The sequence below is a fragment of the Peromyscus maniculatus genome, chromosome 19, assembly GCF_049852395.1.
Source record: "Peromyscus maniculatus bairdii isolate BWxNUB_F1_BW_parent chromosome 19, HU_Pman_BW_mat_3.1, whole genome shotgun sequence".
Lineage (NCBI taxonomy): Eukaryota > Metazoa > Chordata > Mammalia > Rodentia > Cricetidae > Peromyscus > Peromyscus maniculatus.
In genome coordinates this window covers 25,505,983-25,627,878 of record NC_134870.1, presented here as the reverse complement: position 1 = coordinate 25,627,878, position 121,896 = coordinate 25,505,983, and the positions used below count along the sequence as shown (strand labels likewise).

General features: G+C 44.6%; 6 protein-coding genes and 1 non-coding gene across 30 annotated transcripts; 4 read left to right on the top strand and 3 right to left on the bottom strand.

Moving 5' to 3' along the window:
• The first annotated feature begins 855 nt into the window (after positions 1-855).
• On the top strand, positions 856-10,174 carry Spata24 (spermatogenesis associated 24). 4 transcript variants are annotated; one of them, XM_016009300.3, is made up of 6 exons: positions 873-1,094; positions 2,616-2,681; positions 2,908-3,038; positions 3,130-3,200; positions 9,668-9,770; positions 9,840-10,026. In XM_016009300.3, the coding sequence occupies exons 1-6, from the start codon at positions 978-980 to the stop codon at positions 10,003-10,005; spliced, it is 654 nt and encodes a 217-aa protein (XP_015864786.1). In that variant the 5' UTR covers positions 873-977; the 3' UTR covers positions 10,006-10,026. The 4 variants fall into 4 exon arrangements, with proteins under 4 accessions (XP_076411108.1, XP_076411109.1, XP_015864786.1 ...); XM_006991033.4 differs by having other exon boundaries at positions 884-1,094; positions 9,876-10,026; XM_076554993.1 differs by lacking the exon at positions 9,668-9,770 and having other exon boundaries at positions 856-1,094; positions 9,840-10,174.
• Positions 10,175-10,321: 147 nt separating this feature from the next.
• On the top strand, positions 10,322-17,053 carry Prob1 (proline rich basic protein 1). Its single transcript, XM_006991032.4, has one exon. The coding sequence runs from the start codon at positions 11,804-11,806 to the stop codon at positions 14,867-14,869; it is 3,066 nt and encodes a 1,021-aa protein (XP_006991094.1). The 5' UTR covers positions 10,322-11,803; the 3' UTR covers positions 14,870-17,053.
• Positions 17,054-17,334: 281 nt separating this feature from the next.
• On the top strand, positions 17,335-20,345 carry Mzb1 (marginal zone B and B1 cell specific protein). Its single transcript, XM_006991031.4, has 4 exons — positions 17,335-18,262; positions 19,215-19,339; positions 19,667-19,777; positions 19,883-20,345. Exons 1-4 carry the CDS (start codon positions 18,089-18,091, stop codon positions 20,037-20,039), a joined length of 567 nt encoding a protein of 188 aa, XP_006991093.1. The 5' UTR covers positions 17,335-18,088; the 3' UTR covers positions 20,040-20,345.
• A 7,570-nt stretch (positions 20,346-27,915) lies between these two features.
• Positions 27,916-55,169, top strand: Slc23a1 (solute carrier family 23 member 1). 9 transcript variants are annotated; one of them, XR_013046035.1, is made up of 17 exons: positions 27,923-28,082; positions 30,174-30,235; positions 30,782-30,922; positions 31,314-31,471; positions 32,070-32,158; positions 32,275-32,342; positions 32,502-32,683; positions 32,805-32,925; positions 33,125-33,281; positions 33,538-33,685; positions 34,156-34,261; positions 34,451-34,580; positions 34,669-34,812; positions 35,270-35,365; positions 38,025-38,287; positions 38,806-38,961; positions 42,535-43,395. XR_013046035.1 is itself a non-coding variant. In XM_076554989.1 (17 exons), the coding sequence occupies exons 3-16, from the start codon at positions 30,200-30,202 to the stop codon at positions 38,270-38,272; spliced, it is 1,824 nt and encodes a 607-aa protein (XP_076411104.1). In that variant the 5' UTR covers positions 27,968-28,082; positions 29,913-29,990; positions 30,174-30,199; the 3' UTR covers positions 38,273-38,287; positions 42,535-44,424. The 9 variants fall into 9 exon arrangements, 7 of the variants coding, with proteins under 7 accessions (XP_076411102.1, XP_042120263.2, XP_042120261.2 ...); XM_076554989.1 differs by lacking the exon at positions 38,806-38,961 and adding an exon at positions 29,913-29,990 and having other exon boundaries at positions 27,968-28,082; positions 42,535-44,424; XM_076554987.1 differs by lacking the exon at positions 38,806-38,961 and having other exon boundaries at positions 27,916-28,082; positions 42,535-44,424.
• On the bottom strand, positions 40,893-59,759 carry Paip2 (poly(A) binding protein interacting protein 2). Of its 4 annotated transcripts, XM_076554990.1 has the most exons (5): positions 58,878-59,141; positions 58,257-58,329; positions 46,937-47,100; positions 44,308-44,487; positions 40,893-41,894 (listed from the first exon to the last, which is right to left on the bottom strand). In XM_076554990.1, the coding sequence occupies exons 3-5, from the start codon at positions 47,072-47,074 to the stop codon at positions 41,838-41,840; spliced, it is 375 nt and encodes a 124-aa protein (XP_076411105.1). In that variant the 5' UTR covers positions 47,075-47,100; positions 58,257-58,329; positions 58,878-59,141; the 3' UTR covers positions 40,893-41,837. The 4 variants fall into 4 exon arrangements, with proteins under 4 accessions (XP_076411105.1, XP_015864769.1, XP_076411106.1 ...); XM_016009283.3 differs by lacking the exons at positions 58,257-58,329; positions 58,878-59,141 and adding an exon at positions 59,621-59,759; XM_076554991.1 differs by lacking the exon at positions 58,257-58,329 and having other exon boundaries at positions 58,391-59,138.
• Positions 59,760-68,184: 8,425 nt separating this feature from the next.
• Matr3 (matrin 3) lies at positions 68,185-110,296 on the bottom strand. 10 transcript variants are annotated; one of them, XM_076554979.1, is made up of 19 exons: positions 110,225-110,290; positions 109,278-109,320; positions 106,823-106,898; positions 106,054-106,118; positions 94,378-94,446; positions 88,701-89,788; positions 83,889-83,950; positions 82,998-83,039; positions 82,558-82,670; positions 82,265-82,317; positions 79,643-79,768; positions 79,213-79,338; positions 78,866-79,033; positions 77,669-77,800; positions 76,203-76,246; positions 75,388-75,757; positions 71,700-71,922; positions 71,082-71,203; positions 68,185-68,619 (listed from the first exon to the last, which is right to left on the bottom strand). In XM_076554979.1, exons 6-19 carry the CDS (start codon positions 89,610-89,612, stop codon positions 68,569-68,571), a joined length of 2,544 nt encoding a protein of 847 aa, XP_076411094.1. In that variant the 5' UTR covers positions 89,613-89,788; positions 94,378-94,446; positions 106,054-106,118; positions 106,823-106,898; positions 109,278-109,320; positions 110,225-110,290; the 3' UTR covers positions 68,185-68,568. The 10 variants fall into 10 exon arrangements, with proteins under 10 accessions (XP_076411094.1, XP_042120256.1, XP_042120260.1 ...); XM_042264322.2 differs by lacking the exon at positions 94,378-94,446 and having other exon boundaries at positions 110,225-110,296; XM_042264326.2 differs by lacking the exons at positions 88,701-89,788; positions 94,378-94,446 and having other exon boundaries at positions 110,225-110,281.
• On the bottom strand, positions 106,242-106,434 carry LOC121824214 (small nucleolar RNA SNORA74). The gene has a single exon (XR_006066028.1). It is a non-coding gene; the product is annotated as a small nucleolar RNA SNORA74 (small nucleolar RNA).
• Positions 110,297-121,896: the final 11,600 nt, after the last annotated feature.

Genomic DNA, 121,896 nt, shown 5'->3' with positions numbered 1-121,896 from the left:
TGAGCCACCATGTGGGTGCTAGGAATTGAACTCAGGACCTCTGGAAGAGCAATCGGTGCTCTTAACCGCTGAGCCATCTCTCCAGCCCCTTGTTTTGTTTTTGAGACAAAGCCTCACTATGTAGCTCTGGCTGTCCTGGAACTCACAGAGGGCTGAGATGAAAGGCATCAGACATCACGCCCGGCTTGTTTTATTTTTTTAATATAAGAAACTTTATTATATTTGTACAAGTGTTTGCCAGCATGTGTATCTGTATACCCCTGCATGCAATGCCTGTGGAAGCCAGATGATGGTGGATCTACTGGGACTGGAGTTGTGGATGGCTGTGAGTGCCATGTGGGTGCTGGGAATTGAACCTGGGTCCTCTGGAGGAGCAGTCAGTGCCCTTAACTGCTAAGCCATCTCTCTTGCTCCCCACCCCACCCCCGGCTTGTTTTTATAAGGTTTTGATTTTCATTTTTTGGTTTGGTTTTGTTTTGGAGATAAGGTAGCCTTGTCCAAGCTAGCCTTGAACTTGCTATGTATGAAAAGATGACTGAATTTTTTATTCTCCTGCCTCTACCTCCGAAGTGGGAGGATTAAAGGCTTTCCATGCATGTTAATTAGAAGCACACACTCTTTCCATTGAGCGGGTTTTGTAGTTTTGAGGCAGGCTTTTCTATGTAGGTCAGGCTGGTCTTGAACTCACAATCTTCCAGCCTCCTGAAAGCTGAGGTTTCCAGTTTAAGCTACCACGCCCAGTCGTTTGTTGCTGCATTGTTGGGGATGCAATCCAGACTAGCTCTTCCCCGGCAAGCGCTCCACTCCCTGAGCCACACGCCCCGGAGGCTTTCTTAAGGCCGGTCCTCGGCCTTGTTAACAGAGGAAGTCCCCGCCCCCGGTTGCTAGGGTGCTCTGTGGCGTCGTATTCTCATTGGCTGGCGACGGGTAGGGCACGCAGCCGGAGGCCATTTCCAACGAGCTGGCGGGGGCGAAAGATGGCGACGCCCCTTGGGTGGTCGCAGGGGGGCTCCGGATCTGTGTGTCTCGCCTTCGATCAATTGCGGGACGTGATTGAATCTCAGGAGGAACTGATCCACCAACTGAGGAATGTGGTATGCAGCCAGAGCGCGGGGAAAGGCCCCACCGGCAGGGGCGGGACCAGGCCCTCTTTGGAGTAGGGGGCGTGGCTAGAATATATTGCGGAGGGCGTCATCCTGGGGGCGGGGCTCACCTGGCTGCTAGAAATGGAACCAAGAGGAACCGGGTGCCTTGCTGAACTTAACCTAAATCAGACGACGTTCCCCACTCTGCCCGGTTGCTGAAGGGACTGGTAGATACTCATTGAACCTCAGTGTCTCCACGTTCAGTGGAGATGACCTCACTGACTCCGCAAGGCCTCCTGAGCACAGAAACCAGATCATTCCATAAGCCTCACTCCTACCCAGTGGCAAATGCAGTGCTAATACAAATCTGGCCCTTTCATGGTGCTGGTTTAAGGGTCTCCAAACCTTTCAGTGTCCGTTTGTTTCCAGCCTGAGCTAATGGGTGCCAAGCATTGGCGTCACAGGTTGCCTCCCTGCTGGCCAGCAAGAGCTCATAGTTTTTGTTTTTTTCTGTTTTGGTAGCATTGTTGAGATATTTCTCTAGCGCAAAAAAAATAAAAATAAAAATAAAAAAACCTAGCTTCACATCTATTTTTCACTCTAGGGCTGGAGAGATGGCTCAGCCGCTAAAGGCTAGGCTCACAACCAAAAATATTTTTCACGCTAATGATTTTTAGACAGTGTCTTCCCTTCTGAGAAGTTAGATTCGAGGGGGATTATGAGAGGCGTGCTCTACCTATTTCAACAAAATGTATGCTTCTGTGGGCACTCAGTTACCTTCAATTCCCCGATGGCTCCCAGATCTTTCTCTTGGCAGCTCACTTTGGCATGTGTGTCCCACCACCTGGAACATTCTTTCTCTAGTGATCATATTTAGCAGCCAGATATCAGGATTGATGTCACTTTCTCTGAGAGCAATCCTGATCCTTCCTAAAGCTGGGTCCAGGGGTCCCTCTGTGTACCCCAGTCCCTTGGGCTTTCCCCCACGACATACAGCATTAAGTGCTAGGGTTGAGCCGTCTCCAGGAGGCTGGTGGCTCCTTGCAGGCAGCAGTTAGAGCTGGGCCTCCGTAAATCTGTGGAGCTGAGTTCTCCCGTCCTAAGGCCTGACTGAAGTCCTGGTCATCATTTCATTATTCGTCCTTTGTCCTGGTCCTTAGAGGGCTCCCCCCCACCTTAGTCCCAGCCCCTTCCTGAGCCTGGCTCTGTTGCAGATGGTTCTCCAGGATGAAAATTTAGAGGGCTCCCCCCCACCTTAGTCCCAGCCCCTCCTGAGCCTGGCTCTGTTGCAGATGGTTCTCCAGGATGAAAATTTAGAGGGCTCCCCTCCCACCTTAGCCCCAGCCCCTTCCTGAGCCTGGCTCTGTTGCAGATGGTTCTCCAGGATGAAAATTTAGAGGGCTCCCCCCCACCTTAGTCCCAGCCCCCTCCTGAGCCTGGCTCTGTTGCAGATGGTTCTCCAGGATGAAAATTTAGAGGGCTCCCCCCCACCTTAGCCCCAGCCCCTTCCTGAGCCTGGCTCTGTTGCAGATGGTTCTCCAGGATGAAAATTTTGTCAGTAAAGAAGAGTTCCAGGAAGTAGAGAAGAAACTGGGGGTGAGTAATGGCCTCTGCAGACTCCTAATTTTCTCCCATTCCCCAAGATCCCTGTGTCTGGGCAGAGTCCTTGAGCACTGGCCTTTCAGAACCTCAAGCCCTTGTACTCCGGTAGAGTTTCCCTGCACCCTGGCTTCAGCATGCACCTCTGAGAAAGGAGGTTAGTTAAGGGATCCTGAGAGACCCAAGGAAGCTTGGGATAAAGAGGGATAAACCTCCCCTGCAGGAAGAGAAAGCTGCTCATGCCAAAACCAAAGCCCTCCTGGCCAAGGAAGAGGAGAAGTTACAGTTTGCCCTGGGAGAGGTGGAGGTGTTGTCCAAGCAGCTGGAGAAAGAGAAGCTGGCCTTTGAGAAAGCGTGAGTGAGTGGGCCACAGGAAGGGGCGTGGCGGTTGGAGGCTCCTCCGCCTTCTGCCTGCCCACCCTTTCATCTTCACTTCCCTGCGCAGGCTCTCCAGTATCAAGAACAGAGTCCTGCAGGAGTCTAGCAAGAAGGACCAGCTCATCAGCAAGTGTAATGGTAGGCGGGAGGCACGTGCTGCCCCCCACGTTAACATACATGGGCTCTTTCCCAACAGCCCAGTGCCTGTGCCAAAATCAGGGTTCTACCCCAACTTCTGCCCCCGGCTGAGGATACAGGCAAGTCCAGGCGGGTCACACCTTCGAAAATGCCTTCAGGGACCAGGCAGGCCACGGAAATGATGGATGAAATCGGTGTGCGGTATTCTTCACAGCCATAAAGAAACGGGCTCGCTCCCATTTTTCTTGAAACATACAACCTTCTTAGTGCACCTTTTGTTTTTTCCCATTTTTGATAAGTGTTAGAAATCGTGTACCCGATTGATAACCTTGCTTCTAGAGGAACCATAGAACAAGCGCAGTCCTACTGCGAGCTGGTCTTAGGATCAAGGGACTCGGTAGGAATGGGGGACTCATGAAAGCCATACCCCTCCCGTGAGAACAGAACCCAGGGTCACCAGATCTTTAAAAGAAGAATCTAGAAGCCAGGTGTGGTGGCCCATGCTTCTAATCCCAGCATTCAGGAGGTGGAGGAAGGAAGATTAGGAGTCTGAGGCCGTTGTTGGCTGTGTAAGACCTTGTCTCAAAAACAAAAAAGAATTCTCAAGTCATCTTTAATGGAAACTTCCAAATTGTTAGTGTAGGCAACTCACTTAGGCAATTTGAAAGTGTTTTATTCACTGAGTAAAATATGTCTGGGCCACCGGATTTCAGCTCTGCTATGTACATGTCTTTGGCAATTTGCTCTGACCTGGGCACGGCTGTCCTAGCCTTCAGGAACACCTTTCATTTTCAGAGACTGCTAAACTCTTGTTACTTAGCCTATGAAGCAGCCATAAATTCCATGCATGAAATCTGTTCATTCTTGTAGCAGATCTTGAATAGGCCAGAGACCAGCCTGAGCCCAAGATGGTCAAGGTCCCTTCCTGGTGAGGCTCCCCCATGGGGCGCCACATAGTCCTCAGGCACTCACAGCCTTCTGCGATACACCACACTCTCTAAGAAATGCCAACAGGCTGCTCTCTTGATCAGGGCAAGCAGGCTGACAGGCGTCATGGGTGTCAAGGCCTTCTGAAGCCTAACAGAGTCACTGTCTTCATACCCACTGGGTCCCTCCACCCCTGGGTCCTTTCCACCTCTCTTAACATCTCCCCTACCTAGACAACTGGAGTTATTTCCTGGTATAGCCAGAGACATCTTTTCTACCAAAATCAGCCCAGGCCCTAGGGCTCTCCATGTGTCATGGGGTCAGGGTCTGGCTGCCTCTCCACAGAATGTCCTGCACCTCTCTAATGGGCTACAAGCCCTTACCTAGCCAGTAAGAACCTCACTTTAATCAATACTCCTACCTGATCCTTTGTGATTTAAGTTCTGTTTTTATATTTACATAGCTCCTTTCTTTTTCCTTTTTTGAGACTGGCTGTCCTAGAACTTGGCATGTAGACCAGGCTGGCCTTGAACTCACAGAGATCCTCCTACCTCTGCCTCCAAATACTGGAATGAACAGGTGCCACCATGCCCAGCTAGTCACACAAATTTCTAGTTCTTTTCCAAAGGAGTTTAGATGTAATTAATCCGATTATCCCGATGACCTTGAGAAGCAGGCTCTGGCCCCTCCTGTCATGCAGTGAGTCCCTAAGTCTCCCACCTTGACCTGGGTCTCTTTCCTGTTTTCTACCCTGTGCCTCTGGGACCAGATTTCCTCCGAAATCTAGATGCACCAACATTTCTGCCTGGCTGGAGCTTGTGTTGGGGTTTCCTCCCTTTCTCCTTCCTTGTATATGTACTTCCCTGATTGTATGTGCGTGAGTGTGCAAGGTCCAGAGGTCAAAGTCAGGCAGCTTCCTCAGTCACTCTCCACATTATCATGTTTTTCTTTTATTTTATGTGTATGAGTGTTTTGCCTTCATGTATGTATATATCTGTACTGCATGCATGACTGGTGCCCACAGATACCAGAAGAAGGCATCCAATTCCCTGGGACCGTGGGAGCTGCCATATGGTGATGGGACTTGACAGCCTCCTCTGTAAGAGGGACAGGTGCTCCTAACCACTGAGCTAATTCTGCAACCCCCTGACATATTTTTTTTTTAAAGCAGTGGTTTTGTATTACAGTTTCTTGTGTGTTTGTGTGTGGTGTGTATGTGTGCATGTGCATCCCACAGCATATGGGAGTGAGGGAAAATTTGGCCTTCACATTTCCATCTACTGTGTGGGTCCTGGAGATGGAATGCATGTCCTCCAGTTGCCAGCCAGAACTTTAACCTGATGAGCTATCTCACTGGCCCACTGCCCTATTTCTTGTGACAGGGTCTCACACTGAACCTGAAATTTGCCAATTTTGGCTAGACTGCAGAGACCCAGAAAGCACCCGGAACCCACTGTCTTGACTTCCTCAGCACTAGGATTACAGGGACACACAGTTGCACCTGGTTTCTTATGTGGGTGCTCGGTATCCAAATTGTGGTCCTCACATTTGATGTACAGCAAGTACTTTAGTAACTGAACCACCTCCTCAGCCCCCATTCCCATTTAGTTGTCTGTGTTCATGTATGGGGTGTATGCATGTGTGCACATGCACATAGAAGCTGGAAGACAACCTCCAGTATCATCCTGAGGAGTGGTACCCACTTCCTTTAGGAAAGGCTCTCTCACTGGCCTGAAGCTTGTAGACAGGTTTCTTTCCCTCCTGCCAGTTCCCAAATAACCAACACAGTTATTTATCATATTAAATATAAATCAATATTAATTATAAATGCTCGACCAATAGCTCAGGCTTATTACTAACTAGCTCTTACAACTTCATTTAACCCATTTTTATTAATCTACATTCTGCCACATTATCTTTTATCTTGCACCTCCTGTTTCTTCTCTGTGTCTCACTGGTGACTCCTGACTCTGCCCTTCTTCCCAGTATCCTTAGTCTGGTTTTCCCACCTAACCTTATCTTGTCCAGCTATTGGCCAATCAGCTTCTTTATTAAACTAATCACAGCATTGCTGTGGAATAATGCTTTTGTACACTGGTTTAATAAAATGCTGATTGGCCAGGCAGGAAGTATAGGCAGGATAAGCAGATAAGGAGAATTCTGGGAAGAGGAAGGCTGAGTCAGGAGACGCCAGCCCACTGTCCAGGGAGCAGCATGTAATGGCACACAGGTAAAGCCACAGAACACGTGGTGACATATAGATTAACAAAAATGGGCTCAGTTTAAGTGTAAGAGCTAGTCAGTAGTTAGCCTGAGCTATTGGTTGAGCAGTTTTAATTGATATAAGCCTCTGTGTGTTTACTTGGGTCTGAGCGGCTGTGGACTGGGCAGAACATAGGAAAACTTCCAGCTCCATGCAGACTGGGCAGAACACAGGAAAACTTCAGCTACACAGCATAATTTACACATTGTAGAGAAGATTAACTCCACAGCACAAGCTCACCAATTTGGCTAAGCTGGCTGGCCAAGAGAAACCAGGATCCTCCTGCCTCTGCCTCTCCAGCACTAGGATGATGAGCATAGGCCACCACAGCCAGCATTTCCCATGGATTCGTAGACCTCAGTCAGATTCTCATGCTTGCAAGGCCAGCGTTTTACAGACCAAACTCTTCCCCAATTCTCACTCTCCATTTTTTTTTTTTTTATATTTCTCTAACTTAATGACAGATTTTTTTTTTAGGTTTATTCACCTTACTATTTTACATGTATGGGTGTCTTTTGTACATGTGCACTCTGTGTGTGCCTGGTGCCGTCAGAGGCCAGAAGAGGGCATCAGATTCCCTGAAATTAAAGTTACAGAAGATTGTTAACTATCATGGGTGTTGGGAATGGAATCCAGGTCTCCTGGAAGAGCAGCCAGTGTTCTTAACCATCCAGTCCACGATCCAGCTTCCTCACCCCCCCCCCTTTTTTTTTCTTTCGAGACAGGGTTTCTCTGTGTAGCTTTGCACCTTTCCTGGGACTCACTTGGTAGCCCAGACTGGCCTCGAACTCACAGAGATCTGCCTGGCTCTGCCTCCCAAGTGCTGGGATTAAAGGCGAGCGCCACCACCGCCCGGCCCTCACCCCCTTTTTTGAGAAGGGTTCTCATGCGTCTCCGGCTGGCCTCAAACTTGCTATAGAAGGACTCTGAGCTCACTCTCCCGCCATTGCCTCCCGAGTGCTGGGTTCCCGCCATGTGTCACCACTCCTAACACTTTCCTGTCTTTTTCTCTCTTCAATGGTTCTGGGAATCGAACCCATAAGCTTGCACTCTACCGGTGAACTGTAATCCCAGGCCTGTGCAGCCTTTTAGTGAGTGGGATGTTCCACCTGCCCCTGCGCCCCATGTGATCAGAATTTTCCAGGGCTCCATCGAAGGAAAGTTATATAAACGAGTGCTCTCAGATCCATATAGGCACCTTGGATTTTTGACCCAAGACACAGAAATCATTGTATCGAATGTGTGCTTTATTAGGAGAGAGGCTTTTCCATCGCCGTCGTTACTGTCCTCTCCATGCTCCCTTGGAAGAGGGACTATTTACATATGAGTTACAGGCTCTAAAAAGCAGCTAACCCAGCATGCTAACACTACCTCATCAGTGTGAGCCTTCTTGAAGTGTGTGGCCTCATCCTGTTCCTCTTCTGTCTGTCATTAGTTTTTATTTTCTTCTCTCTCTCTTCTTCCCCCCCCCTCTCTCTCTCTCTCTCTGTGTGTGTGTGTGTGTGTGTGTGTGTGTGTGTGTGTGTGTGTGTATGTGTATGTGTTTATATGTGTGTACTCACATGCCTTATACATGGTAGGCAAGAATTCCAGTTATGAGCCAGCCCTCAACTAAGTCTTTATTTTTATTTATTTATTTTTTCTGTTGTGACAGTTAGCCCAGGCTGGCCTCAAACTTGGTAGGAGACCTTGGACTCCCAATACTCTCACCTCTGCCTTCCAAGTGCTGGGATCACTGGTAGGTGCCAACACCCTCAGTGTAGTTTCTGAGTTTTGTTTTTTGAGGATTTTTTATTTTTTTAGATTTATGTGTATGAGTGTTTTGGCTGCATGTATGTATGTGTACCATGTGTGTGCCTAGTGCCTGTGGAGGTGAGAAGAGGATGCCCAGATCCTCAGGCACTAGAGTTAACATAGTGAAGAACCACCATATGGGTGCTGGGAACCAATTCAGAGTCCTCCATTAGAGCAGTCAGTCTTAACCACTGAGCCATCTGTCCAGCCTTTACTTCCTGCGTCCTAACTCTTCTTCTGGGGAATAAGCACATGTCTGATGGGGTCAAGGACCTCATCTCCCCCCTCAGTCCCTGGGAGCACAGGGCTGGGCATCCAGTCTGTCCCTAATAGGTCTGGTTGAACAGAGGTGGCCAAAGTTGATGTTTCCAATCCCAGAGTCCTTAGGGCCGTCTTGTTCATCCACTCCACGGTACACAGATCTCAGGGCCTGGCACGGTTTTAGGTCTTAGGGATGGCAGTGAAGAAGACAATAGTCCCTGTCCTTGTGGGCCTTATGTCCTAGTTGTAGAAAGACAAATGAGTGACATCTGAGATACATTAGACTTGGGCACAGGAGAAAAGGACAGGAAAGGGTGCTAGGGAGGCCAGGGCTTGCCGTTTCTAGAGCAGGGATCTTACCAAGGAAGTGTCAAGACCCAGGGGCAGCAGCTAAGGGCCAGGGCTTTGGCCTGCTTCTTTGCCAGGGTTTTGCCCATCCTCACCTGAGTGAGGTCTGTAATAGAGTGGTAAAGTTGCTGACATAATCATGGTTTCTACTCCCAAGACCCCTTACATTTGCTGATACGGCAGAGCCTTGTGGTGAGCACCTTGAGGTAATCCCAGAGCAGAAGGACCAAAAGTTTAAGGCCTACCAAGACTACAGAGTGAGTTTAAGGCTAGCCTGGTCAACTTAATGAGACTCTGCTTCAAAACCAAGTAGAAAGTAGATGGGTGTGGTGGTGCATGCTAGCTAGCACTTGGAAGGCAGAGGAAGGTGGATCTCTTGCATTCAAGGCCAGCCTGGTCTAGATGGGGCAAGTCCCAGAACATCCAGAACTACATAATGGAGAGACTCTGCCTCAAAAAAAAAAAAAATAGAGGGTAGCACACCCTTAATCGCCCCCACTCAGGAGGCAGAGACAGGCGGATCTCTGTGGAGTTTGAGGCCATCCTGGTCTACAGAGTGAGTTTTAGGACAGCTGGGCCTATGTAGAAAGACCATGTCTCACAAAACAAAACAAAACAAAACACAGACAAAAAACCCAAAAAGGATTGGGCATGTAGCTCAGTAGTAGAGCACCTACCTGTCATGTGTAAGGCCCTTGGTTCAGTCTCCAATACAGAAAGACACTCTTCATACTGAGGTACTGGCAGCCGTTCAAGGATAACCTCTGAGCATCAAGAGCAAAGTTCTGAAAAGCCTCCCAAGGGAAGCCTCCCTCAGCTCAGGAGGGGCCCGAGAGATGGGAACCACCCTCCCCCCTGCCTCTCTCCCCCACAGAAATTGAGTCTCACATTATAAAGCAAGAAGATATACTTAATGGCAAAGAGAATGAGATTAAAGAGTTGCAGCAAGTTATCAGCCAGCAGAAACAGATTTTCAGGTGAGGGGCCGGGCCAGGCTTGGGGGTTGTTGATGGAAGTGGGGAGCCTGACTTCTGGCCCCTCCCCAGGGCCGTCCAGCCTACGACCAGCTGGCTCCGTTGCAGGAATCACGTGTCTGACTTCCGGATCCAGAAGCAACAGGAGAACTACATGGCCCAGGTGCTGGACCAGAAGCATAAGAAAGCGTCCGGAACACGTCGGGCCCGTAGCCGCCAGTGTCCCAGGGAAAAATAAAATGCTGGTTGTCTTCCTGTTCTCTAGCTGTAATGCCCAACTTCTACCGTCTCTGTTCTGGGGAGACAGCTCTTTCCTTCCACCCCTGTGTGTCCCTGCACCTCTCCAAGAGCAAATCAAGGCACCAGAGCTGCATGGGGAAGAGGTCTGGTGACTACCACCACTGTACAGCCTCTTCTGAGCTCAGGAAATGCCGCTTACGACTCCTGCCCTGCTGCTGTACTGCTTTGGGACAGGGTAGAGCTGATGGGAATGGGGTGGGAGCTGGGTCTTCTGGTCTAGCAGGAACTGCTGCTTGCTTTTGGTGCTTAGTCCTTTTCTCCATACACAGCCCAGGTTAGCCCAGTCACACCCTACCTGGACTCCAATAAATGTGATTCTCCGGGGTTGGCTATAGGGCTAGGGAAGAATGGAGTGTGTGCGCGCAAGCGCGTGTGTATGTTGGTGTAGCTTGAGCAGACACTTTAAAGACTGGGCTCCAGGACCGCAGTGAATCTTAGAAACCAGAAGCCACCCAGGTAATAACACATGTATGAGCCGGGCGGTGGTGGTGCACACCTTTAATCTCAGCACTTGGGAAATGGGTAGGCGAATCTCTATGAGTTCAAGGCCAGCCTGGTCTACAGAGCAAGTTCTAGGACAGCCAAAGCTACACAGAGAAACCCTGTCTCGACCCCCAAAACAAGTATAAAAGAAGAAGCGTACTATATACCAGCCATACAAATCGCTCCTACACCTTCTTGTACTTCAGAACAAAAACCTTCACAAAGAGGACGTAAGTTACAAAACCAAAATCAGGAAGGGGACCACAGCCTGCTCAGGTTGCTCAGGCAGGCCTTGATAGGATGAAAGGTTAAATCCTTTCAGAAGCCTTCACCGAGGGTGCCCCTAAGTGATCGTGGGGAACGGGGTCCACAAGACTACGATTGCTTAAGACTGGCCTGTGCTGGGTCAGTGTGAGGGTGAGCGAAAAGAAGGCAGGTCCGGACTCCGCCTCAGTCTCAGGGCCAGCTGGGGCCTGAGTCATAGCAGGACCTTCAAGCCAGGAGTTAAGGGCAAGTGGTGTCCCATTGTCATAATGACAGCTGGTGGCTGCTTCCCTACCGGGGAAGGAAGTCATGTCGTGGGCCACTGGAGTAGGAGCCTTGTGAGCCTGGGACCTCTCCAGTGGTTGGTTTGTCTCCCAGGTTCCTTCTGGGTGCTAAGAGGCTTTGTGATATCCCCGCTCCAGCTCCTCCCTATTGGTCTCCCCAAGAGCAATGAGTCTAGCTAGTCCTAGCTGAGTTAGGAGAGTCATTCTGATTCTCCTTGTCCTACCAAAGGTGGGCGTGAGGGAAGTCAAGGAAGCAGAGGGATTGTAGCTAAGGAAGCCAGGGAGGAGTTTCTTTGTGATGGTAAAGACTTGGGGGCTGAGGATAGGGAACTTCAAGATTTCACACCCTGAACCTCTCAGGTAAGCCCCTTGCAAGGCCAGAGTTTTCCCACCTGTGACAGGTGGCGTTGGGCCTAGCTGCTTGCTGCTTTCCAAATCTAGGCCTGCCTTCCTCTCACCTGCCTGTCAGCCAAAGTCTGGAGCCCCAACCCCGCCTTCCGCCTGTGCTGGAGAAAGTTCGTTCGGCAAAGGGCTTTCACCCGGTAGGGCCCAGGGCTTAGGTCTCTGCTGCCAACGCCGCTAGCTTCGGGCTGGACACTGGCGCTTTAAGACGCTTTGACCCCACGGCATCCAGGCGGGGCGGGGACAGTGCAGGCGCCACCGGCGGAGGCACCAGGGGAGGTAGTGCTAAGTGTCCGGCCCACCATGCTGACTGCGCTCGCCCCGCCAGCCCTTCCTGGGCTCTCAAGGCGGCTGCCTGGCCCTGCAAGGCGTCAGGATTCGTCCAGTTCGTCCGGCTCGTACCACACAGCTCCGGGTTCTCCGGAGCCCCCGGACGTTGGGCCGGACACAGAAGGCCGGGGGACTTGGCTCTGGGTGGCCCCTGGGCGGGGGGCGGGCGCGCAGCCTGTCCTGTCCGTCAGCGCCCAGAATAGCCGCCAGCATCACTGCTCCGGCTCGGGTTTCCCGCGAGGCCCGGGCTCCTCCGGGCCGCAGCCGCCCCGGCCCCAGCTGCGCATGCTGCCGTCGGGGGAGATGGAAGTCATCTTCGGCGCGGGGCCTCTGTTCAGCCGCTCGGACGCGGACGATCTGGAGGAACAACCGCCCATGGCGCCCGCCTTCAGCAGTGCCCTGCTGCCCCGGTCAGCGTCGCCTGTCTCAGTCTCGCCGCAGCCGCAGGCCCCCGACGGGGGCTCTCGCTGGGCCACCTACCTGGAGCTGCCGCCCCGCGGGCCCAGTCCTGCCGTCTCAGGCCAGTACGAGTGTGTGGAGGTGGCCCTGGAGGAGCGCCCCGCGCCCGTTAGACCCCGCACGGTACCCAAGCGCCAGATCGAGCTGCGTCCGCGGCCTCGGAGTCCCTCGCAGGACAGTCGCGCGCCGCATCCCCGACTGCTCCTGCGCACCGGCTCCCTGGACGAGTCTCTGAGCCGCTTGCAGGCCGCCGCGGGCATCGTGCAGACGGCGCTGGCCAGAAAACTGGGCTCTTCCGTCCCGGCCCCCAGCAATGTCACTTTTAGGGCCACCGGGAAGCCAGAACCCACGACGAACTCTCAGGAAACGGCACACAGCACTCGTGTGGTCCCGGAAGAGGCCAAGTCTCGGCCACCCCGCGCCCACGATGGTTCCGCCCCCGCCAGAGCCCCGCGGCCTTGGCCCAGCCTCAGAGAGCGAGCGATTCGGCGGGACAAGCCGGCGCCCGGGACCGAACCGCTGGGTCCAGTTAGTTCCAGCATCTTTCTGCAGTCGGAGGAGAAAATTCAGCAGGCTCACGAACAGGAATCCAAGACTCAGTTTCCCCGTGAGACTCCCGGTCGAACCGTACCGAGGGCACGGAGTCCTCCCTTCCATGCTAGAAGCTCCCGGGTGGTTCCCAGCAGGGTTGTGAGGCCTACGAGTCCATCCCCTCCGCGGCAGGCTCCAAACGGGGCGGGGCGGGGTCCTCGCTGCCCGTCCCCCCAGAACCTGGCACAACCTCATAGGGCTGTTTGGAGAATGAATAACCTATCCTTCCCTGAAACATCATCTGAGTGGGAAAATCGGGATGCGGCCGTCGAGGAAGTCGTCAGCAGAAGGAGCCCTTCCCCTCCACCTCTTCCCCAATGGACTCAGGGTGTCACTAGAGTTGGGAATCCGTGTCCTGAAACTCCTTCTCAGTGGAGGGTGCGGCATTCGATAGACGGAGATGCAATAGGGCTGGGTAGGGACAGATCTCTGCCAGCCCTGCTCCCACGAGAGTCACCTGGTCATCCTGTCGAAATGAACAGCCCATCGCCCCGAGAGACATGGGGTCCTAGTGCGCAGGGCTCATCGACGGCATTGTGTCAGGAAGCTATGAATGGTGTAACTCAGGAGCTGGAGCCGCCTGCACCATCAGCACCCGGGACCCCAGAACTCACAGAGGCGCAGTGTCTGCTCACACTGGAAAATGAGGATATTGCCTTCAGAGGCAGGCAGCCGTCTCCAGTTCTAGATACTCTGGAACCGCCCGGAAGTCATCTCACAAGCATCCTGGACGACGATGTGTGCCCAGAAGCCTTGGCCTCGGGAGAAGCGGCTTCCGGGCGTCCGCGCGTGACCATTCCGCGGCCGCGAGACGTGCGCAAGATGGTTAAGACCACTTACGCGCCAAGCTTTCCTGCGGGAACCCCAGGCTCCGGGCTTCCCGCGCCTCCTGCTGACGCCTGCGGGGAGGAGGGCGATGCATCCAAAGCGCACCAGCTCCCGGCGCTGGAGTCGCCCGCCCCGGCTCATTACACTTCCATCTTTCTCAAGGACTTTCTGCCGGTAGTACCTCATCCCTACGAGTCTCCAGAGCCTTCACTCCATGCAACCTCTAAGGATGTCTCCCACTCCAGCGGGGTCCCGAGGCGGAGGGCAGAGAACAGCACCGCGAAGCCTTTCGCTCGCAGTGAGATCCGCTTGCCTGGCGCTCTAGCCTTGAGCCGTCGTCGGGAGAAAACCCCGGGTGTCCAAGGACGCGGTGCTGGGGGAGAATCTGACCGAGATGCTGAGGCCCAGCGCCTGGTCCCGGACCGCGAGGGTCGGACCAGCCCCTTAGGAGGCGCTCGTACCTCAACCCAGAGGTCTCCTTTAGGGTCAGCCGAGACCCGACCTCCTCGCCCCGGCTCCCCGCAGGCATGTCCCAGGTCGAGCGTTGGGGCGGCACCCGAATTGGAGACACCCCTTGTGGCTCCTGCAGCTGCGGTCCAGGCGCCCCTCCCGCGGGAGCCTCAGGCGCCGGCGGCCAGGACGGCTGCACCGCTCCCGCGAGCGGCCTCTGCGCCTCCCACGGACCGGCTGCCTCCTGCATCCTCCCAGGGCACGCGGAGGCTTCCAGGAACCGCGCCGCCGGGGAAGGTCCTCGTAGACCCGGAGAGCGGTCGCTATTACTTTGTGGAGGCTCCGCGGCAGCCGAGGCGGCGGCTACTCTTCGATCCCGAGAGCGGGCAGTACGTGGAAGTGCTGCTGCCGCCCTCGCCCTCTCTCTCCCGGCCGCCACGACCGGCCTATGCCCCGCTGGCCCTAGGGCCCGGCCTCTACCCGCCGGCCTATGGGCCTATCCCTGGCTCACCACTGTCGCCCCCGTCCCCCAACCTGGCGGCCCTCGGCACTCTGCAGCTACCCTGGGCCCCTGAGGCTGGGCCCCTGGAGGGGATGTACTACATGCCCTTGAGCGGGACCCCCAGTCCGGCTCCACCGATGCTCTTCTGTGCCCCGCCCTCCAGTTCCGGTCCCATCCAGTCCAGCAAGGGTCCCGTGTTTCCTTTGTGAAGCCTAAGGTCCCGATCCCCATGAAGTTGTGTTCCCTAGAAGGCTTTGGAAGTTCTGATTCCCAGTCTCTTAATTTTTCCTTCTATCAACTCTTTGGCTAGTTCCAGCCAGTGACCAGACCGGAAGTGACCTTAAGAGACCATATCTGCTACCTGGTCTGATAGTGCTGAACATCAAATAGCTAATGTTTGGATGCCTATGTCCCGCGCCAACAAAAATGTGTATCCCTTCCCCCAAACCTTCCCAGGGTGTGCTGAATGTGTGTATGTGTGTATGCAGGCAAGCAAGTGTGTCAAAGCGAGACCACTAAGAGATGTTGGGGTTTCCCAGAATAGCAGGTGTGGGAGTCGCGGGGCCAGGGCCGCCTGTGGTGGTGGTGGTGAGCTGTTGGTATCTCCCTAACACTGGGTCCCGTTGACTGGAGCAGGACAGTGAGTGTTGCAGAGATGGAGAGGATGGATGCCGGCCATCAAATCGGGATTTGAGCCTTGTCCTGGGAGGTTGTGGAAGAACGCAGTGTGGCCCCAGGCCAGCTTGGGGCTGAGAATGGCAGCCATGAGGGGAGTAAGTGGAGGCAGAGCATGGATGTTGTATGAGGAGATGTGGAGGGTAGGCTTGGAACTGGAGGTGAGAGGACAGAGTGAGATGGCCCAGGATTGCTGTGGTCCCTGTAAAGACAGCCAAAGGGAGAAACCATTCATTGGCAGAAAGGCCTGCAGAAGGGTCTAGGAAACGAGGAAGAGGAGTGAAATGATTCTTCTCCGGGCTCTCTGTTGGTTGCTGGGGGTGACTAGGGACAAGTGGTGAATGAAAGAATGTCAAGGGATCAGTAAATACTTCTCTTGGCTAGCCGTCACTAAAGATTGACAGGGCAGGGAAATCCAGAAAAACGAATCACTTTAGTTTTGGGAATTGTGGTTGTTTAACCAAAATGGAGGGGCTTTACAAAATGGTGTGGCCACAGCTAACAGTCCACAGCGTGGAGCCTAGCTCCTCCTCAAGCCGGTGTCTGTCTTCTGTAGACCCCGGAGGGAGCTGAGCTAGCTCACCTTGAAGGTATTCCACCCAGGTAGAGAGCAAGTGAGTTGAGTCCCCAGGATGACAAGAGGGAGGAGGGCTGGGGTGTCATCAAAGGGGGCGTGCTCTCGGTGACTGGAAGGTGGGCTAGAGCTGGCAAGAGAAAGCCAGGTGTGGGGGTGCATAACTTATCTCAGCACTCGGGAGGCAGGGGCAGGCAGATCTCTATGAGTTCGAAGCCAGCCTGGTCTACAAAGTGAGTTCCAGAACAGCCAGGGCTATATGCAGAGAAACCCTCTCTCAAAAGACCTGGGGGGGGGGGTGGCAGGAAGAAAGATGTTCTCATATGGAGAGGAAGGATGTTCCCATATGGAGAGGAAGGATGTTCCCATATGGAGAGGAAGGATGTTCCCATATGGAGAGGAAGGATGTTCCTTTATGGAGTAGGCCAAGGGCCCTGATTCCATTCTCCATGCAGAGGGAACAGTGTCCACTCAGGGACTGGTCCTTCAGGCTGTTCACAGCGCAGGAAAGACCCCAAACCCATATTCCACCTGCCCTGAGCCTGGGGTAAGCTGAGGGATAGAGTACAGCCTCTGTGAGGTGGGAAGTGATTTCTGTAGATTTGAGCCTAAAATGAGTGGACCTTGCTGGAGGGGTGTCTGGGGAAGGACAGTCCCCGCTAGAAGCAGGGTCAAGGTTGACAACTGATAGGTCTCTGGTTCCAAGGCTGTGCAGCCAAGTTCCCTAGGGTCCTCTCCTAGCCTTGCCCTGGACTGGAAATCGGTTAAAACGCTGAGTCAGAATGACCAGGACATCTCTCCCACAGACGTTGATCCCAATGGCATAGAGGGACCAGGGCCACCCCTGGAGTGGGTCCTCTTGTCCTGGTGCGCAATAAATGGCCGACCATGGGAGCCGTGGTGACAGAAATAACAAGTGTATGGTCCTTATTTCCTGCTGCCTCCCTTTGACAACAAATGAAACAAAACAAAAACAAAAAATCTTTTCCCCTGGTATGGTGATACCTACCTTAAATCCCAGTACTTGGGAGGCAGAGGCAGGTGGATTTCTTTGAGTTCAAGACTAGCTTGATCTACAGAGCAAGTTCTAGGACAGCCAGGGCTGTCTCAAAAAAAGTCATATAAATAAATAACCCTTAAAATATGTATTTGTATTTTATAAGTATTCGCCTGCATGTATGTGTGTGCACCACATGCATGCCCGAGGCCCATGAAGGCCAGAAGAGGGCATTGAACGCCCTGGAACTGGAGTTACAGATGGTTGTGAACCACCATGTGATTGATGGGAACTGAACCCAGGTCCTCAGAAACAGGAGCATTTGCTCTTAACTTCTGGGCTTTTTTCAGCTTGCTGCATCCTCCTCCTCCTCCTCCTCCTCCTCCTCCTCCTCCTCCTCCTCCTCCTCTTTTTTGAGACAGTTTCTCTCTGTAGCCCTGGCTGTCCTGGATCTCACTCTGTAGCCCAGGCTGGCCTTGAACTCAGAGATCCCCCTGTCTCTGCCTGCCGAGTGCTGGGACTAAAGGCGTGCGCCACCACCGCCCAGCTAGCTTGCTGCCTCATAAACAACCCCCATGAAGCCCTTCCATGCCTGGCTCTGACTGAGAGAAGGGGACCCCGGGGATGGAGAAAGAGACCATGTATGCTCTCACATGCTGTGGTCACCGAGACTCAATGAATTTGCCTCACTACAGTGAGAGCTCTAGGCTGGCAACGGCAGCCATGGCCACAATCCTCCCGGTGGCTGAGTGACCAACATGCACTGGGGACTGCTCTGGACAGGGCTCCTCTGGCAGGAGGATTTGTCTCTTCTCTCTGAGCTTTCACCCTCTCAGCAGTAGAGTTAAGATGACTGCAACCCACCGCCTCACCCCACAGGATGTTCAGCACAGTCCCCGTCACGTGACCAGGTCACAGTACGTGAGATGCGTCAGCCCCCGTGCGTCTTTACCCAGCCTCAGATCCACTCTTTGCATCTTCATCCCACATCTGTGAAATAGAGCTCAGTGGGCTGGAGCCAGGGTCCCGCTGTGGAAACTGCACACGTGGCATCCAGGGCCACGGGGGAGGGCAAGAGGACCGGTGAGGTGTCAGTTCCCTATTGGCCGAAACCACAGATAATTCGAACGCACATCTGCACCCCAACCACAGTGCACGCTCCGTGAAGTCACTTCAGAGGCCATGAGGCTGCCGCTGCCATTGCTGCTACTGTTTGGGGGCAAGGCTATCCTGGGAAGCCTCGCAAACAAGGCTTTTCTCTCGGCTACGGCTCCCGTGTTGGATGATGAAGAGAAGTTCGCATCTTACATGCCTGCTCACCTGCGCTGTGATGCCTGCCGGGCTGTGGCCTACCAAGTAAGTTCCGCCTGTAAGCAGTCCTTGCTCAGACCGCTTCATCTAAGCCTTTAATCCCTAGTCCTCAGCCCCGAGCAGCAAGCTCCCCATGACATTACCAGCCCCCTTCACTTGAATTACCATGCCTCAGTTTACACATTTGCCTGGTCACCTAAGAGCAGATGATCTAAGGTGCCCAAATCTTATCTTGTCACCCCAGGGAACCATTCACCCTCTTAGATTCCTAGTCTGTACGCTTTTTTGTCTCAACACTTCTCCCCAGACCCTCAAGGTGTCTTTACTTCATGCATGTTGGGTACATGTGTATCTATGTGAACCCACCATACCCGACCCTCTCAAGCATGCCTGTGTGACCCTGTTTCTGTGTGTACACAGGGCAGGTGAATACATGTGTTATTAAAGACTGGGCTCTGGTTATTTTATTTGTTTATTATTATTATCTTTGGCTTTCCTTGTTCTCGTGGTGGGTACAGACCTCCCCCCCCCATTGACACCACATAGCATATGCAGCCAGGCGGTGATGGTGCAGACCTTTAATCCCAGCACTCGGGAGGCAGAGTCAGGTGGATCTCTGTGAGTTCGAGGCCAACCTGGGCTGCAGAGTAAGTTCCAGGAAAGGCGCAAAGCTACACAGAGAAACCCTGTCTCGAAAAACCAAAATAAATAAATAAATAAAAATAAAAATAGCATCTGCTACTGGGCAAGTGTGCCCTGAAAGAAGGGCCAGGTCTTTCACATGGCATTTCCTCCCCTGCCCCCAGGAAAGTAGGTGCTGCCTGAACTGGCCCAGCCCAGCTTTGGGGCCCTGAGGGGGGCCCTGCTCACAGGTGTTTCCTCTCAACAGCTCCTTTGCCACCTCATCCTCCCCAGAGACTTGGGTGTCTGTCCTTTCCCGTTCCCATAATTGACAGCAGTTCCCAAAGTCCTGGCTCTCAACACCTCCTCATTCCAGATGGGGCAACATCTGGCCAAAGCAGAGGCTAAATCTCATGCTCCAGACTCCAGTGGATTTCAGGAGCTGAGCGAGTCGATTTACACAGATGTCCTGGACCGGACCTGCTCTCAGAACTGGCAGTCGTGAGTTGCCAACCCAGGCCCCTGCCACTTCCTTAAGGGGGAAGGCGGTGGGTACAGACCTCCCCCCCCAATTGACACCACATGCCCATTCCACAGAGGCTCTGGCCTGAGGGCGGAGGTTGGCTGGGCTGGAATCTGGGCTAGAGCTGCTGCTCTTGGGAACAAGTAGGAGAGCCGATGAGCACAGAAAGGGGACTGTGAGATCTTGGGCCTTGGATTTAACCCTGTCTGAGCTCAGCAAATGCCCAGTATGCTTAGACTAGCAGCAAGTCCCTCCCTGGCCAGGCCCCCATGGATCCTATACCCCTTGCTTCCCACCCCTCTCAGCTATGGAGTCCAAGAAGTGAACCAGATGAAACGTCTCACGGGCCCAGGACTTAGCAAGGGCACAGAGCCAAGCATCAGCGTGATGATTACTGGGGGTCCCTGGCCCAACAGGTAATAACAGGGTCGGGGAAAGAACTCCCTGGAGTCCTGGTTTGCCCCCCCCCCCCAACTTCCCTGTGGGTAGGTTAGGGTTCAAGGTGCCTAATGCTCCCTTAGGCTCTCCATGACATGTTTCCAGTACCTGGGAGATTTTGGAGAAGACCAGATCTACAAAGCCTACCGTCAAGGTCACGAGACTCTGGAGGCATTGCTGTGTGGGGGCACTCAGGGGTCTTGCTCACAGGAGAACCCGGTCCCAAGAGAAGAGCTTTAGTACAAGCTGAGACACCTGTGGATCTTCTCTATTTTTTTTTTTAAATTAATGGTTGTTTGGAGACAGGGTCTCATCATGTAGCACAGGCTGGCCCTGAACTTGCCCTCCTGCCTCAGCCTTGAAAGCGCTGCAAGGACTGTCCTGGGCCTGTGAGCCTGTCCCGTCTGTCTAGCCTTTCAGCCGTGGTGGGGAGGAGTCTGGGAAGCCTGGCTCCTGCTCTCAGTTTTCCTCCACCCATCCCTGGGGCACTGGGGCTGGGGACCGGTAAGGCCTTTCTACTTTCAAATAAAGCTCAGTGACTGTGAATCCTCTGTAAAGGAGTTTGGGGATGGGGTAGTGGGACAGACACTGGTGTCTCTGTTGAAATCCTTCCCACAGTGGACCAAACACTGTCACTCCACCCACTTAGAAGAGAGTTGGCATGGCTGGAAATGTGAGCAAGCTAGGAAAGGATCTAGTCAAAGGGATCCAGTCCAGGGCCAAACTGTCCAGGTCTTTAGATCCCTCAGAAGGAAAGGGCAGACAGCCACCTTGTGGCCACCGAGGCCTGGACTTCTTGCTATCTGCACCCATTCAGACAGCAGAGGCTCAATCTAAATGATGAGAGAAAATGAAGACATGACCGCCCCAAGGTATGGTTGAGAAGGATTTTATTGTAGCTATGAGGGAGAGAACAGCCAGAAGTGTAGAGAAGAGTCCAGACTGAACCGAGTCATGAGAGGAGGTCGGGGGAGACATGAGAGGGACAAGAAAGGGGACCAGGAGCCGAGAGCAGAAGACCAAGACAAGCCAAGGACCGAGAGAACGGCATGCCCAAGATGGCACATTTATAAAGGAATGGGAAGCTGGGGGCGGGGCAACGAAGCCCCGCCCCCGGGCTGGGGAGGTTTGGGGCAGGGGGCGGGGTGAGCAGTGCTGGGAGGAGCCAAGGGTGCTGAGTGAGCCCTGGCCGGCTCTTTGGGACCTGACAAGCTACAGACTGAGTAAAGTCTGGGCTGGAAGGGGCTTCAGACTTTAAAGGTAGAAGCAATGTTGGCTGCTGGAGGAATTGGGGTGTCTCGAATGTGGGGGGCCCCAAAACAGCTTGACCAACAGCTGCCATAACAGGCTTAGGGGCCCAGACACAGCTGCTGTGACAGACTTACTGCCAGGTGACACCCAGATCCCCAGTCAGGGTCCTGAACCCTGGAAATCCCCTCACCTCAACCTCTGCTAGGATTTAAAACAAAACAAAACAGCTGGGCAGTGGCGGCGCACACCTTTAATCCCAGCACTCGGGAGGCAGAGGCAGGTGGATCTCTGTGAGTTCGAGGCCAGCCTGGGCTACCAAGTGAGCTCCAGGAAAGGCGCAAAGCTACACAGAGAAACCCTGAAATAAAGGCTTTTTGCTTTTACACATGGGATTCCGTCTCTGTGGTGGTCTTTTGGGGGTCCCTGCGATCTGGGCAAGACATCAAGCATGCTTGAACGTTTAGACCCCGGGTATTAGTTTCTGCCACAGCGGAGGTCTGCCTCTGCCACGGAAGAAGTAACGTCATCAGTTGTTATCAGATGCCTTTCCGCCATCAGCAGCTCAACACGTGCACCCCCTGAAAGTGACCCCCAGAGCACAGCTGGCTTTCTTGTCTCTCTCCTTTCCTGTCTTACCCCTCTCTCTTGCCTTTCTTGGCTCTTGTTCCTCTTCCCTAGTCTCTGCCTGCCTCTCATGTCCCCACTTGAACACGCTTCCCGCTCTTCCCCTCCCCCAGTGAACCTCTTGCTGGAACTCGGTTAACCGTGGCCTGTTTGCTTAGCGGCACACCTTGGCAGGGCCTGCCGAAAGGTACCCACTTCGCCTTTCTCTTTTATTTATCATTACTCTGGGGACTGCTCTGGATCCCTAGTATCCCACTGTGTGGATTTGTTAGAAGCCGCAAAGATGGGAAGTAGGAATTCAGCTGATACTGGTAAAGCTATTACCTGGAAAAAGTTACAAGCTTTTCCAGAGGAAAACCAAGACTTCTGGAGTCTTGGTGATATTGGCTTTTGAATGTATTAGCTGTATCCTGCACTGAATTTCTTGTGTGCTATAAGAGTTCCCCATTCGACTCTTCCAGTGTGATTGGGCACAACTTACACTACACATTTAGGGTAATTGGATAACTTTTCCCAGCTGTGTTTACTCTTCATTGGCAAACCTCTGGCCAGAGCCACTCTCCGGAAAAAAGTATACATACGAATTATCTCATCTCACAGATAAGAGAAAAGAACCACCAACAATTAAATCCTCAACTCTTTACCTTCATCCCGGGTTATTTACACAAGGCCCTGATTTAAGAGATTTACTGCTCACACTTCTGGAATGATGTTTTAGCCGAATGCTAGTTACTAAGTTAAGGTAGTTACTTCCCACTGACCCCAGGAGATTGCCGACAAGGCCAGGCAGGCGATACACAGGTGCCAAGCTTCGTTTCTTGTGCGAATTAAGATTTTATCCTCCCCCTTTATCTCAGTGGGGTGCTATTCCCAGATTCCCTTCTTAGCGATTACTCAGAGCGAAAGTGCTTTTACTAACCAAATGCTACATGCTATGATGTAGGTTGCCTAGCAACCAAGCATACATTCCCCGCCCAACCAGAAAGCAGCGCCTAACAATAAAAGACAGTTTTACTTTACTAGTGACTTATACTGACATATATAGACTCCTAACATTTTACCTAACCACTTCTAGATTATAGTTTGAGCACACAAATTCCTTTTTAGAGTTCTCTAACTGATCTTAGCCTTAAGTTGACCCTACCAGAGAATTCCCCTTTAGCCACTCCCCCTTTGGATTGTAATTGGAAACTGACATTTATTGCCTTATGTGTGGATCCTTATCACTCTCTCTGCCACCCTGAAAACTTGAAACCTCGCAGTGCTGGGCAAAAGAATTACTGCTCCGGCTCACCCACAGCTCCTGGGGAATTGATTTAGAAGAACAGAGATGAGGACGGAGATGAGGAAGACCTAAGTTTAGAACAATGAGGGAACAGCAGAAGGGACCGAGAGGAGCTAAGTGTGTAGACAGAACTGACTGAGAAGAATAAAGGAATGGACTAACGAACTCAGTGTTCTAAGATTCATTTAATATCCCTCACATTAGAATCCTAGCCGCTTGGAGTTTCTGTTCTGGACCCTGGTAGACAGCTCCTCATGGCAAGCACTTGTGGAGAATTCGATATGAATTAATTCATTAAGGAATGAAAATACAGCAGCTGCCTCTTAGATTAATTTGACCAAGATTGAGCCCAAGTTTGAGTTCTCTGTCTCCCCGTACCTTCCACCTGTCCATAGTCCAGTTTCCGGTCTGTCTGTAATCTGTCTGGTGTGTGTGTGTTTGTGCTTCAACTGTGCCTGTCCCTGAGAGAGGGCTTGACTCTGTGTTTATTGTTTGTTGTCACACCAGTCTCTCTATGAAGCTTTGGTTGTTCTATAACTCGACAAGATCCACCTGCCTCTGCTTCCCAGGTGCTGGGATTAAAGGCGTGGGTCACCACCACCACCACCACCCCGACTAACTACATAGTCTTAAATGACATCATGGGGTATTGTTAACTTTGCTGTAAGGGTTGCCAAAAGTTCAGTCTATTGGGGGTCAAGAAATAGCTTTATAACAATGTGTCACTACACTCTACATCCCATTGATAGCATCTAGGGGTCTTGATCAGGTCTTTTTTCTCTTCCAGTTAAAGAATTAAAAGGTAGGGGGAAAGTCTTGAATGCAACAGATAGCAGCAGAGAAATCTGGACCATGGCAAGCAGCAGCAGATAGGATTGACCATTGTAGAAAGGCGTGTCAGGGAAACACGTGCGGCAGGCACATAGAAAACAGTAGCCTCCAAAGTGCAGAGGGGCCTTGGGAAGCTGAAAATCCAGTCTTCTTGAGGCTTTTAAGTTTCTGAAGAGTTTTCCTCCCCTAATTCAGAGTTGGTCAGTTTGAAGAGAAAGAAAGGATGGTTAATCGACTGTTGCTTAACACAATTCCAGCATCTACCTTGCTGAGCCAGTTCATCAGCAGGAGGCCTGCTAGCAAGAGAAAAAGGCCACAAGGCCTTTGTTTTAAACTGGAATGCTGGGGCTGGAGAGATGGCTCAGTGGTTAAGAACACTGGCTGTTCTTCCAGAGGTTCTGAGTTCAATTCCCAGCACCCACATGGGAGCTCACAACTGTCTGTAACTCCAGTTCTAGGGGATCTGATCCCTTCACACCAATGCACATAAAATAAAGTTAAATAAATTATAAAAGGGGGGGGGCTGGAGAGATTGCTCAGAGGTTAAGAACACTGACTGCTCTTCCAGAGGTTCTGAGATCAATTCCTAGCAACCACATGGTGGCTCACAACCATCTGTAACGAGATCTGGTGCCCTCTACTGGCCTGCAGGCATACATGCAAGCAGAACACTGCATAATAAATAAATAAATAAATAAATAAATAAATAAATAAATAAATCTTTAAAAAAATAAACTGGAATGCTTTTTCTCAGGTCAAAAGGGTGTTGAAGAAGCTATCTTGGAAGTTTACATCTTTGTTATCTAGTTACGGCCCCTCCCTACTGTCTGCCTGCTGATAAGTAAAAATCCCCTGGTAGTGAGTAACTCCACCATGCAATGTCAGATCAGGTCAAATTAATAAGTCCAGGTTTAATCTGAGCAAAACATTTCCAGGTGGTGTGGTGATACTTTGTGCTCTAACAAATAAAGCTTACCTGGAGATCAGAGGGTGGGGCTAGCCATAGAGCCAAGCATGATATTAATGGTCATATAGAGTACTAACTAATTCTAGAAAAAAGGCTTCATTTAGCTTCCTGTACATGATTTCAGGTTTGAGTGTCTATCAGGTAACTAGGAATTTAATTTTTGTACTCTGAATATACATAACAAATATTGATCCTTAATCTCTTTGAGATCTGCTGCATATGACCTTTAAAATGTTTAAGTTTTCTGCAGTGAACTATGGCCATGCCTAACAGCGACTTTGAAGTCTCCAAAAGGAGGATGGGGCCCCACAACGACAAATCCACCAGGACGATGATAATACCACTAAGCTGACAAACACCACCCAAAGATCGGCTTTGGACTACAAACTGCTCAGGACAATTTCGAGATGGCTAGCTGAGATGATCCAGCCTCACAGACTACTCTAGCCGGAACTGGGGACAAGCCCCGCACTCTCCCATTACACAGAGACTGGACAACAAGTTACACAGCTACCTCTCCCAGCACTTGGCAATTAACCCAAATTTTCCTTTTCAGGATCCCCAAAAGATGCCGTCTCCCTCAGACAGCAGGAAATAATTTTAAGAACATGACGCTCACATTCCCAAGAGGTGGGGTGGGTGGTTTTTTGGAGAGAAAAACAAGGTTGATGAGCTATAGATCTCAGCAGATGATGCAGAGGGAGGCAGAGAAGAGGAAGAGAGAAGCCACACCTTTGAAGTCTTGTTCTTTAATAAGAACCGAGGTGCTGCAGTCTTGAGACTGTGCATCTAGTGTGTGGGATCTTGGGTTTTTATAGGAGGGTGCCTGGGGATGAGTCCATCTGTAGGCCGGCTCCCCTGCAGTCTGGAGGTGGTAGATGCCAGCGATATTTTTTTTTTTTTTTTTTTTAAGTTTTTCTGAGACAGGGTTTCTCTGTGTAGCTTTGCGCCTTTCCTGGAACCTGCTTCCTGAGTGCTGGGATTAAAGGTGTGTGCTACCTGGGGTTGGGGATTTAGCTCAGTGGTAGAGCCCTTACCTAGCAAGCTCAAGGCTCTGGGTTCAATTCTCAGCTCAAAAAAAAAAAAAAAAAAAAAAAAAAGGAGCCGGGCAGTGGTGGTGCACGCCTTTAATCCCAGCACTCGGGAGGCAGAGCCAGACGGATCTCTGTGAGTTTGAGGCCAGCCTGGGCTACCAAGTGAGTTCCAGGAAAGGAGCAAAGCTACACAAAGAAACCCTGTCTCGAAAAACCAAAAAAAAAAAAAAAAAAAAAGCCATATCTTCCTAGCCTGGTGACTGAACATTCAAATATCTGAGCCTAGGGGAAGCCATTCATATACAAATGACCAAAGAGAGAGAGGGAGAGACAGACAGACAGACACAGAGACTGGGAATGGTCTGGGAAAACCCAAAGCCCACCCCCAAAGACACACCGCCTCCAACAAGCCGCACTTCCTAATCCTTTCCAAACAGTTCCATTCCCTGGTCACTAAGCATCCAAACATGGGCCTATGGGGCGGGGGTAGGGAGGTGGGGGACGTTCTCATTCAAACCATCACACAGAGTGTATCAGTCAGGATCTCTAGAGGAACAGAACTTACACAATGAATATCTGTCTGTCTGTCTAGAGAGGGCATATTAGAATGGCTTGCAGGTTGTGGCCCAGGTGGTCCAACAATGACTGTGTACCAAAGGAAGGTCCAAGAATCCAGTAGTTGTTCAGTCCATGGAGGTCTCAGCTGCTCTTCAGCAACTGCCAGAATCCCAAAGAAGGCGCTAATGCCAGTGAAGGGATGAACTTGCCTGTGAGAGCAAAAGCAAGCAGGCAGAGAGAGCAAGCTTCGTTCTCCCATGTCCTTTATATAGGCTGCCAAAAGACGGTATGGTCCAGATTGAAGGTGGATCTTTCCCCTTCAAAAAAAAAAAATCTGGATTAAAGGTTGACCTTCTCACTTCAGGAGATCCAGAATAAAAGTGGGTCTTCCTACTTCAAATGATGTAATTAAGAAAAAGCCTTGGCAGTGGGACCAAGTCCTGTGCTCATTGCATGAGTTGGCTGTTTGAAACCTGGAGCTTATGCAGGGACACTTGGCTCAGTTTGGGAGGAAGGGACTGGACCTGCCTGGACTGAGTCTACCAGGTTGATCGCAGTCCTCTGGGGAGGACTTGTCCTGGAGGAGGTGGGAATGGGGGGTGGGCTGGGGGTAAGGGGAAGGGGTGGGAGGGGGGACAATAGGGGAACCCATGGCTGATATGTAGAATTGAATGGTATTGTAAAATAAAAATATATATATAAAAGCCTTGGGCTGGAGAGATAGTTAAGAGCACTGACTGCTCTTCCAAAGGACCCAGGTTCAATTCCCAGCACCCACATGGCAGCTCACAACTCTCTGTAACTCCATTTCCAAGGGATCTAACACCCTCACACAGACATACATGCAGGCCAAACACCAATGCACATTTTAAAAAAAAAAAAAAAGGAAAGAAAAAAAATTCCTCACAGGTGTACCTAGCCACTTGAGGTTGAGTTAATTCCAGGTGTCGTCAAGTTGACCACTAAGAAGAGCCACCACACAAGGTCTCGCTATGTAGCCCTGACTACCCTGAAACTCACTATGTAAACCTTGATCTCACAGAGATCTATCACCACTGCCTTCCGTGTGCTGGGATTAGAGGAATGTGCCACCATGCCAGAAACAATAGGTAATGTTCTAATCCTTGGAGCAGATCAGAATGCCATGTCTGCACCCCAGGCCAGAGGTATTCTATTCTTAAGCAGTAGGCTTAAGGAGCAGTGAGTGACAAGGCTGATTTTTATCTTCCTAGTGTTGCCAGAGAAACAGGAGGCAGGGTCCAAAGCTACCCCAGAGAGGGGTCCATCCTTGACCTCTAAGGTTGGACTACCTAACAGTGTTTTAAAGGCTTATCACTGGTGGAGAGCTAATGCCATGGCCCATGCACGGGGACACATTTTCAAGCCTTGTAGTGCACATGTCCTGGTGAGGTTTGGGCTGAATTGAGCAATGACTGAAGTGTGTATGTTGGGTGTGGGGAGTGGGGTGGGGGTGGGGGTAGGGGCTCCCTTTCTGCCACCTGCAGAGCACTGGGAGGAGGAGTCTCAGAGGCCCAACAGGTCAGACCACTTCGAGAACCTCAGAGCAGGAACCAGGAGAGAGAGTGGACCAACAGAGGAAACGGCCGGCCCTGGACGGGGGATCGCATTCTGAACTGCCATGAAGCTACTGCCCAGCTGGAGAGCTGTGCTGCCCGTGGGCCCTCGGCCTGGCCTGTGCCCCTGTATCCCAGCCTGGGCACAGCAACCCAGAAGTAGGTAGCCTCTGGGGTGGCTGGGACTAGGGTAGCCAGAGGGGAGCGGGTGCCAATCCCAGGCCAGCTCCTGGCAGCTGAATAGGCCCCTGGGTCCTCGTGACTGCCTCTGCTGACACTCAGGCTCTAGCCTACGCCAGACAGGAAGAGGGATGTAGACAGAGGGAACACAGAGTGATGTGCTTAGAAAGGTCTCGTGTTCAATTTAATGTTCTGCTCTTTTCATTTGAGCCCCTTTCAGATGGCTGGGTGTTTTGTTGTTGTTTATTTTGGTTTGGTTTGGTTTTTTGAGACAGAGTTTCTCAGAGTAGCCCTGGCTGACCTGGAACTCACTCTGTAGACCAGGCTGGCCCCGAATCATAGAGATTCACCTGCCCCTACCTCCTGAGTACTGAGATTAAAGGGGTGTGCCGCCGCTACCCAGCGAGAGAGTTGGGATTTTTTTTGACTGTTTGTTTACTTTTTGTTTTTCTGTGTTATTATCTGAGACAGGGTCTTACTATGTAGCCTTGTCTTAGAACTCACTCTGTAGACCGGGCTAGCCTTGAAATCGCAGAAATTTGCTTGCCTCTGCCTCTTCCTCCTAAGTGCTGAGTTTTAAAGGCATGAGCTACCATGAGCTAAGATAGGGTCTTAGGTAGCCAAGGATGTTTGAGGCTGGTCTTGAATTCCCTGTCTTCTTGCCTGACTCCCTCATGCTGGGATTACAGGTATATGTCATCATACCCAGCTTTTCTGTTATTTTAAAAAAAACCAATAAATTATATTTAGTGTGTGTGAGCTTGGGCATGTGCAATGGTGTATGTGTGTGTGGGGAAGACAACTTGCAGGAGTCAGGTCTCTTCTAGCCTGTGGGTCCTGGGGAGAGGACTGAACTCGGGTCACCAGGCTTGGCAGCAAGTGTCTGTGCCTACTGAGCCATCTTGCCAGCCCCCAACTTTTATTTATTACGTGTGTGTGTGTGTGTGTGTGTGTGTGTGTGTGTGTGTGTGTGTGTTGTCTGAGTTTGGGTGTCTGTGCCAAAGGGGTACAGGTGGAGGTCACAAACAAACTACAGAAGTCAGCTCTCTCCCTCCACCATGTAGGTCCTAGAGGTCAAGCTGGGGTCACTGGGCTCGGTGGCAGGTACCTTTACCTAATGGGCCATCTAGCTAGCCCTGAAAGTAACAGAAAGTTACTTTTCAGTCAGGGTTTTGCTATGTTAGGTATTCTTTTTTAGTGTATAGTCCAGGCTGGCCCAGATAGAACTCACTATACAGACCAGGCTGGCCTTGAACCCACGGTCATCTGCCTCCCTCAGCCTTCTGAGTACAGGGATTACAGTCTTTAGCCACCAGACCCCACAAAATTCTTAACACATTTGCAACAAGAACCCCCTTCTCATTTTCACAGGGTCCCACAAACTGAGCGGCTCATCCAGGCTAACAGGTGTACGGGGAACCCTCACCCTGACACTGGGCTTGGGCCACACGGGCCTCTCTGTGGGTGCCTCAGGAACCCTATCCGGTGAAGGCTGGCAGGGCAGGAGACCAAAACTAACCTGAACTTAGCACCGGTTTTCTGAAACCTCACTCACTGGCCTTGGTCATATCACTACTAAGTCTTTTTCCTTCAGCAGTGAAAGAGTTAACACCACACAGCCCCGGACGGGACATGTGACAGTGCATGTACAAATACAGATATTGGCATCTGATTGTATTCCGGAAAGGAGAACAGTGATGATGATAAGATTAGCTTCTATTAATCACCGTAGAACTTAGAGAGGAGGGTGAGGAGTTATGTCCGGCCTTTCCTGTCTCATCCTCCGACTGTGCCCTCTTTACCCTGTAGACTCTGGCCCTCCCTAGGGACACAAGGACAGGCTTTGTGCCAGGCTTGGATGCGGGTAGGACAGAGAACACTCAGAAGGTAAACGTGCCCTGCGCTTAGGTGGCCTTTACCACCGGAGCCAGAGTTAATACCTTACCCTGCCTGCGTCTCCTTTCGCAATCTGGAGCTGCGGACCTAGTTACAGATTGACCTCGAGCAATGTCTGCTGCGTGGAGTAAAGTCCTCCTTGGCCTTGGTAAAGCCTTCCTCTTTTCTCCTCAGAAGTTCCTCAAACCTGTGTCTCAGAGATGAGAGCTCAGGAGGACCCCAGGAGCCCAACACAGGTGCTGGGGCAAGTGGGGAGCTGGGCAGGGACATGGCAGGTGGGGGGCGGCCCTCTGCTGGCCGGCCTCTTTCCGGGAAGGCAGAGACAAAATTTCTAATGCAAGAAGAGACGGTCCTGAGCTGCAAGTGGCACTGGGGGAGTGGGGTCGGGGGAGAGGTGAGGGAGCCTTTAGTCTGGGGGCTTGCTGACTTGGGCTTAGGGGGTCAGTAAGGGCCCGGCCTCCTCTCCCCGTGGCGCCTTCAAGGACCTCCAAGAGGTAGAGGCGGGACAGATGGGGCTTATCCAACGCCTTTTGGTCTGGTGCTTTCCACTCTTCTGACTTAGGGGCCTCACTAGAAAGCCTAAAGATTCCTCTAGAAGCCAGGACGGTGCTTCCATCCCTAAACTGAGATGTGGGATGTGGGAAGGCCTGGCGACCACCAGCTGGGGAGGGCGGCCGATCCAGCCCATCCTCACTGAATTGCAGGGTGGCCACTGTGGCTCCCTTAGTTCAAGCTTTGCCCGTCCATCACTCGGCCCTGAGCTGCGGCTCTCTCTACCCCAGCATGAGTCCCTGGGTTCAGGTTCAGCAGAGACTTCCACCAGGGACCAGCAGACACCCTTGACCATGGAGCCCAAGTTTGACATGTTGTACAAGATTGAGGATGTGCCACCATGGTACCTGTGCATCCTGCTGGGCTTCCAGGTAGGTTGGTTTCCCCAAGGCCTCCCCCGCCCTACACGGTGTCCTCCCCAGCTCTACACGGTGTCCTCCCCAGATATCTCAAACCCTCCCTGGACAAAAGGTCATTTCAGGTTAGAGACAGAAACAAGGCCAGCACGATGACCTAGCAGCAGTGCCCAAGAAGGTTAAGTGACCTGGGGAGATTGTGGATGGCACAGGACAGGCAGGGCCCATCCACAGAAGCCACAGGGATAACCCGAGGGAGACTGGGGCCCCTGGATGGTAACCTCTAGGGGGTAATGTCATTTGAGCAAGCACCCTGTCAGTGTGGCCGAGGTCCGGGGCGTGGACCTGGGGCGCACGTCTCCACGGGCCTGTTGTGGGGCCACCTCTCCATCTCCTCTCACCTCAGCACTACCTGACATGCTTCAGCGGCACCATCGCCGTGCCCTTCCTCCTGGCCGAGGCGCTGTGTGTGGGCCGCGACCAGCACATGGTCAGCCAGCTCATCGGCACCATCTTCACCTGCGTGGGTGTTACCACTCTCATCCAGACGACAGTGGGCATCCGGTGAGCTGCCCCTCCCCGGCTCGTCAGCACGCACGCACGCACGCACGCATGCACGCACGCACGCACGCACTTGCCTGCTTGCACGCGGCAGAGCAGGTGTTCTCTCGTCTGGTTTCTTTCTTCTCTGTCTGCTGCACCATCTACCTGGCCAGCCCTTAGCACTAGGGAGCTGGGCTCCTAGGGAGTCCAGGATTTAGGGCGTCTCCTTCACTCGATCTCTACCCCAAAAGTCTAGGGGCACTGCTTCCCCGCCCCACCGCGCATCCCTGTGAGCAGGCTTCCAGCACCTCTGTGTACACGGGGGACTCCTAGTCCCGGATGAACAATTCTAGTCGGTTGGCTCAGTGGTAGTGGACGAGAACAGGAGCTAGCATTCCTCCAGTGCAGAAATGGAGGGGTCCACTTTTGAGCTCCCGGCTCTCCTGGATGCTGAGATGGAGGCCTGAAGACAAAGCGCAGGGTGTGAACTGAGGGGAGTCCCCCCCCCCCCGAGGCCTCAGTGCCTCCCCCCGCCCCACCCTTCCTCCAAACCCGGTTTTCTAGCCCTTTTCCTAACCTGCTCCACCACCCACCGCAGTTACTCTGTACCACCTTCTAGGCTGCCTCTGTTCCAGGCCAGTGCCTTTGCATTTCTGGTTCCAGCCAAAGCTATCCTGGCCTTGGAGAGGTGGAAGTGTCCCCCAGAAGGTGAGCTTAGTTTTGATGTCTGCGCCGGAGGGGAGGTCTTGGAGGTCTGGGCAGCTGCCCAGAGTCTAGACATCAGGGTGTATTCATGGCACTGTTTTCTCCGATTCTGTTCCCAGAGGAGATCTATGGTAACTGGAGTATGCCCCTGAATACCTCTCATATCTGGCATCCTCGGATTCGAGAGGTGGGTAGAGATTTGGGCTCGGGGGAGTGGGGGTGGGGTGGGGTAGGTAGGTGGTTTGTATATACCACTGAGTTGTATTCAAGGAGGTGGTTGAGAAATTTGAACATTCTACTAGTGACCAGGTCAAGGTTGACTTACAGCCGATTTTGCCTTTTTTAGGTCCAGGGTGCGATCATGGTGTCCAGCATGGTGGAGGTGGTGATTGGGCTGATGGGGCTGCCCGGGGCCCTGCTCAGCTACATTGGGCCTCTCACGGTCACCCCCACCGTCTCCCTCATTGGTCTCTCTGTTTTCCAAGCTGCTGGTGACCGAGCTGGCTCCCATTGGGGCATTTCAGCTTGGTGAGCAGGCAACGGGACTATTTCTGCCCAATCCTAGGCTCTGCCCCCAACCCCTTCACTCCTGCCCTGTTTCCAGGTGCCAGCCTGGCCTCCAGCTTTCCCTTCCTGTCTCTGCTCCCAGCTCCATTCTACTGATCGTCCTGTTCTCCCAGTACCTACGCAACCTCACCTTCCTGCTGCCCATCTACCGATGGGGCAAGGGCCTCACCCTCTTCCGCATCCAGATCTTTAAGATGTTTCCGGTGAGGAGCTGGCAGGCGCTGGGACTAGGAAAGGGGAAGACCTGAGCCAGGACGAGGCTGGGGCAAGGACAGGGGCTCCAGGCAGAGGCGGAGTGTCAGCCAGGGTTCTGGGGCTGGTGCTGCCACACACAGGAGCTGGTGAGTCTGCCCCAGGTCTCTCTCCAGTGCCTGCAGCACCCCTTCGCCCCACCTGCTCCAGATCGTCCTGGCCATCATGACCGTGTGGCTGCTCTGCTACGTGCTGACCCTGACGGACGCGCTACCCGCCGATCCCACAGCCTATGGCTTCCAGGCACGAACGGATGCCCGAGGGGACATCATGGCGATCTCACCCTGGATCCGCATCCCCTACCCGTGTAAGCAAGCCCACTCAGGTCCCTCCTGCTTCCAACTGAACCTCCTGTGAGGTACCTCGTGACCCCAGTTCAGCAGACGTCGCAGCTAGCATTAGCCCTGTTTGTGGGTGCCACATGGTGGTTTACCCCCCAAACCTTACTCCAGAGCTGTGTTTCAGTGAGACCTCCCTACCAGCCCCTCTCCCTTTCAAATAACCCTATGATTCCCAACTCACCATCGCCTCCTCAAGAACCTATTCTGTTGTCTCCAACCCAGGCCAGTGGGGACTACCCACAGTGACGGTGGCCGCAGTTCTGGGAATGTTCAGCGCCACCCTGGCAGGCATCATCGAGTCCATTGGTGATTACTATGCTTGTGCCCGGCTGGCTGGGGCACCGCCCCCTCCAGTACATGCTATCAACAGGTATGCCCACCTCGATGTCGGAACCTGAGCGGCCACTACGAAAGCAAGTGTAGGACAGGACTGGGTCCCACGGTTAGAGGCTTGGCCAAGAAAGTCACTCTTACCTCTCGACCTCATTTTCTTGAGTATGGAATGGGGAGTTACTCACTCTAGAACTGCTGAGAGTCCCAGGGAAACCAGTTAGTTACCCACAACTGTGTACCCAGTTTAGGTGCATTCTTATGCAGTGGCTAACCATGCTATGAGGTAGGGACCCTCATTATCTTCCCGGGACAGATGAGGAACTGAGGCTCAGCACTGTCCAAGGGAGTAAGTACTGGGGCACAGTGCTGGTACTGACTCCCGGCTTCCCAGGAATGCTACAGATGATGCCAGTCTGCACAGTCCCAGAGGGGCCGGCAGCGGGCCCAGGTGACAGGACAGACTGGTGATGAGGCTGGACCAACACCCCACTCACCATTTCTTCACAGGGGTATTTTCACTGAAGGCGTCTGCTGCATTATCGCCGGGCTACTGGGCACAGGCAACGGTTCCACCTCATCCAGCCCCAACATTGGGGTCCTAGGGATCACTAAGGTGCCATGCCAGCAGCCAAAGCAGCACGTTCCTTTTCTAAGCAGTCTTGGCTTTGGCCTAGCCCCACCCTGTGAGAGCATCCCACCTTCATCCTGCTCCCCTAGTGCTGGAGTCCGTTTATAGGCCTAACACCCCGCCCCCTGGAACTGGCCCTGCCTCTGGCTCTAGCCAGCCCCTGGCTTCCTGCAGGTGGGCAGCCGCCGAGTTGTGCAGTATGGTGCAGGCATCATGCTAATCCTGGGTGCCATTGGCAAGTTCACAGCCCTCTTCGCCTCACTCCCAGACCCCATCCTGGGAGGAATGTTCTGCACCCTCTTTGGTGAGTGTTTGCTATCTGCCCTGTGTGAGTGGCAGGCCCATCTAGGCAGGCTGCATCTCTAGTCCAGCGGTTGGTTCTGCTGTGGCAGGTATGATCACCGCCGTGGGACTGTCCAATCTGCAGTTTGTGGACATGAACTCTTCCCGGAACCTCTTTGTATTGGGGTTCTCTATGTTCTTTGGCCTCACGCTGCCCAATTACCTGGATTCCAACCCAGGTGCTATCAACACAGGTACCTTCTGTTCTCTACTGTCTTGAGAGATGGGGGAAAGTGGGGTGGTCTCTCAAAGTTCTTACACATGGGTTGGAAAACACCTAAATGGTCCAGCACTTCCCTAGCACCTGTAATGAGGCTGGATCGCAAGCACGAGCCTAGCTATTTATCAAGTTTTACATGTGCTCATTTAATTTTCCCAATGGTTCCACAAAATTCTATTACTACTTCTGTTTTTCAGAGGGGCATGAGTTCACAGGGGCTAAGTGTTGTCCTAAGTCAGTAACTAGCAGCTGACAGAAGACTGTCCCCAAAGCTGGGAGACAGAGGTACAGACAGGCTTGAAGGTCAGGGCTCTGGAATATTCCACGGCCACCATCGCCTCTAAGTCAGTGGACTACACAGGCGGGAAGTCCCTTGAGCACAGCCTTCTAGAAAAGGCCACTAGCTCATCAGCTCCCGACTTATTCCGCAGGCATTCCTGAAGTGGATCAGATCCTAACTGTGCTGCTGACCACGGAGATGTTTGTTGGCGGGTGCCTTGCTTTCATACTGGACAACACAGTGCCAGGTATCGGGCCAGTGCTGGGAGGGGAAGCACAGAACCAGGCTAGACTCTTCTGTACAACAGATGGCTTGGGTCCTGAGGAGAGATGGCCAGGCCTGATGCCACACAGGCCAGCACCAGCAGGAACAGATGGGCTGGCCGAGTGTCTACTGGCTGGAGGGGAGAACTTGAGGCATGACATATTCCCCGGGTTGTGAGGAGGTCTGGAGAGTTCCTTACCAATTCTTTATAGCCACCAGGCTGAAAGCATCTTTATTTTTGCAGAGTTGGACAGGTAAACATGCAGCAGCATTGGTTTGTGGGGAAAAAAAAATCTGCCAAGCATGTAAGCAGCCTGCTACCCAAATGGAGAAGGAGCCCCCAAAGTGAACCTTTGCTGCCCAAGTTTTTGCAGGGAATGTGGAAATGTGACAGCCTACACCTAGCGAATGTATTTTAAAAACTGACTGCCATGAGCTCTAAAAGGCAGCCAGCATCCACTATGAGTCAGGAATAGTCTCACACCAGCCTCAAAGCCTGACAGGCTGGGCTATATCAGCTGGGCTGAAATAACAATGACCAGTCATAAAGTGACATTAAACTGCCAACAGCTTGTTTCCCAGCCTCTGGACCACACCTCTGCAGACAGGTTTGGGGAACTGAACGGGGCAAAGGTCAATAAAGACAGTGGTCATGAACCATGTTTTTTGAGACAGGGCAGTTCAGACTGGCTTAAAACTTGCCCCTCTCTTGTCTTTATCTGCCCAGTGTTGACATTACAGGCATTGATCACCATACCTGACTTATACCTCATAGGGAGAGTCAAACACAGTTCAGAAAAAGCTGGTGGAATTTACCAGCTTGGCCCCGAGTCAAACTGAGGATGATGTCCAAAACAGCTTGTTTTGAGGAGTTCCTGCCACAAAATGGGACATAAAACTGGGTTGAAATAACAAGCTGCTGAGACTAAGCCAGAGTCATCTGTAGATAGGCCAGCTCCATCCAGGAGGACAGGACAGGGCTGTGAGCAAGAAGGCACCCTGCAGGGCTAGGCAGGCTTTCACTCTGGCGGGGGAACAGAGGCCAGTGGGACCTTGGGACCACTGTCGTGTGCACACTAACAGCTCTCCCCTTTCCACTCTGGCCAAGGGACATTGAGGCAGCCTTTCCTGGGGCCTCTAGCCCTCCCCGCTGAGAGCCTGAGATTGACTGGACTGCCTACAGCAGCTCTGGGCTATTCTTAGCTCTGGCTGCCCTCACTCCTCCCACTAAACTGGAATTATTTCAGTCTGTCAGCCCCAGCCCTTCTGAGAAGCTGCAATCTCTAGATTCTTCCCCATAGGCACACCCTTACCCATCGAAGATCCCTGCTTAGCTTGGTTTTCATTCATACCATAGAAAGGTTTATTTTCCAAATATAGAACCATAGTCCTAATACTGATAAAGTGTTTCGAGATCTATGTCCTTGGGCTGGCAGGATGACTCAGCAGGAAAGGTACTAGCTGAACCTGATGATCTGAGTTCAATCCCCAGGGCCCACATGATGGAGCAAGAGAACCTACTTCCTGTGCTTACTTATCCTTTGAGCTCTGCACTCTCATGGCTACAAGATAATAACTGTGATAAAAAGTTAAAAAAACTATGTCCTTACTCCAGCATACTCTAGCCCTATATTCAGACACAGAGTAAAATAAAACAAAGTTCTTTTTTTTTCTTCTTGAGGCAGGGTTGCCTTGACTGTCCTGAAACTCTCTGTAGACTAGACTGGCCTCAAATTCAGATATCCACCTGCTTCTGCTGGGATTAAAGGCACACGCCACCACTGCCCGGCTCAGACAGAGTAAAACGACTGGGCCTGTCTCTTCTCAAATTTTGTGCAACAGTGCCTACATACTTCCCAGGGGTGTTCTGAAATAATGAAACTACTTAGCACAGAGCCAATGCTATAGTTACACAGCATTAATCTTTATTTTTTTTATTTTTTATTGCATTTGCAATATTGCACATTTTATGTGCATTGGTGTTTTGCCTGCTTGTATGTCTGTGTGAGGGTGTCAGATCTTGGAGTTACAGACAGTTGTAAGCTGCCATGTGGGTGCTGGGAATTGAACCCGGGTCCTCTGGAAGAGCAGTCAGTGCTCTTAACCACTGAGCCATTTCTCCAGCCCCATGTATTAATCTTTTTTTTTTTTTTTTTGGCTCAGTTTTTTATTGTTTATTACTGTTCCTTACTTTGTGATTCTTAGTTGTGTTTCTCAGTTTTAATTTTTCTCCTCTTTTAAGCCGTGTTGAAAATGGAGGCATATACCATAACATTTAGCACAAAAGGTTCACTGTTATTTGTCATGTTGAAATTTCGGTAATGTCAAGGTATATTTAATGATTCATGTCAAATGAATGAATAGAAAAGTAGTCCATAGTTCAGCAATTATCTCCACTACCATGTATTAATCTTTTAAGAGTTTTTCAGAGGATTAATTTTCAGGGTTTCTCAGAGCTCTGGCAAGTAAGGCATCCAGGGGTAGAGTGCTTATCTAGCATGCAAAACTGCCCTGGTCTCCATTCTAGCAATGCCAATCACCCATAGTGGACTCTAGAAGTCTGCCTTAGGACTGGCTGTGTGAAGAAGGGGAAGTAACACAGGGTTGTCACCCTCCTAAATGACCCCATTGTCCTCTTGCAGGGAGCCCAGAGGAAAGAGGCCTGATACAGTGGAAAGCTGGAGCCCATGCCAACAGTGACACGTCAGCCAGTCTGAAGAGCTATGATTTCCCCTTTGGGATGGGCATGGTCAAAAGGACTGCCTTCTTCAGATACATTCCTATCTGCCCAGTCTTCAGAGGGTTTTCTAAACAGTCAAAAACCCAGCCTCCAGTTCTGGAAGACACTCCAAACACCACGGAAACTGGGTCTGTGTGCACCAAGGTCTGAGACCAACCAGGAAAGGTAGGATGTGTTACTGCTCTTGTAGGGGGTGGATAATCAAACACCTGTTTCAACAAAAAGTAAAACTGAATTATTTTCATTCCTGTAATGTTTCAAATTTCCTCAAGGGGAGAGCAGGCTGGATAAAAAGTCCTATGTGGATTTTGGGTGGAATTCCTTAGCCACGGTATAGAGAGAGCAGACATTCCCAACTGTCGTGGGCCACCAATGGGTCCAAGTTGAAATATTAACCCCACCAGACACAGGCAGCACCCAGGCCGACTAGAGTCTGTAAGCAGTCACTGCCAGCCTGTATCTTTGAGTTCTTGTATGCGATATGTAGTTTTTCAGTCTCTCAAAAGTACTGGCATAAGCCACCATGACCAGCTCACCCCCTCTCAATTCATGATTCTTCTATCATAGCCTCTCTCAAAATGTTAAGAATTAAAAAAAACTTTTGTAAGGTATTTCATTTTACGTACATGAGTGTTTTGCCTACACCTATGTCTGAATACCATGTACTTGTCTGGTGCCTGCAGAGGTCAGAAGCACTGGATCCCCAGAACTGGAGTTATGGACAGTTGTGAACCACCATGTGGGTGCTGGGAATCAAACCTGGGGTCTCCTGTCAGAAGGCCAAATGCTCTTATCCATTGAGCCATCTCTCCAGCTTCTCAAATGCAGGAATTTTACAGGTGTGCATACTACACTTAAATTACGTTTGGCATGGAAAAGGTTGTGACACTAAACAGGAAAAATCCTTCCACATACACTATTTTGTTTTTTTGTTTCAATGTTAGTGGTCATAAAACTAAAACCATTTTCTTTTCTTTTCTTTTCTTTTTTTTTTTTTTTTTGAGACAGGGTTTCTGTGGGTAGTTTTGGTGCCTGTTCTGAATCTTGATCTGTAGATCAGGCTGGCCTCGAAGTCACAGAGATCCACCTGGCTCTGCCTCCCGAGTGCTGGGATTAAAGGCGTGTGCCACCACTGTCCGGCCTAAAAACATTTTCAATTACTTCACTTACCATAAATCTGGAGTACAAGCCCATAAGGGAGTGATCATTTATCTTTAGGGCTTCAAAATGTGTGGACAATGCTGAATCCTAATTTTGCCTCAAATGCAGATACCTGGCTCTGGTTATCTCAAATGCTTTCTCCCTCAAACAAGAAGCTTTCCAATGAGGGTTGTGAGTGGTGTTTATGCCTGTCATGTGAGCCGTTAGAGGAGGCGCATGAGACTGAGGCGAGCCCCAAGTGGGACACGTGGTTCTGAGCAGTCAGCAAAGAAAGGGGTTCTGGCCTCCCCAAGAGCAAGTGTCAAACCTGACTGTCTTTTCCAGCTGTTCAAAGACCCTGCTTGCTGCCAGATGTAGTGGTGCACACACTTAATCCCAGCACTTGGCAGAGAGAGGCAAGCAGATTTCTGAAGCCAGCCTGTCTACACTGTGAGCTCCAAGATAACCAGGGCTACATAATGAGACCTTGTCTCAAAAACAGAAACAACAAAACCACCACCAACAAAAAAACAACAATCACCTTCTCTTCCAGAGGACGCTGGTTCAATTCCTGGTACCCACAAAGCAGCTCACAACTGGCTGTAACTCCAGTTCCAGGAGCTCTGATGCTCTCTTCTGGCCCCTATGGTCACCAGGCTTGAAAGTGATACACAGATACACCGGCAGGCAAAACACACACACATTAAAAAAAAAAAAAAAAAAGTGGGGGGTGGGGTTTGGAGAGATGACTCAGAGGTTAAGAGCACTGGTTGCTCTTCCAGAGTTCCTGAGTTCAGTTCCTGGCAATGGTGGCTCACAACCATCTATAATGAGATCTGGTGCCCTCCTCTGGTGGGCAGGGGTACATGCAGACAGAACATTGCATACATAATAAATAAATCTTAAAAAAAAAAAAAAAAAAAAAAAAAAAAATTGGGGCTTTTTAAGAGATGGCTTAGTGGTTAAGAGCCCAGGCTGCTCTTCTAGAGGTCTCGAGTTCAATTCCCAGCATGCAGACAAAATATCCATCGACATTAAATATGCAAATAAACAAAGACAACATCTGTATTTTCAAAATGCCAGCATTAAAGGAAAAAAAAAAAGAAAAAAAGAAAATTAAAGCCAGCCTTCATAAAGTGAATTCTAGGACAGCCAAGGCTACACAGAGAAACTGTGTCTCAGAAAAAACTAAAAAGACCACTTGGGAGGCAGAGAGCCAGGTGGACCTCTGAGTTTGAGGCTAGCCTGGTCTATAGAGTGAGAGCCAGGACAGGCACCAAAACCACACAGAGAAACCCTATCTGGAAAAACCAAAAAGACTACATGGCCTGTTTTAGTCTTTAGCCCTATAAAAAATATATATATATATATATATATATATATACACACCCACGTTGTTACACACGCTAAGCAAGGGTTCTACCACTAACACACCCAGCACAACCCTAGTTTTACACCATGGCTGTCTAAGGTTTTGGACACCGAAGTCTTGGGCACGTCCAATTCCTGGAGAGACCCTTGACAGCTCCTCTCTGAGCATGCTCACCCACAGAGTGACCCGAGGCTCGGGCCACACTAAATACCAACACTGAAGAGTCTGTAGTCTGAACCAATAAACACAAGCATCAGCTCAGTTCTACTATTATTTATTTTTTTAAATATTTTTGAAAAAATATAATTTTTTTACAATATTTTCAACTTAAAACACTATTCACACTGAACACGTATGGCAGCTTAACCTACCCAAATATGAAGTTTAAGAAGCCAAAACTGTTCTAGCTTTGTTAAAAGGAAAACTGTGCTGCAGACTATAGTCACCACGATGGTTAACAAACAAGGAAGAGCACCACTCCGTTCGTGCTACCACTTTTAGTACTTCAGTTGGACTATGGGCTGGTGTTGGTCCTGTGTCCGACCTCACACATGTATGGCTATGACACAATGAGCCTGAGAAGATGCACCCTCCAACCCTGTTTCCTCAAGGTCACGCCGGGAGAACCCAGTGTTCCTAACATGATAATGCACCAGGCAAAAGCCAGGGCGGCTCTTATCTGCCCACCACCGCAACCTCCGCCAGACATTCTCGTATAATCTATTTCTAGTTAACAGACTTTCTTCAGAAAGGATATTTTCGATGGACAAATGCAACTGAGAAATCTGCTTAACAATTCAGAACCTAATTTAAACTTACTCATTTACTTATTTTTTTACAAAGTGCAGACATTAGAAAGTGTCAATCAATCCTTAGGGAGCAGTTTAGCCTCAAAGACAGACAATTCGGTGAGAGTTGGAGGTTATTTAATTTGGTTCTTTGTCACAGCTGACTGGTGCTTCTTCTTCTGCTGTCTTTACAATCAGCCATGGGGCCAATGCTACTTTCAGTAACTCTGTGACGGCTTCTTACTTAGTAACAGTCTCAGCACTTTTATTAAGCATGCAAGACTAACAAAAACTTTGGCAATGCATAAGTGTAACACAGTGACGAGAGCTTTTACAATGAAGTCTTCTAATACTGCCTCCACAGTGTGGAAATTGTGCTACATCCACCAAAAGAGGGCCCGTCTACTCAAATATGTTAGTACTTCACCCCAGGAACAAACTCCTTTGCATTTGGATTCAGATTGCTCTTGACCTGGAAAATAAGTACATAAGAAAAGAAAAAAGAAAAAGAAAAAAAAAAAAGCAAATTCATTACAGTTGGCTGTGGATTCTCAGAAGCATTCAGCCTAGATTCTTATGTAAAAAATACCTCAGAAAAATAAGAAAGACTGGACTACAGTTACACCTAACCCCAAAAACCTATGGCAGAGAAAGAATGTGATATAAGTTCTATATCCTTTTTTTTTTTTTTTTTAAATATAGGTCTCTATGTAGTCCTGGCTGGCCTTGAACTCAAGAGATCCACAAGCCTGTGCTTCCCAAGTGCTGGGACTGAAGGTGTGTGTAACCACATGAGGCCTCTATATCCTATTATATTAACTTCTAAAGTAGGAGCTGACATTAAGTGTAACAAAACAAAAACAAACAAAAAACCCCCCAAAAACAAAACAAAACAAAATCCCCCACATAACTTCACATAAACTATAAGGAATAGCATGGAACAAAGAATTCTGTCAACTGTACTTGATACTCTGAAAATACTTCCAAACACTAATACACGGTCACAGTTTGATTTGCTGGGGCACCGTTGGCTGTTGGTGAATTTTACTTATGATTGTCACTAAAAACTTGGGAGTTATCTTTCTACAGCTGCTGCCTTCTAATTCTCACAGGTGATACTGGATGTAACAGGAAAAGAAAACTACACAGGACACAGAAGACCTGAGTTGGAAATCTCAACTCTGCCTGTTCCAAACTTCTGTGTAAGCTTGGACAAATCAGCCTCTTGGAGACTCCATTTCCACATCAGCTTAGAAAACAACGAAGAGTAGGCCACATTCTCTAAGCACTCTAGAGACTCATACCAGCATTATTCTGTTCCTCACTTCTCCTTTCCTAAGCATACCTGTCAATGTAAAGGAAAAAGAGCTGGAAATTCTCTACATTTGAGTTGGGAGTTGATAAAAAAGAAACCAGGAGATTCCAGGGGTAACTGTAGACATGCAGATAGGCTCTTTTTTTTTTTTTTTTAATTGAATTCCAATGTCATGTATTTTAAGACCAAAACATAATACTATACAACACATTGGACCAATAAGTTAGATAAATTGAGATAAATAGTCTCTATTCCCACAGGGGAAATAAATTTACATTTTAATTAAAGAATGTTCTAGGCCTGGGCTTGATCTTCAGCATTACATACACACAAATAAAAACCCTTAAGAGGAAGAAGAGCGAGCATGGTTTAATTGTACAACCCAGAAGCCTTGACTATAGAAGCTTCTGGCAGCTAGAGAAGTCTAAGAATGAATTAATCTCAAATAGTGTGAGTTAAACAAATCAGTTTCTGTGTCACATATTTATGCAAAATCTAGGTTATATTTTAAGCCTAGCAAAGCCTTTATTCATCAGAGCATCAGTATTATTTGACACAACTAAGAAAATATGCTGAGATCAGATTGAGATTAAACACCTGTTCAGCTGGGTGACTGTTATTTACTGCAACAAAGATTATACCACAATGTAAATTTCAAGACTTTCTGTATTGTCCTTTAGCTGCAGAATGGTTTCCAAAAGCCTGATGGGGAGGAAGACTCTAAAATATCTCCTTGGGATGCTTAAACCCTGATTCTTCAAGTTTGGGTGATTAAGATGAACAGCTTAGTAAATGAATGCACAGTGAACAGACAACAATGGAGAAGTTCCAGACAATTCTCTTGGCCAGAAAAACCAGAAAAAAACTGTAATTTCCAAATCTTTGTGGCGCATGATGGCTCATGCTCATAATTCCAGGTCTTGGTAGACTGGGGCATGAGGACTGCTTTAAGTGTGAGGCTAGTCAGGGCTAAGCATTGCGTTTCAGGTTGGATTGTGCTAGAGTAAAACCCTGTTTCAACCATCCACCCACCTCACGAAACAAGAAAATCTTTTATCTTAATTTTAGTAAAAGACTCATCAGGTTCTACTTTGGTGACGATGAGAACTTTACTGCAAGCACATCACCAGTGACAACACTGAGGATAAGTAAGAATACGAATCTAGCTTTGCATTCTTTATCTGCCAAGAGCTTGTAAAAATATCTGAAAGAAACCCAATCAAGAGATCTTAGAAATTTTATCAGATTAAAATTTCCAAATTTTACCAAATATTTAGGTAACAAAGAGCAAAACTTTCCATCAAGATATAATCAAGTCATATGGTAATACTCTAAGTTTCTGGACTACTCCAAAGGCAACATTAAGTTTAATACAACATCAATATTGGAAGCAACAATGAGTTATCCTATATAAATGAGACTAGGGGGCCTCTACTTCCACTCTTAAAAAAAGTGGGAAAATTTTCAAAGGGGAAGAGATGTGGAACTCTTCTTAAATAGAGTGTAGCTGGATTTTCCACTTATGGGAAAGATGAGGTAGGGTCTAAAAAGATGAGAAATGACTTTTTACCACAAGATCTTCCAGAGAAGAGCCATCACTGATAACAAGGTCATTAAACTGGTCTTGGATTTGGTCCATAGTTTGTGGGAGATCTCGAGCTGGAATAAACCATTCATGTTCTTCTTCCTCTTCCAGCATTTCTTGGAAACAACGTTCAATAAATTCTTCTTCCCACAACTCCTCTTCTATCTAGAGTCACAACATAAAGGGATAATTATAGCATAACTAGTAAGACATCCCTAAATAAGGCTTAAAATATCTTAAACTAAGCCATCTGAAAACATATCATGAGGGCAAGGTATATATGCCTTTAATCCCAGCACTCCGGAGGCAGGCAAGCAGATACCTGAGTTTGAGGCCAGCCTATTCTACATAGCCAGTTACAGGCCAGCCAAGGCTATACAGAGAGACCCTGTCTCAACAGAACAGAGCAGAACCAGATCAGATCATGATGTGGCTGGCTCTGAGGTTTACAACTATCATCTCAGCACTTGAAGTGTGACTCATTGGTAGAGTACATCACTATGCATGATACCTTGGGTCTGATCTCCAACACTAAAATTAAAAACTTAGAAACTTTCTCTCTCCTGCTTCTGTACTACAGGAAAACCTCAAGACCGAGGAAGATCTGTTTAGGGTTATTTTAGGTCTTTGTCTCTACAGAATGTTTTTTCCACTGAAAATAGCAAGGAGGCCGGGCGGTGGTGGTGCACCACCGCACTTGGGATCCAAAGCACTTGGGAGGCAGAGGCAGGTGGATCTCTGTGAGTTCGAGGCCAGCCTGGTCTACAGCTAGTCCAGGACAGGCTCCAAAGCTACAGAGAAACCCTGTCTCAACCCCCCCCTCAAAAAAAAAACCAACACCCTTCCACACCCCCATCCACACCACCTAGCAAAAAAAAAAAAAAAAAAAAAAAAAAAAAAAAAAGAAAAAGAAAATAGCAAGGAAAAAGTAAAGAACAGAGCCAGGTGGCGGCGGCACACACCTTTAGTTCCAGCACTTGGGAGGCAGAGGCAGGCAAATCTCTGTGAGTTGCAGGCCACCCTAGTCTACGAGTTCCAGGACAGCCAGAAAGACAGAGAAATCCCATCTTAAAAAACAAAACAAAACAAAAACCCCGAAAGATAAAAATGAAAAATAAAGGAGTGATCTCTTTGAGAATATTGATCAGAATTATTCATGAAGCCTTAAAAATACCAAGGCCCTAATCCAACCTGCATAAAGACTACAGGAAAATCTCTAGGAAGTAGAGATTTAAAATAGTAGCAAAGGGGGCTGGAGAGATGGCTCAGAGGTTAAGAGCATTGGGTTGCTCTTCCAAAGGTCCTGAATTCAATTCTTAGCAACTACATGGTGGCTCACAACCCTCTATAATGATCTGGTGCCCTCTTCTGGCCTGCAGGGATATAAGCAGGCAGAACACAGCATACATAATAAATCCTTAAAAAACAAACAAAACCCCCCAGCCCCAGAAAACAAGTAGGTGGTGGCGCGGGCGCGCGCACACACATACTCATTGCACTTGAGAGGCAAGTGGATCTCTATGAGTTCAAGGCCAGCCAGAGCAAGTTCCACGAGAGGAAAGGCTACACGGAGAACCTTTCCCCTTGAACCCAATAAAAAGGTGGGGAGGCTGGAAGAAAGGACTCAGTGGTAAAGAGCACTTGCTATTCTTGTCGAGGACTCATTCCCAATATCCGTGTTGGGTAGCTCACAAACTCCAGCACTAGGGGATCCAGCACCCTCTTCTGGCCCACTCTCTGCACCCACATGGCTATTAATGGCTAGCCTCACAATCAAAAAAGTAAAAATAAATCTTAAAGCCAGGCCCGATGGTTCATGCCTTTAATACCAGCACTTGGGAGGCATAGGTGTATGACTTTGAGGGCAGCCAGGGTTATGGGGTGAAATACCTTGCCTTAAAAACAAACAACAAAACAACCCTTCTCTCCCCCAACAGTCCTCCTCCCCGACCCCAACTGATCCTTACTGAAATGAGACTGAACTGTTTACACTGCAATGGCCACCACCGGATACAGGGAAATTAGGCTAACCACTGATTCCCAAAACCAAACCGGAACAGACAGTAGAATGGGAATAAAAGATGACTTTTACTAGTGTATCAGCGCTCTCTAGAGAGCAGTAGTAGAAGCAGCGGATTTCCAGGCTGACTGAGACTCTCAAGTGAAATACAGATCAATTTTGCATCAGGACATCTGTGGTCTGTTTACACCAGTTTCCTAAATTCTCTTGGATTTCCACTGTAATACAGAGATCTATCTGGGAACTTTGTTCGTGTCCCAAGCTCCACCCTATTCTTCTTCATCATTGTCTAGGGTGGGACCCTGAAATAAGCTGTCCAAGTAATTTCAATGGGCAGTTAAGCCTGGCAGCAACTGGCAGCCAAATAAAATAGGAGTGGAAGCACATAAACCCTTACCCTGCATATAAAGGACTTCACACACTCACTCATATTCTCATTCTCATTCTCTCTCTCTCTCTCTCTCTCTCTCTCTCTCTCTCTCTCTCTCTCTCTCTCTCTCTCCCCCCACCCCCTTTCCCCCGCCTCTCCAGGACCAAGAACATATTTGAAAGATATGAAGCTACAAAAGGAACATGTTTGTACACAAAACTAACTTGTCTGTTGAATTCCTCTTCGTTTTCCATCCACATGTATTCTGCAAATGGATTATCATCTTCATGAGAATGACCGTTAATAATCACATCTTCATTGATGATGCTTGGGCTAGTACTGGTGCGACTTGGATCTTTCATGGCTGGTGTTCGTTGTCGTTTTTAACCTTTAAAGTAGAATATAATCACTTTTTGGTTCTTAATGAGCACACTTGCTATTATTACTACCCACCAAAGTGTTAGAGGCACATGCTACATTAGTTGGAAAACTTTCTTTCCCAAAATGACTAAGAAATTGCTGAGGGCAGGGCTCAAGATACAGAAGTAGAAAACTCTTTTTTGTTCTGTGCAGTTCTGGTGCCTGTCCTGGATCTCTCTGTGGACCTCTCTATCTTGCTGAGGCAGCGTCACTGCACAACACTCCAGGATCTAAGCTTTACGGATTCTCAGACTTATGTCTTTATGATGGCCACTGACACACCCTAGAAAGTGCAATGACTACATTTGAAAGCCATCATCCAGTTTACTGTCAGCACAGTGTATTCTCTCCATTAGAGTTTGGCAACTCTATTAGCTGTGTAACTTTAGTTGAGGTTAGAGGTGGTAGGTATTATATGCATTATAGTGTCAAATATAACATCTAACACCCAAGCATGTTCACTAACATGTTAGGGCTTTATAGTATCAGTAGCCCCTTTATTCCAAAACCAATGATAGTCATTTGCTCATATTCGATACAGTTTCACAATCTACTCAACAGCCAATAACTTAATGTAATCTAATTAATTATCTATAAAAATTAGGCTAGTCAGGTTGGTGGCACGTCTTTAATTCTAGCACTCTGTATGAAAAGACAGGAGGATCTGAGTTTGAGGCTAAAAATTAAAACATGGAATTTCACATTCTTTACTATTTTACTAGTTAAAGATTGAAATTGTCGAAGAGATGCAGAACAACAGTGACATGTACACAAATTCAGGCAATCAGACGACCTAACAAAGAAACAACAGAATTAAAAAAAAAAAAAAAAAAAAAAAAGCTGAGGGATCTGTAGGGATGGCTCTAGGTTGGTAAACTGCTTACCAAGCAAATATGAAGTCTTATGTACTACTCATGTAGTACATATCTGTAATCCCAGCACTGGGGAGGTATGGACAGGTGGATCCTTGGAGCTCAACTAGCCAGCCAGTCTGGCCAAGTTAATGAGCTCCAGGTTACATGAGAGATCCTGTTCCAAAAAATAAGATGCAGAAAGGCTAGAGACGGCCCGGGAAGTAAGAGCACTTGCTGCTCTTGCAGAGGACCCAGGTTTATATTCCAACACCTACATGGAGACACACAACTATCCTTAACTTCAGTTCCAAGGGACCCAACAATCTCTTCTGACCTCCATGGGCACCGGACATGCATATGGTACACATGCAGGGAAAACATACATACACATAAAAGATCTTCTGGCCTCCACATCTCTACATCCACACTCATGAACACATAATGCACCTTATACACATACAGAAGAGCCTCAAGAGCCAGGTGTGGCGACACATGCCTGTAGTTCCAGCACTAGGAGAACTGATGGGAGTCTGAGGCTAACCTGACAATGTCAAGTTCCAGTATAGCCTGAGCAATCAACTATAGAGCATGACCCTGCATCAAAAAACACAACAAGCCCACTTTGCCCAAAACCCCGTTGATGCCTCTTATTCTGGCTATCACAACCAACTAAAATATCAAAACTAAAATCTGTTAAATTCTTTTATGGGGGTGAATAAAATAAATATATATTGTATAAAATTCTCAAATTAAAATACATTAAAATACTTTCACTTGGGTAAGGTTCAGGGGACAGAGCTGCTCTATGGATTACCTGACTCCTTAAAATTAATTTTATGTATTTACCTTTTAAAGACTACTTATTGTGTTTGGCTTAAATAAGAATGGCCCCATAGGCTCACATTGAAATCCTCAGTCAACAGGGAGTGGTACTATCTGAAAGGATTAAAAAGATTAGGAAGCGTGGCCTTGTTGAAGTGTGTCACTAGGGGTGGGCACTGAGGTTTCAAAAGCCTAAGCCAAGCCCCGAGTCTATCTACTTATGGATCAGAATGTCGCTCTCAGATACTGCTCCTGCATCTGCCTGGCTGCCTAACACCATTCTCCCGACCCTGATGCTAATGGACTAAGCCTCTGTGCTCATGGTATCTCTTTGCAGCCATAGAACAGTGACTAGAACAGTGTGCCTGCTTGGGTTTATGTGCACCACATGTGTTCATGTGCCTTTGGAGGCCAGAGGACATTGGATCTCCTAGAACTGGGGTTGGAGGCAGTTGTGAGCTGATGCTGAAAACTATATATTCTGAAGAGCAGTAAATGCCAGTAACTGCTGGGCCATCTCTCCAAGACCCAACTATGGCCTTACTTTTAAGTGCATAAAAAGTGTAATAAAATTCCACAGCTGTTCATGTAATACAAATTTAGTCTCTAATCCAAGGTAGAGCTCAGGCAGGGATCCAATCCCACTTAGCACACATGTATTTTCTCAATACTGAATACCAATGACACCGTTATGAAGTTTTAATTTTTTTTTTTTTTTGAGATAGGGTTTCTTTGTGTAACAGCCTTTGCCATCCTGGAATTCACTTTGCAGACCAGGCTGGCCTCAAACTCACAGGGGTCTGTCTGCTTCTGCTGCTGCCTCCTGAGTGCTACGATTAAAGACATGCACCCCCACACCTGGCTGGAGGAAAAGTTTTAAGAGATTCTCAACTAATCAGGCTTGGTTGGCACACACCTGTAATCCAACACTTAGCAGGTGGAGGCAGGATGATCAGGAGTTCAATGCCAATCTCAGGTATATGGGGCCCCATTTTTTTTCTTTCTTCTGGTTTTTCGAGACAGGGTTTCTCTGTGTAGCTTTGGAACCTGTCTTGGATCTCACTCTGTAGACCACGCTAGCCTTGAACTCACAGAGATCCACCTGCCTCTGCCCCCAGAATGCTGGAATTAAAGGCTTATTGAAAACCATGTTCTAAAGAGAAAAAAAGGAGGCAGCAAAATCAGATCCTGCAAGATTATCAGTCCACAGGACTCTCACAGCAAGATAAAATGAGATACATCGTAGAGGAACAGCCAAAGAAAAAAAGGGGGAAAAAAAAAGGTAACCGTTTAAAAAAAAAAAAAAAAAAAAAAAGTTGACCATAATGGCTTCCACCTGCAATCCTAGCATTTGGTAGCTGAGCCAGGATTACTGTGAATTGCAGGTCAGAGCCATACGGTCAGACCCTGTCTCAAACAAACAAAAAAGAAGTGTTAATAAAAAAAGACAACCCAATTTAAAAACAGACAAAGAAATTCACGTTGGACATTTAGCTGATGCTGTCTTTAATGAAAACAATTATGTTTGGGGCTCAGCAGTTCAAAGGCCACTAGACAGACAGACTGACAAAGGTATGGAGTTTTGTTGATAAACATAAGTGTTGGGGAATATTAATTATTTTTTTAAAAAAAGACTTATTTATTATGCATATAGTGTTCTGTCTGCATGTATGCCTGCAGGCTAGAAGAGGGCACTGGAACGCATTATAGATGGTTGCTGGGAATTGAACTCAGGACCTCTGGAAGAGCAGCCAGGACTCTTAACCTCTGAGGCATCTCTCCAGCCCCGGGGAATATTATTTTTTTTTTTTTTTTTTTTGGTTTTTCGAGACAGGGTTTCTCTGTGTAGCTTTGCACCTTTTCCTGGAACTCACTTGGTAGCCCAGGCTGACCTCGAACTCACAGAGATCCGCCTGGCTCTGCCTCCCGAGTGCTGGGATTAAAGGCGTGCGCCACCACCGCCCGGCTAGGGGGAATATTATTTTAAGGTGTGATGTTACTTTTGTTTATGTTGCATTTGTTTAACTCTGTGAAGCTGTGTTACTGTGCCTGTCTTAAACACCTGATGGTCTAATAAAGAACTGAACGGCCAACAGAGAGGCAGGAAAAAGGATAGGAGGGGCTGGCAGACAGAGAATATATAGGAGAAATCTGGGAGGCCAGAAGTAGTTAGAAGGAGGAGGACTCCAGGGGCCAGCTACACAGCCAGCCACGGAGTAAGATTTACAGAAGAGAACAGGAAAAGCCCAAAGGCAAAATATAGATGGGTTAATTTAAAGTTAAGTTGGCAAGAAATAAGTCACGCTAAGGCTGGGCATTCTTAAAAGAATAAGCCTCCATGAGGTGAGTGTTTTATTTGGGAGTTGGGTGGTGGGCCCCCCAAAAGGGCAAAAAACAAACAACAGACAAGGTTTGCTGTAAGTTTACCAAATCAAGAGTGTTAGCCTAGCACGGTAGCACACGCCTTTTACTCTCAGTGCTCAGGAGGCAGAGGCAGGCGGATCTCTGTTAAAAAAAAAAAAAAAGCCCCCACCTCTAGACAGCGTCCACTCCCATATACCAAATAAAAAAGAGATGCTGGGAATCCTCAGCAACTTCATGAAATACACTGTTTACTGCATAAAATGTACAAAGACATCTACATTGGAAAAAGGACATGAGAAAGATGCCCGGACTAGAAAAAACACACATGCCTCACTTTCACAAGCATATCCCGTGAATGAAAGCACTATTTGGAAGAATCAAGATCTTGAAGCTGCCACAAAGACTTCTAAGAACATGCTAGACAGGCATAGCAACACACACATAATTGGGGAGGTTGAGCTAGGAGATCAGGATTTCAAGACCATCCTAAGCTACAAAGAAGTTTGATGCCAGCCTGGGCTACATGAGACTCTTATCCTAAACACTTTTGGGCTGGCTGGAGATACTTTGTGATAAGAATACTAACAGCGATTAAAAAAAACCAACTCATCAAAATATATTTTAGCCCCCTCTCAAAAATAGGCAAAGGAGTTGAATAAAGTTACATAGCTATATAAAAGACGCACAGATGGCTTATAAAAACGGGGTTCACACCTTTGACTCCAGTACTTAGGAATCAAAGGCAGAAAGATCTCTGTTGAGTCCAGGCCAACCACAGCTATACAGGCCTTGTGCTTAAAAAAAAAAAAAAAAAAAAAAAATCCTATAAATACAGTTTAAAAAAATGTAACATTAACCAGGTGTTGATGGCAACCAACCCCAGCACTCAGAGGCAGAGGCAGGTGGATCTCTGTGAGTTTGAGGGCAGCCTGATCTACAAATTGAGTTTTGGGACAGCCAGGGCTGTTACACAGAGAAACCTTGTCTCGAAAACAAACTTTAAAAAAAAAACCCAAACTAAGCAACCAAACAAAAAACCCAAACAAACAAACAAACAAACAAACAAACAAAAATCTAAAAACATTATGGCAGCCCCTTAGTAGGTTAAACAAGGACATATCTTTTGGCCTGGTAATTGTTTCTCCTAGTTATATACTTAAGGAATTAAAAGTGTATGTGTACATATGTTGGAACACAGTCCAGGAATGGAGTCATGAGAGGAAATTCTGAGCACTTGTGAGAACACTCCATGAAACAGGAGTCCTGCAACCTCAGTTTCTTTAAAGCACGGAATTGTTCTTGGAATGTGTGCTCATGCTTCTTCCCAGGTGTAGCAGATAGGAGTGGATTGACTTCAGGTTACTCATTATTTGCTTGCTGCTGTTATTCAATTAAATGTTTAAACGATCCTTTATATTCCTCTGTGGAAAATACTTATTTGCCAGCTGGGGCTTGTTCTTGTGATTATATACAGCTTGAACTCATGAGAACTTTACCCAGGCGACCTTTTTAACCCTCAAGAATATACTGTCTGAGGCTCTGCATGAGACTTAGTCCACCTTATCTATTGGCCCCATTCTTCCAGGTCCCACAGCCCCTAGAGCTGTGACATACATAGGGAAGGTACAGTGCAGCAAGTCTGAAGTCCTGGCGGGAGAGAGCCAAGAGAAGCATCAGTTTGGGGCCAGCCTGGGCTAATGGAGCAAGATATTGACTGAAAACAAATGAAATAATGAAATGAATAATAATTTCAACACTTGGGAAGCTGGGGGGTGGGGTGGGGCAACTCTAAATTCAAAGCCAGCCTGGATTACAGAGCAAGTGCCAGACTAGCCACAGTTATTTATACAGCAAGACCCTGTCTTCAAAAAACCTCAAAAAAAACAAACCAAAGCAAACCAAACCAAAAACCAAAAAACTAGGCCGGTGCTTATCACGCCAGCATGAGCACCTGAACTCCATTCTCAGCACCCAAATAAAGAGCTGACAGTGGTAGCACATGCTGTAGAAGCCAGCACTGGGGAGGTGAATCCCTGCGGCTTGTCAGCCAGCCTAGGCTAGGCAGAAAGTTCCAGGTCCTGGTGAGAGATCTTGTTTAAAAACAAAAAACCGGGCTGGAGAGATGGCTCAGAGGTTAAGAGCACTGCTTGCTCTTCCAAAGGTCCTGAGTTCAATTCCCAGCAACCACATGGTGGCTCACAACCACCATGAGACCTGGCACCCTGCAGAATACTGTATACATAATAAATAAATCTTAAAAAAACAAAAACCCAACAGGTGGGCATGGTGGCGCACGCTTTTAATCCCAGCACTCGGGTGGCAGAGGCAGGCAGATCTCTCTGGGTTCCAGGCAAGCCAGGGCTACAAAGAAAAACCCTGTCTTGAATGCACCCTCTCCCCACCCCAAACAAAAACAAGATGAGCAGGATGTTGACTGTGTCTGTCCTTTCCACTAAGGAGGCTGACATAAAAAGATCTCTGAGTTTGAAGCCAGCCTGGTCTATCTAAACAGCAAGTCCCCACATATGAGCATTGACCTGAACATACACAAAATTAAACAAAAACAAAACAAAAACAAAACACCACCCCACCTCCTCCCAACAAAAAGAAACCCACAAAACACTCTTGCATTCAAATGCTCTGACCTGCATTATTCTCAATAGGAAAGGGTACAGACAATACCAACTACAATGTGTTATCTACATAATCGATTATTCAGCAATAAAAAGACATACTTCATTTGTGGCATAGACAAATCTTTGAAAATATGTGAAGTTAAAGAAGCCAATAAGGCAGGCAGTGGTGATGTATGCCTTTAATTCCAGTACTCAGGAGGTAGGGGCAGGCGATTCTCTGAGTTTGAGGCCAGCCTAGTCTACATAGTGAGTTCCAGGAGAACCAGGATAGATACACAGAGAAACCTTGTCTGAAAAGGAATTGGCGACAGGAGAGTTGGTTGCCATCATGTGGCTGCTGGAAACCAAACCCAGGTCCTCTGCAAGAGCAGTAAGCACACTAAATCACTGAGTTACCTCTCTAGCCCCAGGCCTCTTTTTGAGAAGTAGTCTATGTGAATTAGGCTGGTCCTGAACTAGACTCTCTTCCCTGGGCTTCACAAGTAACCGACTTTACAAGCTTCACCATGCTGGCCAACCATCCTTTTTTCTTATATTGTCTTCTCTTGACACATTTGAGTTTTATTAATTTAGTCTGCATGAATTTGTCATCCATACCTCACAGAAAAAGGAATGAGGGGAATGGGTCACAGATGCGTCCGTGCACGCGCACACCCCCCCCCCTCTGAAGTTTGTGTATGCCACTCTATTTACATGGAGGTTCAGGGTATCCCCAATCCTAGCTACTGCACTTGCCCCTCTGGAGCAGACAGCCCTTTCTGCAGGAGCTGCCAGCAGTAATCAGGAACCCTTCTAACCCACAGGAAGCTGGGCTTAAGAGAGAAATGAAGACGCAGGGCTCTTGGAAGGCAAATTTGATTTTATGTATATATGTTTGGTCTGTGCAGCATATTCATGTCTAGTGCCTGCAGAAGCCAGAGGCATTGGATCCCCTGAAACTGAAGTTACAGATAGTTGTGAGCTATGATGTGTGTGCTAGAATCAACCCTGGTTACTTGTGAAGAGCAGCCAGAGCTCTTCATCACAATCATCTCTCCAACTCTCTGGGTGCTTTAACTTAAGACTTAAGAGGATTTCTTTCTAAAGGTTGCCTGGAATTATGCATTTCCAAACCACTACATACATGTTCAAAAATATCTGTTGCTTTCATATTTGAGCAGCTTTAGTTTCTAGTCAAGAATCCAAATTGAATTATTTTAAATTTCACTTTATGCCTGTAATCTCAGTGACACAGGAGGCTGAGGCAGGAAAATCAGATTGTCAACTGTAGCCTGCAGCATGAGTTCAAGGCCAGCCTGCACAACTCATCAGGGCCATTGGGCTGGAAATACAGCACTGACAGAGGGCTTGCTATTTGTGGGGCTCAGAAGTAAATTCCCAACACCACAAGGTAAGTAACAAACCCCCAAGACGGCTGGGGGCTAACTGGGGACTTAGAGCACTTACTACCATGTTACACAGGCTCGATCCTCAGGAGGAGAGGCAGGGGAGGGGAGATGGCTTTGTTTTAAAACTTAGATTCATAAATTTTACTACATTTTTGTTGGTAATTTTTTTTTCTATTAATGCTGCTTAGAAATCAGCTAATCACCTTGATTTAGGAGTTTGTTTTCTCTAGGTCATGTCCTTTATCTCTTTGTTACTACCTGAAATTCCTCACATACTGGTTAATAGTGTCATATTAAAATTTTAAGTATGGTTTTACCATCTTTCTCTAGTTTCATATCAAGAATTCTCATTAAACCAGGAGGGTGGTGGTGAAGCACGCCTTTAATCTCAGTGTTGGGGAGGCAAAGGCTACGCAGAGAAAACCTCTCTCTCTCTCAAAAAAAAAAAAAAAAAAAAAAAACCAAAAAGAATTCTCAGTAAAATTCAAACAGAATTACTTTCTGGTTCTTTCATTAATTTGCCTTCACAGGCATTAAATTTTCTTCTCAGAACTCTAAACTACCGTGACTTCTTAGCTTAGCTGTACTATTACTTTATTACACACACACACACACACACACACACACACACACACACACACACACACACACATTAGTCTACCAGTCTCTTCAGCTATTAAGCAAAATTAAATATCCACCAGACATGGCAATGCCTATCTGTAATTCTAGCACTCAAGGGGTGAAGTAGAAAGAGCGCCCTGAGTCTGAGGCCACCCTAGACCACATATTAAATCCTAAGCTAGCCTGATAAGACCTTGTCTCAAAAATAAAACAAAACTCACAAGAGAGGAAAATATTTCCATCAGTCCTTTTCCACACAGAAGTTTTCAGGAAGCAGTACGTTTGTCTTACTGTCTGGCACTACAAGGTAATGACGAACACAGAGAGGCACACCTGGAACCTCAGCACTTGGGGCTGAGGTGGGAGGAGCTGGAGTTTAGGGTCAGGCTGTACTATGTGCATAAAAGACTTATTTTCAAAAGGGGGGAAAAAGAGTAGCGACAGGCTAGGGAGTGTTGGGTGTGCATGCCTTTGATCCCAGCACTCAACAGACAGATCTCTTGAGTTCCAGGGCAGCCAGGGTTATATAGTGAGCTCTTATCTTAAAAATTAATTAAAAACAAAACAAAAAACTAGCTATCACCAGTCTGTTTTATTCTTCTTAGCTGTGTAATGGATAAGTCAGTTATTTAACCCAAGTCTCACCATCCTCACATGTAAAGTGGGTACTAAGGAAAGTACCTAGGCTGGAGAGGCGGTTCAGCAGTTGAGAGAGTTGAGAGCACTTGCTGAAGAGGAGCCAGGGTTCAGTTCCCAGCACCCATATGGTAGCTCACAACCATCTTTAGCTCTGGTTCCAGGGGATCCCACTTCACCCTCTGATCTCTCCAAGTACCAGGCATGCGGATAGCACACATTCATACATGCAGAAAAAACACTCAGACATAAAATAAAACTATTAATATTTTTAAAGATTCAAATTATGTGTTTTGCCTGCACATATGTATGCACACCACATGTATGCCCAGTCCTTGAGAGGGCAGAAGAGGGCAACAGATACTCTGGAACTGAAACCTGGGGCCAATGTAAGGGCAACAACCACTTTTCTTAACAACTGAGCTCTCCAGCTCCACTCCCTTTCTTTTGGTGACAAGGTCTTAGAAGTCCTGATGCTTCTGCCTTTACCTCCTGAGTGCTGGGGTTAGTCACCCAGCACTGGCGTTTACTTATTTATAGACAGGGTCTCACTACGTGGACCTGGCTGGCCTTTAACTTACAGACCAGTCTGGTCTCAAACTCACAGAATCCACCTGCCTCTGCCTCCTATATTTATTTATATTTTTGAGACTGTCCACAATGTAACATAGGCCATCTCCTAAATGCAAGGATCATAAGCCAGACCTAACCACAACCAGTTAATCATTTAGAAAAATCAAGCATCTAAAGCAAGGTACAAGTTAAAAAAATCACAGGTCTTATATCTGTAGAAGTGAAACAATGCCACAGAAAATTCCTAATCAATGGCTAGAACCTGCCAGTGTGGTGGCACAGGCCAGAAATCCTAGCCACTTGGGAAGCAGAGAGGAAGGTAGCCTGGTCAATTATCAATACTCTGCTCCAAAGACCTGGAGATGTTGGTTGCTGCACTCCAGACAACAAAAACCAAACCCAAGCCTATGATGTAACACTAATTTCCAGTGTTATAAGGGGCGATTCGGTAAGAGTAAGGGTGGCTGGCTCACCATTCTCCATCATAAGGGAAAAGTCCAAATACACCAGAAACACTAACTTATTCAACCAGGTACTAAAATGTAGGTCATAATCCAAACCCTTCAGGCAGCAGATCATCCACAATGGTATCAATTAAAGGCATTTTAATTTAAATTTACTTTTCTAGTTCTTTAGTTGTACCTGCCATATTTCAAGTTGCCCCCCTCCACCCCCCACAAAACTGGATTTCACTATGTAGCCATGGTTGGTCTTGAACTTAAGAGATCTGCCTCTGCTTTCTGACTGGGGGAATTAAAGACATTTGCCACCACATCGGGCCTTATATTCCAAGTTTTCAATAACTACAGGAATGCTAGGTTTCAGAGTCCAACCACCACATCTAGTTTAAATAATCAATGCTCAGGAAAGTACTTAGAACAAGGAAGGCCTGGCATAATTAAATGATGTCTACTACTAAATAATCTGCCAAGCCCTGCTTTCTCAACTTTAAAATAGGTAAGAAAAAAACTTGCTCTATTTCACACGTCATGATAAATATGAAAATATAAACTACAAAAAGATGTGAAAGTGCAAAAGGTTATTAAATACTACCTTCATTCTTCCACAATACTTATTAAAATTGCTCTAATAGTGGACATTTTATAACTTTCACTAAAATGAAGGCATCACTATCTAGGGTCATAAAGTGATAAACCTGAGTAAAATTGGCTTATTGAAGGAAAACACCACTGTAGACTTACTCTGTCCCAGAGGGTAGAAATTACCTACCTCAGTTTGAGTTCTCAAGGACCAACATGCACAGCCTTTAACCATTACAGTGAATCGCCATTCCCCCCATCCCCTAAAGAAAGATAAATAGGGTATAATTTTTTTTGAAAGTTACCTATCTTTGTCATACATACTTGTGAGAATGGTTTTGTTCAAGGTCATTAACACAGACTGTGCTCAATCCTGTCATTCACACACCCAAGACAGAACCACAGAACAGCAAGTGCTGGATCTCATTAAAGTGCAGTTTCTCTTCCTAGTTGAGAAGACCTACAGCTGAAACTTCAGATGTTACTTCACGAACCAACACCTACCAACTACTAAATGAAACGTGTGAAAAACGTGCCGCCGTGATAAAAGAAATGCTCAGCCAGCACACGCAAAGCATTCACAAGCATCTGCAGAAATAAGTGTCAAAGGCTCTCAGTAAACTGAAAACCAAATTCTTTTTAAGGTTTGGGGCTGCAAAATTAGGGAAAGCAAACCTTTTAGCACCTATCAGAACATTACCGCGGGCTACTGCAACACGTTTTTAAAAGTTAACTTCACTAGAAGCCCTACGACCCCCTTCCTTCCTTCCTTTCGCTGAGGTACTAGTGGTGGGGAGTAAACATATATTACCGAAAGGTAAGAGGGCCAGTATCCTATGAACCCAACAATATGAACGGAACGGGCCCTTTTAAGTTTCTCTAACGCCTTGCTGGTGTTGAGGGTTTCCAGCACCCCCAAACAAAGGCCCTATCTGGAGCACGTGATAAAGCTTAAAATACGGGGTAGACGTGGTGAAGAGATGGAAGAGGCTGAAAGATACAAGCCGTTCGACCGTTACAGAATGCTCCCCTGGGACACCGCCAGCCTGCCAGTCCCTCGGCCCCTTCCCTCCCCAAACCCCAGCCCGGGCCCAAGCGCGCAGGCGCAGCGGCAGGGGCTGCGCGTGGCGACGCGCAGGCGTAAAGTGGATAGAAACAATGAGCTTTGTTGCCCAAGCGGCGAGGGGGGGGCGGTGGGCGCAGGGGAGAAGGTCCAGGACAGGTTATGAAAAGACTGAGGGGCGCAAGAAAGTGCTACCCCGGCCACACTCGCGCGCCACGAGAGACCCGGACCCGGGGCTGTGCCATCGAAATCATAAATAATGAAATGGGAAAAACAAGCTACGGCCATTTCGGAGAGACAGATGGAGCCTGCCCCGGCTTATCCCTCCGACTCGGCGGAAATGGGCCGGGAACAACCGAGGTCAAGCCGGGCTCGGTGGCCCACAGCCTGGGCGGCCTCTTTGGCCCCCTCGGCCTTCGCCAAGTGCGGCCTCTCGACCGCTGGGCCGTCCGTCGCGCCCTCACGACGCTCGGCCTGAGGGGACCCCTCACCCAGTGCACGGCAGCGGGGACGGCAGCCCACGAATCCTGTCGGCCTCCGCGGATCTCCACAGGCAGCGCCGCTCCCCCGCTCGACGTGCGCTTCGCCCGCCGCCTCCCTTCTCCAGTCCAAACAAACACCCCAGCCCGGAAGTGACTTCACTTCCGTCGCCGCCGGCCCCGCCCACTCGTTCTGTCTTCGCCTCCCGGCCAGGCCACTAGAAGGCACAAGAGAGAATGAAACTCGGAAGATCTGGTCTGAGTTGTGCTTCTGCTGAGGAGCAAAGGCCTTCCCCGTGCCCAGCAGAGACCCACCTCGGGTTTTTCTAGTTCCGTTGATCTTCTTGAGACAGGTATGACTCCTTATTCGCCCGCCCGACCAGGACGATGGGATTCTGTGGCTATGGAAGCTGGGAACTAAGGTATGCATATGAGGACTGAAGTATATATATTAAAGAGGGTCATCCAAATAATCTACTCCGATTTACATACTAAAAGTAACTCACTGTCACGCTAAGGACACGCACTTATGTCATACTGAGATCCGGACATAAGCAAAAAGCAAAACCAGAGGCACCTATCTGATCCACAAGCACTCATTCTCACACACTTTAAAGACAGACCTTCACACCCTCTCAAAAGAAAAGCAGGCGGTTCCTATGCAGCCTGCAGAGCCTCTGAAACGAAGACAGGAAACGAGCGCGAACTAAGACAAAACGAAGGAAGGCTCAAAAATTCCCACCAGTAATTCTAGCACTTAGAAGATGTAATAAGCAGGAACACAGGGCCATTCTTTGCTATATGAGACCTTGTCCAATGGAAAAGAAAAAAGGCCAGCAAGGCGTCTTCGCAGTTAAACACTAGCAGTGTGAGCTTTGTGACCCGAGTTCCATCCCTAAGACCCACATTAAGGCAGAAGAAAAGCACCAACTTCACAACCTTGTCTCTGACCTCCACAGGTGCCACAGAAAACAAAACCAACCCCCAAACCTTTGAAGCTTAAAACCACCTTTAGGCCGGGCGGTGGTGGCACACGCCTTTAATCCTAGCACTCGGGAGGCAGAGCCAGGCGGATCTCTGTGAGTTCGAGGCCAGCCTGGGCTACCAAGTGAGCTCCAGGAAAGGCGCAAAGCTACGCAGAGAAACCCTGTCTCGAAAAACGCCCCCCCCCAAAAAAAAAACCACCTTTAGTGTAGCGGCCTAAATGCTCTTAGTCACATGTCCTTGCTTTCATCATCAGCAAGATGATGATGATCTATGTCAGTGACACTAAGATAAAGATGTGTGAAAAGCTGGGTATGATTTGAAAGACATTTAAGCCCCATTAAATGTCATTCCTCTGATATAGGAAAAATGAATTTGGAAATATTTGAATCCAACCTCCCCCCAAAAAAAACCCACATGCTTATATTATCTGCTGAAACCACATTCTCCTGGAGTTTTTTGTTTTGCAAACAGTTGCAACGAGCTCCATGGTTTCATCTCTTTCTATAGTACTCAAGGAATGCAGTTGGAGCTGGGTGGTGGTGGTGCACGCCTTTGATCCCAGCACTTGGGAGGCAGAGTCAGGCAGATCTCTGTGAGTTCGAGGCCAGCCTGGGCTACAGAGTGAGTTCCAGGAAAGGTGCAAAGCTACACAGAGAAACCCTGTCTTGAAAAAAATAAAAAGAAAGAAAGAAAAAAGAAAGAATGCAGTAGGCCTTTTGTCTTTCCTCAGGTAGCATTTTTACCCTGGGCCAATTGTGGTGACAAGCGGGGTTACTCCTCATTATTTCTGGCCAGTTCAAAGCCCCAAGAAAACAACATGGGTGGTCTAGGATGGTTCAACTACTTCACCCCCATTTACAGAACTGTATACTAAACTTTTTATAGTGGCCTCTCATCTGCAAGGCAAGTGCACAAATCACTAAGCTGAAGGCCCACAATTATAGCCAACAGGAAGGGAAGGTTTGCCTTTGCTGCTGCTGAGCAAGCATACAGCTATTAAGAGGAAAGAGACTTGATTATGATTTATCCAAAGGATGATGATAGCCAGTTGGAGTGATGTACAACTGTAACCTTGGCCCTCGAGAAACAAGCCTGTTTGTTGTACATCTGAGCCTCAAAACCACACAGTATTGGTGAGGAACCTGGAAAATAGTCCAAGGTAGGAACAAAGGCAATCAAGACTTGTTTACGTATCCTGTAATTGACTTCAGCACTTGAAAAGATTTCTAATTAGTGTACATGCATTTCTGTATGTATGCCATGTGTGTGGGTGCCTGAGCTTTTGAGCTAGATTAAAAAGTGGTTGTGAGCCGCCACGTGAATGCTGGGAAACTGTAGATCCTCTGCCAAAAGGATCCTATATACTGTTACCCTCTGAGCCATCTCTCTAGTCCCACCCCCACAAGACAGGGTTTCACCCATAGCTCATGCTCATTTTGAACTCTTAGCAACCCTTCTGTCTCAGTATCCATAGTGTGAGATTACAGAAAAGAGGCACTACACATTTGGCCAACCCAAACCCCTAAAAATTAGGTCGAAGCCAGACCTAATGGCACATGTCTGGAATCCCAGCTACTCAAGACTAAATAATTTGCCAGGCGGTGGTGGTGCACACCTTTAATCCCAGCAGGCAGGTGGATCTCTGTGAGATTGAGGCCAACCTGGTTTAGAGTAAATTTCAGGGCAGCTAGAGATACACAAAGAAACCCTTCCCTGAAAAACCAAAAATTAAAAAATCGGGTCTATTTGGGCTATACTGAGATTGCAGGGCCAACCCTGACAATTTAAAGACCCTGTCCCAAAATAAAAAGCCAAGAGGTATAGGAATAGAGTGTTTTCTTAGCACACATCAGGCCCTGATTTCAGAGTATCTAATACTGGGGTGAGGAGAATCATGAGTTACTAAGGAAGCTTGGGTAGGATGATTCCAACTTCAAGGCCTACTTGGCAATTCAGTAAGACCTGTCTCAAAGCAAAAACAAAGGTAAGGAGTATAGTGACAGAATGTATAGCCTAAGACATGAAAGGGCCCACCTAGGTTAAATCCCCACTATTTCACAAAACACCTAACTGAGCATGCCAGTCTGGAATCCCAGCATTCAGAAGCAGGGGTACATGGCAGACTACACCTTGGGGGCGGGGAGGCTTGAGGATGTAGCTTAGTTGAGTGTCTGTCTACCATGCTCTAAACCTTGAGTTTGACCCACAGCACTAAATAAAAATTGGGCACGGTGGCACACACAAACGTGGAGGGTAGAAGCAGGAAGATCAGTAGTTCAGATCAGTTTATCATATTCAGCAACACATGGATGTCCTAAGCCACACAACCTCCACTGCTCCCCTCCCCCTTAAAAAAAAAAATCCACCACGGTGTCAACATTATCTTTAATTCCAGTACACAGGAGACAGAAACAGGCAGGTCTGAGTTGAAGCCAGCCTAGTCTACATATCAAACTCCAAACCAGTCAAGGACACATAGTTGGAACCTGTCTCAAAACTAAACACCCCAAACAAAAATCTTGTTTCAAAAAGGGCAAGTCTGCACAAGATCATGAATAACTGTTCTTATTTTGTATCTTGTGAAAGAATGATAGAACCTATCACTGAAGTAAACCTATTTCTGAATAACTTGGGGATTTCACTATTCAGTGCTTTTTTTTTTTTTTTGGAAACAAGGTCTCGGTACGTGGCTCAGTAGCTTCCAATTAATGACCCTCATGCCTCAGCCTCTCAAATGTTAGGATTACAAGAATGAGTGCAGCTAGTTAACACTTTTGAACTCTATGTGTGTGGTGATATTATATTTGTACTGAAATGTTATTTTAATTTTATGTTAATAAATAAAGTTGCCCTGGGGTCAGAGCTATTAGAGCCATAGTAAGAGCGTGGTGGTTAGAAGAGCTAGGTAGATTTCTGTGTGTTCAGGGATACAGCCAGTATTGGAGACATACGCCTTTAAGACCTGGAGGGCGGTACTTACAGGCAGTGATGAGGCAGTCATGTGGTTGGGTTTACAACCAATGAGAAGGCAGAACAGAAAGATTATTTAAACAGGGACACAGGAAGTACCTCCCTCTCTCGGGGAAGCTAGGAGCACTGCAGGAGGTAAGATTTTATCTCTGAGCTCTGACCTCTCGGCTTTTCTCTTTTACCTTGGCTCTGTGTTTCTTATTTTAATAAGACAATTGGTTACATCTACACTATGTGTCAGCATTCTAGTCACTGACAGGGTGGGTAATTATGTAGCATTTTTTCCTTAAAAGAGCTTTCAATGAGAAGTAAAAGCAGAGCAAGTTAAAAAGGGTTAAGAGATCTGGAAAAGAATGTGGATGGGGGACAGACTAATGATGCGTGCCATATTGTAAAAACAGAACTACTCCAGTTTAGGTTCTCACTAGCTGTTGAAAAAAGGACCAGAGACAATATGTACAATATGTACAAGCATTAGGGTGCAACCAGAAAATTAGGAGTTGTAAGTCATTATTTGCACTGCAATCCATTCCACAGGTTTGTATGGCAATTTAGGTGGCTGTCAAATACACACAGGTTTCTTAGTGCTGAAGACTCAGGACCTTGGGCAAGCTAGGCAAGGGTTTTAAGATAGCTCCCTCTATACTGCCAGTTCTAAAGATTTCTTTATAGAAGAGGACAGGACATCTCACCTGAGATAGAGGTCAATACAGAACTTGGTAGGTAGCAATTAATAACTCATTTATAGTCAAATCTAATTTAGGGTAGAAAAAATTCCATTTAAATGGTTTCTCGTGTTTTTCAAACTGCTCTTCATCTGTGACTTGAGGCATTCCTGAGTAATTTGGACCACAAAGTGATGATGATAGTGCTACCTAATCTTCCATTTTAGGCCTCTGACTTCAATCAAACACCAATGAAAAACCCTCATTTCTGGCCTTACTTTCGATAGGCCGGCACCAAAACTCAAACAGCATCTTGTCCACATAAAGCATTAACTCTTAAAGGAATGGACTCAATCCCCAATACCACAAAATGAAACCCTCCTTAACAAAGGAATCTTTCTGCTTCTGAAACAGTATTCATCATGTAGTTTGATACCATGTTTTCTTTTTTTTAATCCTCAAAGGGGTTCAGTGCTATAGCACTTGCCTACGTAGAATGTACAAAGTCCTGGGTTAGCTCTCCCACACTATAGTGATTAAACTCAGCTAGACGTCTTAAGATACATCTCCAGCTGTGGAAGATTCTAAATGAAGGAGATCACGTAGTTCCAGCCAGCCACCAGCCTAGACCTTTCTTCTCCTCCCAAGTGCAAACCTCCAGGTGTGGTCCAACTCCCCAAGCTTCTGTTTAACCTTTAATGTCCAGGAGCTGGCTCCGTAGACCAGAGTGACTTCAAACTTAGATTCCCCTGCCTCTGCCTCCCAGTGCTAGGATTCAAGTGGGGGGCCACCACACCCACTTTTGGCTGCCATTCTTTAACTTCCAAAACACTTATTGTGAAAATGCTCAACAAATTCTGTAACTTGTCATATCACCTTAAAAAAGGAACATTCAGCCAGTAGGTAGTGGCACACATCTTTAAACCCAGCACTCGGGAGGCAGAGCCAGGCGGATCTCTGAGGTCAAGGCCAGCCTGGTCTACAGATCAAGTTCCAGGACAGGCTCCAAAACTACACAGAGAAACCTAGTCTCGAAAAACCACAACAACAAAACCCCCAAGCAAACAAAAAAGATCCCCATAAACGGGGGACAGGGGACATCCAAAACGTTGAGGATATAGCTCAGTGGTTGAGGGTCTATATCCAGCTTGTACAAGACCCTTAGTTGAATCCCTTCCCTTGTAATAATCAACGACTCAGTAAGAGCACATGTGAAGCAGGGGTGTTGGTAGAAAGGAAATCTTTTCCTCCTAGATAACTCAAATACCTTTCATCTCATAACTCCGGAGGCAGAGGTAGGTGAATCTCTGAGTTTGAAGCCAGCCTGATCTGAGAGTGAGTTCCAGGGCAGCCAGGGCTATACAGAGCAACCTTGTCTCAAATCAAAAACACAACAAGTTTGTAGAGGAAGTCAGCAAGTTGAAAAGGAAACACACACCTTTAATCCCAGTATTTGGGAAGCAGAGACAGGTAGATCTGTGGGAACTGGAAGCCAGCCTGGTCTACATAGTTGAGTTCCAGAACCATAGCTACATAGTGAAACCTTGTCTCAGAAAAACAAAAAAAGAACAAAGGAGGTCACTGAGATGGCTTAGTGGGTAAATGTGCTTGCCATAAGCCTGAGAACTTGAGTCTGATATGGGGAATCCACAGTAGGAAACAAATGACCTCAGAAAATTTTCCTTACTGCCACAAAGGTACATGTCCACAATCCCACACAAGGTAAAAAACCATATCAACTTCCTCAGAATGTTACCAATTAGTGTTGGTAGCTTATGCTATAGCCAGAAATTAATCTTCCTGTTACCCCTCAACGCAGACCATCTATACTGCTCATGCTCATAGGCTCAAACTGAAGCTTAACTTTTGGCACTTTGAGTACACCTGATAGGGCTGAACTACTGCACACAACAAAATGAAAATTTCTTCTGGGATATGCAAAGCAACACTAGCGGAACTCAAACTTTCTAACAGAGTAAAAAGGATTGTAAAACTCAGGGTATCTCTAAAACCTTCACTGAAAATACCAGGAAATATGTTCAAATTTGTAGCAGGCATTAAAAAACAATAAAAAAAAATCAAACCTTTCTTTTATAGGTTTGCCATAAACTAGATCTGAAGGGAGCAGCCATGTGATCAGGTATACAGAAAGTTGGGCAAATTCAAGTCCAGTCATAGATAAAACAGGGTCTCTATCTCAGACTGAACTCAAACTCCTCATGCTGCTGGAGATGACCTTAACTTGTGATGCTGTCTATATTCCTGAGTTATGTATGGGATTAAAGTGTATGCCTTTATGGGGTCATGCACTTGATTAATGCTCGATGAGTCCTCTGCCAATGTGAAGTAGCTGCATCTACAGGCATCTCAAAAATAAAAAATGATAGCCATAATCTGAAAAAAAAAAAATCTGGTATCTTAATGCCACAAATCAAGCTAAATGGTTCAAAGTATTCTTCAAGTTGCCAACTCCACACAGTAGGACATAAGAAAATAAGCTAGCACTGCTGATGGATGTGTTTCCATTTATGTGCACAATGTGCTTTTTATCTGTTTGCCTTCTGAGACAAGGTTTTGCAATGTAGCCTTGACTGGCCTGGAATTCTCATGTAGACCAGGCTGGCTTCCAACAACTCAGGGCAAACCTGCCTCTGTCTCCCAAGGTTGGGATTAAAGGTATGTGCCACCCTAGCCTTGTCCACACTTTTTTTTAATGATTGCAGTTAAGATTTTTAAAAAAGTAAATAATTAGTAACAGTTAAAATTAAATTGAAAATCAGCAAGGATTTTTTGTGCATGTTACTAAAGAAGGCTAAAATTTTACCAACAATATTTGAAATATCCTTTTTTAAGACAACTGGGCTAGAAAGTTTGAAAGACAATTACTAATAATTCTTTGTCACTGAATTAAATTGAAACTACTTTTTGGACTTCAGGTTATCAAATATAACAAAAATCTCTTCCTGATTTTAAAGAGTGACAAAACTAATTTTCTCCCATGCTATTTTCAATTCTACTGTTAAAGGCATGGGCATCTCTGAATATGAGCTTATACAATTTCTTTAATCTCAGCATTTAAAACTGTAAGGTAAAAGAAAGAAAGAAAAAAAAAAACAACAAAACACTGCCCATTTTTAGTAATGTAACAAGAACAAGAAATCCACCAGGACTAAACTGAGATCTTTAGTAGTTTTTAGAACACCCAATCTAGACTTATGAATAAATGGTTAAAGCATGCACAAAAATATAACAGTGAAAAACAAAAAAAAGTAACAACCGACAAATATTTTGGTTAACATTCCAAACATGTTTAACCAACCAATCAACATGGCCTAGGTTTGTTTTTTTTTTTATTGGTATTCACTTCAGTAACTTGAATCCACAGATATAAGCAGTATATAACCAGAGAGTTACAAGTAAACACAGATTATACATGCAAAGTTCTGCTCACAAAGGTCACATGTGCAGGTACATGAATTAGAAGCGTGCGTCTAGAATTATGGCCAAACTTTTTAAAATGCAGAAATGTAAAATCACATCCTGAAAATATAGAGATGGTTTACACACTTCAAAAATCAAATGTTGCTTATACCAGAGATGTATGACAGCTATAGGATTCAAGTGACAAGCAATAGGTTCTCAGGAAATTAATACTGGTCAAAGAGAACGGGAATATTTTTACATTTCACTGAAATAACATTTGACTACTAGAATACGAAACCTAGCAGGAACTCAGGGAAAAAATTACAAATCTAAAGCCAATTACTTAATATTTCTTATCATCTAAACAGCATGACATTAAAAGAAAACTGCACCTGCATTTGAATTGCCAATCTCACATGAATGAAGTTCTCTAAAAATGAAATGCAACCAAAACAGCTTCCAAAGTCAAATGAAAAGTCTGCAAGGCTCAGATTAAAATGTGGAATGTTTCAGATGAAAAGTAATAAAAAATACAATTGGTTTTGTTCTTTATTGAATGGAATCAAACGTTGACATTTCTTTGAAGCCTCAAACTACTAAATTTCATTTTTCTGAATGGTTCTATGTTATCTTTCTCTTAGTGGTGCAAGTTGTTTTCCAAAGCTTACAACAGTCAATCTCTACAAAGTACTTTTGTCTGTTGCCATTCTGATGAAACAAAAACATTTTCATTAACTTAACCGTATGTGTACTTTCTGCTATAACACTTAAACACATGAACAGACATCTATTATTTTTCCACTAAAACAAAAGAGTACAATAGTTTTCTAACTATCAGTATTGTATTTAAAAAAGGTTAACATTAAAATCAAAGAACCATTGTTTTCTTTGAAATAATTAAGCTTCTTGTACATCTTAAGTTTCCTTCTTCTGTCTCCGTTCTTCTGCCAATTTATTCAGATATTTCTGAGGGGAAAAAAAAGAATTACAGGGACTAAGTAACTGATGAGACATTTAGTATATATATTAATTGTAAAATAAAATATTCAGTCCAGATTTAGGGACTTACACTAACATCTTAATATTTTATAAATGAGTTATTCAGCATAGAAAACTAAACTGGCTCAGGACACAACAATAAAGCATGAAAAAAAATGGCAAATGTGGAAAATGGATATTTCAATGTGCAATTAACCCTAACTTTTAGAAATGAGAAAACATAAGAACATGATCACAGAGGAAGAAATAGCTCTATTAGATCTTTGTTTTAACAATTTCACTGACCTAAAAGAGCCATAGACAATACTCAAAAGACTATGGCTATGATCGGCTGTGCTCTAATAAAACTTTATTTACAACAGTAGGTGGCTGGGCTACAAAGTATAGTCCTGTCACCTATGATCTCCAATGTATAATTTCTAGACACAGTTCTATTAATACTCTAAGGGAATATCAAACATATTTAAAAACCATTTCCATTTCTGGTTAAAATATATCAGTACTGATTATTGTAGACTGATGAGAGGGTTAAAAGCCATTATATCCTTAAAAAGCAAATGAAAACAAACGAACAAACAAAAAATAAACAGAAAAAAAAACACAAAACATCTAGTTAAGTGTCAAAACAAGTAAGAATAGTGTCAATTTATCATTTGAGCAACACAAACTCCCTAATACCTTTTAATGCAGTTGATTCATCTTTTCTCTGAATACTTAAGTCATAAAGCATACCCTTCTAGGTAACACACATGGTTTTGCCTACATGGCTTAAAATCCAAACAGTGCATTTGGAGTATAAATGAAGCCATACTCATCCTCCTCCCCAAATAAATTGCTGTTAGCACTGAAAATGACCACCATTCTTTTCTTATATCCATAATGTTAAGATACATAGATTTACATTTGAAAGCAATGCAAATGATATAAGCAAGAATTAAAATGAATTTTAATTCTTTGTCCACCAGTCAACACTGAGATCATTGAATGCTACACAGGTTGTTTCTCTTGTTTGAAAAACCTGGGATTAAAAGTGTTAGGGAGTTCAGATTTGGATGAGGCACCATGAAACATAGCCCAAAGACGATAATTCTACTTTTTCTTACTTGTCAAAGCCAGGACTTTACACATGCTACCAAGAGCTCTGCCACTGAGCTGCATCTCCATACCCCAGAGGTAATTTCATTTTTTCTTTCTTTCATGCATAAGTAGGTATACACATGACTGACAGCAGGCATCCTCCTTGACTGCCCTTTAATCTTATTGATGGAAGCGGGGTCTCTCAATCAAACCCAGACCTTGCTAATAAAGCTAGTTTCACTGCCAGCCTGCTCCATTTCCACCTCTGACAGCTGGAATCACAGGCCAAGCCCTCCCTAAGCTGGCATTTCAACTGAGTTCTGCAGTCCTCTTCTTGCTTTCACAGCAAGCAGTTTCACCACTGAGCCATCCCCCAAGTCCTCTAAATACAACTTTACACAGTATTTAGTGTACCAGCATTCTGACTACAATTTCTTACTGTGACTAGGACAGATGTGGAATATCAGACTGTCAAGATTCGGAATAGTCAACAAGTAGCCACTTTTCATTATAAATGAAGGAGTGTGAAAACCAAGTCACCTACAATTGAGTTAAGTACTGCTTTCAGATTTGCTTGTATTATTTATTACTGAAGCCTTAAAGAGGCTCCTAACTAAAAAGAGTAGGAATTGTTCTTGCTTCCCATTGGGATTTACTCATTTATGCTGTGATATAGGTAAAAATCAGAGCATCAGTAACATTAGAAGAGCAATCTTCAAAGGTTGCTCACACTTATTATCCCAGTACTTTGTTTGGGAGGCTGAGACATGCAGCCTCTCCTAGAAAGGGAGACTCAGTCTCAAAAATGAATAAATAAATCAGGGACTCGGTACTCTGTTTCATGTTCAGACCTCCATGAAATTTGAGGAATTAGTTTGAGAATACTTTAAAAAAAAAAAAAAGTGTTAGAAATTATTTCCTTTCTTGCTAATTTACTACATAGCTAAGGTGATCTACTCATCCTCCTGATTCCATCTTCCAAGTCTAAGAATTATGGGTGTACACCACTAAATCAGTTTTTTGAGACAGGGTTTCTCTGTGTAGCCCTGGCTGTCCTGGATCTTGCTCTGTAGACCAGGCTGGCCTCAAACTCACAGAGATCCACATGCCTCTGCGCCGGAGTACTGGGATCAAAGGCGTTCAGCACCACCGCATGGCAAATCTGGTTTTGAGTGAAGAGGCTCTAAAAGTTCGTAGAACCCATTAAATTCCTTAACGCACAGGCAATTAAGGAAAAATGTCTTTGAGATAAAGCATATGATGGGTCGAAGGACATACACACATTTTATTTATCTCATTTATTTCCATAAATCATTTGTTTTCCATAAATCTCCTCTTACATTCAGCCTTACCTTTAATTTCTGATAATGAGGAAGGCTGCTGCAATGAGTATTCTTTGCAACTTCTTCATTTGTATAAAAGAGTGAACACAGCTTACAGTAAAACCCTGTTTTAGGTATCACATAGTCTATACCTAGAAACACAAACATACATTCTTACAAATTAAGTAAACTTAAATTTTACTTAGTAGTCTCAAATCTTTTTTCCTGACAATAAAACTTGAATCAGACAACATATTTGTGAAAAGTCCAGTATGGCCTAAGCTAAAAACAAAAACAATAGCATATTACTCTTTCTTTTTACTTAACTGATATTCAAGGTCCTACCTATCTGTAGTCATTAAAATGGAAGACAATAATAACAAACACAAAACAATAAGCAATGTGTAATTTTAGAAATCATTATGAGAAGAGAGAACATAGTGGAATGGTAACATAATACAAAATTAGGAGACACATGAAGAAGGAACTAGAGCAATGTCAGTGTAAGTTCACAAATTAATGGTGTGGAAGGAGAAGATAACTTTACATACTATCAGAGCTTATATAAAACCAACTTTTAAATCTTATTTTAATAAATTTGTTGGGCGAAGTGAGAAGGGGAGAAAGCAGCAAGTCTTTAAAGCTCACCAACAGGAACATTTGGCTGGTATGGTCCAATTCTATACTCATCTGGAATTGTATAGTCTTCCTTGTTTTCGTCAGTTTGGCCATCTGCATTTTCACTTGTGTCTTTGTTTGGATCATCAGCATTTTCAGCAGACTCAGCACCTGGTTCTGTATTTTCCTCATTTTTAATCCCATTTTCTAATGCAGCTTCATTTTCTTGATCAAGTTCCTCCATCTTTTCCACCTAATTTCAATCAAACCATCATTTTGTCACCAGATTTAAATGTCATGTCTGATTTATGTACTTTTTTAACTTTGGAATCTTCCTCATCACCAACCTCATCTATAATGACAAAACCATCCATATTCCTTGGGAAATGATGCTGATAAGAAAGATAAATATACTCTGCAACAATAATCCTGCATTATCCCTTCAATTTTTTTTTTTTTTTTTTTTGAGACAGGCTCTTACTATGTCGTTCTGGCCCAAATTGGAGATCATAATCCCTCTGCTTCCCTTTCCTATTATGCCTGACTTGTCTTTGTATTTATTCATTATCTCAAAATAGCCTTTTCTTGGGCTATAAATGCAACAGCCTGCATGAAGCCCTAGGGTCAGTCCTTAGCACCCCCCCACCCAAGCTGAAGACCGAACCCAGGGCCTTGACCACTGGGCTAAATCTCCAACACAGTCCTCAGCACCATCCTTAAGAATGAATGTATAATTTAAGAAAGAAAAATTTTCTGCTAGACTCATTTAATGACATCAAAAAACTCAGCTTTTTTTTTTTTTTAAAGAAAGGAAACTCTTAAGCAGCACATCAGGATGGGTCAGTAGCAAAACTATAGATTGTGGCCAATTTAGCTTGTCATGAAGTTATGGGGGTTAGGGTTGTTGCTCAGTGATGAAGTGTTTCTTTTAATGTGTTGCCATTAGTTTGACCCCTTATGTAAAAACAAACAACCCCCTAAAAACCAATCCACCAAGCTTCAATGACATGAAAATCCACTAAAATTCATACTTCACCAAATGAAGAGCCTGCTTCATCTAAGAAAATATCAGATGGAAGAGAATTTATATTCAGATTGGAGAGATGGCACAGTGGTTAAGAGCTGTGACTGCTCTTCCAGAGGTTCTGGGTTCAATTCCTAGATCGCATATGGCAGCTCACAAGTGTCTGTAATTCCAGTTCCATGGGATTCAATGCCCTCATACACCATATGCAGTCAAAACAGCAATGCACATAAAATAAAATAAAAATAGAGAAATCGGGCTGGAGAGATGGCTCAGGGGTTAAGAGTACTGGCTGTTCTTCCAGACATCCTGAGTTCAATTCCCAGCAACCACATGGTGGCTCACAACCATCTGTAATGAGATCTGGCGCCCTCTTCTGGCCTGCAGGTGTACATGCAGACAGAACACTGTACATAATAAATAAATCTTATAAAAAAAAAAAATAGAGAAATCACTAGAAAACAAAAAAGACTCCGTGTAGAGAGTATGCTTAATCCTTGCCGGGCCCAAGGTTCTATACTCAGCACCAGTAAAATAAGTAATAATAAAAAGAAATTTTATATTTTATACTTTCTCAGACAAATATTCTAAGAAATGAGTTTAAGAACTTGCTTAAATAGAGTAATGTTCTCTGAACTTACAGTGTCTATGATATAACTTTCATTTAGAACAAACATCAGATGATATAGTGAAATGGTTTAACAATTTTGAAGCAGACCGATGCTGTTGATCTGACACTTGTGAGTCAAGAACTAGGACAAGATACTGAAATTCTTCATGCTTAAATTCTTAAGATATGGAATGGGGATAATAATACCACCTATTAACTAGGGTTATTATAAAGACCTTAGAAAGAGCTAAGAATGGCGCACGCCTTTAATCCCAGCACTCGGGAGGCAGAGGCAGGAGGATCTCTGTGAGTTCGAGGCCAGCCTGGGCTACCAAGTGAGTTCCAGGAAAAGATGCAGAGCTACACAGAGAAACCCTGTCTCGAAAAACCAAAAAAAAAAAAAAAAGAAAGAGCTAAGAAAAAAAATTACAACATGAGTTCAAGTAAGTCATTAGGTCTTATAAGGGAAATATTATAATTATAATTTTTTAGGCAGAAAAACTAAGTTATGTGACTAAGTCATCAAAATTTTAAAAGTAAATGCTAGTTTGGGAATAGCAGAATGAATCAATAGAAATGATGACAAAAACTCTTTTCTTGATACCATGAAGGGGGAGTGTCACTAAAGGGGTTACAAAGACATTTTAATATCTTTGTTTTTTTGAGACAGGGTTTCTCTGTGTAGCCTTGGTTGGCCTCAAACTCAGAGACATCTGCCTGCCTCTGCCTCCCAAGGACTTCAATAAAGGCAACATTTTATTATATTACCCCTTATTTGATACAGCATATTATTTTGTGCCTGCCAACACGAAGGCTAGAGTAAATCTTGGTTGTCAGTCCTTAGGTACCACCACCATTTGTTTTTGGGAGACAAGGTTTCATGTACTCCATGGTTATCTCAAGTTCCCTACATAACTAAGGACGACCTTGAACTTCTAAATCTGTGTTCCTGCCTCTGACTGCCAGGACCACAGGTGTGTGCCACTACGTAGTTTCTATGTAGTGCTGGGGATTGTAAATACTAAGCAAACACTCTACCACTAGGCAACATCTCTAGCCTTCATTGTCTAGTGTAATTCCCTTAAAAGCCACTAAAAAAACCTAAGATTTCACAAAAAACTTAGTAAAAAAAAATAATAATGAATATTTGATGTGTATAGGGCGTGTGCATGTGAGTTTCTGTGTATCATGTGCATGCAGTTGCTTGAGGAGGTTAGAAGAGGGCATCAGATGCCCTGGAACTGGAGTCACAGGCTGTTGTAAGCTACCTGATGGTGACAGGAACTGAACCTAGGTCCTCTGGAAAATCAGGATTGCTGAGCCATCTCTGCAGGCTTCAAAAATATTTTCTTTCTTTTTTTAAAAGGCTTTTGAGGCAGGATCTCTTTATGTAGCCTTGGTCTGTCTGTATTGGAATTCCCAGAATTATGCTTGCCTCTGCCTTCTCCTGGAGTGATGTATGTACTGTCAAATCTGGCATAGTTACTGAATTTCAAACTCATAACCCTATCTTTGTAGTTGTCTGGGACTCACTAGGTTGTACAGCTGAACCTCAAACTTCTGAGTAACTTTTCTCTACCTCTGTAAGTGCTTGAGATCACATGGATATGCCATTATGCCTGGCTAACATCTTCTTGAAAACAAACATACCAAAGCTTAATAATTACCACTGCAAGACAAAAGCTTACCTAGTTTAAAGTCCTTCTTATACTTCGGTTACAATTTTCTTTAAAAAGTTGACTATTAGCCAGACAGTAGTGGCGCATGACTTTAATCCTAGCACTCAGGAGGCAGAGGCAGTTGGATCTCAGTGAGTTCAAGGCCAGCCTGGGCTACAGAGTGAGATCCAGTACAGCCAAGACCATTACACAGAGGAACACCAAAGTGAAAAACACCAAAGTGTTGATTACTATTATCATTTTTTTGTAGCTGTAAGGAAGTGTTTCTGTTGTAGTTTCCTCCTTAAATGTTTTTCTGCTTAAGGAAAAAAAAAAAAAAAAACACCAACAAACAAACAAAAAAAAAACCACAAGAAAAATTGCTCTGACCTAGTGCTCCAATTAAAACAAATATATAAAACTTACCTTTTTAAGTTTTTTCTTGGATCCTGCTGAAGCACTTGCATCTTTTTTCACAGCTTTCTCTGAAGGCTCCTTTTTCCCATCAGATGATACATCCCCTAAATTAGCAAGATCAGTCTCATCGCCCACTGAACTACCACTTTCTAGGAGAGCTGCTGCTTCTTCCTCATCGACAAGCAGCTCATCTTCAGACTCCAGCAGCATACTGGGTTCCTGCTCTGCCTGATCCTCCTTGGTGTCTTTCTCACCGTCGTCACCCGACTTCTCTTCTTGTTCTTTACCCTCAGCTGGACTCTCAGTCTTCTGTGAACCATCAGTCTTGGACTTCTTATCGCTTGGGGACTCTTTTCCATCTGGAGAATAGGATCTTTTCCTGAACAAGACAGATGCACATTGTGTTTGCCAGTTGGAAAAATAAAAGCCTAATGTCAGTATGAATGGTTCATATCAAATGCCAATTTCCTAAGATCTAAGATCAGATCAGCTGGTGGGAAGTGGGAGATCTATCCTGAAAGTGGGTGGTACCATTCCACAAATTGCTTGGGATCCTCAATTTAATAAAAAAGAGAAAGTAAACTGAATGGAAGCATTTAGTTATTATTTATTTATTTTTCCTGACTACAGATGCAATTCGACCAGTATCCTCAAACTCTCACTGCCATTATTTCCTACCCACTGATGGACGACTGACTGTGTTGTTGAACTTGTGAGCAAAAATAAACTGTTTTTTCCTGAAGCTGCTTTGGCCAGATACTTTGTCATAGTGAAAAAACTAATAATTATTATGTAGTATATAGATATACGCAAAATGAAATTACCGGGATTTGTCTTTTTTCAGTAAGTCAATGCCTCTGTTAGGAATCTAAAAGACAAAAGTTTTGAGAAATTAAATACATTAAATTTTACCCAATTTGGTGAATTGGTAGAATACATCAACCAAGTAACATTCTGTGACCCTCTTTTTATATAATCAATTTCTATCACTCAGCCTGTACAACCACACCCAAGAAAATATGCCAAGAGTTTAAAAGTTCATCTTAACCACCAAACTAACAAAGTGGGCAATAAAACATTTTGGTAGTATAACTCTAATAAACTTTAAACAGGAAAGAGAAATGGAAGATGCTTTTACAAAACACAATATTTCTATAGAAAAACAAAGTTCTTTTTTTTTTAAATCTTAAAAAAAGGCACAGGGTTGGGGGTATGGGGTGGTGGGGTACATGCAGTGAGTTCAAGGCCAGCCGGGTCTACAGAGTGAGTTTCAGGACAGCCAGGGATACAGAGAAACCCTGTCTCAGCACAGAAATAACAACCTAAAAACCACCACCAGGTTTTTTTGGGGGATGAGGAGGTGACAGCTTCTCACTATGCAGACCAGCCTGGCCTTGAACTCAGAGATCCACCTGTCTGTGCTCTTGAGTGCTAGGATTAATGATGTGTGCCACCATCCCTGGCCCAAATTTTTATTTTATACAGGTTTTGTCTGCATATATTGGAGTGCATCATATGCATGCCTGATGCCCACAGATTAGAAGGGAGGGTCAGATTCTCAAAGAGGACTGGTTCTGAGCCTTCATATGGGTGATGGGAACTGAACCTGGGTTCTCTTTAAGAATAGCAACTACTCTTTTATCAGTAAGCCATCTCTCCAACCCTTAAGATTTATTTTTATTTGTATTTACCAGTCTGTGTGAGTATTGACACTTAAGTTCAAGGACCCTCAGAAGCTAGAAAAGGGAATCACCAGCAATTGTAGAGCACCTGACTTGGGTGCTGGGAACTTTAATAATCCTTTTGAAGAGGATCAAGTGCTTTTAACTGAGCCCAAACAAACCCCAGCCCCAAATATTGTAGTATATAAAATGATTAAACTAGACCAGTGATTAAACTGATTAAACTGACCAGTGGCTCAGTAGGTAAGGTGACTGTCCCAAACCTGGTAATCACACATGCACAGTGGCACTTGTACACCCACTAAACAAACGCAAAAAAGGCTAACTAACACGACAGACAGCAGTGTACAGAAGGTCTAATGACAGTCTGAGGCCAGCGTGGTTTACAGTGAGTCCTAGCTAAGGTTCTTAGCAAAACCCCGTCTATCGTTTGCCTCTCCTCCCGAAAAGGTTGATGGGAAACACTTTTGTCTCTTTTGCCAGGCACATGGACTTAGAATCTTTGCTGTTTAGGAAACCAAAGCAGTAAGATCAGTTGAACCTAGTGGCCTCGGTTACATAATTAGACCTTGTCATCTAAGAGGTTAAAACTATTTAGGACTACATACCCTCAGCACCAGTTTTTTATATTTCTCAGACAAGTCAACTTTAACACATCTTCCCTGAAACCAAAGTGCCTTCTTCAGACAATGGTCAACCATTGCCATTGCATCTTCTCTGGTCTCCATCTCAATAAAAGCCTGGAGGGAAAGAAGGAGAGAAACACACAATGACATTATTTCCCACAGAACTGTATGAAAACAATGCTATTCTATATTATGCAATCTTTAGGAAAGCAACTCTATACCCTGCGACAAAATCCCCCAATACTCTCCTGACTGATTCTGGGGATTGCTGGGGGTTGAATGCAACCCTTGTACTTCTGAGTTTCATCCCGTCCTCTGAATTTTTTTACATAAAAAAAAATTCAAATGAGTAAACTCAATTTAGCTACTAAATGTGGATTCTGAAGAGCTGGCTATCACGGTGTATCACACTTACTATAAGTCTAGCATTCTAGAGGCCAAGAGAAAGTGATTGTTAAAAGATGGAGGCCAGCTAGGGGGGGTGGTGGTGGTGGTGGTGGTGGTGGCGGCGGCTGCGGCTGCTGCCGCCGCCTTTAATCCCAGCACTCGGGAGGCAGAGCCAGGCAATCTCTGTGAGTTCAAGGCCAGCCTGGTCTACAGAGTGAGATCCAGGACTGGCACCAAAACTACACAGAGAAACCCTGTCTCAAAAAAAAAAAAAGGAGGCCAGCCTGAGCTACATACTAAATTTTAGGCCAGGAAGAGTGATCTATCGCTAGGCGGATCTCTGTGAGTTCCAAGCCAGCCTGGTCTATTGACAGGCTCCAACGCTACAGAAAAATCCTGTCTTGAAAAACAAAAAACAAACAAACAAACAAAAACTAAATAAACCAAAAGAGCTACCTAGCAAAGCCCTGCTTAAGAAAAAACCAAAACCCAACAAACAAAAAAACCATAACCACTACCCAAATCCTCAAAGCCTGGTGTCTATAGATGTGTAAAATCTTTAGGAAGAAACTCTAAAAGCAAACTATTTTCTTACTATGAGAGGAGAACACAATTTATTTTCCACTTTGTCCTTTCAAAACTTTGCCACTTGACCATGAACATCTAACTAAGGTAATATATGATATTCAACCCACAAGCTAATGCATTTCTACTACTGACATCCACTCCCAGTAAAATTATCTTAAAGTACACTGAGGAATTACTCTTAAAAACCTTCCCATGTGTTATTACCTGACTTTTCATTCTCATCAATATGTAATTCTTTATTTTCCCATAAGGCTCAGCAAGCTTGAGGACGGCACTGTCAGAATAGCCAGAATGTGGTAAATTGCTGAGATGTATCACACGTCCAAGTTCTTGCTTTTGATCAAACTTCTGATCTGGTTTTCCTTCAGGTTTCTTAAAAAAAAAAAAGGGAGGAAATTTTAAATAACTGAAAGACAAGTTAAAGGTTGGCAGGTATGCTACAATTATTAATAGCCTACCTTTTAGACAACCAAGTTAACAAATATAAAAATGATTTATTAAGCTGATTACACATAACTAGAGACAAGGACAAATGAAAGGCTACTACTAACCTTTATTCTCTTATACTTCTGGGATAAATGAACTCTCACTGGCTTGCCAAATACTAATGCTGGTGTAGTTGTATAATAATCCACTGCAGCTTGAGCATCTTCTGTGGTTGCCATTTCAATAAATGCCTAAAATTACACGAAAAGGAATTTTGAAAAAGGCCTACCCCCAATCTTTATATTTTTGTATTTTTTTTATTGTATTTAATAATTTAATAGGATGCATCTTTAATAATCGCAATGAAAAAGATCAGTGTTGTGAAGCTGATATTTTAGTTAGGGTTCACAAACTATACATTTACTAAAAATCTATTTAACATTAGGATATTCCTTTTCTGCTGATATTTCAAATTACACGGAATTTTCCATTAATTTAAAACCATTCAATTTCTTTAACATGAGTGCTATGAATAACTGATATTCCTACTCATACCTCATTAATTTTATTTAAAATCAGATGATTTGAAATGACTCCAAAAGGTTCTACCAGTTGTAATAGCTGGTATCTCAAGTTTTTTCCTCGCTGAAAATCCATAATGTGAACAACTCGGCTGGTTTCCTATCCATTGGAGGGAAAAGGGAGGAAAAAAAAAAGTCAATAAAAGTCCTGTTAAAAGCATTTTGAGGGAGAGAGTTGGATATATATTTCAATGACAATAGTATATACTCAGCATGTGGTAAGCACGATTAGCTAGGAGTCATTTGTGCACCCATAATTTTTACATAAAATTTATTTTATGTGTGGGCATTCTCACTTAACTGCCTGTGGATATTGTTTGTTACTGCTTTTTTGGGGGGCCTGCCACCCAGCTCCCAAATAAATGCACAGAGCTTTTTCTTACTTATAAATGCCTGGCCTTTAGCTTAGCTTGTTTCTAGCCAGTTTTCCTTAAATTACTCCGTCTATCTTTTGCCTCTGGACTTTTCTCTATTTCTGTGTACCTTTGTTTCTCACTCCATGGCTGGCTGTATAGCTGGATGGATGGTCCCTGATGTCCTCCTTCTCTGGCTACTTCTTCTCACTCAGTTTTCTCCTATATATTCTCTCTGCCTGCCGGCCCCACCTACCCTTTCTCCTGCCTTGCTATAGGGCAATTCAGTTTTTTTTTTTTTTTAGGATCATCAGGTGTTTTAGACAAGCACAGTAAGACAGCTTCACAGAGTTAAACAAGTGCAGCATAAACCAAAGTGACACACCTCAAAAATAATATTCTCCAACATGTGGAGGCCAAAAGAGGGTTAGATTCCCTTGAGTTGGAATCAGAAACCATTCCAAGCTACCCAACACGGAAACTGGCAACCAAATTTGGGTCACCTCTAAGAGCACAAATGTGCTATTAACTGCTGAGGGATCTTTGGCCCCTCGCTATTGTAATTTTGAGGAGTACGTCTGTTTTTTTGTCTGGTGTTTTTGTTTTTTAATATAGGGTTTGTCTGTGTAACAGTGCTGGCTGTCTTCAAACTCACTTTGTAGATTAAAGGTTCTGTTTCCAGTGCCAGGATTAAGGTCAGGCACTACCAAGTCTGACGACGATCAAAATGTATTAAAAAGAGAAGAAACACTCGGGAGGCAGAGGCAGGCGGATCTCTTTGAGTTCAAGGCCAGGCTAGGCTACAGAGTGAGATCCAGGACAGGCTCCAAAGCTACACAGAGAAACCCTGTCTCGAAAAATCAAAACAAACAAACAAACAAACAAACAAAAGAAGCTGGATCTGGAAGTACAGCTACTTGGGAGGCTGAGACCCCCAGCAACAGAGTTTAAGGACAGCCTGAGCAACTCTCAAAACATACACAAAAGGGGGGAGGGGACTGTACCACAGTGGTTAAGTACTTGCCTACCATAGTCAAGATTCCCAATTAAAAAAAAAAAGGCAAAAACCACATTATGCATTTAAAAACCAACAGAAAAGGCTATTACTTAATAACTTTTTACCATCCTAGAGAATTTAAAATACACAGCATATTAAATGTTATCAGAGTAATTTCATTCTCCCTCTCTCTCCCCCTCTCCCCCCCCCCTTTTGTTTTTTCAGGACAGGGTTTCTCTGTGTAGCTTTGTGCTTGTCCTGGAACTCGCTTTGGAGACCAGGCTGGCCTTGAACTCACAGAGATCCGCCTGCCTCTGCCTCCCAAGTGCTGGGATTAAAGGCGTGTGCCACCACTGCCCGGCTCTCTCTCTTTTTTCAAAGAGTGTCTGACTATGTAGCTCTGGTTATCCTAAAACTCCAGATCAGCCTTTCTTTCTGAGTGATAGGATTAAAGGCGTTTGCCACATTTCATGGACTAGAATAAATTAAAAAAAAAAAAAAAAATCAAATGGTGGTTATTACTGTGAAGTTTCAAAAACTCTCTACAGATCCTTATTACACTTTAAAACATTCCATGTGCACACGGTATGTGTGGGCATTTACATGCTATGGTATTAGTGTGGGGGTCAGAGAACAACTTGTAGGAGTTGGTTCTTCCTTTCTACCATATGGGGCCTGGGAATCAAATTCAGCTGTTGCTGCTGTTGAACCATCTTTCCAACCCAGATTCTGTTAATGAAAACTGTGCACACGACTGGATACCAATGATCCTAAGACTCTAAATCAAGGTAAGGTCTTTTAACCATTACCAGTCATTTAAAAGCATGACAGCTTTTAACTTTTTTTTAAATAAAGATAGGGTCTCATTATGTCACCCCTGGCTGGCCTTAAAGAGATCTAGATCCCTCTGCCTCCTAAATGCTGGGATTAAGCGCATGCCACATCTAGCAAGCTTAACAGTTTTCAAATTAAAACACCCATCCTGTTATAAGGACTAAGGTTAAGATTTGTATCAATAAGCAGTCCAGCATGGAGGTGAATGCCTTTAATTCTAGCACTCAGAGGCAGTGGCAGGTGGATCTCTGAATTTGAGGTCAGCCTGGTCTACAATAGCCAAGTGCTACACAGAGAAACCGTGCTTCGAAACACCTCTACCACCCTCAAAAGAGTCAATGAACAAGCATTTAAATGGAATCACATTCCCCCCAACAGCAATTATGATAAAAGCAGTAACTGTATTACGGACCACTCTGCCTTTTTGCATGTGTCTTGGTCCTTGTAGGTTCCCATTACCAGCACCTGTGCAGGGGAAAAAAATTTGTAAAGAGTTACAAAAAATATACTTACTTTATAAAGCAAGGTAGTTTATTTTAAAAAATGAACATCTTTAAAATACAAATGGAAAGACATTGTAAATGACTCTTCTCATGCTATGTTACTTTAAAAGAACTTTTTAATGAACATTCTGACACTACCATTTACACTAAAAGCAATTATAGCTAGTTACTAGAAAAGGCAGTATGAATTTCATATAATCACCCAGATTTCCTCTTGGGCCAACCGCTGGTCCTCCAAGATGAAATGAAGGAGGTGGAGGTCCCAGAATTCCTGGTGCTGGATTTGTAGACTGCTGCAGCATGAATGGATCACCCCTAGTAATAACAACAAAATAAATGAAGCACAATCAAGAGATTCATCACATAAAATTATTAAAGCACCTCTTACATAACTATGACTATTTTAAGCTGCAGGAGTATTTATATACAAGGTAACTAGTGGAAAATGTTGTAGCAGTGAAAGAAGAACTATTACTATGTTCTTTTCTGAAAATTCCTTACACTTGTACTTTAAAAATAAAATTATCAAATTCTTATTTGGTGAAGAAACAGAAAATATTCATATGAAACATAGGAAGTTAAACTTGGGATGCCTTACATTGAACTCCTTTATAAACAATAGCCTAAAATTTTTAAACTTACATTGTGTGTCCTGTATCATTGTCAGGATTCCATTCTGGGTAGCTTTAAAAAGATCAGAAAATTAATTTTAAAATAAAAAGGATCTTTTCACAAGGTAGCCTCCTTAAGCCTTTAAAACAGAGATGATTTATTAGTAAAGTTATCTGAGAATCTACATTTCAAAAACATGTAACATATTTCAAAAAGAACTTCAGACACCAAGTGATATGGAATAAACCTGCAATACTTGTAAATTTAAGTGATGCATGTTGAAATGATCCTGTATTTGTTAAATTGTAAACAGGGTAAGTGCTGCACAAGGAATTAGAAAGGAGGTTATATGAAGAAAACAAACAACAGCAACAAAAAACCCAACTTCCTTCCCCAAATTAGGTATCAAAGCAGAGTTAAGCTGTGGCCACAGAAAGGACAGCCCCAAAGGAGTTAGGTATGTATGGATAGTATCTGCTATACTATGGATAGTATCTGCTATAGTAGGCAGTGTCTTTGAATTCCATTTCAATGCAGCAGCCTAAATTCAGCAAGCCACATAGGTCAAAAGTTTTCCATAAGGAAACTGACTTGGTTTCTATTAATTTTCAATTATTCCTCTATATTTTTTGTTCTATAGCATGTATTAACTATTATCTTTTCTTTAATTCTACTAAAATTATTTCTTGATTAACAGGCCAATGTGCATTTATCCTAGCAATTAAAAACCAAGTAACAAACCATCATTATATCTATTATTCATGAAGATATACAGTTCATCTGAAATTTAATATTAATTAGACTTTATTAATTATGTGACAGTAACAATGTATGTATAAGTAAATGACAAACTCCCCCAAACCAATAATGGCTGTTTCTCATTCACGATAAGGATGCTTTATACGTATTTCAAATTCCTACATTTCAAGAAGAAGCTGGCATCGACGACTGTGACTTGCTCCATTGATATGTTGACTCCACTCCTGCAGCAAAGTAAATTAGTAGAATTAACAAAAATTAAAAGCTAAAATATTTATGTGAACCATTACATTAATGTGTATGCAGTATCAGGTTGTAAAACACTTCCTTATTTGCTAAGTCACAGTGGTTTAAGTTAAAACCATTTCTGAGTCCTTGAAGCTTGATCCTGCCCTCAAATACTCTATGCACATTCTTGGAAAAACTGATTAATTTGGTCAACATAATTGAGACCTACCAAACAGTGGAAAGGTGTAGATAGTAAAGATCAAGAAGACAATGAACCTTGAGGTCAACTGAGCACAGTAAATGCTGTGGACCAAACTCAAGTATCCACTATTTTTGGAACTGATTATTTTGTAATGTTCTGTATAACAAAATCATATCTAAAGTATGTGAATAATTAATTTAAAGTACAATCTTTAATTTCACCTAGACTTAGGCAAATTCCAAGTACACTATACTTTCTACTATAGCAAAAACAAAATAAAATGAAACAACAAAAAAAAGCACTGTCAAAAAAGGCCAACAAGATTTAATGGCTTATTTAAGATATTTTCCCCATTTGTCAGAAATTTAAGCTCCCATATTTTCCTAAAACAGAATCAAATTTAAGGAGTGCGTCTTTCCAAATTTTAAGGGAAACAATGCATTCCATCAGTATTTCCCTTTTTTTGTGATTTAGTTTAAAATATAAAGCATTAACTAAATTTTCTTGATTCAAATTAATTTTCCTTTCTCTAACAAAAATATCAAATTAACTTTTTATCCAGTAAGAATTAGGAAAGGTTGGCTTTGCTGTTAAAATGCCTTGGTTTATTTCCTAAAGTGCAATATGACTAGATATGACTCCTAAGTCTAAATTATTTAAATTCATTGCAACAAAATTCCACTATGGTGGTGAAAAAACAATGAAACAATAAAGGCAAACTATTTGAACACTGCCAAGCATAAGTTATCTATACTGCACTGTTTCAAAAATCCACATTATTTTACAAGTAGTTTTGATTTTTCACCAATTTCCACAAATGGAGACAGTATTTAAAATAGCCACTGTTCTTGAAAAGTCTGAGTAGAATATAAACATGGTCAGGCAATGTGTATTTTTCAAATGAGGGGATTAGAGAGCCTCAGCTAAATGAAAGTATAACATCAAATTACACAATTTGACTTTTAAGAAGGCTGAACATGGCATTTTATAAATTGGACCCTAATTTTGATTTATATTGTAACAGTCTATGTATAATTCATGCCCTAAGAAAGTTAATTAAAGCCTTGTGAAAGAACTAAAATGGAACGTATCCAAATAAAATAGCTCTTAGAATGTGAGGTACTATCAACTACTATTCTTAATATCTCTGAAAACTAGATTGTCTTTCAAATGTAATAGCTAATAGGAACTTGAGAGATTTCCATAGCTGTTATACAATCAGTTGGGCTAAAGTTTCTACTTGCAACACAATAGACCGTTTCTGGAAGCCATTTTAAAAATGGCTGTAAGCAAGAGGCACCATAGGTAAATTCAAGTTCAGAAAAGGGACAAAACGAATCCATCAACCTAAAGAGTTTCAGAACAACTTCAGATACAAGTATCTACCCTTAAGAAGCAGTGTCTAAGGAAAAGAATAAATGTTATCCCTATTAAGAATGCTTCTGAATTATAGGAGATGGAAAGGGCAAAGAGCTGAAAAGAAATTATATCCAATCCCCCATGTCCTCTAAGTTTCAAGTTTATGGTAAAAATGTAGCTTGTCTTTTAAGTACTAGAAAGAAGGCCAAGATCAGAAAATTAGTCATGTTCCTCCCAACCCATCCATTATAAATCAACTCCACTGTACCTAATTCTCTTGATATCTAGTTTAAAATAAGGACTAAGAATCCAACGATTAAAAAAAAAAAAAAACACAAAAAACCTTTTGGATTCTATTCTGACATAATTCCTATGAGATAAAGAATAGGGATTCACTTTTCGAATTTACAAGTTTAGTGGGGGGGGGGGAATCCTACACTCACACTTATATCTTTCAGGCATTTTTTTTGTTTTCTGAGGAGGCAGGGTCATAGATGGCTTTTTGAGTACTGAGATGAAAGACATGTGGCACCAGGTTCTTTGAGACATTGAAGTTTTATAATAATCATTCTGAAAAGATTTCTCAAGTGGGAGAATAGAATATAATTTAACGACCTAAGTAATACTAAAGGAAAAAAAATAGAAATTCAAGTAATAAGACAAAAAAGCTGCAGTGGGCAATTTTCTTTAAGTGAAAGGAACTTGAAAGAAGTTTGAGACTGTATAGTATAGATATGCTACTTGATGTTCTAAAGTGACCTAGAAAAACTCAGACGGTTTTACTTAAAAATCACCTACAAATATAAAGTAAGGGCACTCCATTATGACAAGTTACATTATGCTTTTCACTTGAACTTTGTATAATGTAGGCAGGCCATTTAACATTATCATTAAGTGAAAACAACAGATTTTCCAAGTTATGCAGTGATACCAGAGAGCAGGATACTTTTTTTTTCATTGTCTATGTCCACCACAGCAATTTTTTAACAAGTCACATCTGTATCTGTTAACAGTTCATTGCTGAAGTAAATCAGCTAAGTTGAGGCAACTATAAAACAGAAAATCTAAGTGCTTAAATGTGTTCCAATTGGTCTAACCTACAAACACAAATTTTATAAATGCAATGGTTAAGCAGAAGTCCTCTAAAATAATTGTTAAATATACCTAATATTTTGAAGAATATGCAAACTAGAACCCAAGCATTTTTCAATAAGCTAAAAATACTCCTTAATCCAAAGTATCATCAAGTATTTCAAACTGCTCTTTTGTTAGTTTAGATTCATTTATATCATTAGCTTTTGGGAACTAGAACATAGTAAAATTTGGAGGAAAATTTATTTTTATATAAAATAGAAACTTGTATCTGACAAATCCTCTTATGGTTCCTTTTTGTGTTCCTTTCTTCCAACAGCAAAGATCTGCAGTTCTTTAAGATCACTTTCACTTGATCACCATAAGTATATTCCTTGGAATTTTAAAATCTTTTCTGAGAATACTAGTCATATAATTTCTGCTATATTTCTTGGTAAAGAGGTTAAAAACTAACATAGGAAAAGCTGGAGCCAATCAAATTTAATGGACCTTTTTTCAATGCTTTAATTTACACCAGACTAAGTCTTCAAGTTTAGTATAGAATAAAAACATGGCATAGTTAGTATAGCTAACAAATTTGGGAAAAATAAAGTGTCTAACAAATAAGATTTGTTGATTTTTTAAAGAGCTCTAGGTCCTATTTCTTTGTTGAGACAGGGTCTCACTACGTAGACCTGGCTGGCCTGGAACTTAGTATGTAGATCAGGCTGGCCTTGAACTCAAGAGATCCACCTGCCTCTGCCTCCCAGTGCTGGGATTACAGGCGTGAGCCACCACGCCCAGCGGTTCTATTTCTTAAATGAAAAACCTACAAACTTTTATGTTAACTTATTTGATATGAAATAAAAGATTAAGATAAAAATGCTGAGATCTAATCACAGTAAAGGGAACAATAAAACAAAAAAAAATTTAACAGTCTGGTGGATTAAAAAACAAAACAAAAACCACTAAAAAATGAAGTAAAAAGAAAGTGATATGAAAAGAAAATGTCCCAGATGCTGCTGTAAAGAAAAACCCTGTAACAGTGACCATAAAATCAATCTCATGATAGCAATTATTCCAGTTAGATAGGTTACTACAAAGCACATCGGGAAAAATGGATGTTCACAGATTACAGATCAAGCTAGTGGGGGTGCTGCACCATTGACTTGAAGTCAACTGCAATATATACTGAAAAATAGAATTTAAAACTCCAGTCAGAATGAGTAACACTGAAAAAGTTGAAAGAGAAGGACATTTAAAAGGGCATTTTGAAAAGGTTTCCATTTTGCCAGATGTGATAATTAAAGGAGAATTAGTTTCCCCCCCCACAAATGACTATTCCAGAAGTACAATAAGCCTAAGTCAGAAAAAGAATTTTCTTACAAGGAACACAGAGCTGGATAATGTAGTCAACGATTTATCAAAGTCTCTAAAGGTACAGATGCAATAAATATGGGATAATAAAAAGTGAGCTTTGAAGTATGTTTAAGGAAGTTGTGGAAACGGAGAAAAAAAATGATGAAAAATTTCAGTCATAGTATGAGAGTTTGTGTTAAAGGGAAATTAAAAAAGGAAGAATGAACTAATCTAAAATATGAAACATACTGAAACACACACCAGGGCTCTACATTAACTTTCCCTGTAGCCACAGATAAGGAAAAAAGAGAATTGTACAAGAATATATCTTTGACTACAAACAAATCAGCAATCAAGACAGATGGAAAGCTGAAATCTAGCATCCTAAATGGCAAAGCACATTGACTTCAGAAAAAAAATGCTTAAAACAATTCAACAAAGCAGACCAGGGGGAAAAAAGCCTGCTTAAATATGATTAAGAAGAACAAACTGATGCCAAAAAAACAACAAGATAATCCCAGTGGATGACAGCTTTGTGGCCAGAAGCATTCTAGGTAGACTGTATTATTAATGTAAAGCCCTGGTTTATATTACTAAAAAACAATTACCTTCCAAATAAAGTGTTCTCAAAAGTATAACAATTCTTGATCAACTCAATGTCATCAGACTACAGAATTAGAGTAAAAGATATAGGTAAATACAGAATAGGCACTACAATGTAAAAGAAATTAGAAGCATCTGTTGCTTTAACTCACCTTATTAGAATGAACTGGCAAATCACATATAGAGCACAGATGGGGATAACCCTTCGGTAAGAGTCCATGGAAGTCTTCAATATTGCTACTTGGAGGAGCGCCCCTCTTTTTCTCAAAGAGAGATCTCTCTTGTAAGGGGCCAGGACCACGTCCCATTCTCTCATACTCACTGTCAAATTTATGATAGTTATGCGAGGTCTCACCAAAAAAAGAATCATCCCTACACCTTTCTCCATCTCTTAATCTGTCATCTTCATAATCCATTCTGTCATAATAACCAGATTCTTGAGAACGACTTCCATGGTCATAATCAAGCACTGGGTTGAGACTAGGACCACGATCATCAAAACTATCTCTTCTAAAGTGCCTTTTTTCTTCCCAATCATCCCTAGGTACTCTGTATGGTGGCTCCCGTGTAGCAGATCTGCCATCTCTACCATAACTCAATGAAGGGCCTTCTTCAGTTCTCCTCCTTTTAAGCTGTAGAAGGATTTGGGGCAAGTTCTCAGGAGTAATCTTGTCCTCTGGATAACGACTCAGTTCATCTAAGTCTCTAGCAGACAGACCAAAGCTGGCCAAAATGTTACTGGCCTGGTCTGCATCTCCACGGTGTTGAGAAGACAAAGGGAGTGGACCTCTACTTCCAATGTTAAATATAGACTGCAAATTATGGGAAGAAGTACTAGCAGAAGACAGTGCGCTATGAGCTCCTTGTTGATTCAATGAAGAACTCATTCCAAGATTCATTAAACTAGCAAGGCGTGCAGTACCCTGGTTCATCCTTCCAAGAGATGCTGGCATACTTAAAGACTGGGTAGCAGCAGCAAGAAGGCCTATTCCTGCTGCAGACAGGTCACGCCCATGACCCTGTGAGTCCCTACCGAGAGATGACTGCTGGAATGACTTGGACATTGTAGAACTATCTCTTGTCTATTTTATAGATCAAAAAAAAAATTTTTTTAAAGACGGCCAAAAAGAAAGCTCAAACTAGAAAGCTAGGTTAACTTTGCTTCAAAAATGGTAACGCCAAGAAAAAGGATCAATAAGGACTGTAGAATCTTCTTCAAGCTGAGAACCAGCAGACAACTCTGTAGAAAAATAAGCAGTTTTAGTCATAAATCCCTTTAAGTAGATGCCGTTTTTTAAGAAAAAAAAAACTTATGCATCATGTTGATTTAAAAAAAACCACTTAAGATCTCAAACTTACAAGGAATTCATTACATATCTTAAACAGATTCCAGATGTATGCAGAGCCTGCATATAGATATTTAAAAAGTAGCTTTTCATGCTGAAATTTAACAAAGGGAATTTCATATTGGGCTTAAAAACATTTAAATTCAAGGCCTAGATGTTTGGGTGCATCAAAATTTCAGTGAAAACATAGATGGGCTTCTTCTTTTAGAAGAATAAAAACATACTCTATAGTATGATGCTTAAGTTCTAGAAGACTAAAAAAAAAAATCAAAATTAAAAAAAAAAAAATAAAGGTCAGCAAGTCAAAGATGAACCAGTTGTATTCTGCTTTAGAAAATGAGACCTATTATCACTTTCAGAAAGAACCAAGTAAAATCACAAGTAAATGAAGCTTAGGGTGTCAAGTATCTGATGTAAGATCTAAGATCAAGTAACAGTTGAGACCTTCATGCAGCAATATTAACTTGAGGTGAAGACAGATGTGAAGGAAAATAAGTAAATTTCCTACAATTTTAAGGATTTCTGCCCAAATTTAAGCCACACAACTAACTGCCTTCTTACTGACCATACCAGGCAGTGCTTAGTTGATACCTACTCTTATAAGGTAAGGAGAACAATTTTGGTCAGTATAGAAACAGACCTACCAAGAAAAAACCAGGTACAGGAAACACAGGTGATTTAAAGAAGGGAAACACCCCCAAGTTAGCACCTATTATTGTTCATTTAATGTTCAGGGCTATACATCTCTAGAGTTCAAAGCACATAAATGAAATCTAAGACCTTGTTAACAGATTTCTGCAAACTCTTCACAAGAATAGCCCAATAGCTTGAAAACTTTTAATTCTGATTATGATCCTTCAAGATGTGTTTCTGGATGAAACATATTAAATCATTAGCACTGCATCTCAAAAACTGTTATAAGAGTGTGCAAAGTATTAACACGATTCCCATAAAGCGTTAGTTAAAAAGACGTAATACAACCCATGTTTTCTGTAAGACAATTTTATAATCACAATCACATACAAGATAAATCTGATCAATTTGCCACAGACTTCTACTATGATGCATTGCTTCTTCAGTTTTGTGTGTCTGTTTTGATTAGCCATCTAAGCATTGTAGTTTAATAAACTTTATTACACCAAAACCCAGAAAATATCCAATATTTAAAAGTCAATTATAGGATCAATTCCATCAATGATAGATTAAAGCAAGGATATACTGGACGAACACAGTGGCAGAGGAAGAATAAAAAAAAAGGTACAGGCAAGAAAGATTTGGACTAGATTAAAAAAAATAGATGTAATAAAGTAAGACACAAATGCTATCAGTGGTAGCTGGAATTACAGATGTTTTTGTACACCAAGAAAGATGAATTTGAGAAAAGACACCAAGGAACCTAATTCTAGACAAGATCCACTTATGTAATCTACTTAAGCTTTAAGATTAATGAAGAGAAGAGTTAGTGAACAGTAGATGAAAGGCTTTTTTTTTTTAAAATAGTATCTTTAAAATGCCATACAGAGCAACAGGCTGAAATACTAAAAAATATCGGTATTAATGTCTACATTTTATATACACTATTTTTCTTTAAAAAAAGACTCATTTTAAAACATTAGTTAATATTTATCACAGCTTTGACGGTCATGTTATAGCCAAAGCCTTCTATTATGCAAAAGCCTTCTTCAGAAAAAACTATTCCTATCCCAGAGAAATAATGGTATTGTATTGTGCATAAAAAATTTAAATTAAGTCAACAATCAATCATTAAGTTACAGAGCCATCAAACAGATTTTTGTACTTTACATGAAAACAGTGGATCTGGAAAACTAAGTTAAAGTAAAGGATAACTTAAAAGACAAAACAGAAAATGATGTTAGAAAAACTCAGAAAAGGGAGGACAAACAATATAAATCCTACAACAAGGTCCAATTCCACAAGAACCATATTATTAATTTCAACTTAAAATGCAGCTACACAGAACACAGAAGTAATATTACTGCAAAAAGAACTTAAGTTGGATTTTTAACTGATACAAACCAAAAAGATTGCCACACCCCAGACTCCCACCCCCGGCCAGTAGTAGTGCTCAAAATATAATCTCAGTGTTTTGGAAGCTGAGGCAGGAGGACTCCTTTGAGTTTGATACATAGTTCCACACTCAAATTCTAAGACATCTTGGAACTCCACTTCAAAAAAACTTAGAAGAAAAATAAAGCATGAAAGCACTACTTAGAAAAGTGCTATTAGCATTTTTAGTCAATAACCTAAGATATAAAAGCCATTTTTAAAGGACTCATTCCCTTGGGAACTGCTGCTCATTAGTAAAGTTATTACAATGTTACAATACTTCATTCCTAAAGATGTATTAAAAATTCAAGGGCTGGGGGCTATATAGATGGCTCAGTGGGTAAAGGCTCTTGTGCAGAAGGACCAGTGACACAGGTTTGATCTCTGCAACAAAGAGAAAGGTTTGAGAATGACCACAGAGTTTTCTTCTTGTGGCATGTGTTGTTCACATCCTTGTTGTGGGCATGTGGCCTACCCCCAATAACAAGTAAAGTACATTTATTTTTTTTAAATTAGGGGGTTGAAAGCTCAAGATGTTGCCCAAGGATTAGAGTGCTGAAAGCCCAGGACTCAACCCTCAGCAACTGGAATAGTGGCACATGATTGTGATCCTAGCATAAAGCCACTGTCTCAGCTTGGCTTCAAACTCAAGATGCTCCTGCTTCCACTTCCAGAGCACTGGCAGAGTGGAGGCAGGAAGATTATGAATGTAAGTACATTTTTAGCTACAAAGAGTTTGATGATGTCTGGGCTCTCTTCAGAGAACTAACCTAAGAAGTATCAAAATACAATTTACCCATAAATTCTAAATGCCCATTCATGAAAGCACAATCTTCCACTCTCAAAACACAAAGCATCACCAACCAGGAAAACAAACAAAGAACCTTACCAACATGACCTATAATTTCCCTTTAGGTAGATGGCGAAGGGAATAGTTCAGTGCAACACTTGCTTGCCTAGCATTCATGAGGAGGTCTTGAGTTTAACTGCCAGTACCACACACATAGAAATAAACAAATGCAACTTATCACAATATGAAAATCAATTTAAAATTTATACTAGGGAGACAGAGGTAGGAGGATCCTAGTCTACATAGCGAGTTTAGGGCTACATAGTGAGACCCTGTCTCAAAACAAACCAACAACAAAAATCTAATTTATTTTATATGTGTGGGTCAGGACAGCTTGTAGGAGTTGATATTCTCCTTCCACCATGTGGGTCCTGGAGATTAAACACTGGGTGTCAAGATCAGCTAAAACCATCTTAGCCCAATAATCAAAAATTTAACGATTTATTAAAATATATCTTTACATATAGAATCTCTGATTTATTCAATTAACAACACAACTTCCCCCCAAGCATTAGATATTATTATCATCTTTGTCCTGTTTTTCAAAACAGTTTCTCTGTGTAACAGCTCTGGCTGTACCTGGAACTCACAAGAGATCTGCCTGCCTCTGCCTCCTGAACACTGAGAATAAAGGCATGTGCCATCACCACCTGGCTTAAATATTCTTTATTGGATTTTTTTTGGGGGGGGGGCGCTTTTCTAGACAGGGTTCCTCTGTGTAGTTTTGGTGTCAGTCCTGGATCTCGCTCTGTAGACCAGGTTGGCCTTGAACTCACAGAGATCCGCCTGGCTCTGCCTCCGAGTGCTGGGATTAAAGGTGTGTGCCACTGCTGCCTGGCTGGATTTTTTTTGTTGCTGTTGTTTTAAGTTACAAGAATACTAGGTCTAGGGGCTGGAAAGGTGGCTCAGTGGTTAAGAGCACTCATTGCTCTTCCAGAGGACCTGGGTTCAATTCCCAGCACCCACATAGCAACTCGCAACTGTAACTCCTGTTCCAGAGGATCTGACACCCTCACACAAACATACATGCATAAAATATAAATTATTTAAAAAAAATAAAGAATACTAGGTCTAGATGGACAGCTCAGTCAGTAAAGTGCTTGCCTTGCAAATACAAGCTGAGATCAATCCCCAGAACTAGAGTTTAAAAATGGTATATTAGTAGGAGTTTATAATCCCTGTACAGCAGAGGCAAGACAAGGAAGAGGTCTTTGGGGCTTGCTTGGCCAGCTATTGTAGTCTAATTGGTAACTTCAAGCCAAATGAGATCTGCTCTCAAAGAAGATGGATGGCATTTCTGAGGACACCTGGTATTGTCCTATATATCTAAGAAAAACAGTTAAAATGTATCTATTACTACCATGTCGAGTTACGCTCTCAATTATATAAAATAATCACTTCTTAAAAACAAGTTTTCATTTGGAGACTTGGATGTAGGTCATGGTTGGAGCACTTAATGTGTAAGGTCCTAGGATCAATCCTTAGAGTCACAAAAATCATCTTTTAAATAAATCTGTCACTTATTAAACTTTACAAAAGCTACCAGCATAGCTAGAGATGACTTACTGGATACGAACTGTTGTGCAAGCGTGAGGATGAGTTAAACACAGCATGGGCACTGGCACCCCAGCACTCCTACAGAGAGAAGGGAGTCAGAGGAGAATCCCACAAGATGGAAAGCCAGCGAACCTGGAGTACAAAGTGGGGATACGATTCTGCCTCAAGCACAGTAGAGGGTCCATTTATGTGAGCCTGCATCCACTACTGCACACACAAACACCAGGAACACTGTATTTTTTAACGTGCTCCTGATTCACATAATCACACTTAAGACATACACAGCTGAGAACCTTAAGAGGATTTTTGGGGGAGGTGGATGGGTAGGTAGAAGAGGGCCATACTATGCATTCCAGATAGCCTTAATGATTATTAAAAAATAAACTTCTGTATGGTAAACTCCAAAGTCCCAAATCTTCTCACACCACTTCAATCTGAAAAGTTATATATAAAATTCCTTAAAGACTACACATTTAAAATGTTAATTCTAGTGTCTTTCTGTTCTACTTTAGTTATCTATAGTTTTCCACAAAAAAGTTGTTTATTAAGGATTTCAGAACAGCTGGGGGTGGTGTTACATGCCTTTAATCCCAGTAATGGGCAGGTGGCACCAGCAATAGCATCTCTGAGACTGAGGCCAGCCTGATCTACACAATGAGACTCAGTTTAAAAAGAAAAAAAAGAAAAAAAAAAAAAAAAGAATTTTAGAACAAAGAGAGCATGTTCTGTGTAGCTATTCTAAGAATATCTAACAAATCATTATCGGATACCTGATCTTATGAGCACAAGTACTAGTTTTTTTGGTCATTTCTGAATATTACATTTTCCACACTTTGTTAGAAGCTGGTCTACTTTTTTTTTTTTTTGAGCTGAGGATCGAACCCAGGGTCTTGCACACCACTGAGCTAAATCCCCAACCCAGAAGCTGGTCTACTTCTACATTAATTCTTCTTAAAAGTGTATGAAATGCTCAAAACCATGAGAATCTGATCTGATAAGGACTTCTACCATTTATACCTACATGCACATTTTTTCTTATTACAAAAGCAAATAAATGGAGGCAGGTTTAGTGGCTGTCTTAGCATTTGGGAGGCAGAGGCAGGAGAACGGAGAGCAGGTCACCCTGAGTTATTGTGTCATGATCCAACATAAAACAAACATTTGAAATTTTTTCATATTATTTATTTCTATTTTACGTGCATTTACGTACATGTATATTTGTGTGAGGGTGTCAGATTCCCTGGAACTGGAGTTACAGACAGTTGTAAGCTGCCATGTGGGTGCTGGAAACTAAACCCAGATCCTCTGGAAGAGCAGTCAGTGCTCTTAACCATCCCTCCAGCCCGAGAGAAAATATTTTTGGGTACATATTTTTCTACACATTTCTTTAACAAATCAAAGTTGACATCAACAATTTTGACTTTCCATGTAATTATCGATTCCTAATATATTACCCTCCTCACAATTTGACTGTTAGAATAAATTTCTTTAAGTGCAATCTTTCTACCATTTTAGAACTATTTTCAAGGACCATACTGGTAGCATGGTCACTATAAAATTAAGACCAGCCGGATGGTGGTGGCGCACAGCTTTAATCCCAGCACTTGGGAGGCAGAAGCAGGAGGATCTTTGTGAGTTCAAGGCCAGCCTGGTCTACAAAGCAAGATCCAGGAAAGGCGCAAAGCTACACAGAGAAACCCTGTCTCGAAAAACAAAAAAAAACAAACAAAAAAAAAAAAACAAAATTAAGACTTAATACTCAGGCAGGGGCATGGTGGTGAAGACCTTTAACCCCAGCACTCCGGAGGCAGAGGCAGGTGTATCTCTTCTGAGTTCGAAGCCAGCCTGGTCTACACATTGAGTTCTACAAAAAACCTGTTTCAAAACAAAAACAAAGAACAACCCAAAAAGACTTAATACTGTCTTCTACCACAGCATTTCTAAAATATAAGATATTATCGATGCATTCCTGCTTTTAAAACTTTATCACCTTATTGTATTATTTCTTGGTCTAAAAGCATCAGGTAAAAAGTTAATACTTCCAAATCAGATTATGTTTAAAAGCTACCTCTATGGATAGGAAGTATAAAAACTAAGTACTCATAAAATGCCAAGAAATGTAAGCTTAAAGAACCTCAATCCAAGACCTGATGGGTAATGTATCTTTTTCAAGGATTATATAACTAACCAGAAGAATCTTCTGTATTTCAGTGACATTTGAGTTTGTAAAAACATTTAAGTGCAAAGGTAACCTTGTTTTTTTTTTTTGCAATAAAATACTCCCCCTCCCTTCTTCTAGATTGCTAAAATACTATTGTTTGTAAATTATGAAGATAATTGGGCGTGGTGACATAAGCCTGTAGGTAATCCAGGGATGCTGAGACAGGAGGATATGGAGTTCCTCCAAAGATCTCAAAAAGAAATCTACATAATGCATAGTAGAGTGACTTAACTGTTAGTAAAATGATGTTTTGAGACAATCTTGATGTTACCGAGGCTGGCCCTGAAATCACGGCAATTCTTGGTCTGCGTTGGTCTATTACAAGTATGCGTCACTATGCCCAACAATTAGGAGCTTTTAAGAAGCTTTTCAACACCTATGGAAAACCGCCTGCGACATAATTTTTGCCGGCATAAGTCAAGTCTAAATTTACCTGGGCAAATCGTGTTGTATCGACTGACAACTTAGCCTATTTAAATACGCAACACGCAGCAGCAACACAAAAACCCCATGATTACTTCCTATGAAATCAGCGACACAAAATTTCAGAGCTCCAGAAAGACCAAAAATTTCGGAATCGCCACAGCTGTTCTAGAAACGTCTGGAGGAGTAACTGCAACCTATCCGATACAGCCATATTCCACAGAAGGGGCCCATCCTTTAGACCGAGTCACGGAGGAGGGAGAGCGCCTCAGAACACCTCTGGTTCAAGGAAAACACAAAAGCATGGCACAGCACTAGCAGTGAAGAGACAGAGTGAAGCACTCCACCACGGCCCTCCAAACCCTTTGTCTGAAAACCGGAAGGTCTCCCAACACACGGGCCTGTCCAGAGGAGCCTGGACTCTTGATAGAGGAAAAAAAAGAAATGCCAGGTGACCGGATCCAACAAACATTCTCCCCGGTAGCGTGCAGAAAGCCGTGCCCGAGGGGGCAACACAAAAACCAAGCGTTAACGTTTCCTTTTCGGCCATTTTTACGCAACTGGGGGGGATGGGGAGGGATTGTTCCAGATGTCTGGCTAAAATCGCGCGCGGGCGAGGGAGGGACGCGGGAGTCCTGGGGATGGGGGCCACACCAAGGGGCGGGCAAGGAACGCCGAGAAGACGGCCACCGACGCCAGCCGGGGTCGGGGAAGAAACGTCGGCCCAAACACGCAAGCTCTTCGCACCCTACCAAGTCCTCCATTTTGGGTACATTTCCAGGGGGAAAAACGGCGAACGCACGACCCGGGGACTCGCGCTCGCGCCAACTTTGTACTAAAGCTCAACGATCCGCCCCCAAATGGCAGGCCCCGGCGGACGGGCGGCCGGTCCCTGGGGCTGCGAACGCTGCTGCTCCCTCCTCCTCCTCCGCGCCGCGGCCCCGCGTGTAACGGGCTCGTCCCGCCCCCGCCCCCCTCCAGGCCGGGGCGCAGGGCGTTCGGCGGCCCGAGCAAAGCCCCGGACGCCCCCCACACCCCACCCCACCCCACCCCCCGACTCCGCTGCAGCATCCCGGGGCCCGTCGGCTCGGCTTGCGCATCTCCCGGCGGGACCGCTCACCTCCGCCGCCCGAGGAGGCAGGTCGCGCCGCCGCCGCCGCCGCGCTCCTAACATGGCGGCCGCCGCTCGGGCGGCTCACATACGCAGCGCCCGAGGAGGCAGCCCCCGGGCGAGCGGGAGCGAGCGACAACGGCGCGCCGCCGCTCCCCCGACAGCCTGGGGCCACGGCGGCGGGCCCGCTCGCCGCGGACGCCGACAGCCCCGGCCACCCACCCGCCCGGGCCCTTCCCCTCCTCACGCCTACCTTAGGGGAAGGGAGAGGGAAAAGGAGAGAGACCTCTCTCGGCGAGCGGGACGCGCGGAGGCTCCCACAATCCCCCGCAGCAACGGCGCTGGCAGGAGGCGGCGGCCGAGCGAGATGGGCGCTCTCGCGAGAGCGCTCGTTCCCACCCCCCTCCGCCCCAGCTCCAGCTCCAGCTCGGCACGCGCTCGGCCCCGCCCCGCGCGGGGTGGGTGGGGACCCGGCCCACGCGGCCGGCGTTGTCCTCCGAAGGCCGAGCCCGGCTCCCTCCTCCCTCCCGGAGAAGGCGGGAAAAGCCGCGCGAGCTTTTCCTGCAGGTTCGCGTCCCTCCCTAGAAAAACGGTCTGCCACCTGAACAATGCCGCCAAACACCTTAAGAATAAATAAGTAAATAAATAAATAAATGATGCAGCGCTAGACGGGCCCCTCTGGACTCGCCGGTTTATCGGGTGAGGATGCGTACCATAGGAAACGGTAGTTTCAGTTGTTTAACTACAAACTCTGGTGCCATCAATTTAATTAGGGGTGGATAGAGCAGTCTACTCTTAAGATGACCATCGCACCATCTTTAAAAAAAAAAAAAAAGGCGCCGGGCGTTGGTGGCGCACGCCTTTAATCCCAGCACTCGGGAGGCAGAGCCAGGCGGATCTCTGTGAGTTCGAGGCCAGCCTGGGCTACAGAGTGAGATCCAGGAAAGGCACAAAAAGAGAGCCTGTCAGGCTGCAACCACCCTCGGAGAACTCAGAATTTGGAAGGCAGAGACTATTCATACAAAGATTAATTACGGGATGCGTCCTATGAGGTGGTGATGCTGTTTACACATAACCAGTTCACTTTGGCAGGTGACAAAAGCCACCTCTCAGGGTCACAATTAGCACTTTACCTCAATTTAGTGCTTCACCATTGGTGCCTCACCATCAGTTAGGCCTCAGAGAAAAGGTCAACGGTTTGACAACTGCAGTCTTTGTCCTCGTGAAGCTTGCAATATATGGAGATAATTGAAACCAAAGTGCATAAATAATATGCGGAATGGGAAAGCTAGTATCTGGTGTTAAACTGTTAGGCAAGTAAAGAAAATGAAGTAATCCCAGGTAGAAGAAAAACCAGGGGTAAAAATGTGCTTTTGTAGGTAACATTGCAGAAGACTGAGAGGGTGGTAAAGAACCATTCTCCTCGGGTTGCAAATGCAATGATGTAGTCAAGTAAAGCCTGAGATGAATCAGTGGATACAAACAACAACAACAACAACAACAACAACAACAAAACCCACAAAATATATGCAGAACTATATTATTCACACCCTGGAAAAAAAAACGTTTCTGCTTCCACTGTGAAGAAAACAGGAAAGGGAAAGAGAAATGATGAAATGTAAAGGCAACTTAAAAGTTATCTTTGAAGTTGGAATCCACCACGGATGCTTCACAGCACAGCATGCTACAAATTTGTGCACAAAAGTGAAGGAATGCTTGGAAAATAAGTTAATCACAATGATTAACAAGATCAAAACTAAAAATAAGATTTAGTGACATGGGCATACGAGATTCTGGATGTATGGAAGGGAAACAGGACCCCTTCAATGAAGAATGTGTATCGAGAGAAATCAGAGCTGAGGTAAGCTTACTTTACTGTGACAGAAGCCCAGCTATTAAAGATAACTGTCAAGAGAATATCTTAGAAAGGAGAGGCTGCAAAGAGGAAAGCCTACAATATAAGTTACTCACAGAAATGTCTCTCAAGACATCAAGAGGGGGTCATTCCTGTCTGTGTATCACAGGACAAGGAATAAGGAAAGCTTTAACCAAGATCACAGTGATAGCAAAACCCAATGGTCATTGAAACATTAAAATCTTCCGGGAGGCAGAGCCAGGCGGATCTCTGTGAGTTCGAGGCCAGCCTGGGCTACCAAGTGAGTCCCAGGAAAGGCGCAAAGCTACACAGAGAAACCCTGTCTCGAAAAAAAAACCAAAAAAAAAAAAAAAAATCTTCCTATCAAATCTCAATACACTCAACCAAATGTTTACACACTCTAATGGCATCTCATAATTGTATATATGGAGGCCCACAGAGGTTTCCTAATGAGATCTGAGCTTGCTTTACCCAACAGGGCTGCATAAGGGGAAGGATTGCTCACATGCATGGTGACCAGGTATTCGGAAGGGTCTGTACTTGGCTGTGCTAGGGGGAGGTCTTGCTCCAGCCCTAGGCATTCCTATAAATAGCCCTTTAGAAGAGACAGAAGGAGCCAGTGGACTAGGATCCAGGCCCTCCCAAGGTTATCCTGTATTTCTGTCTCTCCACCCTCTGTATTTCTATCTAAATCTCTTATCCCTCACTCTTCAAAGAGTATCCTGGGGGGGAGAACATGGGGGTGGGTCCCCCACATGTATAGAAATCAGAAGTTCTTTTGAGTATGTTATTGAAGCTCTGCAGTGAAATGGAAGGCAAACTGGTTAAGAGACAGATTTGTGAGACTGTATTCACAAAGCACATTTTAGAAAGACTGGAAAGATACACCCTGGAGGACTGTCCTCTGATAAGGCAGACTAAGAAATCTGGCCTTAAGGAGGGCCAGGCATTGAGCTGAGAATTCAAGAACTCTCTACATAAGGCTTTGGTGCTGTGGCCTGAACCAGGGATGGTAAGAATGAAGGCTTGGTGGCGCATGCCTTTGATCCCAGCACTAAGGAGGAAGAAGCAGGCAGATCTCGGAGTTCAAGGTCAGTCTGGGCTACAGAGCGAGTTCCAGGAAAGGCGCCAAAGCTACACAGAGAAACCCTGTCTCGAAAAACCAAAAAGAATGAAGGCCTGAAAGCCTGGTACAGATATGTGATTTCCTTTTTCTGTTTTTTTTTTTTAAAGTTTATTTATTATGTATACAGTGTTCTGCCTGCATGTATGCCTACACTCCAGAAGAGGGCATCAGATCTCATTATGGATGGTTGAGAGCCACCATGTGGTTGCTGGGAATTGAACTCAGGACCTCTGGAAGAGCAGCTGATGCTCTTAACCTTTGAGCCATCTCTCCAGCCCCAGATATGATTTTCAATGCCAAGATAGAAAAAAAAAAAAAAAGTGTGTGTGTGGGGGGGGGGCAGGCAGCTCAGGATCTGATCTGGCAATAAGGAACTTCTTACCAGGAAAAGGCATGTATCTATGTAGAACTAAATGCATTAAAACATTAATTAGGGTGGTTAATGCCTGCAGTCCCAATTGAGGCAAGTTTGAAAGCAGACGGCCTCTGCCTTCTTAGTGCTGGGAGTAAAGGCATGCTCCACTGTGCCCAGCTAATTATTTTTTTAGTGTCCGAGGGAATCATTTGACAGGTCTTGGGCTGGGGATGCAGCACAGCTGGTAGGTTAATCCTGAGTTTAATCCCCAACACAAGATAATGGGAGCAGTGCTCCCACACCTGTAAAGCAGGAAGACCAGGAGGTTCAGTCACTATATACCAAGGTAGAGGGGAGTTTTGGATAGAGACGATATCACAAAACAAATCACAATAGTTTTACACTTAACTGTCAATCTTTAATACAATCCACCATGAATTTATTCACAGGGTCTTCCCTCCCATGGAGTTTGCATCTAGTATTTTGTCCACTGTTGTCTAACATGTGGTCCCGGGTTCAATCCCCAACAATGGGGGGAAAATGTGTGCTTTGCATTAATCGGCTTGAACTGGACGCAGACTCACCATTCCAGTAACTGCAGCACTTGGCTGCATGGCAAGAGTTTCTCGTATTCAATAATGCACAAAAGCAGTTCAGGTTGCTAGAGATGGCTTGTCATTCAAAAGTATACGGTATTCTTGTAGAGAACCAAAGTTCAGTTTCCAGATACCCAGAAGAGGTGGTTCTGGGGACACAAATGTTCTGGGGAACACCTCCCACACTTCTGCATTCACATGCACACACCCATGTAGCACAATCTTAAAAGGTCTTATTAATAAAAACAAAACCAGAGCCAGGTATTGGGGTGAACGCTGAAAGATCAGAGGAACAGAACAAATCACAGCCACCTTACCTCACCAATTCCTTAGCTGATCCTGTTTCCTCAGACTGGAAGCCTGAGTCCTCATCCAAATGGATCTCAGCTGAACTGCTGCTAAAAGCCTAAAAGCTTAACCAGGCCTAGTTCCTGGTCCTCATGCCTTATATACCTTTCTGCTATCACTTCCTGGGATTAAAGGCATGTGTCACTATGCCTGGCTGTTTCCAGTGTGGCTTAGATCCAGACAGATGGATCTCTCTGCCTCTGGAATGCTAGGATTAAAGGATCATGTGCCACCATTTTCTGGCCTCTCTATCTAGTGGCTGTTCTGTTCTCTGATCCCAGATCATCCATTACCTTTAAGAGATTAAAGGGTGGAAGTCATTTTTCTGGCTAAGCAAATGCTTGGCCCTGAGTTCAATCTCCAGCTACTCCCCACTAAGAAATTAACTTTACCTGTAACTGTTAGGTGGTCCCAGAGCTTTCTACCTTTTGGTGTATTTTCCCTTGTGAATCTCTAAAATGCTAGTCCACAGGCCTCCATAGAGCAGTCAAGTCAGGTTAGAACAGCTCACCAACTAACTACCAGGGTGTATGGAGCCAGGTGGCTGTTGCCCACTCAACAGATTCTGGTCATTGTCTTCACCTCTAAATGCTGGGATTAAAGATGTCAACACTGCCTAGAAACTAGACAATTCAGACAGTAACCCTTAAGGAGGTTACCAGTAGCCTTCAACAAGATCTATCTATCCTTGGCAGAAACCTATGTATCCCTGAGAAAGAACCAGGAGCGTGTAGATAATGTTTCTACACAATGAATCGCTAGCTTATTTGCTTGCTTTCCTTTTCAGGATAAGTTGAAGGTAGGATGGCATCTAATTGAGGAACATGATTTAGCTAAATGATTCATTGTAGGTGTTCCTTCATAGCAGTGAGAGCAAGGATGCTACTAGGCAAAAATCTCAAGTATTAGTTCATTAGCTCAGTAAATTGTCCTAAGTGTTCACCACAGTTCCATTAACAGGAGCTGCTCACAATTCTCAAGAGTCATTTCCACTCTTTTCAAGTCCTTAATTAGTTGCTCTTACCCTGTTCTTTTCCTTTGTGTAAATTCCTAGGCACTGGAGAGGCCTTTTCACATCCCTTTGGGACCTGGAGAATTTATCCCCCTGGGTTTTTATTTTCCTAATTATGATTAAAGTCCTGGCCCAACATTTCAAGAAAAATCTAATGTCACTTGTCTAAACCCGGTAAGTGACAAAGTAATGAATGACCATCAATGGCAGCAATATTAGCTTTTTTTATTTTTGAAAAAGGGTTTCTGTGTAGCCTTAGCTATCCTGGAACTCAAAGGTCTACCTGCCTCTGCCTCTCGAGTTTGCCTACTTATCTTAACTCCAGTTCTGGGGGACTTCCTGGCCTGACTTTATGGGCACCAGATATGGGCACACATTAAACAAATGTAAATTTTAAAGCTCTTTATTTATTTTCACATGAATGTGTGTTTTGTTTGCTTGTGTGTCTGTGTACCACATGCAAAGTGTCCCCAGAGCCCATTAGAGCCCCTGGGACTGGTTGTGAGCCACCTTGTGGGTGCTGGGCATTAAACTCAGGAAGTCTCTCCAGCCCCTAAAAAAATTTAAAATTTAAAGCTTTTTTGATTTATCTTGAATTTACCAGGACTTAAAGGACAGCTGGGATAAGTAGTGACTAATGAATTACACTTATCAATTAGAAAATCCCATTAAGTTATTTTAATTGTATTATTTATGCCACCGAAACCTCTTAGGGCAGTGAATACATGCATTAATAGTCATAGTATTATCCTCTTTCAAGAAATAACACAGGAGTCAGGTGGTGGTGGCGGCGGCGGCAGCAGTAGTAGTAGTAGCAGTAGCAGTAGCAGCAGCAGCAGCAGCAGCAGCAGCAGCAGCGCACGCCTTTAATCCCAGCACTCGGGAGGCAGAGCCAGGCGGATCTCTAAGTTTGAGGCCAGCCTGGGCTACAGAGTGAGTTCCAGGAAAGGCACAAATCTACAGAGAAACCCTGCCTTGAAAAACTAAAAAACAAAAAAAAAAAGTACCACAGGAACTTCTGTGCTCACAGGTATCCCTGGACAGTCCAAGACTCACTCCATAGAGAGGACAGGAAAAGATGGCTTAATGGGTATAGCTGCCTGCTGCCAAGCCTAACAACTTGAGTTGGATTCCCAGAACTCACATGGTAGAAATGAACTCAAGCCAGGTGGTGGCGGCGGCGGCGGCCTTTAATCCCAGCACTCGGGAGGCAGAGCCAGGACAGGCACCAAAACTACACAGAGAAACCCTGTCTTGAAAAACAAAAAGAAATGAACCCAAGTGCTGTCCTTGCACCTCCCCTAGTCCTGTTGGTAGCCCAATCCTGCCCATACACTCACAAAATTGTAGATAGAAGGGGCAGAGGTACATGCCAGTAATCAGACTGCCTGCAAGGTACAGGGGAGTTACTGTTAACACACTAAAGTTTAAGGCCAATCTTGGTTACACAAGACTATTGAAAAAAAGTGGGATAAACCAGATGTGGCACCTATAACCCCATAACTCAGTAGAGACTGCAGGATCTTCTGGGATGGAGATAGTATTAGTCCAAACTCTCATACATGAGGAACTGTCTCAAAGCTTTGGGCCTGGACAGTTCCATCAGTGGCCAATCTTGCTGGTCCTCTAGAACACTTGGTTCTCAGCAAATCATTCCAGGGGATTCAATGTGCTCTTTTGTCCTCCAGGGGATCTACATACATATGTCATACACCTTTAAATTTCCTCTTAAGCTCATTACAAATGGATGGAGAAATACAAGTCATGTAAAGCCCATATAAATTCAAGAATTTTTTTCTTTTAGATAATTTATTTAGTCACCTTATTCTTTTCAGATAAGGAATAAAAACAAACAAAATCTTGGCTTGTGGTTCATGACTAACTTCAGCACCCAGGAGGCTGATCCAGATCACCTGGTTTGAGGTTAGCCTGGGTTAGAATATTTTAAAAATAAACTGTGAAGATACACTTTGATACTGTGACTAATGCTCTTCAATCCCCAAGGCCTGAACTTCATTCCAAGGTCAGAAATGTTGCTAATTCTATTCTTCTACCTTTGTCAGTGGCCCCTGGGAATTTTTAAAAAGCTTTCAAACATTTGGGAATGTTGACCCTGAAAGTGTCAATAAAATTCCAATCTCAGTGTTTATCAGTGAGTTTTATTGGAATATAGCCATGTTCATTTGCTGATACACCATCTGCTTTTCACACAGTTGCCAAAACAAAGACAGTAACAATATTTACTATCTGGGCCATCATAGGAACTTAATAGACCTTTGCTTTTAAAAAGCAACCTCCCAAAGTTTTTGGAATGTTCTGAGCTGTCCTAAAATGGCTACTATCCAAATAGAACCCAAAAACCACTAGCTAATTAACAAGTAGCCAGCTGTATGTAGTACACAGCCATCATCTAGAGCCTCAAGAAATCACAGCTGAAGATGGATCTCAGTTGCCCTGGGTGTGAGCTCCATTACTGCTCCATGCCCCAAACCATAGCTGGGCTTTGCAAACATTCTCTGGAATTTTACCACAGCTCTTTAATCCTCTAAAGCCAATCTAACTTTTCTCCCCATCTGAGTATTTTAATAAGGACCTCAACATTACAGGGACCACATACATTACTCAAAACATGGTGTTGTCAGAAACCTGAAGTCCTGATGGAGGCAGATTCCTCATTCGCATCTAGAATTCAAGGAGGAAAAGGTAACAAGCTGTCAGTAAGGTGCAAGGCCTAGTGCAAACGAGGCAGTGTCCCACACACATAGCTGTATTCCTGCCCATCCTTTTTCTTTTAGCATGAAAATAACTGTTTGCACCTAGACCAGGACCAACTCCACAAGGAGTTCTTCCACTCTCAGGGATGCAAACACTGCCTGAAGGTAGTCAGCATGACCACCAAAACAGTGCTCAGAGCCAACCCTTAAGACAGCCTTTACTCTCCCAACACTGTAACACAATCACAGGCACCATGCAGCCTGGATAGCTGACAACTGTTGGGTTACTCCAGAAAAAAAAAAAAAATCTCCCCTTCCCACTTCACGGGACACTGGGACCCTGGGGAGCTGACGGGAACAGACGTGAACAGACATCAGCTAAATGTGGACTTGAAAACAGACGTACTTTCTACACTTTCAGTTTTATCCAACTTCAACCCCTACCATTGGCAGGGACTAAGCTTGGATAGACCCTTAGCAGTGAACAGAGACAAGACACACTCTACTTGTATTTTAGGACTCAATACCTCTCAGTTGGAATGGCAGGCACAAAGATCCTTCACATCTTCAAATAAAAACACCAAAATTCTACAGTCACTGCCAAGAGCTAATTTGCTTCCAAATTGTTTCCTGATACATATCAAGTAGTCATGTCACACAACATACACTTACCTAATAACCACACTTGGACTGTTGTGGGTTACTACTTCCTTCAAGGGGGCGAAGACCACCCTACTTCCAAGTCATCCTAAAGAAAAGCAAGCAAGTAAGCTTTAGCAATTCATAATAGTGAGGTAACATTAACAATGCATTATATATTTACAACTGTAAATAACTAGTTCAGTCCTTCACTGGGACTGCTTATTTGATACATAAATGCCTCTTGCAAACGATCCTGAGTTCTTCCACACACAAAATAAATGTAATTTATGTCCCACTGTTTGCCTTCTTTCTGCTAACTACCTCTGAAGCCCTCTGTTCATCACTAGTCCTAAGACCATTCACAATTAAGTCTATTCACAATGAATAATTACTCAAGGCTCACCCAAGTCCTTTTAAGAGAAGGTGAATTGATAGAACACACAGATGACCTGCAGCCCACATCTCCCCTGAAAGATGGATCAAGAACAAGGTAGTAGGGGACAGTTTTCTCTTAGGTACTGTACATGGCTATCTGAATTTAGAAATAAGGTTTAGTTAGTGAGGTTATTCCATGTTGTTAGAAGTGGGATTGGTGTCAGGGGAAGAGTAAGAATGAGGGGCAGGAAGGCCAGCACAGATACCTGTAATATTATGTTGAAGCCAATGCAGAGGGACCACTAATGCTAAGGCAGGCCGCCTGTGTAGAGGACATTTCCAGGGCTAAGCTGGTACTGGTGCAGAGAATACAATGTAGGGCTGGAGAGATGGCTCACAGGTTAAGAGAACTGGCTGCTCTTCCAGAGGTTGAGTTCAATTCCCAGCAACCACAAGGTGGCTCTCAAAACCATCTATAACGAGAACTGGTGCCCTCTTCTGGAATCTAAGCGTACACGACAGCAGAATATTGTATGCATAATAATCTTTTAAAAAGTTATTAAAAAAAATACAAAGTAATTATGGGTATAAACCCAAGGGCAGGTAGAGATAAGACAGAATAGATAAGGGTTGTGAGTGGGTAGTGTATGCAGACACTTGCCTGCCAGCAGTTACTGATCAGTTTGGCATGGTACTACGGCATTGGATTGAGGAGCAAAAGGGGAGAACAGGGCAAGCATGATGAAGACGAAGGAAGCAATGGGGAGGCCGCTGACGGGGTGTCAGAAGATGCACACGGGTGATTGGTTGGCCAGGCAAAAGGCCTCTTATTGTGGTCCCCTAAAACAACCTTCAGGGGCTTGGGGTGGGTAAGAAACTTCTAGAAACTGACTAAGGTAGCCTGCAGTTACAGCTATCCCCGAGTGTCCATCCAAATTCTAGGGTATCCAGGCACAGAAAACCAGAAAGCTGAGTCATGGAACTTCAGGAGGTACTAAGGCAGTCTGGTAAGAACCCCTGTCCAAAAGGGGCGGAGAGAAAAAGGAGGGACATAGATCAGAGGAAGCCACCAACCCTTCAGGATATGGGTGAGGCATAGAGCTTGGGTCTGCCTGTGGAAACCAGGATATTAGTTTTCACAGATGCACTAACTATGTAGGCTCCATTGGACAAACACCAGATTCATTCTGAGTGATGTTGTATTTGCCTAAAATTGAGGCATTTCCTAGAAAATAAGCATTCTAATAATAATAATAAAAAAAAAAATCAAACAGAAAGTTCCTAACGTTCACTTGGTACCATTTGACCTAAGCTTAGTTCCCAGAACCCCATGATCAATCGATACTCATAAAGTTTACTGACGAGCTAGAGCACAATACTAATAGTTTTTGTTGAGAATGGGCTTTTGGTTGCCCGGCTAATCTAAAGGGATCCTGCATGCCCCGACTCCAGATTCATCAGTGAGGTCATTCCATGGACACCTACTTTCGAAATCCCTTAAAAAGGGATTATAAACCAGGCGGTGGGGGCTCATGCCTTTAATCCAAGCACTCTGGAGGCAGGTGAATCTGAGTTTGAGGCCAATCTGGTCTATATAATGAGTCCCAGGTCAGCTAGATTTGTTCCACAGAGAAATCCTATCTAGAAAAATCAAAGTTGTGTGTGCATATGTCTTAATCTAACTTTTATTATTGTGGGGAGAGGGAACCATGCACTTTTAGTGAAAGCACATTCCAGTAACTTCCTCCACTGTCTCGGGCCCAGTTTGGACTAGTTAACAGGCACTAAACCTTATTTTTTTTTCTATTTTCTCATCCCTTACTGGCTTGATTTCTTTTGTTCTGTTTTGTTTCCAAGTTGTGGCTGAGGTAGCCTGTCAGACCAGGACCCCCAAGGAAGACCCGGGGCTTAGGTTTGTTTCTTCCTGCAGGACTTGCTCTCACCTCAGTGGGCAAGCAACTATGTGGACATCCTGGTATAGTGAACAACAGAGTTGGCATGAACCAGGCCCAGAATGCCAAACAGCTGTGCAACACCTGCCCAGGTACAAGGAAACATAGGCAGCTGCCTACAGAAGGCGCAAAAGAGAACCAGCTGAACTGTTACTCACCAGGGCAGGCATCTCCTGAAGTCGGCAGCGGGGCACTACGGCACTACGAAATCAAAACGTCCCAGGTTAGAGTCAGTCAACACCCATGCAGTTTAAAACCAAAGCGTTTCCCTTCACGTCTTGAAGGCTGTACCACAGAAACAACAGTACTCAAACAGCATACCTTTGGGAGCTCCATCTCCCAAGAGCCTGTCCATGAACCCAGTAACTAACTGCCTCAGAGTTCCGGTTTGTAGAATAGTAGTAGTATGACAGTGCCCTGTACATCAGGTGGATGGGACCAGAGGGCACTGGCATGGTGGCTGATGCCTGTAATCTTAGCGCGTGGGAAGCTAAGGCAGGGAGACGGACTCCAGAACCAACTTAGACTGCACTGAGACCCATGTCTGAATAAGCCAAACTTAATAACAAACCCCCCAGAGGATATATAAGTGTAGAGTGGACACGCAGTGGACAACAAAATGACATTATCTGACGTTTTACACACCATTACAACATACATATATATATGGGCAAGTTATCCAAACTCATGCCATTCCCAAACCACATCTAACCCACTCCAACCAATTTAAAGGAACAGGAAAACTAATATAGGCCTCATTGTTCAGGTCTAAAAACCCTTTCAGGGCGTGGGCTGAAGCCTATCTGCTTCCCCACGGACACGTGTTCCTCACAAACCGTTCACGGTCCCTGCCCGGGGCTCCGAGAATACTAAACTCTGAACGAATTCCAGGCGACTCCCTACCTGGAGAGGGACCGACCGCACCTCGTTGGCGGCGACTCTCCGGGTTCCGATTTCCCCTAGTCCCTTCAAGATCACCTCCAAGGCCGGAGGCACTAGAAAACAAGCCCCAGCCTTCCCGTGCCCAGGCAGAAGCCTTCTCACTTTCCTTCTCGCCTAGGTCGGGAAAACCTCCAGGACCTCTCCTGGTCTGACCCTCACTCACCTGCACGTGCTCGGGAGCTCTGCAGGACACAGCAGCCTCGGCCCAAGCCGCGGAGGAAAGGACAGCCGGGAGCCAGCGGAAGCCCCGCCCCGGGGCGGGCGCAGGGCGGGGCGATAGTTCCGCCCAAGAAAGGCGGGGCTAGAAACACACCAGGCTGACGACGGAGGAGAGCGACGTCCCCATTTGCACTGACCTATGTTAGAGAATTGCTTAGTCTCTGAACAAAGGCTGCGTTTGCCGGATTCCTTATGTATAGGAGCCCTGGGCTTGCAGCTGCCCCTTGTGTCCTAGGGGGGCCAGGCCGGCTGCCGACCTGCACCTAAGGCTTGCGGTCGCGGTTTCTCGTCCACGTGTGGCGCCCTTTGGTTGCTGCTGGTCTAGCCCACGCTTTTTATGCCTCCAGTGCAGATCTTTCAGCATCTGAGTTGTCAGTCGGTTAATGGTGCCCCCACCCACGCAGGTCGTCTTGGTCGTGTTCTAAAGCCTTCGGATCACATTCCTGATGTCCTTCAGTGAAATCCTTAACTGAATGGCAGCAGCTAAAACTGGCTTTCTCTGCCAGATTGGGGCTGTTCCAGTGCAGTCAGCTAAAGAAGGCCCTATCCTTGATCTGAACAGACACCTTTCTTTTCTTTTTTTTTAAAGAGTTACTCGGTTTTACTTTTTTTTTAAATTTATTTATTTATTTAGTATACAGAAGAGGGATGCCAAATCTCATTACAGATGGTTGTGAGCCACCATGTGTTTGCTGGGAATTGAACTCAGGATCTCTGGAAGAGCAGTCGGTGCTCTTAACCTCTGAGCCATCTCTCCGGCCCCAGACACCTTTCTTTACCAGGATTTCTTTTGAATACTAACTTTTCCTTTCCCCTGTGGTTAAGGATTATGATTCTACCCTGCTGAGGCCCAGAGGAGTAAGGTCCAACAACAGTAATTCCGGAATCCATTTTGTGACTCCTTCAAATCTTGCTTTCCGACTCCCTTCCCATCCTCCTTTCCTAGCCTCTCAGTTAGTTATTACACCTGTTAATAATGGGCAGGCAAGCCTCTGGGAATCAGCCGCTGTCCTTGGCATCTGCCAACATGTTTTGTTATCTATTTCCTCAGTTCCTTCATAGTGAAAGGGGATGGGAGGGGGGTGTCCTGTGCATCCCAACCTTAGCATACCTCCTTTGAAAATACACAGTGCCCCAAATTGATTCAGACAAGAGACCCTAGGCTACAGAGCCAAAGAACTACTGGAGAAGTAGCAATCCCCAATCTTCTTCCCCAGGTTTGATGGAGTTGGACACTGCCCCTGGCCAGGGAAAGGCTTACATAAATACAATAATTTAAGGGTCATGTGGTCAGTGTTGGGCTGGAAAGCAGGGCAGTTAAAAAGGAATGTGGCTGAAGACTGCTGTCATAATCAATGCAGCATCAGGCTGTCACAGTGTATTCGTAAAAGGAGGGTTTATGAGACCTATAAAACCTAGCAGATTGGCTGGGTAATTGTCCTGCAGATCTCTACTAAAGGAGGAATTGCATTGGCACCTCATGTGTTTTGCTGTCTTCCCTTCCAAACCCACAAAGCACAGAAGGCAGGACTTCCTGAAGAATTCATGAAAGGGAAAGATGATGGTCTGCGTGTGTGCACTTGTTTATGAGAGACTTCAGAGAGGAGGCAGGAAATAATTGAACATAGGGAGATGTGAGGGTCTCTGAGGAGAAAGAGACCAAGAACCTGGTGTTGACTGTATTCACAACTTAGTCTAGTTAGAAGTAGAAGGTAAGAACTATGTAAAGTCATTGTGAGTATGGCCATGTGGTGAGCCCTGTTCTCATGTCATAGTGGAAAGGTAGCCAACATTTTTTAGAGATGGGCCATTTAGTGTCCTACGAAGGAAAACCTGGATTATGATTTCTTCTTTTCTTTTTCTTTTTTAATTTATTTAATTTTGTTTTATGTGCATTGGTGTGAAAGTATCAGATCCCCTGGAACTGGAGTTACAGACAGTTGTAAGCTGCCATGTGGGTGCTGGGAATTGAACCTGGGTCCTCTGGAAGAACAGCCAATGCTCTTAACCACTGAGCCATCTCTCCAGCCCTGGATTTCTTCTTTTCATAACAACAACAACAACAAAAGTCCTTCATAGTCATCCTTTAAAAAAATACATCCTTTTAAATCATGGTAGTGGTTGATTTATGTGAGTGTAGGGTTTTGTTGTTGTTGTTGCTGTTATCAGTACCACCATCATTTTCCTATATTTTTGTCTCTTAAACTTGCAGAGATAAGACTGCAGGGAGAATAATAAAAGCAAAGAAGGAACACCCCTCTTTTTTACAATGCTGAGAATTAAACCCTGGATTTTGGCTTTTTGAGAGCAAATGGCTCTTGCTATGTACCCCAGCTGGGCCCTGAACTCATTATGTAGCCCAAGAAGGAACATTTCCAGATGAATGATGTGGATAGGTGGGGACGGCAAGCCACAGAACAAAAGTCTGGCCCGAAGTGACCAAGTTCCCAAGCTTCGTGCTTTTTCCTCCTCTCTCCTCTCTTTTCTTTCTATCTACTGTGTGTGTGTGTGTGTGTGTGTGTGTGTGTGTGTGTGTGTGTGTGTGTGTGTGTAGTTTTTAATCTTCATAGCCCTGGAATTCACTCTGTAGACCAGGCTGACCTCAAACTGATAGAGATCCGCCTGCCTCTGCCTCCCGAGTGCTGGGATTAAAGGTGTGCACCACCACTGTCCAGCTCTAGCCACTTGTTTCTTTCTTGGTCCCTTTTGCCATTCAGACTACTCTTTTCCTCTTCTACCTCGACAGGGGCCACCAGTAGAAAAATACTAATAAAAAATACTAATAATCTGTTTAGTTAACCATTCAACAGATGCAGATAAAGTCAGAGAGATAGAGATTCTGTTTGTCCAAAACTTAGTCTAGTAGGAAGTAACAAATACTATACATATGGGCTGTGGCTGCTAGCATGGCCTGGGAGTGTTCTAGAGATGGCTGCATTCTCTCTCACTGACCCTAGTGTTTAGAGGAGACTCTTTTTCATCCCTGTACTACACTAGCTGGTAAATAAATAGTAGCTATCCAGGTTAGATAGGGGTTCTGTATTGCCACTATTATTTCTCAAAAGCATAGTTATATTGGCAAGAATATGGGGAAATTAAAATTCTCATGTGCTCTGGTAGCAATGTAATGCTTTGGAGAACAGTCTAGCAGCCAAGTTCAGTAGCATGCACTTATGTTCACAACATTCACCTTGAAGTGAGAAGAGGGTTGTCACAAACTTGAAGCCAGCCTGAGCTACATAGCCAGTTCCAGAGCATTAGGGTGATATGAAAAGATCTTTTCTCAATTTTTTTTTTTAATTTTAAAAAAGAAAGAAGAAAAAGGAAAGGGGAAAAAAAGAAGAGAAAGAAAGATGGGGTTAGAGAGATGGCCCTAATGTTTAGAGGAGACTCTTTTTCATCTCTCTACTACACTAGCTGGTAAATAAATAGTAGCTACCCAGGTTAGATAGGGGTTCTGTATTGCCACTATTATTTCTCAAAAGCATAGTTATATTGGCAAGAATATGGGGAAATTAAAATTTAACAGTTAAGAGCACTGGCAGCTGGGCGGTGGTGGCGCACACCTTTAATCCCAGCACTCGGGAGGCAGAGCCAGGCGGATCTCTGTGAGTTCGAGGCCAGCCTGGGCTACCAAGTGAGTTCCAGGAAAGGCGCAAAGCTACACAGAGAAACCCTGTCTCGAAAAAAAACAAAACAAAACAAACAAACAACAAAAAAAGAGCACTGGCTGCTCTTGAAGAGAATCTGGGTTCAGTTCCCAGCACCCACATGGTGTCTCACAACTGTCCATAACTCTAGTTCCAGGGGATCTGACTCCTTCTTCCAGCCTTCAAGGGCATCAGACATGCACATGATGCACAGACATATATTGCAGGCAAAACACTCAGACACATAAAATTGAAAAAGAACGAAAAGAATCTACCAGTTTCTCAAATAGTTCATCTGGGCTACTTTATGACCTAGTAATTCTGTGCCTAGTTGTACACACAAAGGAATGGAAACAGGGCTACAAAAAATTCTGTGCAGCGCCCTGATGGCTCAGTGGGTAAAGGCACTTGCTTCCAAGCCTGACAACCCGAGTCCAGTCCTCAGGATTCACATAGAAGGAGAGGTCCAACCACTCTATGTTGTCCTCTGACTTCTACATGCTAGCTCTGGTATGCATATGTGTATGTGTGTGTGCAACTGTGTTCTCCTCAAACCGCCCCCCAATAAATAAAAGTAATTAAAACAACTTTGAGACAGTCTATTGTGGTGATATATTGTGTACCCTAATAAATTTATAGATCAGAGAACAGAATAAGCCACTAGATTAAACATAGAGGCCAGGCAGTGTTGGCACACACCTTTAATCCTAGCACTCGGGAGGCAGAGATCCATCTGGATCTCTGTGAGTTCAAAGCCACCCTGGACTACATGAGATTGACTCAGTCTAGGAGAGAAAACAGAGCCAAGCAGTGGTGGCACACACCTTTAATCCCAGTACTGGGAAGCACATACACCTTTAATCCCAGGAAGTGATGGCTGGGCAGAGAAAGGTATATAAGGTGTGAGGAGACAGGAACTAAAGGCTTTTCAGCTGAGGAACCCTTTTCAGCTAGAGACCTTTCTGCTAGAAGGTTTTTTCAGGCTGAAGAGTTGGTGAGGTAAGAGGTGGTAGCTGTGGCTTGTTCCTTTGTCTCTGTGATCTTTGGGCAAATTTTACTCAGGTACACAATATATCACCACAGTCTATGTAGCATTGGCTGACCTGGAACTCACTATATAGATCAAGCTGGCCTGGAACTCGTAAAGATTTACCTGTCTCTTCCTCCTGAGTGCTGGGGATGGAATTCAGGTCCTCTGGAAGAACAGGAAGTGCATCCTAACTGTTCAGCATTTCTCTAGCCCACCCCCCCTTCTCTTTCTTTTTTTTTTTTTTTTTTTTTTTTTGAGACAAGGTTTCTTTGTGAAACCCTGGCTGCCCTGGAACTCACTATGTAGCCCAGGCTGGCCTCAGACTCAGAGATCCACCTGCTCTACCTCCCAAGTGCTGGAATTAAAGGCATGTGCCACCACCTTCAGCCTTTCTCTCTTGACACTGAGTCTCATTATAAATTAACTTAGGCTGAACTCACATCTACTATGTAGCTCAAGCTGGCCTTGAACTCCAAATGATCATCCTACAGCAGCCTTTGGAATTATGGGTGTGTACAACTGTGACTGACTGAACTGCATACTTTATATGGGTGAATTATATGGTATATGAATTATATCTCAATAAAGATGTAAAAATAACAATGAAAAGAATACTAAAGGGACTGGAGAGATGGCTCAGAAGTTAAGAGCACTGGCTGTTCTTCCAGAAGATGCAAGTTCCAGTCTCAGCACCTGCAGGGCAGCTTACAAACCTCTGTAACTACAGTCTGATGTGATCCAATGCCCTCTTCTGGCCTCTGAAGTCACCAGGCATGTGAGTGGTGCACAGACATACATTAAAAAACCCATCTGCATAAAAACAAATTTGAAAAAAAGAATACTTGGGAACTGGAAAAATCTGCAGCCCTGCTTATAATTATAGGCTGCCAATGTATTTTGTTTTGTTTTATTATTATTTTTTTTTTTTTTGCCAATTTGAAGGACTAGAAAGGACTTTTTCCTATGCATCCTGTGGCTTCTCAGCATTTCTTCCTGTCTCTGGGAAAACACGTGGGCCAGCAGCATGGCAGATTGGAAGAATTCCATTCTTTTCCATCCTTCTCCGTCCTAACTCCCTTGTGATGGTTCAGTTCAACATGTACGATGTACCTACTATGCACAGGCCATCGAGGACTGAAAAGAGCCAATGTCTCTACTCTCGCCAATGTTTGAAATTACATTATTGCTCTATGTAAACAAATAGAGCTCTTTAGATAAAAAGACAGGTGCCAATAACAGTCCTAAGGCAGCCTGGGACACTGGGCTCCTTCTGTTGCAAGCAGGGAAACAGTGACTTCAGCTACAGCAAGACCAATCCCCCAGGCTCCGAGTTGAGCAAGCGCCAGGACTTGGCTCCCCCTCACATGCCTCCAATCACCCCTTCATTTGGTTGCTAGACTCAATTTGTTAGTCTATTTTCATACCCCTCATTTTCTCACCACCCCCACCCCCACAATGTCCAAATTGGCCCTCCAATACTGAAACCATTTGCCGGAAATTCATTAAACTGAACACATGGGAAATTACAGAGGAGATTTCACTTGTCACTTGGGCTCAAATATAGAAAGTCATTTTATAAGGACAGTGCTGGGAGGCTATTTTTATCTTGGATGTTTGTGCCGAGTTCTCTTATCCTGCCGTCCCCCATTCTCCTCTTCCTGGCTAGCTACCTTTTCCTTTGTTTTTGTTTTTTTCCCTCAAACTAAATGTTGCCCTTTAAATCTTTATTCCAGCTTCCCACCTGAGCTTCTCACAGATTCTCTTTCTGACTTCATTATTCAACATGCTGCAGGCCGCAGGCCATGTACTCAGCACCAAGATGGGTGAGCTAAAAGACAGAGTCCCTGTTCTGATGGAGTCACAGCCTGATGAAGGGCTACAGGGAGAGCGAATTCAGATTTGGTCACCAGAAAGCTTTGGAGGAATAGATTTGTATCTTTCTGATTCTGATATGAATTTTACTACCCAGTAAGTGGGGATGTGAAAATAGTCAGAGGCCTGACATGTTTATTAGGAAATAAGCCCATTGTAAAAAGAGGTAAGAAAACCAAAAGCCTTGGCTTGCCTGTGACATGTAGAGAGAACATGGATTTGGGAGTCAGATATAGGTTTGATTCTGACTGTTATTTATTAAGAGGTGCAATGTTATTTATTAGGTGGCGCTGTTTATCATGTGAGAAAAGCCACGAGGTACAACAAAACCCACTATAAGAGTTTATTAAGGGAAGGGAGCAGAAGGGATGTGCATAGGCCTATGGGAATGATCGTGCAGGAAAAAAGGGTGGAGGGATAAGTGGGACCCACTTTTATAGGTTCCCCCCACCTGCACATACGGGCTTATAGCTACGCCACGCATGCGCATAGATTACATGATCACGCTCTGCACAAATTACATCATCATGAAGCACACGGATTACATGGGATGTAAGGCCCTGGGGTGACTAAGCATCTTGCCAGCACAGGCAGGGTCATGTAGCTGGGGGAGTGGCTAGGAATTCTAACACTGACTACTCCATTCACAAATTACTAGTTTGACTTTGAGATAAGTGACTTCTGGGCCTCTGTTCCCTCACCTATAAATTAGAAGTAGTATCTGGGAATGGTTGCATATACCTAAAGGTGCCAGGAAGATTTCTTCAGCCCAGAATTTGGAGATAGCCTGGGCAATATATCAAGATGCAATCTCTTAAGAGAAAAAGAAAAAAACTACTTTTTTCCCTGCAGTTTAACCTCTTCCCACTCAAAACGTTTTGTTTTATTTATGTATTTATGTATTTATTTAAAATGGGGTGGGGTGGGTGTCACTCTGAAGGCCAGGTTGTTTAGGAACTCACTATGTAGCTCAGGCTGGACTCACACTCATGGCAATCCCTTTGGCTCAGTATGCTGAGTACTAGTGACCTCTTATACCTAACTTACTTTTTTTTTTAATTTAAAAAATGTGATTTGAGCCAGGCATGTGGTGCATGCCCATAATCCCAGCATTCCAACACTCCAGAGGCAAAGGCAGGCAGATCTCTTGAGTTTGAGGCCAGCCTGGTGTACAGTGTGAGTTCCAGGACAGCGAGGGCTACACAGAGAAAACTTGTCTTGAGAACCAGGAAAATAAAATAAGAATGGGGGCGGTGGCGGGGGAGACAGCGCAGGCAGTAAAGTAGCTGCTGTGTGAGCATGGAGATGTCACGAGCCAGGAGTGGTGGCCTGCTCTTGTAACCCCAGCAGAGACAGCTAAACCGGTAGGATTTTCAGGCCAGCCAGCTTAGACTAATTATCCAGTCTGAGGCCAGTAAAAGACCCTGTCTCCAACAAACAAAACAAAACAAAAGAGGTGGCCAGCACCTAAGGAGAAACAATACCTAAGGTTGTCCTTTGATTTCTTCACACACGTGTGCACCTGCACGTAAGAACACACACATTAACATGCATGTGCACACACATAGAGGAACAGTAACCTCATTTTAGAGTTGCTATATGGATCAAATGAAATATCACATATAGTGGGCCACAAAAATGTCTATGTATATCGCTTCTTTCCTCTTCTCTAGACTACCCTTATATTCACAATTAAAAGACACATGAGTTGGTGGGCCAGTGCAGCTGCACTCTGGGTAAAAGTGCTTGCTGCCAACCTGGCGACCTGAGTTTGATTGATCCTTGGGACCCACAGGATAGAAATGTCTTCCACATGTGCTCTGCTACATGCTTGCCTGTGCATGCATACACACGCGCTCATTCTCATATACACACAAAATGAATAAATGAAGTTTGTAAAAGTGAGGCTGGTGATGTAATGCAGGAGTGTGACAGAATGCACTGAGCCCAGGCTTCATGGGGCATGCCTTTAATTTTAGTATTTGGGGGACGGAAGCAGGAGGATGGAGTACAAGGCCATCCTTAGCTATATGGTTTGAGGCCAACCTGAACAAAATGAGACTTTCTCTCAAAACAAACAAATAAAAATAAATCAGCACAAGACAGGCCTGGCAGTACAGATCTCTAACACCAGAGGCAGAGGCTGGAGAATCAGGAGTTCAAAGCCTTGCCTGGTTTATACAGTGAATTCAAGACTAGCCTAGGCGACTTAGTGAGATCCTTTCTCAAAATTGGAAAAAAGAGTGAAGTGTGTGTTGGGGTGGGCTGCAATTACTTTTGCACCAACCTAATAATTGACCCCTGCCTAAAAATCAGTTCTAAATGGACCAATGACTTAATGAAAGACCTGGTACTGTGCAGCTGCCCAAGGACAACAGGCCAAATGCTTCAAAATACAGATATGGACAGGGAGGCGTCTAAAAAGAGTCCTAGCAATATAGGGGAAAAACTCAAGGACTGACAAGTAGGATAATATTAAAAAGTTCCTGCACAGTGGCTGGGCAGTGGTAGCACAGGCCTTTACTCCCAGCACTTGGGAGGCAGAGCCAGGTGGATCTCTGTGAGTTCGAGGTCAGTCTGGTCTACAGAGCAAGTTCCAGGACAGGCACCAAAACTACATGGAGAAACCCTGTTTCAGAAAACAAAACAAAACAAAACAAAACAAAACAAAAAAAAAAAAAGAAAGAAAAGAAAAAGAAAAAAATTTAGAGCATTAATAATTTAGAGCATTAATATCTAGATTCTATAAAGAATAATAAGAAATGACTACCAAAAACCCAAATCATATAGTCAACAAATGGCCTAATGAATCAAAAATGACAGTTCTTAAGAGAAGAAATGTAAATGGCCAATAGATATTTGAGAAAATGTTCAACATCCTTAGCCACCAGGAAAATGCTAATTAAAATGGCTTTGAGATTCCATTTCACTCCAGTCAGAATAGCTATCAAAAGAAAACAAAAACAAGCCGGGCGGTTGTGGCGCATGCCTTTAATCCCAGCACTCGGGAGGTAGAGCCAGGCGGATCTCTGTGAGTTCGAGGCCAGCCTGGGCTACCAAGTGAGTCCCAGGAAAGGCGCAAAGCTACACAGAGAAACCCTGTCTCAAAAAACCAAAAAAAAAAAAAAAAAAAAAGAAAGAAAAAGAAAACAAAACAAAACATAGTACAGCAAATGCTGGTGAAGATGTGGAGAAAGAGCTTCATTCACTACTGGTGGAGTGTGATTCTGCCACTCTGGAAACCAGTGTGGAGGTTCCTCAAAAATATAAAAATAGATCTACTATATGAGCCTGCTGTATAACTCCCAGGATATAAGCCTAAAGAATTCTATAATAAGTCAGCGTATTACAGAGATACTTACACACCCATGCTATTACTGTACTGTTCACAATAGCCAGTATATGGACTAGCCATAGATGAATGGATAAGGAAAATGTAGCACATACACACAGCGGAATGTTATTCCACTATAAAGAATACTGTAAAGAATAATGGAATTAAGGACATTCACAAGAAAGCAGAACTGGAAATCATAAGTGAAATAAGACAATCAGAAACACAGATACTATGATGTTTTCTCTCATATGTAAAAGCTAAATGTACTTTTTTTTTTTTTCCAGACAAGGTCTCACTATGTAGACTTGACTAGCCTGCAACTCACTTTGGTGATCAGGCTGGCCTAGAACTCACAAGAGATCTGCTTGCCTCTACATCCTAAGGGCATACGCCACCGGATTCCAGCTGTTTTGTTATTTTTGTTTTTGCTTTTGGCAGCTGCTACTGATTTGATTCACCTAATTTCTCCCTCTTCTGCCATAAAGAAGAAATCGTTTCAACTGGAGGCTGAAATTGGCAGCGAGTGGATTCCAGGCTTCCCTCTTGTGTGCCCATCCTGGGGAAAGTTCAGTTCCCCTTGTTCTACAAGTTACAAGGGACTTAAATGTTACACTTCTCTCCTCTTGGCGCCATTTTTCCCTCCTTTCTCCTTCTCATTCCCGTTTTCCTTTGCTCCTTTCTCGCACCTCCTCCTTTTCTCTTTTTTTCTCCCTTTTCTTTCTCCTCACTTCCGTAGCAGCTGTTGGAGCTCATCAGCCACTCTACCAAACTTCTGTTCCAAGAATACTGGCATTCCTTCTAGAGCTAAAGTATTAATTCTATTCTGGTCACAAAGACAACGCTCTGTTTGTGCAAGCTTTCCCAATGTGGAGACAGGTGTTTGGGGGAAGACTTTCAGGCATGGAATTTTTGAAACTTTTGGTTTGAGATAGGGTCTCTCTGTAGCCCTGGCTGTCCTGGAACTAGATATTCAGAGTAGGCTGGCATGAGCTCCACCTGCCCCTGCCTCCTAAGTGCTGGGATCAAAAGTGTGCACCACCACAAAAAGCCAAGCCTGGCTGCTTTTGGAAACTTTTAGTGTGCTGATGTGAACAATCAGGAAGACTAGAATACTGGACCGCACCACATACATGCAGTGCCTCCAGAAGGTCAGAAGAGGGCAGCAGATCCTCTGGAACTGGAGTTACAGGTGATTGTGAGCCCCTGGTGAATGATGGGAACCAAACCAAGGTCCTCTGGAATAGTAGTCAGTGCTCTCGACTGTGGAGCCGTCTGTCTAGCCTCTCCTTTTTCATTTTCTCATTTATTTATTTCTGGGACACATAGTCTCTAACCCAGGCTGACCGTGAACTCACTACAAAGTAGATGATGACCTTGAACTTCTGATCCTCTTGTCTTCATCTCCTGAGAGCTGGGATTACACCACAATACTTAGTTTTGTGTGTTACTGAGGATCAAAGCCAGTACTCCATTCAGGCTAGGTAAATCCTCTATGTTCCCAGGCCTTAGATTTTTCTAAAATGCTGTCCCATTCCTTTCCTTATTTGATCACTACAACTATGCTATAACAGGAGATTTGTATTAGTCCCATTTTATAGATGAGTAATGCTGAGGCTCAGAGAGTTTACATATCTGATTGATTGATTGATAGTCACATAGCTCATCATCAAACAACAGAAGCAGGCCTTCCTTTATTGTTTGTTTTGAGATAGGAGTCTTGCTTTATA

Coding starts and splice junctions, on each gene's coding strand:
- Spata24 (XM_076554993.1), top strand. CDS start 978: ATGGCGACGCCCCTTGGGTGGTCGCAGGGGGGCTCCGGATCTGTGTGT. Junction 1,095..2,615: donor TCCACCAACTGAGGAATGTG/GTATGCAGCCAG, acceptor GCTCTGTTGCAG/ATGGTTCTCCAGGATGAAAA. Junction 2,682..2,907: donor AAGTAGAGAAGAAACTGGGG/GTGAGTAATGGC, acceptor CCTCCCCTGCAG/GAAGAGAAAGCTGCTCATGC.
- Prob1 (XM_006991032.4), top strand. CDS start 11,804: ATGCTGACTGCGCTCGCCCCGCCAGCCCTTCCTGGGCTCTCAAGGCGG.
- Mzb1 (XM_006991031.4), top strand. CDS start 18,089: ATGAGGCTGCCGCTGCCATTGCTGCTACTGTTTGGGGGCAAGGCTATC. Junction 18,263..19,214: donor GCCGGGCTGTGGCCTACCAA/GTAAGTTCCGCC, acceptor TCCTCATTCCAG/ATGGGGCAACATCTGGCCAA. Junction 19,340..19,666: donor TGCTCTCAGAACTGGCAGTC/GTGAGTTGCCAA, acceptor CACCCCTCTCAG/CTATGGAGTCCAAGAAGTGA.
- Slc23a1 (XM_042264329.2), top strand. CDS start 27,989: ATGAAGCTACTGCCCAGCTGGAGAGCTGTGCTGCCCGTGGGCCCTCGG. Junction 32,343..32,501: donor GGCATCCTCGGATTCGAGAG/GTGGGTAGAGAT, acceptor TGCCTTTTTTAG/GTCCAGGGTGCGATCATGGT. Junction 34,262..34,450: donor GGGTCCTAGGGATCACTAAG/GTGCCATGCCAG, acceptor GGCTTCCTGCAG/GTGGGCAGCCGCCGAGTTGT.
- Paip2 (XM_016009283.3), bottom strand. CDS start 47,074: ATGAAAGATCCAAGTCGCACCAGTACTAGCCCAAGCATCATCAATGAA. Junction 44,488..46,936: donor AAGAGGAATTCAACAGACAA/GTTAGTTTTGTG, acceptor TTGTGACTCTAG/ATAGAAGAGGAGTTGTGGGA. Junction 41,895..44,307: donor CTTCTCTGGAAGATCTTGTG/GTAAAAAGTCAT, acceptor CTTATTTTCCAG/GTCAAGAGCAATCTGAATCC.
- Matr3 (XM_042264322.2), bottom strand. CDS start 89,612: ATGTCCAAGTCATTCCAGCAGTCATCTCTCGGTAGGGACTCACAGGGT. Junction 83,951..88,700: donor TGCCAGTTCATTCTAATAAG/GTGAGTTAAAGC, acceptor ACTTTGCTGCAG/GAGTGGAGTCAACATATCAA. Junction 82,671..82,997: donor AATGATACAGGACACACAAT/GTAAGTTTAAAA, acceptor TGTTATTACTAG/GGGTGATCCATTCATGCTGC.